Source organism: Coloeus monedula, assembly GCF_965178545.1.
Source record: "Coloeus monedula genome assembly, chromosome: 12".
NCBI lineage: Eukaryota > Metazoa > Chordata > Aves > Passeriformes > Corvidae > Coloeus > Coloeus monedula.
Window position 1 is genome coordinate 372,581 of NC_138792.1, and position 123,040 is coordinate 495,620.

Genomic DNA, 123,040 nt, shown 5'->3' on the forward strand with positions numbered 1-123,040 from the left:
ACAGGTGAACCCACACGTACTCCAGGACTGATCTCCTTCAAACTTCCAGCAGCACAGACTCACCGGGAGGAACTGCAATCCAAGGACACACATCAGCAACCGTCTTCCCGCTTGCCCCTCTCTCCACATTTTCCCTTTCCAGCGGGATGCAGGTGCCACCCCCCAGAGGCAGGAAAACTGCCTTGCAATCCGCTACAAAACCTGCCTGGAAAGCCCAGGATGCCCGGAGCCAGCAGCCGTTTCTCCTGGAGCTCCTGCTGACAGGCATTTGAAGCCTGCTGTGCCTCACAGCTGCTTTTCTGCCAAGGGCATTCCCATCTTTTCTTTTTTAGCCCAAAGAAAGGTTTGCAAAGCTGAGTTTTGTGAGAAGCGCTTCATATTTGGATCATTCTTAACTTGGAGTTTCCCTTGGCACCAAAATCAGGGGCTCACCTTTTGCTTGGAGCTTGGCTGAAGTCCTCAGCAATGCCAGGGAATGTGGCCATTGGAGGCTTTGGGCAGATTTGGCTCATCTGCCTTTTTAGGCCTTGTTTCTTTCTCTCAGCCTTCCCACTGGATTGTGGCCTCCGAGGAATACATAAAATCCCATTCCATTCCTATTCTTTCGGACAATCAGACAACAAACAGAGTGTAAATGATCCTGGTGGTCCCTTCCAAGCCAAACCAGCCCGTGATTCCATGCGTGGATCAGCACCTGTCCCAGCTCCATTCCAGAAACCTCCTCCCACTAACCCAGAACTTTCCTTTTTCTGCTCAACATCAGGGCTTTGCTGCCGAGTGCCCCGGGCAGGGGACGCCTCAGCCTTCCCTGGGACCGCAGCATTCCCTGGGCTGCCTCAGCATCCCCTGCGCTGCTGTTCCACGCCCATCCCGTGGTCCAGCGCCTGCGCGGGCTGCAGTGCCGGGCTCTCCCCACGAGGCGGCAGCACCGGGAGCGAGCAGCCCCGGCCGGTCCCGCTGTCTCGGGGCAGCTGCGCCTTTAACCCGCCCTGAGCCGGCGGGGCCGTGAACACAGCGGGCACAAACCCCACCGCTGCCCTTTATTTCACCCTCAGAGGCACAGGATCGCAGCATTTCCTGGGCTGCAAGGGACCCACAGGGAGCATCGAGTCCAAATCCTGGCCCTGCACCCCAAGAATCCCACCCTGTCCCCGAGAGCCTTGTCCAGACCCAAACTCTTCCCCCAAGATCCTGAAAACACAGCGGAGCTGGAAGAAGGATGACAATGGAGGATTTTTTATATAGATCTCCTTGCACGATCGTTATATAATATTATTAGCTAGTCCATGAACGCATCCCTGGGCCGGGACAGCCATCCCTGGGCCGGAACACCGATCCCCCGCGGCCCCCACCGTCCGCTCGGGGCTGTCCCCGTTCCCCGCTCACCTCCGAGCCCGGAGCACCCGCCCCGGTGCCCCCGGCCCGGCAGCGCTGCTCCCCGGGCTCCCCGCCATTGCCGCTCCTGGCGAAGAAGGGCGGGAGTCGCCGGTACCGCACCGATGTGGCTATTCGACCTTCTCAAGATGGCGGCCGGAAGGACCCCCCCCCTCCCCCCCCCCCCCCGGTCCGTCTATTCGACTGCCTGAATGCTCCCGCCTGCCCCAGGCGCCGCTGACCCCACAGTCGGTGTCCGCGTAGCGGGAAACGCCTCAGAAAATTGCGTGCAAGCGCTGGACTGGCGCCGGCGTCGGCGTCGCGTTCAGGCAGCCGAATAGACGCAGCTTGAGGGGGCCTTCCCTGCCGCCATATTGAGAAGGTCAGAAAACAGCGCACACGACCGCCATCTTTAGTGCGGCAGTGACGACACTTCCGCCCTCCGCCGCCATCTTGGGTGCTGGCAGAAGCCACTTCCGGTCGAGCCGCCATCTTTAGTGTGGTACACTTAGGGCCCCCGCCGCCCCTCACAAGGGCTTCTGTCTAGTCGGCTGCCTGAATCCGGCCCGGACTCCGACGCCGGCCCCGCGCTTCCCGCGCGATTTTCCGCGGTGCTTCCCGGTGCGAGGACACGGCTGGCGGGGTCAGCCGCGCCGGAGGTGGGCGACGGCTCCGCGACCGGCGGCAGGCATCGGCAGGGACACCTCTCGCAGGGGCCTAGTGCGTCCGCCATCTTGAGTGTGGCGGAAGTGGCACCAGCCCTCGTCAAGGTCCTGGCAGGTTCTAATAAAAACGTCACTTAACGCCGTTTCGAGAGCGCAGAACTGCGCCTTCCTTTCCGAGCCGCCTCCTTGAGAGCGACACGCGGGCGGCTCTATTCCAACCGTGCCCGCCCGGTGCCTCCCGCCCGGGTCGCGCTGCGACCGCGCCTCTGCTGCCCGGCAAAACCGGCCCCGCCGGGCCGCCCCCCGCGCTGTCATTCCCCGCGGTCACCGCCCCGCACGGCGCCCGGTCCTTTCCATAGCTGTGGCCCCGCTCGTGCACGCCCGTGTCCCTTGGCGCTCCGAACCGCCCTTCGCCCCTCCCCTCCGCTGACAGACCCGGCCCCGCTCGCTCCCGCTCCTTGCCACGCTCGGCAGCCACCGAGGCCGCCGCCCTCTCGGCTCAGCCGCCACCGGGCGGCAGCAGCGCCGGGGCGCCGTGTCGGGGGCGGCAGTGCCGCGCTCTCGCCACCAGGCGGCAGCAGCGCCGCCCAGCTCAGCCCGGGGGCAGGCACAGAGCACAGGGAAAAGCCGGCTCCGGGCGCTCTGCAGCTCCTGCAGCCCGAGCGTCTCGGCTCCTGCGGCCAGGCGCTTGCTGCTTTCCTTCCTACAGAAAAACGCCGGCTCGTTATTCTCAAAACCTGCGGATCTCTATTCCCAGCTTCTTATATTCCTGTATGCGACAGAGTAGACAGAGAGGGCTGGCTCATTTCAAAATGAATTCACATCTAAATCAGTAGCATTTGCCTATAGATGTAAAAATGAAGAACTTAACAGGTTTTAGTATTCTGCACACAGCCCTCGCTGGGAGGAATGGTAAAAAGTTAAAAACAAATGAAATTTTAAAAGTAGAAAGTTAGAAACAAAGTTACAACGGCAGAAATTTAGAAACAAACAAAGAGGTAAAATACAAGAAACAAACAAATTTCTAAAGGGAGAAAGTTGAAAACAAACAAAGTTAGAAACAAACAAACAAAAATTAGAAACAAACAAAATTAGAAAGGTAGAAATTTAGAAACAAAGTCAGAAAGGCAGAAGGTGTTGAGCCTTTGACAGGGTACCCCTCCTTCTCGGACCAGGGTGAAAGAGCAGAGGAGGCTGCTGTTCTGCTAAGTTCTTTATTTCACGGTCTCACAGCTGTCTTGAAGGCAGAGTTCGAATGGGGTTACATGATACAGCCAAGCAGCAGCAGCAGGCAAAACCAGCTTCTTCTATATGCTCCATACACTCTATTTTTTCTTATAGAAGTGTGGATTCCATTTGTTCATTGACCAGTAAGATTAACACACGATTCTAGTTTTCCTTAAACCCATCCTGCTCTAATTCTAACAGTCGTAAGCCTCACACAAGTGTCATCTGCCCTTGTTCCATAAGGAATCCCTCTACAGACAGGGAGTTGTCACCGGCCCCGTGCTCATGGGCTGCAGGGGACACCCGCACTGAGGAGGAAATGGAAATGGGAAAGAGGGAACTGCAACCTGATGGGACGCACCTCTGGCACCACATTTCCTCTTCTTCCTGCCGTCCTGGAAAACCCCAAGTAAATCCGGTCCCTCAGACCTTGCATCCCTGAACACCAGGAGAGCCGGTGTTTTACCCAGATCCCAGTGCCCTGCACGGCTGCGCTGACACGAGCACAGGCCGATCGCTCCGCCCAGCACCATCCCTCATTTTCTTCCCATTGCTCCCCAAGCGGCCCCAAACCACCCCAGCGTGTCTGTGCCGGGGCCAGGGCCTGCCCCGAGCCCGACCAGAGCCCTGCACCAGCTCCCACCCCCGGGTGAGCTGGGAATGCACTGAGAGCTTGGCTCCCCGGGCTCCCCAGCACCCAAAACGGTCCTCAGACACACAGAAATGCCCAACCTGCCCCTCTGGGCACAGCCAAACACCACAATTCCATCATCCCCAAGCAACTCTGGCACTTGCCTCTTCACCTCCGCCCATTTCCAGTAGCCGGGGCTAGGACCGGGCTGTCAGAAATAGCATTCCCTAGGCAGTTCATCCCAGCGCAGAGGAGAAGAGGAGCCTGTCCCTGACCCACACCATGGGCAGGACAAGGGGGGCCCTAGCTGGCTTTGCCTACTCCAGCACCAAAGCTCTTGGTCCCAAAGATGGGGCGAGTTCAGTGGTTTTTCCTGTCCTGAAAGAGAGCAGAAAAGGGAAGTTAATCCCACTGTGGAATCCAAGACTCCTGCATTTCCTATTTCTGCTCTGATTGCTCACCGTGGAGTTTTAGCCATGGAAAAAAAAGGAGAATGACACCATATCAAATAAAAAGTTGATTAATCCACGTAGGGGCTGTGGAGAGGATACAAAGGAGCTTTTCCATGATTTTGGGGCTTGAAGAGGGACTGAATTTCCCTCAAAGCTGGGAAGGGCCTGAGGATAATAAAGCAAACGAGCAGCTTCATCTCTCCCTGGCAGAGAGCTCGGGGCTCCATTATGGATACAAATCAATCCCAGCAGGATTTCAAAGGGTTTCTTTAGGATGTCAGGTCCCTCTTTATCAGATCCCTGCTGGGATTCAGGGCCTGCCTGGTCACGGGGTGCTTTGATAAGGGCTGGATTTAAATCCCAGATCTGAGAACAGACATGAAAGGTCCCTGGGTTTCTAGGGGGTTGAAAAACTCAAGCTGGATTCGCTGCAGAGCTGAAAAATCAGGGTAAGAGACAGCAAGGAGTGGCCAGCAGGCCCAGGCTCCTGATCACGCCCCTGGGATCCATGGGATCCATAGGATCCACGGCCTCTGGCACGCTGCTCCAGCACCCTGCAGGGTGACTGACAGCCGGGCAGGGGAAGGAGCCACCAGCAGCTCTGCCATGTGCACCATCATTCACCTTGCACGTGGCCTAAACAGCCACCAAGCACTGATGGACTGACTGAGCCGAAAATATCGGAGAGATCTCAGTTTGCACTCCAAATTCCCTGCAGCCTGTTCCCTTCCTGATCCATCCCTTCAAGCAGCAAGAGTGGAATTCCTTCCGTCGTTGCTCTTTCCCTCCTGTTTTCCACTCAACAAGAAAAAGAGCAGCCACGTGAGCAGGAGTAAAAGCCCCAAACCCACAAAAAAGCACATTCTCAGCATCACTAATCCCTGCCAAACTGCCAGGAACCTTCCAAAACTACATCCAAGCTTGGAAACAGGGATCCAGTTGTTTGTTTAAGCAGCTATTGATCCAGTCTCTTCCAGCTAATTAAACTATTCACTATTTAAACTCATTAAACTGCTCATCCTGCTCCTGGCAGCCAGAGGCAAAGAAGAAATCGTGTCTAGATTAAATGGTGATGGTGAATGTGCCCATCCCAGTCCTTGGAGAGGTTGGAATTGCATCCCTGTTCCTCTGCTCTCTTTTCCTTCCTTTTTCCTGCAGTGATTCCCACCCGGATTCCTCAGCTCCAGCTCTCTGAGCAGCCTCAGGGGGAGCATTTCATCCCCTTGGAGCCAACTCCATTTGTTGCATCCTTCATGCCTCAACCACCCCTAAAAGCAGGGAAGTGCTGATGGGCAGTGCAGCTGCTTCCACTTGGGAATGTTTCCAGTGGAACAGGGAGGGAATTCTGAGAAGCTTCCACCCACTGCACGTTATTGCTGGATAAGAGGTGAGGCAGCAAAGGATCAACAAAGGGAGATTTCAGCAAGACAAAGTCCAGACAAAGAGGCTGCAAGTGTGGCTGGGGCTGCTAAACTGGGAAAACTGCAAGGTCAGGCTGTGGGAACATGGATTATACTGAGGTCTGGAACTGGTGTTGGGAAGAGAAGGAGAAGGAGAAGGAGAAGGAGAAGGAGAAGGAGAAGGAGAAGGAGAAGGAGAAGGAGAAGGAGAAGGAGAAGGAGAAGGAGAAGGAGAAGGAGAAGGAGAAGGAGAAGGAGGAGAAGGAGAAGGAGGAGAAGGAGAAGGGCCCGAAGTAACTGCACAGTGAATTTCCTTACCATGAGCCAGGCTCATTCCCTGAACTGACCAATATCTCCGAGCTCCCCTTCATGGCACAGCCCTGCCAGTAAAGAACAGAAGTTCCTGCTGCTCCCACTGGAATTCTGTAGCGTGCCTGGCATTCCATACGTTCTGCTGCCTGAGAATTCCTGCAGCCGTCCTCCGGAAGAGCAGTTCACTGCCACAGGAGGAACAAGAGGAAAGCAGCTGCCACTCTCGGGTTCTGTGCCCTGTAAAAAGTAAAACCAGATAAAGATCAAAGCTCCATAAAGCTGGAAACATCTCCAACCTCGGGACAGCACTTCTGTGGGAAAAGCGTAGATGGGCAATTAGGAAGGAGATCATCATGCAAATGGGCAAGGGGGGGAATTAAATTCTGCTGCTTTCTGATTGAGGCCTGCTTCAATTTGCAGCCTTTATAATATCAGTTTAATGGGACTTTTTGTGCTTTAAAGAGGTTTTTATTAGCTGGGGGTTGTCCCTGCCTGGACTGAGGCACAGCACAATGAGTCTCCTGCCTCCTGAAGCCGTGTCGTTATCCCAGCATCTGAAATTAAAAACCAGCACTCTGGGAAACCTCTCTACTCTGAGGAGAAGTGTGAGGAGCGTTTGGGTCTGTGGAAAGCCTGGAACAGCTCCGAGAGACACCAAACATCCTGTGGATCCCAATAAACAGCAAAACATTCCAGCAGCTCCTTCCAACACCGCCCTTGTAGGGAACTCTGTCACCCCAGTGGGTATTTGTGGGAGTAAGGAAGAAATCCCACTAATGACCTCAGTGTGATCACCTCTGGTTCGTCTGGGGATAAATCTCCTTTATCCTTCTGGGAGAATAAAGGAATCCAATGCTGCCTTAATCCCCAGCTCCTCAGAGTCTGCATTTCCAGAATCCATCTCCTGGCCCAGCATGGGAAGGGTTGTCCAGCGCTGGAACAGCTGCCCAGGGCAGTGGTGGAGTCACCAACCCTGGAAGTGCTCATAAAATACATGGATATGGCACTTGAGTGTTCATAAAATACAGGGGTAAATACATGGGTAAATATAGGAATAAATTCATGGGTAAATACGTGGATAAACATATGGATAAATGTATATGGATAAACATATATGGATAATCCATGGATAAATATAGGGATAAATATGTAGGGATAAATATGTATGGATAAATACAGACCTTGCTTCCCTGAACACCAGGAGAGCCGGTGTTTTACCCAGATCCCAGTGCCCTGCACGGCTGCGCTGACACGAGCGCAGGCCGATCACTCCGCCCAGCACCATCCCTCATTTTCCTCCCACGGCTCCCCAAGCGGCCCCAAACCACCCCAGCGTGTCTGTGCCGGGGCCAGGGCCTGCCCCGAGCCCGACCAGAGGCTGTCACCCAGCCCTGCACCAGCTCCCACCCCCGGGTGAGCTGGGAATGCACTGAGAGCTCGGCTCCCCGGGCTCCCCAGCACCCAAAACGGTCCTCAGACACACAGAAATGCCCAACCTGCCCCTCTGGGCACAGCCAAACACCACAATTCCATCATCCCCAAGCAACTCTGGCACTTGCCTCTTCACCTCCGCCCATTTCCAGTAGCCGGGGCTAGGACCGGGCTGTCAGAAATAGCATTCCCTAGGCAGTTCATCCCAGCGCAGAGGAGAAGAGGAGCCTGTCCCTGACCCACACCATGGGCAGGACAAGGGGGGCCCTAGCTGGCTTTGCCTACTCCAACACCACAGCTCTTGGTCCCAAAGATGGGGCGAGTTCAGTGGTTTTTCCTGTCCTGAAAGAGAGCAGAAAAGGGAAGTTAATCCCACTGTGGAATCCAAGACTCCTGCATTTCCTATTTCTGCTCTGATTGCTCACCGTGGAGTTTTAGCTATGGAAAAAAAAAGGAGAATGACACCATATCAAATAAAAAGTGCCCTTTTCCAGCATTTTTATTCCAGGCATTAAAAGGATGCTCATTTCTCTTCTAGCATTGTTTCCCTCATTTTAGGAGAACCGTTTTCATCCCAGGCCCCACTCGTCAGTTGTTCGATCCTCTGGCACTGGATTTGGACAAAAGAAGGGACGCACCTGGACTGCAGGAAATCACTGAGAGAAACCCTTCCAAAACGTGACAGAGAAAAACAACAGGAGATGCAGGAAGACACATCCCTCATTTGCACGTCTGGAACGCTTTTCTAAAGACTTCTCTGCATCTGGATGCTCTTTGCTCTTGGCTTTCTTCACAGGAATGCATTTGCTGCTAAACACGTCTCAGACCCTTACCTGATCGGGATAAGGTGGGATGGAGATGAAGACTCCCACAGGGAATAGCCAGGGAGATGCAGGGCCTGGGAACATCAAGGACGGAGAAGAGAAGGAACAGGGATTGTTTTTCTTGTTTAGAGCCAGCAGTGCTGTGAGCTTGGAGAACACACGGCACCGCAGGGATCCAGGGCAGGAGCGGGATAACTGCGGGATAAGGGGAATCTGCTCCCACTCCAGGGCTGTGCCAGTGAAGGAGGGGAATTTTTTAGTGCCTTCATTACACACAAAAACCAAACCCAGCACCACCGAGCTGGACTTTCGTGAGCCGCAAAACAAAGCGGCCCCTGGCCTTTGGGGGAACACAACCTCACCGAGTCACGGAGCCAGGGGATGACACTTGGGAATGATCCTTGCTGCTGCCTGCAGGCAAATCGGATGAGGGAGCCACAGGAGCTGCGGGGTTTCCTGCTCTTCCTGCAACGCCATCGGTCCAGACCAGGAGACCTTTCCTGGAACAGATCTTCCCTGTAAAGGGAGCTACACCAAAGCTCAAGCCCTCATTTAGAGACCCTTGGAAAAGCAAAGGTGAGAGGGGATTACCTGGAGCCCCAGGGGACCGAGGCGAAGGCGATGAAGAAGCAGACAGCAAAGTGCTTCCACTGCTTCTCACACCAGCAAAGGGAACATCCCTGGAATTTCATGTCCGGCGTCGCTCCCAAACCCCACAGGTGAACCCACACGTACTCCAGGACTGATCTCCTTCAAACTTCCAGCAGCACAGACTCACCGGGAGGAACTGCAATCCAAGGACACACATCAGCAACCGTCTTCCCGCTTGCCCCTCTCTCCACATTTTCCCTTTCCAGCGGGATGCAGGTGCCACCCCCCAGAGGCAGGAAAACTGCCTTGCAATCCGCTACAAAACCTGCCTGGAAAGCCCAGGATGCCCGGAGCCAGCAGCCGTTTCTCCTGGAGCTCCTGCTGACAGGCATTTGAAGCCTGCTGTGCCTCACAGCTGCTTTTCTGCCAAGGGCATTCCCATCTTTTCTTTTTTAGCCCAAAGAAAGGTTTGCAAAGCTGAGTTTTGTGAGAAGCGCTTCATATTTGGATCATTCTTAACTTGGAGTTTCCCTTGGCACCAAAATCAGGGGCTCACCTTTTGCTTGGAGCTTGGCTGAAGTCCTCAGCAATGCCAGGGAATGTGGCCATTGGAGGCTTTGGGCAGATTTGGCTCATCTGCCTTTTTAGGCCTTGTTTCTTTCTCTCAGCCTTCCCACTGGATTGTGGCCTCCGAGGAATACATAAAATCCCATTCCATTCCTATTCTTTCGGACAATCAGACAACAAACAGAGTGTAAATGATCCTGGTGGTCCCTTCCAAGCCAAACCAGCCCGTGATTCCATGCGTGGATCAGCACCTGTCCCAGCTCCATTCCAGAAACCTCCTCCCACTAACCCAGAACTTTCCTTTTTCTGCTCAACATCAGGGCTTTGCTGCCGAGTGCCCCGGGCAGGGGACGCCTCAGCCTTCCCTGGGACCGCAGCATTCCCTGGGCTGCCTCAGCATCCCCTGCGCTGCTGTTCCACGCCCATCCCGTGGTCCAGCGCCTGCGCGGGCTGCAGTGCCGGGCTCTCCCCACGAGGCGGCAGCACCGGGAGCGAGCAGCCCCGGCCGGTCCCGCTGTCTCGGGGCAGCTGCGCCTTTAACCCGCCCTGAGCCGGCGGGGCCGTGAACACAGCGGGCACAAACCCCACCGCTCCCCTTTATTTCACCCTCAGAGGCACAGGATCGCAGCATTTCCTGGGCTGCAAGGGACCCACAGGGAGCATCGAGTCCAAATCCTGGCCCTGCACCCCAAGAATCCCACCCTGTGCCCGAGAGCCTTGTTCAGACCCAAACTCTTCCCCCAAGATCCTGAAAACACAGCGGGGCTGGGAGAAGGATGACCACGGAGGATTTTTTTATACAGATCTCCTTGCACGATCGTTAAATAATATTATTAGACAGTCCATGAACGCATCCCTGTGCCGGGACAGCCACCCCTGGGCCGGAACACTCATCCCTGGGCCGGAATACCGATCCCCCGCGGCCCCCACCGTCCGCTCGGGGCTGTCCCCGTTCCCCGCTCACCTCCGAGCCCGGAGCAGCCGCGCCGGTGCCCCCGGCCCGGCAGCGCTGCTCCCCGGGCTCCCCGCCATCGCCGCTCCTGGCGAAGAAGGGCGGAAGTCACCGGTACCGCACCGATGTGGCTATTCGACCTTCTCAAGATGGCGGCCGGAAGGCCCCCCCCCCCCCCCCCGCTCCGTCTATTCGACTGCCTGAATGCTCCCGCCTGCCCCAGGCGCCGCTGACCCCACAGTCGGTGTCCGCGTAGCGGGAAACGCCTCAGAAAATTGCGCGCAAGCGCTGGGCTGGCGTCGGCGTCGGCGTCGCGTTCAGGCAGCCGAATAGACGCAGCTTGGGGGGGGGGCCTTCCCTGCCGCCATATTGAGAAGGTCAGAAAACAGTGCACACGACCGCCATCTTTAGTGTGGCAGTGACGTAACTTCCTCCCTTCGCCGCCATCTTGGGTGCTGGCAGAAGCCACTTCCGGTCGAGCAGCCATCTTTAGTGTGGTACACTTAGGGCCCCCGCCGCCCCTCACAAGGGCTTCTGTCTAGTCGGCTGCCTGAATCCGGCCCGGACTCCGACGCCGGCCCCGCGCTTTCCGCGCGATTTTCCGCCGTGCTTCCCGGTGCGAGGACACGGCTGGCGGGGTCAGCCGCGCCGGAGGCGGGCGACGGCTCCGCGACCGGCGGCAGGCATCGGCAGGGACACCTCTCGCAGGGGGCCTAGTGCGTCCGCCATCTTGAGTGTGGCGGAAGTGTAAACCACCCTCTGCAAGGTCCTGGCAGATAATAAAATAATAAAATAAAATAAATACTGTCATATTCTAATAAAAACGTCACTTAACGCCGTCCCGAGAGCGCGGAACTGCGCCTTCCTTTCCGAGCCGCCTCCTTGAGAGCGACACGCGGGCGGCTCTATTCCGACCGTGCCCGCCCGGTGCCTCCCGCCCGGGTCGCGCTGCGACCGCGCCTCTGCTGCCCGGCAAAACCGGCCCCGCCGGGCCGCCCCCCGCGCTGTCATTCCCCGCGGTCACCGCCCCGCACGGCGCCCGTTCCTTTCCATAGCTGTGGCCCCGCTCGTGCACGGCCGTGTCCCTTGGCGCTGCCAACCGCCCTTCGCCCCTCCCCTCCGCTGACACACCCGGCCCCGCTTGCTCCCGCTCCTTGCCACGCTCGGCAGCCACCGAGGCCGCCGCCCTCTCGGCTCAGCCGCCACCGGGCGGCAGCAGCGCCGGGGCGCCGTGTCGGGGGCGGCAGTGCCGCGCTCTCGCCACCAGGCGGCAGCAGCGCCGCCCAGCTCAGCCCGGGGGCAGGCACAGAGCACAGGGAAAAGCCGGCTCCGGGCGCTCTGCAGCTCCTGCAGCCCGAGCGTCTCGGCTCCTGCGGCCAGGCGCTTGCTGCTTTCCTTCCTACAGAAAAACGCCGGCTCGTTATTCTCAAAACCTGCGGATCTCTATTCCCAGCTTCTTATATTCCTGTATGCGACAGAGTAGACAGAGAGGGCTGGCTCATTTCAAAATGAATTCACATCTAAATCAGTAGCATTTGCCTATAGATGTAAAAATGAAGAACTTAACAGGTTTTAGTATTCTGCACACAGCCCTCGCTGGGAGGAATGGTAAAAAGTTAAAAACAAATGAAATTTTAAAAGTAGAAAGTTAGAAACAAAGTTACAACGGCAGAAATTTAGAAACAAACAAAGAGGTAAAATACAAGAAACAAACAAATTTCTAAAGGGAGAAAGTTGAAAACAAACAAAGTTAGAAACAAACAAACAAAAATTAGAAACAAACAAAATTAGAAAGGTAGAAATTTAGAAACAAAGTCAGAAAGGCAGAAGGTGTTGAGCCTTTGACAGGGTACCCCTCCTTCTCGGACCAGGGTGAAAGAGCAGAGGAGGCTGCTGTTCTGCTAAGTTCTTTATTTCACGGTCTCACAGCTGTCTTGAAGGCAGAGTTCGAATGGGGTTACATGATACAGCCAAGCAGCAGCAGCAGGCAAAACCAGCTTCTTCTATATGCTCCATACACTCTATTTTTTCTTATAGAAGTGTGGATTCCATTTGTTCATTGACCAGTAAGATTAACACACGATTCTAGTTTTCCTTAAACCCATCCTGCTCTAATTCTAACAGTCGTAAGCCTCACACAAGTGTCATCTGCCCTTGTTCCATAAGGAATCCCTCTACAGACAGGGAGTTGTCACCGGCCCCGTGCTCATGGGCTGCAGGGGACACCCGCACTGAGGAGGAAATGGAAATGGGAAAGAGGGAACTGCAACCTGATGGGACGCACCTCTGGCACCACATTTCCTCTTCTTCCTGCCGTCCTGGAAAACCCCAAGTAAATCCGGTCCCTCAGACCTTGCATCCCTGAACACCAGGAGAGCCGGTGCTTTACCCAGATCCCAGTGCCCTGCACGGCTGCGCTGACACGAGCACAGGCCGATTGCTCCGCCCAGCACCATCCCTCATTTTCTTCCCATTGCTCCCCAAGCGGCCCCAAACCACCCCAGCGTGTCTGTGCCGGGGCCAGGGCCTGCCCCGAGCCCGACCAGAGCCCTGCACCAGCTCCCACCCCCGGGTGAGCTGGGAATGCACTGAGAGCTTGGCTCCCCGGGCTCCCCAGCACCCAAAACGGTCCTCAGACACACAGAAATGCCCAACCTGCCCCTCTGGGCACAGCCAAACACCACAATTCCATCATCCCCAAGCAACTCTGGCACTTGCCTCTTCACCTCCGCCCATTTCCAGTAGCCGGGGCTAGGACCGGGCTGTCAGAAATAGCATTCCCTAGGCAGTTCATCCCAGCGCAGAGGAGAAGAGGAGCCTGTCCCTGACCCACACCATGGGCAGGACAAGGGGGGCCCTAGCTGGCTTTGCCTACTCCAGCACCAAAGCTCTTGGTCCCAAAGATGGGGCGAGTTCAGTGGTTTTTCCTGTCCTGAAAGAGAGCAGAAAAGGGAAGTTAATCCCACTGTGGAATCCAAGACTCCTGCATTTCCTATTTCTGCTCTGATTGCTCACCGTGGAGTTTTAGCCATGGAAAAAAAAGGAGAATGACACCATATCAAATAAAAAGTTGATTAATCCACGTAGGGGCTGTGGAGAGGATACAAAGGAGCTTTTCCATGATTTTGGGGCTTGAAGAGGGACTGAATTTCCCTCAAAGCTGGGAAGGGCCTGAGGATAATAAAGCAAACGAGCAGCTTCATCTCTCCCTGGCAGAGAGCTCGGGGCTCCATTATGGATACAAATCAATCCCAGCAGGATTTCAAAGGGTTTCTTTAGGATGTCAGGTCCCTCTTTATCAGATCCCTGCTGGGATTCAGGGCCTGCCTGGTCACGGGGTGCTTTGATAAGGGCTGGATTTAAATCCCAGATCTGAGAACAGACATGAAAGGTCCCTGGGTTTCTAGGGGGTTGAAAAACTCAAGCTGGATTCGCTGCAGAGCTGAAAAATCAGGGTAAGAGACAGCAAGGAGTGGCCAGCAGGCCCAGGCTCCTGATCACGCCCCTGGGATCCATGGGATCCATAGGATCCACGGCCTCTGGCACGCTGCTCCAGCACCCTGCAGGGTGACTGACAGCCGGGCAGGGGAAGGAGCCACCAGCAGCTCTGCCATGTGCACCATCATTCACCTTGCACGTGGCCTAAACAGCCACCAAGCACTGATGGACTGACTGAGCCGAAAATATCGGAGAGATCTCAGTTTGCACTCCAAATTCCCTGCAGCCTGTTCCCTTCCTGATCCATCCCTTCAAGCAGCAAGAGTGGAATTCCTTCCGTCGTTGCTCTTTCCCTCCTGTTTTCCACTCAACAAGAAAAAGAGCAGCCACGTGAGCAGGAGTAAAAGCCCCAAACCCACAAAAAAGCACATTCTCAGCATCACTAATCCCTGCCAAACTGCCAGGAACCTTCCAAAACTACATCCAAGCTTGGAAACAGGGATCCAGTTGTTTGTTTAAGCAGCTATTGATCCAGTCTCTTCCAGCTAATTAAACTATTCACTATTTAAACTCATTAAACTGCTCATCCTGCTCCTGGCAGCCAGAGGCAAAGAAGAAATCGTGTCTAGATTAAATGGTGATGGTGAATGTGCCCATCCCAGTCCTTGGAGAGGTTGGAATTGCATCCCTGTTCCTCTGCTCTCTTTTCCTTCCTTTTTCCTGCAGTGATTCCCACCCGGATTCCTCAGCTCCAGCTCTCTGAGCAGCCTCAGGGGGAGCATTTCATCCCCTTGGAGCCAACTCCATTTGTTGCATCCTTCATGCCTCAACCACCCCTAAAAGCAGGGAAGTGCTGATGGGCAGTGCAGCTGCTTCCACTTGGGAATGTTTCCAGTGGAACAGGGAGGGAATTCTGAGAAGCTTCCACCCACTGCACGTTATTGCTGGATAAGAGGTGAGGCAGCAAAGGATCAACAAAGGGAGATTTCAGCAAGACAAAGTCCAGACAAAGAGGCTGCAAGTGTGGCTGGGGCTGCTAAACTGGGAAAACTGCAAGGTCAGGCTGTGGGAACATGGATTATACTGAGGTCTGGAACTGGTGTTGGGAAGAGAAGGAGAAGGAGAAGGAGAAGGAGAAGGAGAAGGAGAAGGAGAAGGAGAAGGAGAAGGAGAAGGAGAAGGAGAAGGAGAAGGAGAAGGAGAAGGAGAAGGAGAAGGAGAAGGAGAAGGAGAAGGAGAAGGAGGAGAAGGAGAAGGAGGAGAAGGAGAAGGGCCCGAAGTAACTGCACAGTGAATTTCCTTACCATGAGCCAGGCTCATTCCCTGAACTGACCAATATCTCCGAGCTCCCCTTCATGGCACAGCCCTGCCAGTAAAGAACAGAAGTTCCTGCTGCTCCCACTGGAATTCTGTAGCGTGCCTGGCATTCCATACGTTCTGCTGCCTGAGAATTCCTGCAGCCGTCCTCCGGAAGAGCAGTTCACTGCCACAGGAGGAACAAGAGGAAAGCAGCTGCCACTCTCGGGTTCTGTGCCCTGTAAAAAGTAAAACCAGATAAAGATCAAAGCTCCATAAAGCTGGAAACATCTCCAACCTCGGGACAGCACTTCTGTGGGAAAAGCGTAGATGGGCAATTAGGAAGGAGATCATCATGCAAATGGGCAAGGGGGGGAATTAAATTCTGCTGCTTTCTGATTGAGGCCTGCTTCAATTTGCAGCCTTTATAATATCAGTTTAATGGGACTTTTTGTGCTTTAAAGAGGTTTTTATTAGCTGGGGGTTGTCCCTGCCTGGACTGAGGCACAGCACAATGAGTCTCCTGCCTCCTGAAGCCGTGTCGTTATCCCAGCATCTGAAATTAAAAACCAGCACTCTGGGAAACCTCTCTACTCTGAGGAGAAGTGTGAGGAGCGTTTGGGTCTGTGGAAAGCCTGGAACAGCTCCGAGAGACACCAAACATCCTGTGGATCCCAATAAACAGCAAAACATTCCAGCAGCTCCTTCCAACACCGCCCTTGTAGGGAACTCTGTCACCCCAGTGGGTATTTGTGGGAGTAAGGAAGAAATCCCACTAATGACCTCAGTGTGATCACCTCTGGTTCGTCTGGGGATAAATCTCCTTTATCCTTCTGGGAGAATAAAGGAATCCAATGCTGCCTTAATCCCCAGCTCCTCAGAGTCTGCATTTCCAGAATCCATCTCCTGGCCCAGCATGGGAAGGGTTGTCCAGCGCTGGAACAGCTGCCCAGGGCAGTGGTGGAGTCACCAACCCTGGAAGTGCTCATAAAATACATGGATATGGCACTTGAGTGTTCATAAAATACAGGGGTAAATACATGGGTAAATATAGGAATAAATTCATGGGTAAATACGTGGATAAACATATGGATAAATGTATATGGATAAACATATATGGATAATCCATGGATAAATATAGGGATAAATATGTAGGGATAAATATGTATGGATAAATACAGACCTTGCTTCCCTGAACACCAGGAGAGCCGGTGTTTTACCCAGATCCCAGTGCCCTGCACGGCTGCGCTGACACGAGCGCAGGCCGATCACTCCGCCCAGCACCATCCCTCATTTTCCTCCCACGGCTCCCCAAGCGGCCCCAAACCACCCCAGCGTGTCTGTGCCGGGGCCAGGGCCTGCCCCGAGCCCGACCAGAGGCTGTCACCCAGCCCTGCACCAGCTCCCACCCCCGGGTGAGCTGGGAATGCACTGAGAGCTCGGCTCCCCGGGCTCCCCAGCACCCAAAACGGTCCTCAGACACACAGAAATGCCCAACCTGCCCCTCTGGGCACAGCCAAACACCACAATTCCATCATCCCCAAGCAACTCTGGCACTTGCCTCTTCACCTCCGCCCATTTCCAGTAGCCAGGGCTAGGACCGGGCTGTCAGAAATAGCATTCCCTAGGCAGTTCATCCCAGCGCAGAGGAGAAGAGGAGCCTGTCCCTGACCCACACCATGGGCAGGACAAGGGGGGCCCTAGCTGGCTTTGCCTACTCCAACACCACAGCTCTTGGTCCCAAAGATGGGGCGAGTTCAGTGGTTTTTCCTGTCCTGAAAGAGAGCAGAAAAGGGAAGTTAATCCCACTGTGGAATCCAAGACTCCTGCATTTCCTATTTCTGCTCTGATTGCTCACCGTGGAGTTTTAGCTATGGAAAAAAAAAGGAGAATGACACCATATCAAATAAAAAGTGCCCTTTTCCAGCATTTTTATTCCAGGCATTAAAAGGATGCTCATTTCTCTTCTAGCATTGTTTCCCTCATTTTAGGAGAACCGTTTTCATCCCAGGCCCCACTCGTCAGTTGTTCGATCCTCTGGCACTGGATTTGGACAAAAGAAGGGACGCACCTGGACTGCAGGAAATCACTGAGAGAAACCCTTCCAAAACGTGACAGAGAAAAACAACAGGAGATGCAGGAAGACACATCCCTCATTTGCACGTCTGGAACGCTTTTCTAAAGACTTCTCTGCATCTGGATGCTCTTTGCTCTTGGCTTTCTTCACAGGAATGCATTTGCTGCTAAACACGTCTCAGACCCTTACCTGATCGGGATAAGGTGGGATGGAGATGAAGACTCCCACAGGGAATAGCCAGGGAGATGCAGGGCCTGGGAACATCAAGGACGGAGAAGAGAAGGAACAGGGATTGTTTTTCTTGTTTAGAGCCAGCAGTGCTGTGAGCTTGGAGAACACACGGCACCGCAGGGATCCAGGGCAGGAGCGGGATAACTGCGGGATAAGGGGAATCTGCTCCCACTCCAGGGCTGTGCCAGTGAAGGAGGGGAATTTTTTAGTGCCTTCATTACACACAAAAACCAAACCCAGCACCACCGAGCTGGACTTTCGTGAGCCGCAAAACAAAGCGGCCCCTGGCCTTTGGGGGAACACAACCTCACCGAGTCACGGAGCCAGGGGATGACACTTGGGAATGATCCTTGCTGCTGCCTGCAGGCAAATCGGATGAGGGAGCCACAGGAGCTGCGGGGTTTCCTGCTCTTCCTGCAACGCCATCGGTCCAGACCAGGAGACCTTTCCTGGAACAGATCTTCCCTGTAAAGGGAGCTACACCAAAGCTCAAGCCCTCATTTAGAGACCCTTGGAAAAGCAAAGGTGAGAGGGGATTACCTGGAGCCCCAGGGGACCGAGGCGAAGGCGATGAAGAAGCAGACAGCAAAGTGCTTCCACTGCTTCTCACACCAGCAAAGGGAACATCCCTGGAATTTCATGTCCGGCGTCGCTCCCAAACCCCACAGGTGAACCCACACGTACTCCAGGACTGATCTCCTTCAAACTTCCAGCAGCACAGACTCACCGGGAGGAACTGCAATCCAAGGACACACATCAGCAACCGTCTTCCCGCTTGCCCCTCTCTCCACATTTTCCCTTTCCAGCGGGATGCAGGTGCCACCCCCCAGAGGCAGGAAAACTGCCTTGCAATCCGCTACAAAACCTGCCTGGAAAGCCCAGGATGCCCGGAGCCAGCAGCCGTTTCTCCTGGAGCTCCTGCTGACAGGCATTTGAAGCCTGCTGTGCCTCACAGCTGCTTTTCTGCCAAGGGCATTCCCATCTTTTCTTTTTTAGCCCAAAGAAAGGTTTGCAAAGCTGAGTTTTGTGAGAAGCGCTTCATATTTGGATCATTCTTAACTTGGAGTTTCCCTTGGCACCAAAATCAGGGGCTCACCTTTTGCTTGGAGCTTGGCTGAAGTCCTCAGCAATGCCAGGGAATGTGGCCATTGGAGGCTTTGGGCAGATTTGGCTCATCTGCCTTTTTAGGCCTTGTTTCTTTCTCTCAGCCTTCCCACTGGATTGTGGCCTCCGAGGAATACATAAAATCCCATTCCATTCCTATTCTTTCGGACAATCAGACAACAAACAGAGTGTAAATGATCCTGGTGGTCCCTTCCAAGCCAAACCAGCCCGTGATTCCATGCGTGGATCAGCACCTGTCCCAGCTCCATTCCAGAAACCTCCTCCCACTAACCCAGAACTTTCCTTTTTCTGCTCAACATCAGGGCTTTGCTGCCGAGTGCCCCGGGCAGGGGACGCCTCAGCCTTCCCTGGGACCGCAGCATTCCCTGGGCTGCCTCAGCATCCCCTGCGCTGCTGTTCCACGCCCATCCCGTGGTCCAGCGCCTGCGCGGGCTGCAGTGCCGGGCTCTCCCCACGAGGCGGCAGCACCGGGAGCGAGCAGCCCCGGCCGGTCCCGCTGTCTCGGGGCAGCTGCGCCTTTAACCCGCCCTGAGCCGGCGGGGCCGTGAACACAGCGGGCACAAACCCCACCGCTCCCCTTTATTTCACCCTCAGAGGCACAGGATCGCAGCATTTCCTGGGCTGCAAGGGACCCACAGGGAGCATCGAGTCCAAATCCTGGCCCTGCACCCCAAGAATCCCACCCTGTGCCCGAGAGCCTTGTTCAGACCCAAACTCTTCCCCCAAGATCCTGAAAACACAGCGGGGCTGGGAGAAGGATGACCACGGAGGATTTTTTTATACAGATCTCCTTGCACGATCGTTAAATAATATTATTAGACAGTCCATGAACGCATCCCTGTGCCGGGACAGCCACCCCTGGGCCGGAACACTCATCCCTGGGCCGGAATACCGATCCCCCGCGGCCCCCACCGTCCGCTCGGGGCTGTCCCCGTTCCCCGCTCACCTCCGAGCCCGGAGCAGCCGCGCCGGTGCCCCCGGCCCGGCAGCGCTGCTCCCCGGGCTCCCCGCCATCGCCGCTCCTGGCGAAGAAGGGCGGAAGTCACCGGTACCGCACCGATGTGGCTATTCGACCTTCTCAAGATGGCGGCCGGAAGGCCCCCCCCCCCCCCCCCCCGCTCCGTCTATTCGACTGCCTGAATGCTCCCGCCTGCCCCAGGCGCCGCTGACCCCACAGTCGGTGTCCGCGTAGCGGGAAACGCCTCAGAAAATTGCGCGCAAGCGCTGGGCTGGCGTCGGCGTCGGCGTCGCGTTCAGGCAGCCGAATAGACGCAGCTTGGGGGGGGGGCCTTCCCTGCCGCCATATTGAGAAGGTCAGAAAACAGTGCACACGACCGCCATCTTTAGTGTGGCAGTGACGTAACTTCCTCCCTTCGCCGCCATCTTGGGTGCTGGCAGAAGCCACTTCCGGTCGAGCAGCCATCTTTAGTGTGGTACACTTAGGGCCCCCGCCGCCCCTCACAAGGGCTTCTGTCTAGTCGGCTGCCTGAATCCGGCCCGGACTCCGACGCCGGCCCCGCGCTTTCCGCGCGATTTTCCGCCGTGCTTCCCGGTGCGAGGACACGGCTGGCGGGGTCAGCCGCGCCGGAGGCGGGCGACGGCTCCGCGACCGGCGGCAGGCATCGGCAGGGACACCTCTCGCAGGGGGCCTAGTGCGTCCGCCATCTTGAGTGTGGCGGAAGTGTAAACCACCCTCTGCAAGGTCCTGGCAGATAATAAAATAATAAAATAAAATAAATACTGTCATATTCTAATAAAAACGTCACTTAACGCCGTCCCGAGAGCGCGGAACTGCGCCTTCCTTTCCGAGCCGCCTCCTTGAGAGCGACACGCGGGCGGCTCTATTCCGACCGTGCCCGCCCGGTGCCTCCCGCCCGGGTCGCGCTGCGACCGCGCCTCTGCTGCCCGGCAAAACCGGCCCCGCCGGGCCGCCCCCCGCGCTGTCATTCCCCGCGGTCACCGCCCCGCACGGCGCCCGTTCCTTTCCATAGCTGTGGCCCCGCTCGTGCACGGCCGTGTCCCTTGGCGCTGCCAACCGCCCTTCGCCCCTCCCCTCCGCTGACACACCCGGCCCCGCTTGCTCCCGCTCCTTGCCACGCTCGGCAGCCACCGAGGCCGCCGCCCTCTCGGCTCAGCCGCCACCGGGCGGCAGCAGCGCCGGGGCGCCGTGTCGGGGGCGGCAGTGCCGCGCTCTCGCCACCAGGCGGCAGCAGCGCCGCCCAGCTCAGCCCGGGGGCAGGCACAGAGCACAGGGAAAAGCCGGCTCCGGGCGCTCTGCAGCTCCTGCAGCCCGAGCGTCTCGGCTCCTGCGGCCAGGCGCTTGCTGCTTTCCTTCCTACAGAAAAACGCCGGCTCGTTATTCTCAAAACCTGCGGATCTCTATTCCCAGCTTCTTATATTCCTGTATGCGACAGAGTAGACAGAGAGGGCTGGCTCATTTCAAAATGAATTCACATCTAAATCAGTAGCATTTGCCTATAGATGTAAAAATGAAGAACTTAACAGGTTTTAGTATTCTGCACACAGCCCTCGCTGGGAGGAATGGTAAAAAGTTAAAAACAAATGAAATTTTAAAAGTAGAAAGTTAGAAACAAAGTTACAACGGCAGAAATTTAGAAACAAACAAAGAGGTAAAATACAAGAAACAAACAAATTTCTAAAGGGAGAAAGTTGAAAACAAACAAAGTTAGAAACAAACAAACAAAAATTAGAAACAAACAAAATTAGAAAGGTAGAAATTTAGAAACAAAGTCAGAAAGGCAGAAGGTGTTGAGCCTTTGACAGGGTACCCCTCCTTCTCGGACCAGGGTGAAAGAGCAGAGGAGGCTGCTGTTCTGCTAAGTTCTTTATTTCACGGTCTCACAGCTGTCTTGAAGGCAGAGTTCGAATGGGGTTACATGATACAGCCAAGCAGCAGCAGCAGGCAAAACCAGCTTCTTCTATATGCTCCATACACTCTATTTTTTCTTATAGAAGTGTGGATTCCATTTGTTCATTGACCAGTAAGATTAACACACGATTCTAGTTTTCCTTAAACCCATCCTGCTCTAATTCTAACAGTCGTAAGCCTCACACAAGTGTCATCTGCCCTTGTTCCATAAGGAATCCCTCTACAGACAGGGAGTTGTCACCGGCCCCGTGCTCATGGGCTGCAGGGGACACCCGCACTGAGGAGGAAATGGAAATGGGAAAGAGGGAACTGCAACCTGATGGGACGCACCTCTGGCACCACATTTCCTCTTCTTCCTGCCGTCCTGGAAAACCCCAAGTAAATCCGGTCCCTCAGACCCTGCATCCCTGAACACCAGGAGAGCCGGTGTTTTACCCAGATCCCAGTGCCCTGCACGGCTGCGCTGACACGAGCACAGGCCGATCGCTCCGCCCAGCACCATCCCTCATTTTCTTCCCATTGCTCCCCAAGCGGCCCCAAACCACCCCAGCGTGTCTGTGCCGGGGCCAGGGCCTGCCCCGAGCCCGACCAGAGCCCTGCACCAGCTCCCACCCCCGGGTGAGCTGGGAATGCACTGAGAGCTTGGCTCCCCGGGCTCCCCAGCACCCAAAACGGTCCTCAGACACACAGAAATGCCCAACCTGCCCCTCTGGGCACAGCCAAACACCACAATTCCATCATCCCCAAGCAACTCTGGCACTTGCCTCTTCACCTCCGCCCATTTCCAGTAGCCGGGGCTAGGACCGGGCTGTCAGAAATAGCATTCCCTAGGCAGTTCATCCCAGCGCAGAGGAGAAGAGGAGCCTGTCCCTGACCCACACCATGGGCAGGACAAGGGGGGCCCTAGCTGGCTTTGCCTACTCCAGCACCAAAGCTCTTGGTCCCAAAGATGGGGCGAGTTCAGTGGTTTTTCCTGTCCTGAAAGAGAGCAGAAAAGGGAAGTTAATCCCACTGTGGAATCCAAGACTCCTGCATTTCCTATTTCTGCTCTGATTGCTCACCGTGGAGTTTTAGCCATGGAAAAAAAAGGAGAATGACACCATATCAAATAAAAAGTTGATTAATCCACGTAGGGGCTGTGGAGAGGATACAAAGGAGCTTTTCCATGATTTTGGGGCTTGAAGAGGGACTGAATTTCCCTCAAAGCTGGGAAGGGCCTGAGGATAATAAAGCAAACGAGCAGCTTCATCTCTCCCTGGCAGAGAGCTCGGGGCTCCATTATGGATACAAATCAATCCCAGCAGGATTTCAAAGGGTTTCTTTAGGATGTCAGGTCCCTCTTTATCAGATCCCTGCTGGGATTCAGGGCCTGCCTGGTCACGGGGTGCTTTGATAAGGGCTGGATTTAAATCCCAGATCTGAGAACAGACATGAAAGGTCCCTGGGTTTCTAGGGGGTTGAAAAACTCAAGCTGGATTCGCTGCAGAGCTGAAAAATCAGGGTAAGAGACAGCAAGGAGTGGCCAGCAGGCCCAGGCTCCTGATCACGCCCCTGGGATCCATGGGATCCATAGGATCCACGGCCTCTGGCACGCTGCTCCAGCACCCTGCAGGGTGACTGACAGCCGGGCAGGGGAAGGAGCCACCAGCAGCTCTGCCATGTGCACCATCATTCACCTTGCACGTGGCCTAAACAGCCACCAAGCACTGATGGACTGACTGAGCCGAAAATATCGGAGAGATCTCAGTTTGCACTCCAAATTCCCTGCAGCCTGTTCCCTTCCTGATCCATCCCTTCAAGCAGCAAGAGTGGAATTCCTTCCGTCGTTGCTCTTTCCCTCCTGTTTTCCACTCAACAAGAAAAAGAGCAGCCACGTGAGCAGGAGTAAAAGCCCCAAACCCACAAAAAAGCACATTCTCAGCATCACTAATCCCTGCCAAACTGCCAGGAACCTTCCAAAACTACATCCAAGCTTGGAAACAGGGATCCAGTTGTTTGTTTAAGCAGCTATTGATCCAGTCTCTTCCAGCTAATTAAACTATTCACTATTTAAACTCATTAAACTGCTCATCCTGCTCCTGGCAGCCAGAGGCAAAGAAGAAATCGTGTCTAGATTAAATGGTGATGGTGAATGTGCCCATCCCAGTCCTTGGAGAGGTTGGAATTGCATCCCTGTTCCTCTGCTCTCTTTTCCTTCCTTTTTCCTGCAGTGATTCCCACCCGGATTCCTCAGCTCCAGCTCTCTGAGCAGCCTCAGGGGGAGCATTTCATCCCCTTGGAGCCAACTCCATTTGTTGCATCCTTCATGCCTCAACCACCCCTAAAAGCAGGGAAGTGCTGATGGGCAGTGCAGCTGCTTCCACTTGGGAATGTTTCCAGTGGAACAGGGAGGGAATTCTGAGAAGCTTCCACCCACTGCACGTTATTGCTGGATAAGAGGTGAGGCAGCAAAGGATCAACAAAGGGAGATTTCAGCAAGACAAAGTCCAGACAAAGAGGCTGCAAGTGTGGCTGGGGCTGCTAAACTGGGAAAACTGCAAGGTCAGGCTGTGGGAACATGGATTATACTGAGGTCTGGAACTGGTGTTGGGAAGAGAAGGAGAAGGAGAAGGAGAAGGAGAAGGAGAAGGAGAAGGAGAAGGAGAAGGAGAAGGAGAAGGAGAAGGAGAAGGAGAAGGAGAAGGAGAAGGAGAAGGAGAAGGAGAAGGAGAAGGAGGAGAAGGAGAAGGAGGAGAAGGAGAAGGGCCCGAAGTAACTGCACAGTGAATTTCCTTACCATGAGCCAGGCTCATTCCCTGAACTGACCAATATCTCCGAGCTCCCCTTCATGGCACAGCCCTGCCAGTAAAGAACAGAAGTTCCTGCTGCTCCCACTGGAATTCTGTAGCGTGCCTGGCATTCCATACGTTCTGCTGCCTGAGAATTCCTGCAGCCGTCCTCCGGAAGAGCAGTTCACTGCCACAGGAGGAACAAGAGGAAAGCAGCTGCCACTCTCGGGTTCTGTGCCCTGTAAAAAGTAAAACCAGATAAAGATCAAAGCTCCATAAAGCTGGAAACATCTCCAACCTCGGGACAGCACTTCTGTGGGAAAAGCGTAGATGGGCAATTAGGAAGGAGATCATCATGCAAATGGGCAAGGGGGGGAATTAAATTCTGCTGCTTTCTGATTGAGGCCTGCTTCAATTTGCAGCCTTTATAATATCAGTTTAATGGGACTTTTTGTGCTTTAAAGAGGTTTTTATTAGCTGGGGGTTGTCCCTGCCTGGACTGAGGCACAGCACAATGAGTCTCCTGCCTCCTGAAGCCGTGTCGTTATCCCAGCATCTGAAATTAAAAACCAGCACTCTGGGAAACCTCTCTACTCTGAGGAGAAGTGTGAGGAGCGTTTGGGTCTGTGGAAAGCCTGGAACAGCTCCGAGAGACACCAAACATCCTGTGGATCCCAATAAACAGCAAAACATTCCAGCAGCTCCTTCCAACACCGCCCTTGTAGGGAACTCTGTCACCCCAGTGGGTATTTGTGGGAGTAAGGAAGAAATCCCACTAATGACCTCAGTGTGATCACCTCTGGTTCGTCTGGGGATAAATCTCCTTTATCCTTCTGGGAGAATAAAGGAATCCAATGCTGCCTTAATCCCCAGCTCCTCAGAGTCTGCATTTCCAGAATCCATCTCCTGGCCCAGCATGGGAAGGGTTGTCCAGCGCTGGAACAGCTGCCCAGGGCAGTGGTGGAGTCACCAACCCTGGAAGTGCTCATAAAATACATGGATATGGCACTTGAGTGTTCATAAAATACAGGGGTAAATACATGGGTAAATATAGGAATAAATTCATGGGTAAATACGTGGATAAACATATGGATAAATGTATATGGATAAACATATATGGATAATCCATGGATAAATATAGGGATAAATATGTAGGGATAAATATGTATGGATAAATACAGACCTTGCTTCCCTGAACACCAGGAGAGCCGGTGTTTTACCCAGATCCCAGTGCCCTGCACGGCTGCGCTGACACGAGCGCAGGCCGATCACTCCGCCCAGCACCATCCCTCATTTTCCTCCCACGGCTCCCCAAGCGGCCCCAAACCACCCCAGCGTGTCTGTGCCGGGGCCAGGGCCTGCCCCGAGCCCGACCAGAGGCTGTCACCCAGCCCTGCACCAGCTCCCACCCCCGGGTGAGCTGGGAATGCACTGAGAGCTCGGCTCCCCGGGCTCCCCAGCACCCAAAACGGTCCTCAGACACACAGAAATGCCCAACCTGCCCCTCTGGGCACAGCCAAACACCACAATTCCATCATCCCCAAGCAACTCTGGCACTTGCCTCTTCACCTCCGCCCATTTCCAGTAGCCGGGGCTAGGACCGGGCTGTCAGAAATAGCATTCCCTAGGCAGTTCATCCCAGCGCAGAGGAGAAGAGGAGCCTGTCCCTGACCCACACCATGGGCAGGACAAGGGGGGCCCTAGCTGGCTTTGCCTACTCCAACACCACAGCTCTTGGTCCCAAAGATGGGGCGAGTTCAGTGGTTTTTCCTGTCCTGAAAGAGAGCAGAAAAGGGAAGTTAATCCCACTGTGGAATCCAAGACTCCTGCATTTCCTATTTCTGCTCTGATTGCTCACCGTGGAGTTTTAGCTATGGAAAAAAAAAGGAGAATGACACCATATCAAATAAAAAGTGCCCTTTTCCAGCATTTTTATTCCAGGCATTAAAAGGATGCTCATTTCTCTTCTAGCATTGTTTCCCTCATTTTAGGAGAACCGTTTTCATCCCAGGCCCCACTCGTCAGTTGTTCGATCCTCTGGCACTGGATTTGGACAAAAGAAGGGACGCACCTGGACTGCAGGAAATCACTGAGAGAAACCCTTCCAAAACGTGACAGAGAAAAACAACAGGAGATGCAGGAAGACACATCCCTCATTTGCACGTCTGGAACGCTTTTCTAAAGACTTCTCTGCATCTGGATGCTCTTTGCTCTTGGCTTTCTTCACAGGAATGCATTTGCTGCTAAACACGTCTCAGACCCTTACCTGATCGGGATAAGGTGGGATGGAGATGAAGACTCCCACAGGGAATAGCCAGGGAGATGCAGGGCCTGGGAACATCAAGGACGGAGAAGAGAAGGAACAGGGATTGTTTTTCTTGTTTAGAGCCAGCAGTGCTGTGAGCTTGGAGAACACACGGCACCGCAGGGATCCAGGGCAGGAGCGGGATAACTGCGGGATAAGGGGAATCTGCTCCCACTCCAGGGCTGTGCCAGTGAAGGAGGGGAATTTTTTAGTGCCTTCATTACACACAAAAACCAAACCCAGCACCACCGAGCTGGACTTTCGTGAGCCGCAAAACAAAGCGGCCCCTGGCCTTTGGGGGAACACAACCTCACCGAGTCACGGAGCCAGGGGATGACACTTGGGAATGATCCTTGCTGCTGCCTGCAGGCAAATCGGATGAGGGAGCCACAGGAGCTGCGGGGTTTCCTGCTCTTCCTGCAACGCCATCGGTCCAGACCAGGAGACCTTTCCTGGAACAGATCTTCCCTGTAAAGGGAGCTACACCAAAGCTCAAGCCCTCATTTAGAGACCCTTGGAAAAGCAAAGGTGAGAGGGGATTACCTGGAGCCCCAGGGGACCGAGGCGAAGGCGATGAAGAAGCAGACAGCAAAGTGCTTCCACTGCTTCTCACACCAGCAAAGGGAACATCCCTGGAATTTCATGTCCGGCGTCGCTCCCAAACCCCACAGGTGAACCCACACGTACTCCAGGACTGATCTCCTTCAAACTTCCAGCAGCACAGACTCACCGGGAGGAACTGCAATCCAAGGACACACATCAGCAACCGTCTTCCCGCTTGCCCCTCTCTCCACATTTTCCCTTTCCAGCGGGATGCAGGTGCCACCCCCCAGAGGCAGGAAAACTGCCTTGCAATCCGCTACAAAACCTGCCTGGAAAGCCCAGGATGCCCGGAGCCAGCAGCCGTTTCTCCTGGAGCTCCTGCTGACAGGCATTTGAAGCCTGCTGTGCCTCACAGCTGCTTTTCTGCCAAGGGCATTCCCATCTTTTCTTTTTTAGCCCAAAGAAAGGTTTGCAAAGCTGAGTTTTGTGAGAAGCGCTTCATATTTGGATCATTCTTAACTTGGAGTTTCCCTTGGCACCAAAATCAGGGGCTCACCTTTTGCTTGGAGCTTGGCTGAAGTCCTCAGCAATGCCAGGGAATGTGGCCATTGGAGGCTTTGGGCAGATTTGGCTCATCTGCCTTTTTAGGCCTTGTTTCTTTCTCTCAGCCTTCCCACTGGATTGTGGCCTCCGAGGAATACATAAAATCCCATTCCATTCCTATTCTTTCGGACAATCAGACAACAAACAGAGTGTAAATGATCCTGGTGGTCCCTTCCAAGCCAAACCAGCCCGTGATTCCATGCGTGGATCAGCACCTGTCCCAGCTCCATTCCAGAAACCTCCTCCCACTAACCCAGAACTTTCCTTTTTCTGCTCAACATCAGGGCTTTGCTGCCGAGTGCCCCGGGCAGGGGACGCCTCAGCCTTCCCTGGGACCGCAGCATTCCCTGGGCTGCCTCAGCATCCCCTGCGCTGCTGTTCCACGCCCATCCCGTGGTCCAGCGCCTGCGCGGGCTGCAGTGCCGGGCTCTCCCCACGAGGCGGCAGCACCGGGAGCGAGCAGCCCCGGCCGGTCCCGCTGTCTCGGGGCAGCTGCGCCTTTAACCCGCCCTGAGCCGGCGGGGCCGTGAACACAGCGGGCACAAACCCCACCGCTCCCCTTTATTTCACCCTCAGAGGCACAGGATCGCAGCATTTCCTGGGCTGCAAGGGACCCACAGGGAGCATCGAGTCCAAATCCTGGCCCTGCACCCCAAGAATCCCACCCTGTGCCCGAGAGCCTTGTTCAGACCCAAACTCTTCCCCCAAGATCCTGAAAACACAGCGGGGCTGGGAGAAGGATGACCACGGAGGATTTTTTTATACAGATCTCCTTGCACGATCGTTAAATAATATTATTAGACAGTCCATGAACGCATCCCTGTGCCGGGACAGCCACCCCTGGGCCGGAACACTCATCCCTGGGCCGGAATACCGATCCCCCGCGGCCCCCACCGTCCGCTCGGGGCTGTCCCCGTTCCCCGCTCACCTCCGAGCCCGGAGCAGCCGCGCCGGTGCCCCCGGCCCGGCAGCGCTGCTCCCCGGGCTCCCCGCCATCGCCGCTCCTGGCGAAGAAGGGCGGAAGTCACCGGTACCGCACCGATGTGGCTATTCGACCTTCTCAAGATGGCGGCCGGAAGGCCCCCCCCCCCCCCCCCGCTCCGTCTATTCGACTGCCTGAATGCTCCCGCCTGCCCCAGGCGCCGCTGACCCCACAGTCGGTGTCCGCGTAGCGGGAAACGCCTCAGAAAATTGCGCGCAAGCGCTGGGCTGGCGTCGGCGTCGGCGTCGCGTTCAGGCAGCCGAATAGACGCAGCTTGGGGGGGGGGGCCTTCCCTGCCGCCATATTGAGAAGGTCAGAAAACAGTGCACACGACCGCCATCTTTAGTGTGGCAGTGACGTAACTTCCTCCCTTCGCCGCCATCTTGGGTGCTGGCAGAAGCCACTTCCGGTCGAGCAGCCATCTTTAGTGTGGTACACTTAGGGCCCCCGCCGCCCCTCACAAGGGCTTCTGTCTAGTCGGCTGCCTGAATCCGGCCCGGACTCCGACGCCGGCCCCGCGCTTTCCGCGCGATTTTCCGCCGTGCTTCCCGGTGCGAGGACACGGCTGGCGGGGTCAGCCGCGCCGGAGGCGGGCGACGGCTCCGCGACCGGCGGCAGGCATCGGCAGGGACACCTCTCGCAGGGGGCCTAGTGCGTCCGCCATCTTGAGTGTGGCGGAAGTGTAAACCACCCTCTGCAAGGTCCTGGCAGATAATAAAATAATAAAATAAAATAAATACTGTCATATTCTAATAAAAACGTCACTTAACGCCGTCCCGAGAGCGCGGAACTGCGCCTTCCTTTCCGAGCCGCCTCCTTGAGAGCGACACGCGGGCGGCTCTATTCCGACCGTGCCCGCCCGGTGCCTCCCGCCCGGGTCGCGCTGCGACCGCGCCTCTGCTGCCCGGCAAAACCGGCCCCGCCGGGCCGCCCCCCGCGCTGTCATTCCCCGCGGTCACCGCCCCGCACGGCGCCCGTTCCTTTCCATAGCTGTGGCCCCGCTCATGCACGGCCGTGTCCCTTGGCGCTGCCAACCGCCCTTCGCCCCTCCCCTCCGCTGACACACCCGGCCCCGCTCGCTCCCGCTCCTTGCCACGCTCGGCAGCCACCGAGGCCGCCGCCCTCTCGGCTCAGCCGCCACCGGGCGGCAGCAGCGCCGGGGCGCCGTGTCGGGGGCGGCAGTGCCGCGCTCTCGCCACCAGGCGGCAGCAGCGCCGCCCAGCTCAGCCCGGGGGCAGGCACAGAGCACAGGGAAAAGCCGGCTCCGGGCGCTCTGCAGCTCCTGCAGCCCGAGCGTCTCGGCTCCTGCGGCCAGGCGCTTGCTGCTTTCCTTCCTACAGAAAAACGCCGGCTCGTTATTCTCAAAACCTGCGGATCTCTATTCCCAGCTTCTTATATTCCTGTATGCGACAGAGTAGACAGAGAGGGCTGGCTCATTTCAAAATGAATTCACATCTAAATCAGTAGCATTTGCCTATAGATGTAAAAATGAAGAACTTAACAGGTTTTAGTATTCTGCACACAGCCCTCGCTGGGAGGAATGGTAAAAAGTTAAAAACAAATGAAATTTTAAAAGTAGAAAGTTAGAAACAAAGTTACAACGGCAGAAATTTAGAAACAAACAAAGAGGTAAAATACAAGAAACAAACAAATTTCTAAAGGGAGAAAGTTGAAAACAAACAAAGTTAGAAACAAACAAACAAAAATTAGAAACAAACAAAATTAGAAAGGTAGAAATTTAGAAACAAAGTCAGAAAGGCAGAAGGTGTTGAGCCTTTGACAGGGTACCCCTCCTTCTCGGACCAGGGTGAAAGAGCAGAGGAGGCTGCTGTTCTGCTAAGTTCTTTATTTCACGGTCTCACAGCTGTCTTGAAGGCAGAGTTCGAATGGGGTTACATGATACAGCCAAGCAGCAGCAGCAGGCAAAACCAGCTTCTTCTATATGCTCCATACACTCTATTTTTTCTTATAGAAGTGTGGATTCCATTTGTTCATTGACCAGTAAGATTAACACACGATTCTAGTTTTCCTTAAACCCATCCTGCTCTAATTCTAACAGTCGTAAGCCTCACACAAGTGTCATCTGCCCTTGTTCCATAAGGAATCCCTCTACAGACAGGGAGTTGTCACCGGCCCCGTGCTCATGGGCTGCAGGGGACACCCGCACTGAGGAGGAAATGGAAATGGGAAAGAGGGAACTGCAACCTGATGGGACGCACCTCTGGCACCACATTTCCTCTTCTTCCTGCCGTCCTGGAAAACCCCAAGTAAATCCGGTCCCTCAGACCTTGCATCCCTGAACACCAGGAGAGCCGGTGTTTTACCCAGATCCCAGTGCCCTGCACGGCTGCGCTGACACGAGCACAGGCCGATTGCTCCGCCCAGCACCATCCCTCATTTTCTTCCCATTGCTCCCCAAGCGGCCCCAAACCACCCCAGCGTGTCTGTGCCGGGGCCAGGGCCTGCCCCGAGCCCGACCAGAGCCCTGCACCAGCTCCCACCCCCGGGTGAGCTGGGAATGCACTGAGAGCTTGGCTCCCCGGGCTCCCCAGCACCCAAAACGGTCCTCAGACACACAGAAATGCCCAACCTGCCCCTCTGGGCACAGCCAAACACCACAATTCCATCATCCCCAAGCAACTCTGGCACTTGCCTCTTCACCTCCGCCCATTTCCAGTAGCCGGGGCTAGGACCGGGCTGTCAGTAATAGCATTCCCTAGGCAGTTCATCCCAGCGCAGAGGAGAAGAGGAGCCTGTCCCTGACCCACACCATGGGCAGGACAAGGGGGGCCCTAGCTGGCTTTGCCTACTCCAGCACCAAAGCTCTTGGTCCCAAAGATGGGGCGAGTTCAGTGGTTTTTCCTGTCCTGAAAGAGAGCAGAAAAGGGAAGTTAATCCCACTGTGGAATCCAAGACTCCTGCATTTCCTATTTCTGCTCTGATTGCTCACCGTGGAGTTTTAGCCATGGAAAAAAAAGGAGAATGACACCATATCAAATAAAAAGTTGATTAATCCACGTAGGGGCTGTGGAGAGGATACAAAGGAGCTTTTCCATGATTTTGGGGCTTGAAGAGGGACTGAATTTCCCTCAAAGCTGGGAAGGGCCTGAGGATAATAAAGCAAACGAGCAGCTTCATCTCTCCCTGGCAGAGAGCTCGGGGCTCCATTATGGATACAAATCAATCCCAGCAGGATTTCAAAGGGTTTCTTTAGGATGTCAGGTCCCTCTTTATCAGATCCCTGCTGGGATTCAGGGCCTGCCTGGTCACGGGGTGCTTTGATAAGGGCTGGATTTAAATCCCAGATCTGAGAACAGACATGAAAGGTCCCTGGGTTTCTAGGGGGTTGAAAAACTCAAGCTGGATTCGCTGCAGAGCTGAAAAATCAGGGTAAGAGACAGCAAGGAGTGGCCAGCAGGCCCAGGCTCCTGATCACGCCCCTGGGATCCATGGGATCCATAGGATCCACGGCCTCTGGCACGCTGCTCCAGCACCCTGCAGGGTGACTGACAGCCGGGCAGGGGAAGGAGCCACCAGCAGCTCTGCCATGTGCACCATCATTCACCTTGCACGTGGCCTAAACAGCCACCAAGCACTGATGGACTGACTGAGCCGAAAATATCGGAGAGATCTCAGTTTGCACTCCAAATTCCCTGCAGCCTGTTCCCTTCCTGATCCATCCCTTCAAGCAGCAAGAGTGGAATTCCTTCCGTCGTTGCTCTTTCCCTCCTGTTTTCCACTCAACAAGAAAAAGAGCAGCCACGTGAGCAGGAGTAAAAGCCCCAAACCCACAAAAAAGCACATTCTCAGCATCACTAATCCCTGCCAAACTGCCAGGAACCTTCCAAAACTACATCCAAGCTTGGAAACAGGGATCCAGTTGTTTGTTTAAGCAGCTATTGATCCAGTCTCTTCCAGCTAATTAAACTATTCACTATTTAAACTCATTAAACTGCTCATCCTGCTCCTGGCAGCCAGAGGCAAAGAAGAAATCGTGTCTAGATTAAATGGTGATGGTGAATGTGCCCATCCCAGTCCTTGGAGAGGTTGGAATTGCATCCCTGTTCCTCTGCTCTCTTTTCCTTCCTTTTTCTTGGAGTGATTCCCACCCGGATTCCTCAGCTCCAGCTCTCTGAGCAGCCTCAGGGGGAGCATTTCATCCCCTTGGAGCCAACTCCATTTGTTGCATCCTTCATGCCTCAACCACCCCTAAAAGCAGGGAAGTGCTGATGGGCAGTGCAGCTGCTTCCACTTGGGAATGTTTCCAGTGGAACAGGGAGGGAATTCTGAGAAGCTTCCACCCACTGCACGTTATTGCTGGATAAGAGGTGAGGCAGCAAAGGATCAACAAAGGGAGATTTCAGCAAGACAAAGTCCAGACAAAGAGGCTGCAAGTGTGGCTGGGGCTGCTAAACTGGGAAAACTGCAAGGTCAGGCTGTGGGAACATGGATTATACTGAGGTCTGGAACTGGTGTTGGGAAGAGAAGGAGAAGGAGAAGGAGAAGGAGAAGGAGAAGGAGAAGGAGAAGGAGAAGGAGAAGGAGAAGGAGAAGGAGAAGGAGAAGGAGAAGGAGGAGAAGGAGAAGGAGAAGGAGAAGGAGAAGGAGGAGAAGGAGAAGGAGAAGGAGGAGAAGGAGGAGAAGGAGAAGGGCCCGAAGTAACTGCACAGTGAATTTCCTTACCATGAGCCAGGCTCATTCCCTGAGCTGACCAATATCTCCGAGCTCCCCTTCATGGCACAGCCCTGCCAGTAAAGAACAGAAGTTCCTGCTGCTCCCACTGGAATTCTGTAGCGTGCCTGGCATTCCATACGTTCTGCTGCCTGAGAATTCCTGCAGCCGTCCTCCGGAAGAGCAGTTCACTGCCACAGGAGGAACAAGAGGAAAGCAGCTGCCACTCTCGGGTTCTGTGCCCTGTAAAAAGTAAAACCAGATAAAGATCAAAGCTCCATAAAGCTGGAAACATCTCCAACCTCGGGACAGCACTTCTGTGGGAAAAGCGTAGATGGGCAATTAGGAAGGAGATCATCATGCAAATGGGCAAGGGGGGGAATTAAATTCTGCTGCTTTCTGATTGAGGCCTGCTTCAATTTGCAGCCTTTATAATATCAGTTTAATGGGACTTTTTGTGCTTTAAAGAGGTTTTTATTAGCTGGGGGTTGTCCCTGCCTGGACTGAGGCACAGCACAATGAGTCTCCTGCCTCCTGAAGCCATGTCGTTATCCCAGCATCTGAAATTAAAAACCAGCACTCTGGGAAACCTCTCTACTCTGAGGAGAAGTGTGAGGAGCGTTTGGGTCTGTGGAAAGCCTGGAACAGCTCCGAGAGACACCAAACATCCTGTGGATCCCAATAAACAGCAAAACATTCCAGCAGCTCCTTCCAACACCGCCCTTGTAGGGAACTCTGTCACCCCAGTGGGTATTTGTGGGAGTAAGGAAGAAATCCCACTAATGACCTCAGTGTGATCACCTCTGGTTCGTCTGGGGATAAATCTCCTTTATCCTTCTGGGAGAATAAAGGAATCCAATGCTGCCTTAATCCCCAGCTCCTCAGAGTCTGCATTTCCAGAATCCATCTCCTGGCCCAGCATGGGAAGGGTTGTCCAGCGCTGGAACAGCTGCCCAGGGCAGTGGTGGAGTCACCAACCCTGGAAGTGCTCATAAAATACATGGATATGGCACTTGAGTGTTCATAAAATACAGGGGTAAATACATGGGTAAATATAGGAATAAATTCATGGGTAAATACGTGGATAAACATATGGATAAATGTATATGGATAAACATATATGGATAATCCATGGATAAATATAGGGATAAATATGTAGGGATAAATATGTATGGATAAATACAGACCTTGCTTCCCTGAACACCAGGAGAGCCGGTGTTTTACCCAGATCCCAGTGCCCTGCACGGCTGCGCTGACACGAGCGCAGGCCGATCACTCCGCCCAGCACCATCCCTCATTTTCCTCCCACGGCTCCCCAAGCGGCCCCAAACCACCCCAGCGTGTCTGTGCCGGGGCCAGGGCCTGCCCCGAGCCCGACCAGAGGCTGTCACCCAGCCCTGCACCAGCTCCCACCCCCGGGTGAGCTGGGAATGCACTGAGAGCTCGGCTCCCCGGGCTCCCCAGCACCCAAAACGGTCCTCAGACACACAGAAATGCCCAACCTGCCCCTCTGGGCACAGCCAAACACCACAATTCCATCATCCCCAAGCAACTCTGGCACTTGCCTCTTCACCTCCGCCCATTTCCAGTAGCCGGGGCTAGGACCGGGCTGTCAGTAATAGCATTCCCTAGGCAGTTCATCCCAGCGCAGAGAAGAGGAGCCTGTCCCTGACCCACACCATGGGCAGGACAAGGGGGGCCCTAGCTGGCTTTGCCTACTCCAACACCACAGCTCTTGGTCCCAAAGATGGGGCGAGTTCAGTGGTTTTTCCTGTCCTGAAAGAGAGCAGAAAAGGGAAGTTAATCCCACTGTGGAATCCAAGACTCCTGCATTTCCTATTTCTGCTCTGATTGCTCACCGTGGAGTTTTAGCTATGGAAAAAAAAAGGAGAATGACACCATATCAAATAAAAAGTGCCCTTTTCCAGCATTTTTATTCCAGGCATTAAAAGGATGCTCATTTCTCTTCTAGCATTGTTTCCCTCATTTTAGGAGAACCGTTTTCATCCCAGGCCCCACTCATCAGTTGTTCGATCCTCTGGCACTGGATTTGGACAAAAGAAGGGACGCACCTGGACTGCAGGAAATCACTGAGAGAAACCCTTCCAAAACGTGACAGAGAAAAACAACAGGAGATGCAGGAAGACACATCCCTCATTTGCACGTCTGGAACGCTTTTCTAAAGACTTCTCTGCATCTGGATGCTCTTTGCTCTTGGCTTTCTTCACAGGAATGCATTTGCTGCTAAACACGTCTCAGACCCTTACCTGATCGGGATAAGGTGGGATGGAGATGAAGACTCCCACAGGGAATAGCCAGGGAGATGCAGGGCCTGGGAACATCAAGGACGGAGAAGAGAAGGAACAGGGATTGTTTTTCTTGTTTAGAGCCAGCAGTGCTGTGAGCTTGGAGAACACACGGCACCGCAGGGATCCAGGGCAGGAGCGGGATAACTGCGGGATAAGGGGAATCTGCTCCCACTCCAGGGCTGTGCCAGTGAAGGAGGGGAATTTTTTAGTGCCTTCATTACACACAAAAACCAAACCCAGCACCACCGAGCTGGACTTTCGTGAGCCGCAAAACAAAGCGGCCCCTGGCCTTTGGGGGAACACAACCTCACCGAGTCACGGAGCCAGGGGATGACACTTGGGAATGATCCTTGCTGCTGCCTGCAGGCAAATCGGATGAGGGAGCCACAGGAGCTGCGGGGTTTCCTGCTCTTCCTGCAACGCCATCGGTCCAGACCAGGAGACCTTTCCTGGAACAGATCTTCCCTGTAAAGGGAGCTACACCAAAGCTCAAGCCCTCATTTAGAGACCCTTGGAAAAGCAAAGGTGAGAGGGGATTACCTGGAGCCCCAGGGGACCGAGGCGAAGGCGATGAAGAAGCAGACAGCAAAGTGCTTCCACTGCTTCTCACACCAGCAAAGGGAACATCCCTGGAATTTCATGTCCGGCGTCGCTCCCAAACCCCACAGGTGAACCCACACGTACTCCAGGACTGATCTCCTTCAAACTTCCAGCAGCACAGACTCACCGGGAGGAACTGCAATCCAAGGACACACATCAGCAACCGTCTTCCCGCTTGCCCCTCTCTCCACATTTTCCCTTTCCAGCGGGATGCAGGTGCCACCCCCCAGAGGCAGGAAAACTGCCTTGCAATCCGCTACAAAACCTGCCTGGAAAGCCCAGGATGCCCGGAGCCAGCAGCCGTTTCTCCTGGAGCTCCTGCTGACAGGCATTTGAAGCCTGCTGTGCCTCACAGCTGCTTTTCTGCCAAGGGCATTCCCATCTTTTCTTTTTTAGCCCAAAGAAAGGTTTGCAAAGCTGAGTTTTGTGAGAAGCGCTTCATATTTGGATCATTCTTAACTTGGAGTTTCCCTTGGCACCAAAATCAGGGGCTCACCTTTTGCTTGGAGCTTGGCTGAAGTCCTCAGCAATGCCAGGGAATGTGGCCATTGGAGGCTTTGGGCAGATTTGGCTCATCTGCCTTTTTAGGCCTTGTTTCTTTCTCTCAGCCTTCCCACTGGATTGTGGCCTCCGAGGAATACGTAAAATCCCATTCCATTCCTATTCTTTCGGACAATTTTTTGTACCGTCCCTGTACAAAACGAGGCCCCCTGTTCGGATGCTTTTCCCCACCGTTCCCCGGCACTTTTATCTGCCGGTGCATTCCCTGCGTTGCTTGGGCTCTTCCCAGCTCTCTGAGCTCCTTCACAAGGCAGGAGATCGATTTGGCCCAGGAACTAAACCCTCCCGAGGAATTGTCTGATGCCATCTCCGCATTTGACACCTGATCCTTGTGCTCAAAGGATCCCTCTTTCTTCCCTTCAGCCAATTCCAAGGCTCGCTGCCCCCAGCTGCGATCAGGCCCCAGCCTGATCCCTGCAGTCTTCCCTGCCGGGATCCTGCTCAGGAATCCCTGGGCTACAAATGTAAGAATTCATTCTTCCCACCCCTGCCCAGTTCCAAAGGATTTGGTGTCTGCCTTACCCGGCTGGAGCCTGCTTCCAACTCTGTTCTTGCTGCTTCTGCTGCTTTCCAGTTCCCAGGAATTCCACCGACGGAGCGACAGCGTTTTCCAGCTCCGCCAGGATTCCCTCTGCTGCGTTTGGGTGCTGGAAGGATATCAAAACCAGGCTCTCTGGGGCTTTACTATCAGGAAATTACATCCCCGGATTTGTTCATTTCCAAATATTATCTCTTCCCAACAAAGCACTGGGCATCCAAGGAATACAGAAAGTGATGGGCTGACCACTGCTTACTCCTCTGGAATGTCAGAGCTTGGAAAAAAAGGGCACTTGAGGCTTCTCCTGGTGCTGCCCGTGAGGTGTATTTTACTTGAGAGCCCCTTCCCGTCTCTTTCCCTGTATCCACCAAAAAATCCACCCCTTCATTCCCCAGCTGCTTGCTTCCTCCCTCTTTTCCTGTATCCAACAGAATTTTAACAGGTCAATAGTCCCCTCTGCAAGAGCACCTTTCATTCCAAACCTAAGAACAAACGAATCACTTCCCTTCCACCGTCCTTATTAGGATTCCACTGAGAGCAGTGGATGGAAAATGATCCTCTCCTGGTCCCTGCTGGATTCCTGGAGCAGGGATCCTTTCCCTCTTTCCCCCCACCACGGTGCCCTCCTCCCCCTCCCACCCCACCCCACACCCTTTTCAGGCTTTGTTCCACAGCTTTTGCCTCCAGGCCTCAGATCCTTTCGTTCTCCACGAGCTCCCAGCAGCTCCACAGCCTTCCCGCTCCCATCCTGACCATTTCTCCGGGAATGGAGCTCCGCATTTCAATTGCCTTCTCTTTTCTCTGACTATTCCCACCAATCCAGAAGACCTAAAGCTGACACAAGGAACACTCGGTGCCCACAAATCCAAACCCAGACCCGGCCATCCCCAAACCAGCAACTCCCGGACAATTTGCGTTCATTCCAACCTAACACTGAGGACTCACCCAACCCTTCAAAATTCCCAAGAAATATCCTGTTGCCTTCACAGCTCCCAGGGGATTCTGCTTCGTGCTCACACGAAGGATTTGGGACTTCCCTGAAAAAACCCGTGCAGGGCACGCTGGAATCCCCGATCCCGTGAATCCGGGGAGCGTTAAAAGCTCGGTCCAGCCTGGGCCCCCGGAAATTTTTGCCAAGTATCCCCCAAGTCCTCGGGATAACAGAACTCTCTGGTACTGCATTTTTGGCGTTGTAAAGCCTGGAATTCCTTTATTCCTAGTGCTGGGCTCTGCATATGGCTGAGAAAATCCCGGCCTCCACACAGACCCAGATTCCAAACTTTTGGATACATTTCAGCAAGCCGAGAAATTCACCTTCCCTACTTCTTCTTAAGGGCATCCTTCTCTTCCCTTACCCGGCGTGCTCTCTCCCACTGGGGGTGGGTTTTCCCCTTCCCATGCTAATTAGTCCCTACTTCTAGGAGGTTTAGGTACCTTTCTTCCCTGGGACGGATTTCTTAACACAGCTACCGAGGCTTTGGGAGTCTCCTTTATCTTCTACTTTCTGGATCCATAAATGCCACAATCCAGATGCCCAACTTCAACAAGACATCCTTTCTACCTAAAAACACACACTCTCAACTCTTAGATCTTTTAAAGTTTTACCCCCGCAAAATTCCCCTATTTTTCCACCACTGAATTCCTCAGTCCTGCTTCCAAGGATTTCTTGAATACCACGGGGCTTTTCTCAAGATTTACCCCCACGACCTTCCCTACGTGCCCACTGCTCATCACCTCATTTTTCCCTCAATGTGGTCGTTCTCCACCCCAGAGAGTTTGTCAAGTGTTGCCTCCAAAATGTTCCCCATCTGTCCACTACTCAGTTCCCCATTTTGCCTCCAAAATATTCAATCTGTCCCCTCCAGATTGCATCCACTTTTACCCCCAGCGTTTTACTTCCTCTACAATATTGATTCAACCTTTTCCACCCCAAAAATGTGCATTCTCTCCCTTAAACAGCACCTCAGCTTTTCCCTCAAAAATGCCCCAGAGGGAAACTCAGATTCAGACCCCAAACTCCCATTTGCCTACACAAACAGTTCTTGTGGCCCCTCTCAATTCCCCCAGGCTTTCAGCTAAAGGAAGAACTGGAAGCCTATTCCCTCATCTCCACCCTTGCTTTGCTTTCCTGGAAAACCTTGCGATCCCACACTTTCTCCAAGAGATCTGCTGGGAGTACTGGAAGGTTTGCTCTCTCAGAGCGCCAGGGGGCTTTACAGCACTTGTTCCTCTGCATCTTTACCCTTTTATCAGCTTTCCCCCGGAACGGTGTTGTGGGAGAAGCTTGGAATTACCAGAAATGGATCACGTTCACATTTTTTCCCCACCAGTTTTTATCTGGTTTCAAATTCCTGGAATTACCCTCAAATGTGCCCTAGAACACTGCTGTGAAAGGATCAATGAGAAGAACAGCCGGAAAGCAGAAAACCACCTCCAGCAGCAGCCACAATGATCCCATTTCTCTTCTTACCTGGTCCTGCCAGAGCTCCCAACAGCCATTCCCATTCCAAAACAAGAGCTATGGAAGACATTCCTGCTGTCCGTGAGGGTGAGGTGGCAGTTCTGGATGTTCTTCGCTGTGCAATCAGACAACAAACAGAGTGTAAATGATCCTGGTGGTCCCTTCCAAGCCAAACCAGCCCGTGATTCCATGCGTGGATCAGCACCTGTCCCAGCTCCATTCCAGAAACCTCCTCCCACTAACCCAGAACTTTCCTTTTTCTGCTCAACATCAGGGCTTTGCTGCCGAGTGCCCCGGGCAGGGGACGCCTCAGCCTTCCCTGGGACCGCAGCATTCCCTGGGCTGCCTCAGCATCCCCTGCGCTGCTGTTCCACGCCCATCCCGTGGTCCAGCGCCTGCGCGGGCTGCAGTGCCGGGCTCTCCCCACGGGGCGGCAGCACCGGGAGCGAGCAGCCCCGGCCGGTCCCGCTGTCTCGGGGCAGCTGCGCCTTTAACCCGCCCTGAGCCGGCGGGGCCGTGAACACAGCGGGCACAAACCCCACCGCTCCCCTTTATTTCACCCTCAGAGGCACAGGATCGCAGCATTTCCTGGGCTGCAAGGGACCCACAGGGAGCATCGAGTCCAAATCCTGGCCCTGCACCCCAAGAATCCCACCCTGTGCCCGAGAGCCTTGTTCAGACCCAAACTCTGCCCCCAAGATCCTGAAAACACAGCGGGGCTGGGAGAAGGATGACCACGGAGGATTTTTTATACAGATCTCCTTGTACGATCGTTAAATAATATTATTAGACAGTCCATGAACGCATCCCTGTGCCGGGACAGCCACCCCTGTGCCGGAACACTCATCCCTGGGCCGGAATACCGATCCCCCGCGGCCCCCACCGTCCGCTCGGGGCTGTCCCCGTTCCCCGCTCACCTCCGAGCCCGGAGCAGCCGCGCCGGTGCCCCCGGCCCGGCAGCGCTGCTCCCCGGGCTCCCCGCCATTGCCGCTCCTGGCGAAGAAGGGCGGAAGTCACCGGTACCGCACCGATGCGGCTATTCGACCTTCTCAAGATGGCGGCCGGAAGGACCCCCCCCCCCCCCCCCCCCGCTCCGTCTATTCGACTGCCTGAATGCTCCCGCCTGCCCCAGGCGCCGCTGACCCCACAGTCGGTGTCCGCGTAGCGGGAAACGCCTCAGAAAATTGCGCGCAAGCGCTGGGCTGGCGTCGGCGTCGGCGTCGCGTTCAGGCAGCCGAATAGACGCAGCTTGGGGGGGGGGGGGGCCTTCCCTGCCGCCATATTGAGAAGGTCAGAAAACAGTGCACACGACCGCCATCTTTAGTGTGGCAGTGACGTAACTTCCGCCCTTCGCCGCCATCTTGGGTGCTGGCAGAAGCCACTTCCGGTCGAGCAGCCATCTTTAGTGTGGTACACTTAGGGCCCCCGCCGCCCCTCACAAGGGCTTCTGTCTAGTCGGCTGCCTGAATCCGGCCCGGACTCCGACGCCGGCCCCGCGCTTTCCGCGCGATTTTCCGCCGTGCTTCCCGGTGCGAGGACACGGCTGGCGGGGTCAGCCGCGCCGGAGGCGGGCGACGGCTCCGCGACCGGCGGCAGGCATCGGCAGGGACACCTCTCGCAGGGGGCCTAGTGCGTCCGCCATCTTGAGTGTGGCGGAAGTGTAAACCACCCTCTGCAAGGTCCTGGCAGATAATAAAATAATAAAATAAAATAAATACTGTCATATTCTAATAAAAACGTCACTTAACGCCGTCCCGAGAGCGCGGAACTGCGCCTTCCTTTCCGAGCCGCCTCCTTGAGAGCGACACGCGGGCGGCTCTATTCCAACCGTGCCCGCCCGGTGCCTCCCGCCCGGGTCGCGCTGCGACCGCGCCTCTGCTGCCCGGCAAAACCGGCCCCGCCGGGCCGCCCCCCGCGCTGTCATTCCCCGCGGTCACCGCCCCGCACAGCGCCCGTTCCTTTCCATAGCTGTGGCCCCGCTCGTGCACGCCCGTGTCCCTTGGCGCTGCCAACCGCCCTTCGCCCCTCCCCTCCGCTGACACACCCGGCCCCGCTCGCTCCCGCTCCTTGCCACGCTCGGCAGCCACCGAGGCCGCCGCCCTCTCGGCTCAGCCGCCACCGGGCGGCAGCAGCGCCGGGGCGCCGTGTCGGGGGCGGCAGTGCCGCCGTGTCGGGGGCGGCAGTGCCGCGCTCTCGCCACCAGGCGGCAGCAGCGCCGCCCAGCTCAGCCCGGGGGCAGGCACAGAGCACAGGGAAAAGCCGGCTCCGGGCGCTCTGCAGCTCCTGCAGCCCGAGCGTCTCGGCTCCTGGGGCCAGGCGCTTGCTGCTTTCCTTCCTACAGAAAAACGCCGGCTCGTTATTCTCAAAACCTGCGGATCTCTATTCCCAGCTTCTTATATTCCTGTATGCGACAGAGTAGACAGAGAGGGCTGGCTCATTTCAAAATGAATTCACATCTAAATCAGTAGCATTTGCCTATAGATGTAAAAATGAAGAACTTAACAGGTTTTAGTATTCTGCACACATCCCTCCCTGGGAGGAATGGTAAAAAGTTAAATGAAATTTTAAAAGTAGAAAGTTAGAAACAAAGTTACAACGGCAGAAATTTAGAAACAAACAAAGAGGTAAAATACAAGAAACGAACACATTTCTAAAGATAGAAAGTTAAAAACAAAGTCAGAAACAACAAATAAATAGAAACAAACAAAATTAGAAAGGTAGAAATTTAGAAACAAAGTCAGAAAGGCAAGTGTTGAGCATTTGACAGGGTACCCTTCCTTCTCGGACCAGGGTGAAAGAGCAGAGGAGGCTGCTGTTCTGCTACGTTCTTTATTTCACAGTCTCACAGCTGTCTCAAAGGCAGAGTTCGAATGGGGTTACATGATAAAGCCAAGCAGCAGCAGCAGGCAAAACCAGCTTCTTCTATATGCTCCATACACTCTATTTTTTCTTACAGAAGTGTGGATTCTATTTGTTAATTGACCAGTAAGATTAACACAGGATTCTAGTTTTCTTTTTCTTAACCCATCCTGGTCTAATTGTAACACTCGTAAGCCTCACACAAGTGTTACATCTGTATTACACAGATTTGCATATGCAGTTTCTATCAGCTCTTACTGTTTATGTGAACGCTCCATCTAAAAAATGTGAACAGTCGAATTCTATCTAGATTTTGTCTAAAGTAAAGAATTCTGTGAAAAGGTAACACTGCTGCAGCAAGAGCTGTGTTTAAGATCTCTGCTACAGCTTTTTCATGTTGAAGGCACTTAGCATATATTTCTACTAAAAAAATCTGTATTTCTATTTCATTTTGGTGTGGCTTCATGGATGTCAGCTTGTGCAAAGGTTTTAATTCACACCTAATGCTTTGGCTTCCCTCTGGGCCTGAGGGAACTTCTCTAACAAGAAGGTTAGAAACAAAGTTAGAAAGGTAAAAATGGGGAGAAAAACAAAGGTATAATGTTTCAAAGTTACAAACAAAGGCAGAAAGGGACAAATCTAGAAAGTTAGAAACAAACAAAGGTAGAAAGTTAGAAAGGTAGCAACAAAAATGGTAGGAATGTAGAAAGGTAGAAACAAGCAAAAGTAGAAAGTTAGAAATGTAGAAAGTCAGAAAAGTAGAAACAAAGATAGAAAATCAGAGATGTAGAAAGTTAGAAACTACCAAAGGTAAAAATGAACAAAGGTAAAAAGAGAGAAAACTTAGAAAGCTGGTACAAAGTCATAAAAGTAGAAACAAAAAAGGTAGAAAGACAGAAGGTCAGAATGGTAGAAATGAACAAATGTAGAAAGGTAGAAAGGTAGAAATGAACAAAGGTAGAAATGTAGAAAGTTAGAAATGAAGAAAGATGGAAAGATAGAAAGTTCAAATGGTAGAAACAAACAAACATGTCAAGTTAGAAATTCAGAAAGGTAGAAAGCAACAAAGGTAGAAAAATAGAAAGGTAGAGAGTCAGAAACAAACAAAGGTAGCAAGTTAAAAAGGTAGAAATGCACAAAGGTAGGAAGTTGGGGAGGCAGGAAGTGCAGAGGCTGGCAGCAGCCATTCCAGCCTTAACCAGAGCCCTGTGTGGAAGAGCAACTTGTTCCATTGATCTTCACTTTGCTAAGGGCCTTCTGCTCTCCTGGGAAAGATGCAGAGCAGGCAAATGGCTACAGGTAGAAGCACCAGGTGTGACTGTTTTTCCTTCACCTCCCAGAAAGCTGGGGGGTTTCATGTTTGAGTCAGTGGCCCAGAAGGGGCAGAGAGTCTGCCCTGACCAGTCTGTGGGCATGGATCTGTTTTGTCTTTCCCTGTGCCCATTCCCAAAACTCTCTTAAAACTTTCCCAAAATAGAAACACAGAAATACTGGGGCTTGTGTAATAAAGAGAGATCCTGCCTGAAGAAACAGCGGTCTCTGTTTGGTTTTTTCCAAGCTGCTACAGAAACAAACAAAGGTAGAAAGGTAAAAATGAACAAAGGAAGGAAGGTGAAAAAGGTAGTTCAAAATCTGTTTATGGCCCCATGAAAAAGAAAGTTGCTTTGAGCTGAAAACCTAAGGAGGCTTTAGGCCCCTTCCCTGCAGGCACAAATTCCCTCTCTCTGCTTCTTTTTCTGGGGCTGCATTTTGGAGCAGCCCAAGCTCAGGGAACAATCAGGGAATAAAGAGGATTTTTTCCCTTCACCTCTGCTTCCCCAGTCTTCTGTGGCCAGGGACATTTAACAGCCCCAATTTAAAGAGCTCTGACCTGCAGACAGCAGGAAAAAGCTGCTTTTTCCTCTGCTGATCCTCAGATGTGTTTTCAGTCCCTGCTAGGCGGCTCCCTAATTCCAGCCCTGTAACAAAAGGCCCATTTTAAGCCCAATATTCCTATTTCAGGCAGAGCGGGGGGGATTTTTTCTGAGTTTGAAGTTCCTGGAAGCCTTTGGCACTTTGCTTTCAGTGATCCTGGATCCAGCCCAGCAAGAGCTGCCCCAGATCTGGGACAAGGTGGAAAGAAGGGAGCAGATTAAGATCCTAATCTTGATTCCATCACGGATTTTTTCATCACCAGTCCTGGTGAATCACTTTCACTTTTATTATTCTTCCTGTCCCATTCTCCATCTGGGAGATAAGATCTTCTTCCCTGGGCTTTTTTTTTTTTTTAATTTAAGGTAGATTGCACTGACACCTTCTGAGGGAGGATGGATTGACAGCTGAATGGATTTTAGTAGAGGAAACAGCTCTAAAAAGCCAGAAAAAATCTGTTTATGGCCCCATGAAAAAGAAAGTTGCCTTGAGCTGAAAACCTAAGGATGCTTTAGGCTCTGTACAGTCCTGAATTAATGACAGTTTCTGTTCTATTCCTAATTTTTAAAGCTTTTGCTTTTAAAGACAAAGTCCATATTAATGTTTTGTTCCAGCCATTACCTGGCCTCGAAATCTGGGACCTCACCCGTGCTGTTCCCTAATCCCAGGGATTACCCAGCCCTTCTTTCCCTTGCATTCTAAATACCACACAAAAAAAGGGCTGAAGGGCTCATTTCAATTTTATCTGCAGTGGTTTTATCTCAAAACTTCCTCGAGTGTTTCTCCATTTCTCTTTGAATCCGGGGGCGAGGGGAGCAGCTCCTTTGGAGCTGTGATTTCCCAGATTTCCCAGGCTTTACGGGAAGGGGAGGAACCCAAGGTCGTTTCCCTCAGTCAGGAATTTTGCCGTGGGAATTCAGCTGCAGGGGAATTCAGCTGCTCTCCAGGCAGTTCTTCTGTCAAACCATTAATCAGCTGGGAAAAGTTGATTAATCCATGTAGGGGCTGTGGAGAGAAGGGTACAAAGGAACTTGTTTTTGATTGATGATTTGGGGCTTGAAGAGGGACTGAATTTCCCTCAAAGCTGGGAAGGGCCTGAGGATGATAAAGCAAAGGAGCAGCTTCATCTCTCCCTGGCAGAGAGCTCGGGGCTCCATTATGGATACAAATCAATCCCAGCAGGATTTCAAAGGGTTTCTTTAGGATGTCAGGTCCCTCTTTATCAGATCCCTGCTGGGATTCAGGGCCTGCCTGGTCACGGGGTGCTTTGATAAGGGCTGGATTTAAATCCCAGATCTGAGAGCAGACATGAAAGTTCCCTGGGTTTCTAGGGGGTTGAAAAACTCAAGCTGGATTCGCTGCAGAGCTGAAAAATCAGGGTAAGAGAGAGCAAGGAGTGGCCAGCAGGCCCAGGCTCCTGATCACGCCCCTGGGATCCATGGGATCCATAGGATCCACGGCCTCTGGCACGCTGCTCCAGCACCCTGCAGGGTGACTGACAGCCGGGCAGGGGAAGGAGCCACCAGCAGCTCTGCCATGTGCACCATCATTCACCTTGCACGTGGCCTAAACAGCCACCAAGCACTGATGGACTGACTGAGCCGAAAATATCGGAGAGATCTCAGTTTGCACTCCAAATTCCCTGCAGCCTGTTCCCTTCCTGATCCATCCCTTCAAGCAGCAAGAGTGGAATTCCTTCCGTGGTAGCTCTTTCCCTCCTGTTTTCCACTCAACAAGAAAAAGCAGCCACGTGAGCAGGAGTAAAAGCCCCAAACCCACAAAAAAGCACATTCTCAGCATCACTAATCCCTGCCAAACTGCCAGGAACCTTCCAAAACTACATCCAAGCTTGGAAACAGGGATCCAGTTGTTTGTTTAAGCAGCTATTGATCCAGTCTCTTCCAGCTAATTAAACTATTCACTATTTAAACTCATTAAACTGCTCATCCTGCTCCTGGCAGCCAGAGGCAAAGAAGAAATCGTGTCTAGATTAAATGGTGATGGTGAATGTGCCCATCCCAGTCCTTGGAGAGGTTGGAATTGCATCCCTGTTCCTCTGCTCTCTTTTCCTTCCTTTTTCTTGGAGTGATTCCCACCCGGATTCCTCAGCTCCAGCTCTCTGAGCAGCCTCAGGGGGAGCATTTCATCCCCTTGGAGCCAACTCCATTTGTTGCATCCTTCATGCCTCAACCACCCCTAAAAGCAGGGAAGTGTTGGTGGGCAGTGCAGCTGCTTCCACTTGGGAATGTTTCCAGTGGAACAGGGAGGGAATTCTGAGAAGCTTCCACCCACTGCACGTTATTGCTGGATAAGAGGTGAGGCAGCAAAGGATCAACAAAGGGAGATTTCAGCAAGACAAAGTCCACACAGAGAGGCTGCAAGTGTGGCTGGGGCTGCTAAACTGGGAAAACTGCAAGGTCAGGCTGTGGGAACATGGATTATACTGAGGTCTGGAACTGGTGTTGGGAAGAGAGGGAGAAGGAGAAGGAGAACGAGAACGAGAACAAGAGAAAGGGCCCAAAGTAACTGCACAGTGAATTTCCTTACCATGAGCCAGGCTCATTCCCTGAGCTGACCAATATCTCTGAGCTCCCCTTCATGGCACAGCCCTGCCAGTAAAGAACAGAAGTTCCTGCTGCTCCCACTGGAATTCTGTAGCGTGCCTGGCATTCCATACGTTCTGCTGCCTGAGAATTCCTGCAGCCGTCCTCGGGAAGAGCAGTTCACTGCCACAGGAGGAACAAGAGGAAAGCAGTTGCCACTCTCGGGTTCTGTGCCCTGTAAAAAGTAAAACCAGATAAAGATCAAAGCTCCATAAAGCTGGAACCATCTCCAACCTCGGGACAGCACTTCTGTGGGAAAAGCGTGGATGGGCAATTAGGAAGGAGATCATCATGCAAATGGGCAAGGGGGGGAATTAAATTCTGCTGCTTTCTGATTGAGGCCTGCTTCAATTTGCAGCCTTTATAATATCAGCTTAATGGGATTTTTTGTGCTTTAAAGAGGTTTTTATTAGCTGGGGGTTGTCCCTGCCTGGACTGAGGCACAGCACAATGAGTCTCCTGCCTCCTGAAGCCGTGTCGTTATCCCAGCATCTGAAATTAAAAACCAGCACTCTGGGAAACCTCTCTACTCTGAGGAGAAGTGTGAGGAGCGTTTGGGTCTGTGGAAAGCCTGGAACAGCTCCGAGAGACACCAAACATCCTGTGGATCCCAATAAACAGCAAAACATTCCAGCAGCTCCTTCCAACACCGCCCTTGTAGGGAACTCTGTCACCCCAGTGGGTATTTGTGGGAGTAAGGAAGAAATCCCACTAATGACCTCAGTGTGATCACCTCTGGTTCGTCTGGGGATAAATCTCCTTTATCCTTCTGGGAGAATAAAGGAATCCAATGCTGCCTTAATCCCCAGCTCCTCAGAGTCTGCATTTCCAGAATCCATCTCCTGGCCCAGCATGGGAAGGGTTGTCCAGCGCTGGAACAGCTGCCCAGGGCAGTGGTGGAGTCACCAACCCTGGAAGTGCTCATAAAATACATGGGTAAATATAGGGATAAATACATGGATAAATGTATATGGATAAACATATATGGATAATCCATGGATAAATATATGGATAAATACAGGGATAAATATGTATGAATAAATATGTATGGATAAATACATGGCACTTGAGGTCATGGGTTGATGTGACCATGGTGGTGGTTGATGTTTGGACTTGATGATGCTAAAGGTCTTTGCCAGCCTCAACAACCCCAGGATTCCATGATTTGCTGCCTTTTTCTCCTGCTCTGGGGCTGAGAAACTCCTTGAGTGGAGCAGCAGTGGGAGCAGGGAGCCACAGGCTGCACATCAGAGCTCTGCAGGCACTTTCAATCCACCTCTCTGCATGTTCATGGAAGATGGCACAGGAAATCTCTCAGCCCCAAAGCATCTCCCCAGCTCTGCACACCCAGGACAAACCCGAGGTGAATGATCCCCTCTAAGCTCCTTCCAGAGCCATTCCAGTGGCAATCAGAGGCAGCAGTTCCTAGAGAAACGGCTCCTATCCAATTTAGGAGCCTTCCCTTGGGGAGGAGACATCCATTTCCCCTTCTACCTGTCATTCTTCTTCATTTATGGACTCAATAAGGCAGGAAATCTGGCAGGCTTGAAGTAAAAAACGAGCTGTTCACAGCAAAGAGAGCCTCAGCGGGTAAAAAAAAAAACCCCAAACTGTTGGAATCAAGATGCAGTTAATAGGAGCAAAAATAAATAGAAACAGACCCTAAATGTAAATGAACATTACATCACCACTGGCATTTCAGCTCCTTTTCCAATACAGAAATAGCAGCAGATTTAACTTGCAGAAAGTTGCTGTGTTCACACAGCCAGAGCTGCTTCAGGGGCACAGCCCTGAACCTTCTGCTCCCCAAAACAACTCAAGACTCAAGAAAGGAGAAACAGGGATCAGGAAGAGGAAGAAAATCCCAACTTCCCGGTCAAAAGAGGTTAAGAGAAATACAATTCCATCCCTTAACCCTGTGGAGATGGGATCTGTTGGCGTTTGCCAGCTCCAGAGGAGTTCACTCCACCTTGGGCAGATCGGAGGTGAAAGCAAATAATTCAACTGCAGCCCCGGAGAAGGCTGGGCTCTTAATTGACAGAGATTCCAGAGAGAGGGAAATAACCTCCAGCGTCATTTGAGCAGCAGGTTTCTCTCCCAGCTGCCACCTCAAATCCTCGAGATCCCCGTTGGCCACCCAAAATTCCAGGCATCATTTCCAGCCTGGAAACAAACTCGGAGTGCTCTCAGAGTGAGACTTTAAAGCTGGAGCACCTCAGCCACCACACCTGCTCAATCCCTGCTCTCCCAGGGGCTCAGCCGGGAGAAAAGGAGGCTCCAGAGAGACCTTTTCTCTCTCTGGAATTCCCTGACAGGAGGGGGCAGCCGGGGGGGGTCGGGCTCTGCTCCCAGGGAACAGGGACAGAAGGAGAGGGAATGGCCTCAGGCTGGGCCAGGGGAGGCTCAGGGTGGATATTGGGGAAATTCCTTCATGGAAAGGGTGCTCAGGCCTTGGCACAGCTGCCCAGGGAGGTTTGGAGTGCCCACCCCTGGGAGTGCTCCAACACCTGTGGCTGTGGCATGGGCGGACGTGGTCAGCGCTGGCCGTGCTGGTGCTGGTTGCACTCAGTGATCTCCGAGGTCTTTTCCAACCTTGATTCCGCTCTCAAGGCAGCCCCACGGAGGAGCAGCACAAAAGGCACCCCCAGGCTGCGAGCGGAGGGTTCAGAACACGCTGCGGCAGCAGGAACGAAGCTCTGCAGGATGAAACTGAAAAGGGGAGAAATGCCGGGCTCTGTGAAAGGGAACAACTGAGAGAGCCACAAACGAGCCACCAAACTTCTCACAGGGGACACCACCACCAGCACAGGTGCAAAGGGACTTCTTTTTGCCCCAGAATTGTGAATCCACAGCCCAAGCCACGTGCACACACTGCAGATGTGAAGTGTATTTTTACTGCCAGCAAGCACTTGGGAATAAAAAAACCTCAGCCCCAAAGCTTGATGTCTAAACAGCAACACACAAGTTCTAAACCAGCTGTCGAGAGAAACAAAACACAGCAAAAACAAAGCAGAAAGGGAGCAAAAACTTGTCACGCTGGCTGTGTTTCCGAGCGTGACAGGTTCTGCCGTGCTGGGAATGCAGCACCAAACACAAAAATCCTACTGCAACTCCTGGATCCCATAGCAGGAAGGACATGGAGATTCCCAGTGGGAATCAGGGATGCAGGACCCGGCTGTGCAGCCATCACTCCCTCAGAAATACCCAGCTTTAGCTCATTCTGTCTGCCCAGAGAGGGGGGATTTGCTCCTGGATCCCCTGGAATGTTCCAGGCCAGGCTGGACACTGGGGCTGGGAGCAGCCCGGGACAGTCGGAGGTGTCCCTGCCCGTGGCAGCGCTGGCACTGGATGAGCTTTAAGGTCCTTCCAAGCCCAAATCGTTCTGTGAGTCTTAGAGCCCTGAAATTCTCATGACAGAGGTGGAACTGCAACAGCTTAAGGTCCCTTCCCAAAAAAACCCCATTGCACGACTCTGCAGCTTCTGAAGCCCTGGGTCCATGGAAATGCAGTTTCAGAGGAGCTCTGAGGAAATGGTGTTTTGGGGAGAGCAGAGTGGCTGGAACAGAGGAACAGGAACAGTCTCCTCCCTTGTGTCTCAGGGAGCGGGATCGGCTCGCTCCTAACGCACCTGGTGACTCCCAGAGTGGGGGATGGAAATGCAGCCCAGGTCCGAAAGAAACCCTGCCCGGGAAGGCGGGCTGGGATTGTGAGCTGGCTGCGGGAGCTCGCTGTTAAAGGCGATCTTTTGGCTGTAAAGGTGCGCCTTTGTCTCTGTGCGAAGCACCCGGCCGTAGCGCCCTTTGTGCTGCTGTCTCCTGATTTCATTAAACTTTTATTAAACGGTCCCTTTTCTTCAACTTTCCTTCAAATTCTACAGAGCGAAGCTCGTTTTGGCAGCTGCGCGTGCGCGGATCCTCGCGCGTGCGCAGATGGCCGGGGCGCGCGGATCAGTGCGCATGCGCGGGCGGGGACACATCGCCGCTGATCCCTCCGTGGCCAGGACCGCATCACAAATAGTCCCTCGTGGCGGATCACTCCGCCTGCGCATGCGCATAGCCGCTGAACCCTCTGCGGGCGGGCCGCATCACCGCTGATCCCTGTCTTCTGAACGGGATTGTGATGTTGGCTTTTTCATGTTCCTTAATGGGAGAAAAGCTTTGCCTGGGTTCTGTAATGTAATGCTGTAGAATGTCTGTAGTTTGGGTGCTCAGTTTGGGAAGAATGGGGGGGGGGGGGGGGTCTTCACATTCCTGGAAAGTTTTATTAGAAGAAAAGAACCCGAAACCAGACGGAATGGAGCCAAGGAAAAAGATAAGACTGATAAGATGATACTCAGCAGCTCCAAAGAATTAATGAATGATGCATGATGGTGATGAATAAAAATAAGCGATGTACTTTTAAAGAGGATCTTTTGGCTGTAAAGGTGCACCTTTGGCTCTCTGCCAAAGCCATGAGGGCACTGGGACCTTACTGGGAGCACTGGAAGGGCACTGGGGCCATACTGGGAGCTCTGGGAGGGCACTGGGGGAGCACCAGCGCCATACTGGGAGCACACAGAGGCCATACTGGGAGCACTGGGAATACACTGAGGCCATACTGGGAGCACTGGGAGGGTGCTGGGGCCATACTGGGAGCACTGAGAGGGTACCACGGCCATACTGGGAGGGCACTGGGGCCTTACTGGGAGCACTGGGGCCAGGCTGGGAGCACTGGGAGGGCACTGGGGCCATATTGGGAGCTCTGGGAGAGCACTGGAGCCTTACTGGGAGCAGTGGGGCCATACTGAGAGCACAGGGAGGGTGCTGGGCCCCTACTGGGAGCACTGGGAGGGCAGTGGGGCCATACAGGGAGCATGGGACCACTGTGGTCCCACAGTGCAGCTCTTTTAGTGACACGGGGCAGCGGCCACACCCACTGCAGTACCTTTATTGTACCTCTTTTACCATGCTCAGCATTTAATTCCCTTTACACCTCTCAGCCTTTCTGGGCCCCTTTTTAACCAGCAGCTCTTTTAGTGACACGGGGCAGCGGCCACTTCTTCTGCAGCAGTACTTTCAAAGCATTTTCGACCATTCTATTTTATTCCCTTCACAGATGCGACCTTTGCCGTAACACTGTTGAAGCAGCACCCCTGCCCCAGCTGCGCCTCAGTGCAGCTCATTTTACCCTGAGGAAGCAGCGACTCCTGCTGCAGTGCTGTTATTATTTCTCAGACCATTCTCTATATTTTATTTCCCTCACACCTCCAGTCCTTTTCCATGCTGCACGTTTACCATCAACACCACCCCAAAGGTGCCACGGTGCAGCTCTTTTAGTGACACGGGACAGCGGCCACTCCTGCTGTAGTACCTTTCGAATATTTCTTAGACCATTGTCAATATTTTATTCCGCTCACACTTCCCAGCCTTTCCCGTGCTGCTTTTTTTAACCAGCAGCGCTGCCCCGACGGTCCCTCGGCGCAGCTCTCTTAGTGACACGGGGCAGGGGCGGAGAGCCCTCTAGGTGCGGCTCCACTCTGGCACTTTACCGTGTTCTATTTTATTTCATTGGCACCTCGCGCGTTGCGCCGGGCGGCTCATTCGGGGACATGCGCCGGCTCCCACAGCGCCCCGCCCGCCGCCGCTCCCCGGGGGCCTCCCCGCTGCTCTCAGGAGATCGCCCGACTGAGGGGGCCGCGACGCCGGCGCCCCCTTTTATACTCCGCACCCCCTTTTCTCGCCACTGCCGCGGTGGGCTCCCCCCGCCTCAAAACCGCCCAGAAGCGCCCGAGGCGGGATATCTCCCGCCCCGGAATCCCTCCTGTCCTAGAAAAGGTAAGCTAAAGAAAAAAAAAAAAAAATGAACTCCGAGCTTTCCACAAATGTCCCAAAAAACGAAGCAGCTGTGAGGGGCTTCGAGCTGTGCCTGGTCCCTCAGAAAACGGCGCTTTCCATTGGCTGCCGGAGTGGCCAGGGCTCCTATTGGCTGCCGGACGCTGCGACGCTTCCGATTGGCTGCTGCCCGATCCGCAGCCCCCGGGCAGCTGCTGCTGGGGGTCTCGCCAGGCGGGCTGCCGCCGGAGCAGGACACACGGCAACGCCAGCAGGCAATAACAACTCATTCTGTCCACCGGTCACCGCTTACTTCATTCACTTGACCTTGACTGCTGAGATCTGGCTTTATCTCCTAAAAATAAAGACAAGGAACAATGCCGTAACATAGCTACCGTTTACGCCTCCCCTGAATAGCCGAACGATGACTGACCTTCCAGGGCGAGAAGGGGCAGAACAAAAAAGAAAGGCACGTACCCACATAGGGTCTGAAATCATTGCATTAGCATGGTAGCTTTCGTCTGAAACCTCTTGACCGTGACCTCTTTCTGCAAGGGTTTCTGTCATATTGGAATAGTGGTTTGAATGCTACAGACCACCTGTAAAATACAAAAAACCAAAAGATGCTTATAATTTTTCCACTAATACAACAACTCTAGTAGCATTTACTTCTATGCTGGAATGAATACTTATCTTGGCCACCGGTACTCAGCTGGCTAACAGTCTTCCCAGTGCCTAGACCCAGCCATGCCAAGTGCTTCGCATCTTCAAAACAAAATGAAGAACCGAATGATGAGGTAAACAGAGCTGAAAGTCAGGCCATTGCTCGGAGGTCAGGTGCTGACCCGCCTCGTCGCCGTGCTCCTCTGGCCTCCTCCATTCGTATCAGGTTTACATCCTATCCCTCTGCAAAAAAATTATTTGTTGAAGTCACTCAGACACACAAGGAAAGCTTAACCTTTCCCAAGTTCTCATTTGTCAAAGCAAACCGCCTAGGATCTGACAACAGCGTGCATTAAGACAGCTAGAAAACTGCAAGACGCCGCCGTACCGCTCCCGCCGAACCTCGCACAGACTGTACGCAGTAGCTGTGTCTGAGGTGTGACTCGGGTGGCTAGGCAAAGCTAAAGCTTACCTGTAAAGTCTTCTTTCTATTCCACCTACCCCCCACTCTATTCCACAGGGCAGAGCAGTTCCAGGCTAAACACAAACAACACATTATGCTACAAACAGCGTGACACAAGAACAATAAAAAAAAGCTCTCGGGGAGAGGAAGAAAAGAGGACTGAGACAATGCCAAAAGAGATGACCAATGGCATGGCAACAGTGGACGGAGGAGGCTCTAAGGAGCAGAAGACAAGACCGTAACAGTGACCTGTTATAAGAACTGTCAGTCACAGTGATCAAGACACCTGCGAGACAACACTACGTTCAGAATGCTCCTCATATCATTACAAGCCCCAGGACATTACAACTCACAGCTGGAAAGGACGGACGGCAATACAGCCGGGAACAAGGCCTCAAAAGGCATCCGACATGCACTTCCAAGACGTGGCCGAGCCCACCAGTAAAAGAACAAACGATATTGGCGTCGTGCTGAGAAGTGCAAACGTTCCAGAACCTAGAGATGGCAAACGATGCTTGCGATAAGGTCCTCAAGGGGAAAAAGCAGAGATAGCTGATCCAAGGGATCCCAAAGACACGCTAGACAGCACAAGACAGACTAGAACTGCTCTGCACACCCTACAGTTGCAATCAAAAGTAGACCTTCTGCCTTTAGCTGTCCTAAGAGGCCCCTTAGAGGATATCCCTTACCCCTGCGCTAATTATTAAATCTTTCCCGAGAATTTCCACCCTGCTACGATCCCATCTCCGACTCAAAGCCCACAACTTATCTTTCGGATGGCAACGTGAATCCGCTTTGGACACAAAATGAGTCCTCCTCAGGCATCTCAGAAGGTCCCGTAACAGCCAGGTTAGCCTTTAAGACATGTAAATGCATTTGCTGTGCTTGAGGAAAAGCCTTAGGGGGTCCCAAATGGACACCTTTTCCCATCATGTGGCTTTCAAAACCCCTCCCGGCACTTCCTAAACTGGTTACCCTGCTCCCTCTCCCAGATGCAATCTGATACCTTAGGTTTTAGCTTTCATATTTTTCAAATCCTGTACTGCCTAGTGTATAACTCTGAAGTTTCTTGTAGCCCATTAACTTCTGCTCTCTCATGCTAGGTAGACATAAAGTCTCTCCAGGCTCACCCTCCAAGGACACTCAGACCATCCTAGGCCCAAAAAGTATAAACCAGAAGCCTCTAAAGGGGACACCAAGCTTGGGGAAATTACATCATTAACTAAAGCTTTAATTAGAGAATTAACCCTGATACACAAATGAACTAAACTTATAAAAGTGTGAAGAACTCATGACCTGTCATCCATCTTGGGGCCCATTTTGAGAGTAGCCTCTGGCTCCCCAGGGTGTACCTTTGAGAGCCTTTCAAATAAATACCTACCTTTATTCTTGTCTAGTCTGTGCTTTTAGGGGGCCTCTCAAGGCATCAAATACACAGCTTACCTATCAGAAGCCTCAGTTTTAGATGTCATCTTTGACATGAGGCAGGTCCCTTTTGAGACACAATGAATACACCAAAAAGTGTGAAGCTTCATACTCAATAGGACCCAGAAGTTGTAATGCTCCTAAAAAAAGACAAAAACAAAATAAAAACCAATATTACAAAAGCACCTTACCACCCCTAAACACTCAACCCAAAATCATGAGCTTAAATACTCCCTTAAATACTCTCTATTGCTTTAGAAGCCAAAAGCATCTGCTGAATAAAAAAGATGAAATGAGTAGAAAGACCTCCTTCACTGAAGCAAGAGAAGGGCTCTTACCCCCATCCATCCCAGAAAGGGAATGAATACCTGTGGCGAAGGTTGAGGTTAATATACCCCTGGCTGGGTCCACCTCTCATTCCCACCATGCCCGGGAAAGGGGAGGAGGTAATTACCACAAGGTATAAAAGCTCTCAAAGGAGCTGTAGCTGCTTGGCTACTCTCATTAAAAGTGAAGAGGAGTAAAGGGCTGGAGAGAGGAAAAGCAGCTCTTTAGGGAAACGATAACACTTTCTGTTTTACTGCAGCTACATCAAGCAAAAGGGCAGAGACTGGGTAAGAAATAAGACTTCATACTTTGGCAGCATAGGTAGATAAATTAGATAGTTTGTTGTTAATTCACATAATTATTCCTTAGTAATTACTAAGTAGCATTCCACATGTGACTAAGTAGGGTGGAGAAGAATAGTAATGGTATGAATAGTGTAACTCTCATTGGGACCTCTAATTAGGGCTACATACATTACAAATAAAAATACAAAAAATTAATAGCCTCCTGGGCAGTGTTAAGGTTGCTTACGTGCCGGGCTCGCTCCCGTATGACATTTGGTACTGGAGTGTGGGTAGGAGGTGCCCTGAAGTGCAGCGTTAAACCCTTAAAATACTCAAAAAGGGAGAGCTTCCTTCAACTGAACCACTTAAAATGGGTGAGTAAACTGTAATTCAAACCCATAAAATAACATCTAGGTTTATCTCCTTCTATTTGAACTGGAAAATAATGGAAAATGGGGATTCCCTGTCAGCTGATAGCTCTAAAAGCATGGAAAAGGCAAGGTTTCTTTCGGCAGATACCATTAAAATTGCAGGTGAAGGAGATTCCCCCTCAATTTGAACACAGACAATTATGGAAAAGGAATTTTTTCCCCCTCCGTTTAAACCTCTTTTCTCCTAATAACCCCTGTCTTTCTGGGGGCTCTGGGGAGGGACTGACAAGATGAAAGGGGAAAGTTGAAAGCTTTCCCCGACACTCCACACGCTGCCCTGCCTGCTCAGGTGCCGCCCCTCGGCACGAGGGCTTTTCCCTGGGCGTTCTCCTGCAACAACGCTCCGTGCCCAGGTGCATCCGGTTGCTCCCCGGCTCCTGCTCGGTGCTCCGACCATTGCTCCTGGACGGACGCTCGGGATGCCCCCATTGGCCCCTCTGGACTAGCGGCTCCCTGCGCAGGCGTACCCGGGTAAGGCTCTGAAAGCGGCCGGTCGCACCTTGGAGCGGGGTGGGAGGGGGGAGGCGGAGAAAGGTCCTGCTGGTCGTTCTCTCCCCTGCACGGGCCATTGTCTGCCCCCGAAACACCGGGGTGCCGGGCTTTCCTTTCCGTGGAGAAGAACTGACCTTCTCGTCCGGGTGCCCGTGGCCAAAAATGGGATCCTGCCTCCAAAATTCTCTATGTCCTAGGTTCGTAATTACCGAGGAAATTTCCCACAGGTTGTAAGCGATGACCGGTAGTTTTTCCTCCGCAATCGTTACTGAATCGTGTTTCTGTTGAAGCGTTTGACACTTCAGGGGCTGGGGGTTTGACAGGGCTTTTTATGGCTGATCCTGACAGGTCCAGACCGAACCTAAGCACCCCATCGCCGGTCCACCCTGAATTTCAGTGAAATATTGATATAGTTTGTAAATACTCCTGTTACCTGGTACTCAGTCTTTCCTTGTCCATCCGGGGAGCAGATTTATTCCATCCTTTGCTCCCAACCGCAGCTCTCTGGCCTGAATGCCAGTTCTCGCAGACATAATCTGAGCAGAAAATTTCTACAGGAGTTTGCTTTTAAAATAAAATTCTTATTGCATTTGGCCGTACAATTAATAATAAATACAGGGATTGGTGGTCATCAGGGAAAAGCTTTTCAGAGGAGAAAATATCCATTTTGGTAGCACAGATCCCACTTTGAGAATATTGCATTTTTTTGGGTTTGGGAATCCTGACCATATAAGAGATCTGAAAGTTGGTATTTTGCAGTTTGATATTTTGGAACTTGAAATTCTGGTATTGTATAATGGAATTATTTTGCTATTTCTGAACCTGCTGTTCTGGTATTTTGAAACGGGGTCACTTTGGTATTTTGGAACTAGGGTTAGGTTAAAATTCTGGTATTTTAAATCTGAGATTTTTGAGACCTAGTTTTCTTTGGTATTTTGAAATTTGGTTTTCTATTGTTTTGAAACCAGGTTATTCTGGTATTTTGGAACGTCGTTTTTTGTAGGCGATCTGTAGCGTCACCACAGTCTCCGGGGTTCCCCGAGGTTCCGTGGTGTCACAGCGGTTCCCGGGGTTCCGAGAAGTTCCACAGCGTCACAAAGGGTCTCTTGGGTGCCAAGGGGTCACAACGCACCGCGGGTCCCGTGCGGCCGCGCTGTGTCACGATGGCCTCTGGCTTCCACGAGCCCCCGCAGTGTCCCGGTGGCCCCTTGGCTGCAGGAGCACGGGTGGCCGGGAGCTCCTGCCCCCCGCCGGCGGCTGCGGGAGAAGCGGCAGGGACAGCGTGCGGACAGTGCCGTGGCCACTTCTGTGGCCGCACCTGACCCTGTCCCTGCCACAGCCGTGGTGCGTAACGCCCGCTCCGAGTCCTTAGGTGTGCAGGTGACAGTCACGGCCTGGAGCACGGCTGCTCCCAGGGGGACGCCCTGGGGCAGGAGGCCGGGGGGGGTTCGTTCCCCACACGCAGCAGCTCCCCGTTCCGGGTGGGATTGACCTCCTCTGCGAAGGCAGTGCTCTATCGTCACTGAAACTATGGGAAAAATAGAAACTCTCCAACAACATCTTTTCCATGTTAGAGAATTATGTATTACTTTATTCTGGCCAGGATGTGCAATGGAAATTATTTCATCCACGCATGCATGGGCTGTGCAGTGAAAACCATTCCATCACACGTGGTTCTTCACCAGACTTTTCAGGTATTATTTATACATACAAAACCCAAAGAAATTCTTGTTCATTCGTCTTAAATGACATAATTCTTTGTATTCGACCTCCTATTGGTTATTGATTCCTTTGCTTTTGATGCTAATTTGGTCCTTATTTTTTGGTTCTCTTATCAGTCTTTTCCCAGACCGGGTGTCTCCAACTGCACTGAGGGGGTAATGTTTGCTTATCTCCCGTGTGTCTTCTGGCTACTCCCAATCTGTTCATGTTAAGCTCATCTGGCCTCACCCAGTGAACAGAGTCTTGAACAGAGTCTTTTGAAGAGAAACTTCAAATCCCCCTCCCACTGGATGAAGGTGAACAAACCCCTGTGGGGGAAAAAAAATTTAAGTGTTGCATCATTTCCAATATCGTAGCTTCCAAACTTTTTTCAGACCCTCTTCCCAAGAATGAATTTTTACATCCTCCTCCTCCTCTTGGGCTTGGAACATTAAATACTAGCATAAGTGATTTCATTTCTGCTACACACTCAATCTTACTTACAACTGAGTGACTTGCAAAGTGGAAATTGCTGTATGGCAGCCCTGCACTCTAAAGGACTTCTACCACGTGTACTTGGAACAGAAATGTTCTTCCATAACGGCATAAAACAAAACTTGCTGTACGCATGAAAATTTCAGAGAGTGAGACTGGCTTATCACATATAAGAAACATACTGCATCATTACAAATCAAAAGCCAGTTCCCTGGGATTCTGATAGACAGCATTTAACTGTATGCAACTGTACCAAAACAAGACCAATTACAAAATGACCAGGTTGTCTTTAAAGAGTTATTTAGAATCTTACCACTGCCAACAGGCTCTAAAATTATTTTTCTATTAAAATCCTTAGTTGCAAACTTAGATCGGATCTTTTCCTGCTGTGTGAGTCACAAAATATGCAGGTAGCCAAGATGGCCAAAATCCACATCTGAAGTATAAAAAATAAATTTATTTCATCATCATGCTGGCAAAACAGTGGACACTAAGCTTACTGGATCTTAGCAGGGGCAAAAAGTGTGTGCGGCAGGCCTGTGCGCTGCTTTAAGGTAACATTGTGCCCGGCACGGGCACATTGCTTCACGAGGGTGTGTTTTTACAATCTCTGAGCTTCTCTATCTCTCTTCTCTCCCCCCACAAGTAGGCCCAAGCAAACGGGGAAAATGCACTTAAGTCTTTAACATCCTGATATGTTCTTTGAGAGAATTCCATTTCTTTTGGCTGACAGAAAACAACTTAAAGCAAACACAAATACCTGAAATTTCCACACTGAGAAATTTTAGGATCTCCCAGGGACAAGGTTGGTCTTTGAGAGAAAACAATTCTAGAAACAACTTTGTCCTCACCAATCCGTTTTGAACCTTTTTCTCCCGACACCTCCCCGTATAGACACTTAATGTTGAATAGTAAATTAATAGCAATACCAAACCCAGTACACCCTGTGCAGGTGCATCCGATTGCAATCTTAGAAAGCTTTTTTAAAATCTTTTTATAGAATTAGCCTGCCTTTCATTAATATGACTAAACCGAGCATTACGCTTCTAAAGGAGTCACTTACTGCTTTTCTAGACTGTTATTTTGTAAACAAACCCAGCAGAGGTACAACAGCCATCGAGAGCTGCATTCTAGAAAACGTTTACATATTGCACATGTTGAAGCGGTACGTTCGCTTCTCGCTGCCGCCCCCCTGCTCTGCTCCCCGAGCACTGCGCCGGCAGTGAGCGACGGTGAGTCCCGAGCGTGGGGCGGCGCTGCTCGGCCTCGCCCCGAACTCCAACTCCCCGCAGGTAGCGGCCCCGGAAGCGGAAGGAGCCGTTTGTCCCGCGGCCCTTGCGGACGGAGCGCTGGGGAACGGGGCTGGGCGGTGAGTGGGGGGTGGCCGCTCCTCATCGGGGCACGGCCCGGGGAGCGCTGCGAGGCCGGAGCTGCTCGGGGGATGTGGCACCGCGCCTTGCAGCGGGCTGTCCCCCGCCGGGGAGCCGGCCCGCGGCGGAGCTCCTGAAGAGGTAGTGTCAGGCCCGTGAGGCTGCTCAAGCGCAGCTCGATGCCCGTGGGAAAGGCGGCGCCTCGCCTCTTTATTCAGAGCGGCTCCAGAGGCCTTTTCAGTTGCGGTGTCTGTTTTGTACGTAAAAAGCGGGAGTTGTGTTTCCTGCTCGAGTGCGGGAAAATAGCAAGAAAAGAATCGTTTTGGCCACGTACGAGACTCGTGAAATTCTAAATCCCCGTTGAAGCAATTAAATGTCGTAATTTTAGAGATTTCCCTAGAAACCTCTTCCCTAGCAGTGGTTGCTACACCCACTGGCTGAGTACTTTTGAAAATTTAATTAATCCGTCTTTAGTTTTGCTGCTTTGGAATGATGCTGGGGCAACGGTTTGCTTCTGTGAGTTATATGAAAATTCGGACCTAAAGCATGAGGTTTGATTCTCTAGTTGTAAGCATTCATCTCAATACAGACTGGTCTTGCATAATGCTGCAAAGTCACGTGCAGTTTTTTGTAATTTGTCAGATGTTGATAGAAACATCTTTTTAAGTAGTGCGGTATACAAGAAAGTTAAAGTTTCTTTAACTGCGGCAACTATAAAATTCTTGCTTAGAGCTAAGTGGGAGTTCTTACAGGCCAGTTCTAGAGACATGGAAAATTTTCCTCTCTTTGTACGTGAAGTTCTTTTCTCTTATTTTTGATTAACAAAAATGCAGAAGTGACTGTATGGTAACTTTTTTTGGAAATAAAATCTGATTTAAATTTTTAAGGTTCAGCGTAGCATCTGGATCTGTCAAGGTATAAATTGTTATTTTGTTCTAAATATTAGTGATGAAAAACCAGAAGATTGAAAGCAAGACCGACTTGTTGGAAACTGAACTTCCATTAATCCTTTTTGTTCCTTTAGGACAAAGCCGTATGCAGACTAGTTTATGATAGAGGGCTTTGCTGGTGAAAGAAAGGCATCACTATAGCAGTAGTTTTGATGATAAGAGATATTTCATGGAATGTCTGTGAATTATACTATGTCACTTCTGTCTTCTGATGCAAGTCTTTTTAACATCACTGTTAATAGGCCAATGCATTCCTAGATATTTTTGGATTCACTAAGGATTTATATCACCTGAAGGGTGTAGCAGTGCGGGGGAAAAATGCTGTCCTAAGGGCTTCACGCGCCTCCTTTTAATGCTGTTTCAGCATTCCTTCATTCTCTGGCCAGCATTTAATTTTCTGCGCTGGAAGACAAGAAAGAAACAGCAGTATCTTCCTATATTACACTGATTGATATTTTAAATAATACTTTCCTAATCTCACTTGGTCATGTAGCTGAACTTCCTGTTGTCACAAGAAAGAAATGTGTTTGGATTTATGAGTATCATTCATAGGAGTGTCTATTTTAAAAAATAATTTCTCTTAGGACAACGACTGAAAGAAGTCTAGGAGATTGGCAGGTAACATTGAAATGACTCCATAAACCCCCGCACCTTGCTTTCAAAGTCCCATTCAAAATGTGGAAGATGGCATTACTCACCTACCAGTCGATGCCTTAAGCTTTGACCTGTCTTAAAATGAACAAACAATTAAAAAAACAAACAAACAAAAAACCCCAAAAAAACAAACAAAAAAAACCCCCCAAACCAAAAAAACCCTCAGGAAACCTGCTCAGGTCCTCCTCCCACATCCACTTAGAAATTTGGCCTTGGGCTAAAGATTGCTGAAGACAACAGAACTAGAACTTAAAAAGCTAATACATTCTGCACACATTAAATACAACTAGAGCTACTGCGTAACGAAATAAGCCGTATTTTGTGCATGGATTTGTGGATACAAATATTGCTGCTAGCAAGAATTTTTCTTGCTTCTTTCCATAAACTATAGAATTTTTCTTGCTTCTTGTCCATAAACTATGAACACCTGCGACCTTGCAAAGCCTTGTTAATAGTACAGTAGAAAAATATTTTGACAATGGATGTTTTAGGATTTTAGCCAATCACCCTAAGGGATGGCTGATCCTTTGAACAATTAGACTATGAAGAAAGAAGTCTATAAAAGAGTCATAAAATAATTAAATAAGAGGAATCTTGCTGCAGAATTCCTGCCTGTTGGATCTCTCTTCTCCTCGCTACCACTGTGGGACATTGTGATACGGATTAAAGACGGCATAGTGTTAAACTTGAAGGTTTTGATTGCCCTCTGAGCAATTCAGTTGAGATAGGAGCCTTTACAGTAATGCACAAGTCTGTCATTCCAGTGAACCTGTCATTACATTTGCCATCATTTTATATGATGTTTTGTAGTTCATTCTAGTCTCACAGCTTAAATTGCAGATGCAGAGGCATTTGAATTTTGTTATCCCTAGGTAAGCCATGCCTGTTTCAGCTGATGAAACTGTGGGGAACCTGGCTGTGAGAGATACAGTCCTAACTCCAGCTGGAATCGAAGGATCACAAGGTTTGTACCAGATGCTATTTATTGCAATTACAGACTTCGATCTGTGGCTTCCTTAGCTTCTTTCTAAAAATGTTTCACAAAATGAAGTTCATATACCATTCAAAATCTGGGTTAAATTTTGAAAGATACTGTGACCCACTGTACATTCAAGTTGGTTGTTATAAGAGAGAAGTTGCTGTGAGATGCTAAAACCTGGAAAACTCATCGAGCTATAGCATTCATCCTTCCAGGAGGAAAGAGGATGCTTTTTTGCTGAATGGAGGACAAGGTGAGATCCATGTAACAAAATGGGAACCAGAAGTACTATGCAATTCTTGTAAGTTACTCAGCTGCTATTAGAATGGAACTACTGGGCTTAGTCTGGTATTTGAGTCCATTTTCACAACTGTGAGTTAATTCTTTCAAGCTTCAAGAGAGTATGTTCACTTTGAAACAGATTAGAAAGCATCTCAGTGGTAGTGCTCATCCTATTTTTTAATTAGTATATTTGACCATTCCTGGTTGTTTGCTAAATTGCTACCTTTGCATTGCCTGGTAGGTAATTGATTTGCTGCATCATTTGAACTACGGGCTTTTTTAGTCTGTAAGAGGAAGAAAAAAGGGAAGTGATTAACCTGCCAATAAGTCTGAGGAAATTAATCAATGAGGAGATTGATCAATAGACTGAAACAAGTATAAAATATCAAATTACTTGGAATTTTTCAATAATTTGTTTTCAGAATTTCAAAGTGAGTTAGACTTTGAATTATGTGTTGTTGAATGTATTGAAGGTAATTTAAAATTGCCTTGAATTGGGTAGAATCATCTACACAGAACGTAAAAGCTCAACAAGTCCTATCACGAATCAGTCGAGAGGAGCTGGAAGACAGATTCCTTCGTTTACGTGATGACCACATCCTACTCAAACAGTATGCAAATAAGCAAGAGGAGAAAATTAAAAGGTATGGGGTTTAATATTTTTTTTTTTAACTCACAGCACTTTTTTGTCCCTTGAAAGCATCATCAACAAATTAAAAATCATGCTGCATTCTCTCAGAGCACTTTTTAATGCAGTAGCAAAAATCATCCACTGGAAGTGATTTTTGTGTTGATTTCTAGTTGTCTCTGAGTATGTGAGATGATTTTTGCAGGGAGCCCTATTAGATCTCTGTGTACAGACATACACCACTGTCTAGTACATCGGAGATGATGCCTTGGGTTCCCAGCCGTGCTGGCGGAGTACAAATATAAGAGGTGTTCTGGGAATTGAAGAGCAGGCTGTAGAAACCTAATGGTTCATCAGGAGTTTCATTCTAGAATCAAAATGGCCTATACAGAGAGATTCTGCCCCTTTTTTGGTCCCTGTCTGTCTTTCAAGAGGCTGAATAGCATCTAGCTTTTTATTGGTGAGTTAGCACTAAAATTTCTTTATAATTATCGCTCCTTTATTCAGTGTAATAGGTAACTTCAGTGAAGAGCTCCCAAGTACCATGGGGAGCACAGTACCCAGTTTGCCCACAAATATACAAGCAGCTTTAGGTTGATTGTTAATATGCTAAGATTTGTGTGCTAATCTTTGCCAGCGCTTACTGTGGCGGCAAACTAATCGGGACCGTGCAGAACTGTTTGTAGTATTACGATACTGCAGGAGGGCTGACTAATACCAAAACATACTCTGTGTTCGCATTGTGCTAATTGTTAACAGTCTTTCTGCATCTAAGCCAGCTTCTGGTGAGGAGCTAATGAATTAATCAAAGGGTAGCTGAAAATTTTTAGTTTTTCTAGGCCTTCAAAAGTAGATGCCCTGTAAACTAGATACAGATCTTGAATATGTGCGGCCGATTTTGTGAAGTCTTGAACTTGTCTCTCATCAAAGCCACTTTTCTTCCCCTCTCCCCCTTTCTCCCTCTCTTTTTCTACTCCCCTTCCCTCTCCTCCTCTATTTCTCTTCCAGGTTTTTTCCGTTTACTGCTAGGTGTGTTTTCTGTTCTTTTAAATTAAATCACCCCCGAGTGCTCTCTCTGCCTTTTGTTCCAGCAACTAATGTTTATCAAAACTAAAGGAAATGAAAAGTACAACTCGAGATGCCAAAGGCAAAATTTTTTATCCTTTTGAAGAGACATGAGAGCTATATGCTCTATATCTAATTATATTCTTCAGCCAACTGTTCCTTCTCCGAAGCGCATTGGTCATATTTACCCAGAATAAAACTGAGTATGGTAACGGGTACTGTTAAGTCCCTTTTTCAGGAGTACCTTCTTAAGTATCTCCATTGGTGTATTTTAGGCACTTTGGAAATGAAATGTATATTTAAATCCTAAAATTATCATTCTTTCAATAGTCAAATGTTTTGTGGAATTGTCGCTTTTATAATTTGCCCCATCCCAAAGATCCCAAGTCCGTAACTTAACGGCATGCAGAGGTTCCAATATAAGGTCATGTGTTAAAAATTAAGCAGCCTGTGGAGTAATGTGTCTTTCCTTTACTAACCTTAAATGATAAGCCTTAGGAAGCTGTTACTCGTCAGTGCTATAAAGCAGATTGCTGCACAGTGATTTCAGTTATCTTCAAGGAGTTTGTCACAGGCAGCAATAGTTACATCAAAACTTGAAATTTATTACCAAGGTTCTGCGCTGAGGTCTTCACAGTGGTTATGTTCCTTTCAACAAAATACTTTTTGTGCTGACTTTTCACATTCTTTTTCATATTTTTTGATTGTTTTCCCCAGAATGACCACCAAGTTAATACGGCTTGTTAATGATAAAAGAAAATGTGACCGGGCTGACTGTGGACCCACGCGGCTGGGTCAGGCTCTGGAGCTGGAAGAAACGATTGAACATTTGCGAGAAAGAGTTTGTGAGCTTGAGAAACAAAACGAGAGCCTCCGGAACAAACTCATTTCATCTAAACAGCAGCTCCAGATTCAAGGCCATAGGCTGTGTCCGTACAGCTCCGTTCAATCTCGTGTGAACACTGGTCTCAAAAAAGAGAGTGAGGCTGCTAGCATGCCAGAGCACACCAAGAAGGGTATAATTCACATTTATTAAAAATGGTAAACTCTTAGATTGCTCTTGAAACCACGAGTCTGAATTTCAAAACATTTTTAGTGCAGATCAGAAAATATGCAGTGCAATTACCTAAAAATAAAATGCCTAGAAAAAATTAGGGTAGTTTAAGTGTCTCTAAGGCATTAAGAGACAAGAAACCTCAACCAATAATAAATATAGCTTCCTGTATCTGCTTTTTGTTTGGCTGATTTAAAAATACCGTGGAAAGCTCATCCAAAAGTCCTAATCAGTTATGAATGTTCAGTAAATACTTGCTGTCTTTATTGAGTGCAACCATCTAAGAAGTACCTCGGTTTGAACAAAAGCAGACAAAAAAAAATTCTAGACACATATATGTATCTGTACACACACACACACACACATACACGTATATATCACAATTGCCAGTACCTTAACATAATGCTTAAAGATCAAAATTGGTCAAGTCAATGTGGCAAAGTAGGTAAGTTTTTTCAGGCATTTTGGGAAAGTGCTGGTATCATCGTACCTCGAACCTAAATGATTCAGTTCTAGGGACTGAGGGATGGCAGCATTAATGCTGTCTTTGAAATGAAATGTGTTTGGTCCCACCTCAAAACTTGGTTAATTTCTTCTTGCTGTAGAAGGGTAAGAGAAAAATGTGGAGAAACCATTGTGTTTGCTCCTAAAGTAGCAATTCTTCCTTAATTAATTTCTCACTTCTCTTCTTTGCCATGGGCTTAGGATGCTTCTAAACAACACAAGGAAATTATCTGCACTGCTACTAAAAAATAGTCCTCATAGTTGCATGTCTGCGTGAATGACACTTGGAATTTTGCAAAGCAAGTGCTGCGAAAAAGTAATTATAAGTCCACGTTCCTGTCTAATAATATTGGTATTTCTCTTCTTTGAAGACGCAATCCGTGTTCTCTGTCTTTGAAAGTAAAATCTTCTAAAAAAAACCCTCCAGGGCATGTTTTTAACAGTTCGCTTTAACACTATTCTGCATCGCCCATCCTTCAGATTTTACAGCAGCTATGTCATACATACTCTGATTATTTCTTTCCATGTGATTTTGATGTAAAAATACTTGTTATGACAGCTGTATAGAAGTCACAATTGTTTGTACTGTATAGGGATAGTTGGCTTGTTTAAAGCTTTTTCGTGCAACATGTCAAGCATTTATCTTCTGTTTGGTTTTCAGGAATGAGATTTCAGAGTTTAGAAGTGAGGTCATCTGACCTTGTGCTCCCCAAATATGGACAGAGTCTGCTCGAGGATTCAAGGGCTGAAATCAGAAATTTGTAAGATTTTCATATTACTTATTTTTTTGTCATTATAATTCTTAGAACTTATGGTTTTCTTGAAGAAAAAAGTGTATATTTTAAGAAGTTTTCACTTCAGAAAATAGAACTGTTGGATCTGACAACAATAACACTGGTAACAATGCAGAAATGTTTTATTATAAGGAAAACAGGGAATCAGGGATTTAGAATGCAAAACGTAGGTATGTAAGAATTTGGCTGGAAGTTAAAATTGGTCTCCAGTGGTGAGCCTCTCTTTGCTAGGATGCAGTGCTGCCTAGTTTGTTACAGGTCAGAGCTGACAAAAGCAGAAAGGACCTTAGCTGCAAATTTTTTACCGACGTAAGTCCTAAAATGTACTCCACCATGCAAGTGGTGACTATGTGAATGTGTTTTGCTGATGCATTTAAGTTTCATTTCTGGAGGCAGACAGATTTTATGGATAAGTGCAAAAAGCACAGTATTGGGATAGTTATGTAAAATGACTCTGATTCACTTTTGCATTTTGAAGTGTGGTTTGTAATCCAACTGCACATTTTAACTGAAATTGAAGCTTAGGAAACCCTTACAACATCCTTGATGTAGGGATTGCACGAGAGTAGAGAGGTGTTATATAGAAAAGGTAGTTAACATCTAATTTAAAGGTATTGAGGTCTGATTAGAACATTTTTTTCTCTAAATTGTATGTTTAGAACCTGGGTTTTCTAAGAGCTGTTTGTTTATTTCCATAGTGATGTACTTAAATCAGATTATCGATTACATTCTCTGTCAACGCTGAATTTTCAATAAATGGGCAAGCTAAGTTTAAAAATGTATGGATTAATGTACTGTCATTTTTTTTGTGCTTGAAATTTTATAAACACAAAGATTAACTGGAATCGTAGGAAACAATTGTACAGAAATATTCCTATAAATTATTGTTTTAATTGCATTAACTGGCTAAATTCCACTGTTTAAAACACTTGTTTTTTCTTTTTTTCTTTTTTTTTCTTTTCTTTTTTTTGGATGTAGATTTTCCTATCTCGGAATAAAAGCTTAAAAATCTCCATCCATGGAAGATCTAATCTTGTGATAGCTAGCAATGGTGTTTTGGTTTTGAGAAACCATAGGTGCTAATGAATTAGAAAGAGGATATTTCTAATACAGAGTACAGGAAACCGTGAACAGCGTTTGTGCGAAGGTTCTGCTAAACGTTATTCACTCCACAGAAACATTTATTTTGAGACTTTAAATTGCGTTTTCACAATTTTTTCATAAGCCTCTCTTCCGATGTATGTTAATAAGAAATACAGATTTTGCTGAACACTTGAAAGTTTGGCTTGCATGAGCGTTCATTTATTTTTGTATTCTTTGAAAAAATACGTAGCTGGTTTTGGAATGTAGGATGCTTGTACTTGCAGGGAGACTGTCATTGAGTCCCAAAGGAAACACATTGAGGAACTAGAACGTGCCAGAGAGATTCTTGTGAGTCAACTAAGAAGGAAAGAAAAGGAAATTGAAGAATCCCTCCTACGGCTGAAAGAGCAGGGTACAGCCAGCCAAAGGTATTGTGAAAAATTAAAGTCTCCGTGGTGGAAGCATTAGGAGACCCATGTCATGATGTTAGTAGGTAGCTGCTGAAGTTACTATTTCTGTAAAGGAATATGGACCTTATTCATTTTTGTCCGTTTGGTGAAACCAAGTCGTAAAATGTTCTGCTCAATAGCATGGATAATTCTAAGCAAGGAGATAGTTACAGCAGTAAGTATTTTCCAAGAACATTTTTAAAGCCATCCCAAAATGCATTTGTGAAACAGGTGTTTGGTATTTCAATAGTCTTAATAACTTAGATTTTAGAGCTGTTCATGCAATGTTATTGTTTGGCTTCTTGCAATATACTGTCAATTACAAGATAAAGGTGCTACTAGAAGGTGAACATTCTTGGGGCTTTTTTCCATTTTGTTTGAGTTCCTGTAAGAAATAAGAGGTAAAGGAAAGGACATGATGTGCATCAACATACAATCCTGTTATTTCCTGAGCATTGTAAAATGAGAAGAGTACTGCACGTTGATGTTCTGTCCTTGTCTGCTCGGGAGTCCGTGTGTACACCTTGGCCAGTGGTGCATTTGTGATTGAGAACTATTAGCCAGGAGCCTTTTGTTTATTTTGCTAGACAGAGGACAAGAGATCCTGACAAATGTGGTGGTGGTACGTATTTTACTTTCTTGTTTTTCTTGTTCTGGATGTGAATGCAGAAATTTTGTGAGCTACTGGTCCAGCTGATACAATAGTCAGACTCTTAAAAGAGTAGTCTCAGAATTATATCCAAGTCTTGCTCATACAGAAGTAAAGACAAGATGCAAAGGGTCTGGTTTAATTAGACCTCAGTTTAATTAGCTCAGCCATCTGGGATTTATGGGCATAAATTTGTACAGTGCAGATTGAGATCCTTTCTTTAGTCATTTCGTTCTGGTGTAGGTTGCTGTCAGTCCCCCGTTTCCATACAGCTGTCCCCGGCCGGCTATTGGGACCCTCCTGCATTACTTTCAATCCAAACGATAGGAGGTCTGGAAAAGAGCTTGTCTCTGAGGTTAATAGCTGACGTACACCAAAAACGTAATTCTTAGTGCTTTTAACTGTCACTTTCTCCTAACTTCATTTTCCATTTCAGATCTTTTGATCCAGCTTAACGATGAAGTTTAGAGTGGAAGAATAGAGTTCCTTATTTCTGTAGTTGTGGTAGAAGGTGTGCTAGAGCACATCAGTATGCCCATTATATCCTGTTACTGCCTCCAAAAGAATATTAGTTTCTTTTCTTAACTTCGACCTCTGTGTTTTCGGGTTCTGGGGCACAGCTTTTTACTCTCTCGGCGATAAAGAAAATGTTGAATGAGCTATCTTATATGTCTTTAGTCTTATACATTGTTTTGTTATTCTTTGAGCAAAATATTATCTGTTTAAGTGAAAGGTACCCTTGACTTTTCTATTAAATCTGTATATAACATCTGTTTATAAGTTACAGCAGAATACCTGGGCAGTTGTTCTGGGAACAGAATATATCAACTGCCTGGGAGGGAGAAAGCTGTTTGATCATCAGTTTTGATTCTACTGTTTTGGGACTTCATTTACAGAAAGATGAACCTTCCCAACAGAGTCTTCCTCAGTTAACTTGGCCTTGTCCACAAAATCTGAAATTATCTCGTTCTTCCAACAGCAAGCTCCTTTTCGTGTACCTAGAGGCAGTGGACATTTTTTAGACACATTTTATTTAAATAAATAGAAAAAATACTGGAGAAGTACTGCAGAGAAATCATTTTGTTGCTCTAGCATATGATGAGAGCTGATACTGTGGTGGATGTAATGCGCTAAGAAGTAATTAATCGAATGTGTTTTTTGTAGTTAGAAGCTTCATGAGATGAATACTCCTACTGTAGTAAGAGTTGAAATGATCCCAATAAAAAGTAATTTTCACTTCCAGATTTGAATAATTCATTCCATAATGTCAGTGCCCCAATCCTGTTTAAAGCAAATGCTGCTTCACTCACTGTTGAAAAAGTAGCTAGTGTTGATTGTCAGGAGCCGTGGAGTTGACACCCGTACATCATGAATTCACTATCATCTGTTCCTTTTTCTACTCAAAAAGAAAGAAAAAAAAAGAGGAAAAAATAAAAAAGGGGGGAAAAAAAGAAAAAAAGAAAAAAGGGAAAAGAAGTGGGGAAAACAAAAGAAAAAACCTTGGAAAGCTTCAGAGCCTTTTGTTTGATGTGTGGAACAAGATTAATAAAAATGTACTACTTTATTAGCTTCTTAATAGCTGGCATGAGCCAGTGCTGCTGTCTGTACTCACCACAACTTTGTGTACAGAACAATATTTTAGACACATGATAGTTTTAGCATTGAGTTAAGACTGTTTCTTTGGGAAGATCTCAGATTCATAAGTATGTTTCTGCTGTGTAAGGACAATTAGCTGGGCAATGCCAAAACACAATAGGATTTGATGTTTTAAAGAGTAAAAGGACGGTATTTCACATATTCTGCTGTTTTCCGGATGTGTAAGCTTTGTAGCCCCTTCACTTGCTCCAGCATGGCGTGGTGACGATTTGTCCAGCGTGTCTAGAATAGGCAAATATTGGGAGAGAAATTCTTTTCAAATATAGAAAATTTACTCTGATTTTATCATCATGTATGTTAGTAAAAATCCCGGTTAGTTTCTCCTCTCATGCTTATGGAAGTAATGGGGTTTAGTTGCGCTGTTTGAAGTAAGGAGAAACACCTAAGTAAATATTTTTTTAAATCTTGAGTTATTTTAAATGTCATTTATAATAAACAGTACATATTCAAATTAATCTTTGAATTGTAAGAATATCTGCATGGATATGAAATGATTTTCATGTAATTAAGACACACCTGCAGCTTGTTTGAATACCAGACTTCAGGTGTTACAGTCTAAATTGCTAAGTCACATTTTCTTTACGGTATTTGATAGGTGGAAACTTCACAAAATGGCATTCTACTGGCACCGAATATTTTGGATGGTGGGAAAGTTGGAAAGCAATCTCTTTAGGCATAGGATTGTTTTCTCTTTCTGTCGTACACAGTTTTATACAATAAACAAAGATCTATGTGTGTTGACTGAAGTTGCTGTGTCATCAAACAGTACCATATTTATTTACCTAAGCTCTCTAGTGTGCATTATAGAAGAACAAATTAATTTGGGTATTATACACTACATCTTCTTCCAAATATGTGTTTATGATGCATTTCTTTTTAATTTTGAAGGCTAAACATTCAGGACAACGTAGAAATGATCAAGGTCCGTAAACAGCTGGCTGAGAAAAGCAATGCTCTTTCAGCAATGGAAGGAAAATTTCTCCAGTTGCAAGAGGTAATTGCAATTTGATTGGTAACATTCCTATACTCTTGTCACATAAGCATGCTAAACAGAAGAAAAAAAATTATATGCACTTCTTGATTCTGAGTCAATCCTGAGTACATTAAAATGAACCACAACTACATGAAAGTCAAACTACTCCAAATGGAGTAGGGATTTTTAGTCTTAATCACTCTTTCTTTTTTTCAGCAGGGTCTAGCAGGTCTTAGTGATTTCATCTGCAAAGTTGTACCGAGCAGATTATGAGGAAAGAACTGAGTTGTCTGGCTATGGAAAGAGATCCCTGATGATTTAAAGAGAAGGCTTTGACTTAGATGTAGTGATTTACTAAAAAGGGATACCAAGCCCCCTCCACTTTATTACTCTTTGCTAAAGTTTGGGCAGTTTGGCTCTTTTGTTCTGACATTAGGATTTAACCTCTGTTCATATGTTTGTGGAAATTATTTTAGAAGGCCATTTTAAGTAATAATTCTCCTTATAAAAAGAGTAATTTTATGAAAATATCTCCAGAACATGCAATTCCATGGCAGATTCTGTAGTTTTAATTATAAAGCTTTCTTCTGCTTTTTCCTGTCTGGAGAACCGCATGTGCATACAGAGGTGGTATGATAATACCTTGGAATGATAATACTTTGGAAATGGGAAAGACAGTTCCTGTGAGTAGGAATCCTAACTGCAGTAGAGCTTTACAAAGTATCCAGCCTTATGAAGTGGAAGCAGTGGGTATCCTTAAAAACTCTTACTTCTGTCTGCTTATTGTTAGCATGCTAAATAATGCTTGTGCCATTCGAGTTTTGTTCGATTCCGGTTTTTGCCCATGTTTTTCTGTTTCTCTGTTATGTTTTGCTTTGCCTCCCTTCCCCTCTTCAGTCTAATTCCTGTATCTTCTCTGCCAAACTGAGAAAAGGTTTAACATGGCTTTTTGTCTTCTTTCTCTTTAAGAAATCTAACATCTAAAATAGTCAGAGAGAATTTAACTCTGGAATTTAAATTCTAGCTCTATGATTCTAAATAACTAGTTATTTAGTAAAACAGTTATAAAAATAACTCTATTTCTTTTTCTTAGACTGACTGCTAGTATTCTTTATTCTCTGTGATTTTTATCTTACTGAGAAATGAGATATGAAAGGCTGAAGATCAAGTTGGTGATTGGTTTTTCATGGGTTTTTTGTTCATTTCTGGTCTGTTCAGACTGCATGAGAATGTGAACAATTTTTACAGGATTCGCATTCAACTTCTCCATTTAACTACTTTGTAGGAATGTTGTATGGAAAAAATGAAGCTAACTTCTTTCTGTCTAAAAGCATTAAACATTAACTAAATTCACATATGTATTTGGCATAAATTCTCATCCAGTCATTTTATTAAACAGGAGATTGGCCTTTCAACTATTTTGTTTCAAGTCATAATTTGAATGTGATTTACATTGAAATTTTTAATGGATGAGGCTTAATTACAGGATTGTGGAATGTAGGCAGTATAATATTAACTACTATTCTGGAAATAGAGGCTCTATCGGCATGCTCCATTTAATATTAAAATTGATTAAATGTGCCTTCCTATAACCCATGAAAGTAAATGAAAATGTAAAGGAAAACAGAAGTCCTTTATTAAAGTACTTCTAGCTGAGAAATTAAACTGAATGCACGAGGGTTCCATGGGGGTTGCGAAAGAATTATATATCTACAATTGTGTGTGTAGATGTATTTCTGTAAGTATAAAGAGTTATGTGTGTGTGCATGTATGTACATATAAATAAATATAAATACAAGGTTTAGGAGAGCAGCAGCAAGCTCTGTGATGAGCAACATTGATTTTTGCTTGCTGCTGCAAGTATGTCCAACCTCTGTAACCACTGCAAAATCTTTTATTAGCTTTACAGATGTATTTCTTTGTTATTTTCGTCATGAGAAAACTGTGGGGTTAATGTTCATGAGGGCGACCAGAAGGTCACCTTCTCTGGGCCATGGGAATTGAAAGTTACTTTCAGTTACTAAGTTCAAGAATGTGTCCTGCTGACCACATTGAGAGCATCTATTCCATAGTGCCATGAGAGCCCCCTGTTGAAACACAGTGTGGGAACATTATATGAGGTGTGATTTCAATATTCCTTCCTTCCTTCCTTTTCATAGAACCTAAAGAACTTGAAGACCAACCATGATGCTTTATTAGCAAAAGGTGATGAACTGAATGTACAGCTTAAAGAGGAGCGATCCAAGTGTTTCCATCTTCAGAAAGAGTTGCAGTCAGTAACTGTTTCAAACAGAAGGACAGAAGAGGTGAGACTGTGTTCAAGAGATGTTGAATCGTCTTGAGGTACATACAGATAAGGGAATAGTTAATGATGGGATACCTTTTAATTATGGAAATGTGAATAGATGTTTCAAACACATTTAGAAGACTGACCTAGTAATAGATATCCTTTTATCCCATTAAAAAGAAAAAACAGTGGCTGCTGCTTGCATTTGATAGAATTATCAATCGCACCCGATCCCTGTGCCGTGTAGTCACTGCACCAGTGTTTGGACAATATTTGAGGTTAAAGCTTAGGATTTCTTGTCAATTCTGATACTGAACAAGTGGTTTGCTAACTGAAAGAAAATCATACTTGATTTATTGATAAGTATTCTTATTGATAAGTATTCTTATACTTATTGGTAAGTATTCTTTAAGTATTCTTTCAACTTGATTTAATTCCAGTACAGTATAGTGTTATATCTGATTTAGCAGTTCAAATCAATTACTTCTATTTCTTTGTCTAGAGGCTCTCAGACTACTGTCATCCACATTTAGGGCTAAAAATCAAGCAGTTTATTCCTCATTCTCTTCAGTGCATGAGGAGTAAGAGTCTGCAAGCTTATTTGTTTTTCTGTTACATTTTGTAGTAGCTTAAATTTAGTTTTACCACCTGGTTTACCTATTTTAGATGTATTTTGCGTGAACCAAGTTTACTGAGATTATCTCATAGACACTTCCTCCAAACCTTTAAACTATTGTAATGCATGTTGGTATCTTCCTGGTATCTCATAGCTTTAAAGTTACATTTTGCTTTAGTGAATATTTTGAAAGCATGGATATGTTGTTTATAATGTCAGTAATGCACTTAGACTTTTAGATTTTTATATTATTTTGCGTGAGAGAATGTGATCACATACTCTTGTTCCACTGCAACGTGGTAGTCTCAGCTTCATATAAACAGAATGAAAAAGACTGTTTGGGCCAAATGTAAATCCATGTGATGAAAAAAGGTTGTTATTTTGAAGCTTCTGAGAGACCGATGTGTATCCTGAGACTGGCTCAGTTGGTTAGAGCAGGGTGCTAATACTGCCAGGGTTCTGGGTTTCCTTCCCAAATGGGCCATTCAGTTAAAAATTGGACTTGATGATCCTTGTGGATCCCTTCCGACTCAGAGTATTCTGTGATTCTGATTTTGTATAAAAAGAACAAATAGTAGCTTGATAATGCCTATAAATTATTAACTATTTGTCTTCACACATTCATTGTAATTTACTTTCGTGCTGTGCATCAAATGAAATTTCCTTTTTCATTTTAGTTACAAGAAAGAATAAATGATCTAGAAAAAGAGAATGAGCTTTTAAAGGAAAACTACGATAAGCTGCATAATAGGTAAGTTATGGTTTCTGTATATAAAAAATAAGGTTCCTGTCCTATTGAATAGGTCTTCATACACTACGTGCTGGAATGTGCACATTGAGTGTTTGTGCACGCACGTAAATATGTTCATGCTCCAGTCTATCGTATCAGTGAGTGTATATGGAAACAGTTATGGTTCTCTGGCAGTATTTCATCTGTCCTGTTGAAATGGACCAACTTGTTCTAATATTCTTGAAATAGTAGGTTACTTCTTTTAAAAATGTAATTAAAAATAAGTAAGAGTCACTGTATTTTGAACATAAATGCATGAAGTTCTTATTTGAATTTCTCATTATTTTCTTTAGAGTTACTGTTGAAAGAAGAATACATCTAGGTAGATATATATTAATTCGGGTTTGGTTTGGGTTCGGGATTCTTTTTTGTTTGTTTTTTTTTTATCAAAGAGGTGTTTGAATTTTTGTCTTAAGTTCTTCCAGCACTTCTCAGTGAACTTATGTAAAGTCTGATATTTGTCAGCTTTTCCACTATTTATTTTTGAGGTGTGGTTTGTTTGTTTTGTAATAGCTATCATTTCACTTCTACTGATATAGAAAAGAAGTAATTCTAGCCAAGTGCCACGAGCATATGAAAGAAAAATCTGACCTTCACATGAGCTTTTTGTTTGTTGTGAAACATGATTTTTTGCACTCGAGAGGGTTAGAAAATCAGACACGTGTCTTAGAGTTAATAATTGCTTCAGAAAGTAGGTAAAATGCTTGAAGTCTTTTCTTGTATTGAAATAATTTCTCAGAGTGTTTGGCTTGTCAGTGTGACGTCTGTCAAAAAAATACCAATGACTAAACACAACGTGAGTTGTGATACCAGATTTTGTTTATAGTTTTCTTACAATATTTGTTATACTTCTTGTACTGTCTGTGGTTAAATTAAAAATTACAGAAGCAAAAAATGGTGAGTACAAATAACTTTAAACGGTTTTTTACTTAAGAGATGTAACAGTTGTATAATCACAATATTCAGAGTTTTGTAAAGGGGCAGTTGATCGGTTGTCTGTCACTTAAGTTCCTTGTAGATTTCTCCAGAATTTGATCATCGTATAAATATTTTTGATTACGATATCTTTTTCTCTTTTATCATTGTGCAGAAAAATAACACTAACAAATCAACTCACAATATTTCTGTTCTACTTTAGTCATAGAGAATTTTAAAAGATGTTTAACTAAATAAATTTAAATATGCTTCTGTTACTATGCAGTAACCTACAATATGGCTGTTCTTTTACCTAAAATGATCTGTCTTTTCATGTAGTCCCATTTAAACGTTGATTCATGTTTCATCATTCCATGTTGTGGTTTAACCCCAGCCAGCCCCCAAACCCCTCGCAGCCGCTCGCTCACTCCCCCAACAGTGGACTGGGGAGAGAATTGAAAGGGTAAAAGCTAGAAAAATTGTGCATTGAGATAAAGGCAGTTTAATAGGGAAAGTGAAAGCCGTGCACACAAGCAAAGCGAAACAAGGAATTCACTCCTGGCTTCCCAGGGGCAGGCAGGTGTTCAGCACCTTCAGAGCCCCATCACACGTACCGGTGACTTGGGAGGACAAACACCATCGCTCCAAATGTCCTCCCTTCCTCCTCCTTCCTCTCCCTTTATATACTAGGGAATATTCCTTTGGTCAGCTTTCCCAGCTGTGCCGCCTCCCAGTTTCCCACACACCCCCAGCCCGCTCCCCAGGATGGCAGTAGGAAAACCAGAGAAAGCCTTGGTTGTCTCCAAGCCCTGCTCAGCAGTAACAAAAACATCTCTGTATTATCATTACTGCGTTCAGCACAAATCCAAAACACAGCCCCGTAGCAATGACTAGGAAAAGAAATTACCTCTGCCTCAGCCAAAACCAGCGCATGGAGTAACAAGAAATTAGAGAAATGGATCATTTCATTATAACCACTGTTTAATGGCCAGCTTTTTCAGTTTCCCATTTTCACAATGCAACTCTACTGCAGCTTACTTGTTGTTAGCAGTGGGTAGGAAGTGTCCACAGGTGCTAGATAATTAGTAAATACTTACTTTTAATAGAAGAAAAGAGTCACAAACCCATCCTTTGCTAATGTTATTTTTGGGAGGCTGATAGCAATTTTGCCAAAGCCAAGACTGCAGAGCTGGACCAGAAAAGTTTGCAAAGAACAAGTATGAATTTGTCAGTTGACTCTTACTATTTACTAGGTGTCCAAGAAAATAATACACTTTGATAAAAGGTTTGGAGGAGTGGTTTTCATATGACCTTGTAATGCAAATCTAGCAATGCTTAAATTCCTTCGAAAGAAACAGCGCCTGATGCGGTTGAACATTATAGTTTATCCAGATGGCTTCAACTCTGATGAAATGCAGTGGATGTGAAAGAAATTCCACATGAATCTTAAAATTCAAATGCAGAAAGCGACACAAGTGGACTCAATTCAAGCCAACCAACATAAACATTAGCATTATATAGGCTTGGATGAAACCTGTCTTCTAAAATGTTCATAATTTAAACACCAAGGCCTTGAACTACTGTCATAGGAACTCTTAATGTTTTTTCTGACAGTATAGTCTTCTGAAAAACTGAATTAGATGTAGCTACATCTTTATGTGAAATTATTGTACCTAAAGCTAATAAATGCATGTCTAGCTGTCATTAAAACTTGAAAACACTTTCAGAAGTGTGAAAACTAAGGATATTTAAACCTTTTTTGATATGATTTATTCTTTCCTTATGGGACCCATCAGACTTTAAATCTAAGCAGTTAAGAGAACACACTGTACCTTTTCTGTACCTAGGCAGTACTATGGAATGATAGTGGGTGCAGTGCATTATATTCCCTGCATATTATCTTCAAAATTATAGGGGAGTAAAATAAATATTACCGCAGGACGTAGAAGCATTCCTTAAATTCATGCATGCTGTAAAAGACAATCTGTCAAAATGTAAAATGCTCTATGCCTAGAGAAACTGTATTAAATAGGTTAGGTATGGTATGAGGAAACTACAAAATACAGGGAAATACAGCTGTTTTTAAGAAGAGCACAAATCCGGAATATAAACCCTTGCCGTATACTCCAGAGTCTACGGTTCATGCTGCAATAGGTTTTTTTCCTTTAACCTTAAGGTCATTCTTCAAGTATTTTTTCAAGTTTGATGTAACTGCACTTATAAGTACTCAGAACCACTGCATGAAGTCACCCATCAGAGCAGGCCGTTCTCTTTGAGTCCTCAGGTGCAGTCTGCAAGGCTCTGTGGGCTGACCCTTCTGCAATACTTCTTTCTTCTCCTTCGTTTTTTTTTGGTTGAGGCTTGTTACATAGATCTCTGGAAGAGATAGGTTGCAAAATAGATTCCAGAAGATTTTTTCATAGATTCATATATGTCAAATATAATATTTGTTAACTGGTGAGCTTCAGCAAAGTAAATGGTTGAGGAACTGACTCCTTTGTTTGAAAAAACCCCACCATTTGTGATTTTTCACGGAATATGTAAATGAATAAACTAGCTTATGATTTTTTAGGATGGACATTTTTCCAGTCAATAAGAATGCAGGTATTGAACAACAGTACTATGAAGAGCATAGTACTCACTGTCTAAGTTATAAGAAAGCACATTGCATTGCTTTTACCTGCAAGGAGTTATACTGTAAATTATATAATATAATTACTTTCATTTCAATTGGAGTTACACATTTTGTTGTGATTTCAGCAGCTCTGATTCTGTATCCGTGCATTCCTTGCAAATAGATTGGCAGTTTGCAAGTAAATAATATTAAAGGCAAGATACTTACTCCAACTTCTTTTCCCACTCTTCCCAGTTTTTTATTTCTTCGAGTAGGAGAAAGATTACTTTGTATGTGCTTCTTAATCAGTATCAGAATTGTTGTTTTAGAGTATGAGAAAACTGTTGTCACTTTGTGGTCAACATTTCTTTGAACAGACGACTGACTTCAGGTTCTGCATGCTTCACAAATTTAAAAGAAATCAGGTGGAAGATCCCAATTCTCTACATTAAGAGGGTTTGTACACAAAAAATACAGTTTTGTAGTTGTAACTGGCTGAAGTTTGAAGTTGTGGATTATTCTGGGATATGCATCTGAAGTCCTTTTCTAGTCCAAAAATATCACATGCTACCAACTTTTTTTAACTTTGGAGCTCTAAATTAAGGCCAGTTCCTTTGCTCATCCCACAAACCTTTCATGTTTTTTAACTGCAGCCTGAGAGGGCCACCTCGGCTTCAACAGCAGCAGACCAATGTATGTCTGCATAATTCCTTGGCCACGATGACAGTGGTCTCTGTGCCGCTAAAAGGTTTTTTTCTTGATTATTTTCTGCTGAAGCTGATTTCTAGAAGTTTTGCTTATAACATATGTTTTATCGCAGTGTCTTCAGTCTGCCCCATGAACAGCAATGGAAATCAAAGGAACAGCAACTGAAACTGCAAATTGCTAAGCTTGAGACGGCTATCAAATCTGATTTAGCAGACAAAAATGAAATCCTCGACAAGATCAAAGTAGAAAGAGGTATATTTCTGAAAAAATGAGTATTTTCTCAAAATGCGAGATGATACCCATGTTGGAGTTGAGATACAGTGCCCAGAAATGTGTAGTTTCTGTTGCTGGTGTTTTCAAAGCTGCGTTTTAAGTGTACATTTGCTAAATGCACCTAAGTTATGACTATCTATTAAGTGCAAAAATTGACCCAATACAGAATATGGGCTGAATGAGGCTCATATAATTTCAGCTGCATTCATTCTTCATCTGTTGGGTTAATATTTACTCTTTATTCAGTATTTCTTCTCTACATTGAAGTCCTTACAGAAAAGATACCTATCTGACAGTCTCTCTCAGATTATTAACCACTATTCTGTTCACTGCACAAAGCTACATGAAGCCCATATAGGCCCTTGGTGATGTTTAATTGTCTTTCAATTTCATTAATTCAGATTTTTTTTTGTATTTTTAGTATTTACTGATTTTTATTTATAGCATTGTACATTTTAAATAACACAGTTTTCTTTTAATCTAATGAGCAGATTATTTCATAGATGTTTTCTTCATGCTGTAGGACAGCTTCTTATTGAATACTGACCTTGCAGTCTTTTTTTTATCTCAGCGCTGATTACCGTAGCAATATGACGTTTACAAAAGACAAGCACAGGCCAAAAGTGAAAATATTTTGTTTAGAGTTGATTCTTCAAATGTGTTTTTTTAAGAGGTGTATTTCAGTGAACAATTTAATGGAATGAAGTGGACGAACTTGTTGTGAATAATTCTTATGATTATGGCTTGAGTTCAGCATGTGCTTACTATTAGGATCCTCACTAGCTCTGCTGACTTCAAATACCAGATTGAATATTTAAACATTTTATTTGACCTCAGCAAATGTTTGCAAAATTAGCCTTAACTGATACTAAAATAAAGCCTTAAGCTATGTTAATATGGGGTTATGACATATGAACAGTTTTTCTGATAGCTTGATTATGAAAAAACTGGCATTGCGTCTTCTTTCCTTCCTGTGGGCATTATGTTTAACTGTCAGGGGCTTACTGTCCCTTCCCCAGGTAGCTTGTATTCTTAAACTGAATCGCCAGGGTACTACACTTTCGATTTCTTCTGAATTGACTTGCTGCAGCTGGAGTAGATGTTCTAATACCCTTCTAGGCCTCTCTATCTAGGATTTGATTACAACTCTGTCTTTCACAAAACATAGGCAGTATAACTTTCTTCAGTCACGTACTTCAGAGTATCTGCCTTGTCTACACATTCCTTTTTGAAGCTCGGCAGGAGAATTGAAATTAATGCTTCTCTTTACGTACTGCCTAGGACTAGAGTAGGATTAATGTCTTGTCTACCCCTTCTAGTTTGGCATGTGAATCCTTTTCCTAAACCTCTTCTCCAGGTCTAAGAAAGGTGGTAAAATAAATGAAGCCTTGAAAATGCTTAATGCTTCAGGAGACCCAACATCATCTTGACATGTTCCATGTCCTCCTTCAGTATTTCCCTTTTAGAATGACCCTGTAATTTGATCTGAATGTTTTAGTAGTATTTTTCTGGCCGTAACATCATAATGTGCTTTGTAATACTTAAAAGAAGTATATTTAGACAGAAAACAGAGTAACACTGTAACTATGGTGGTTTTGTTGTTTTTTTTTAATATGGTACTTGCAGAAGCTTTAACACCCTTCCACCTGCCCCATTTCCCTTACACATTTATTCTCAGGTTTCTTGCCTTACCAGTATTTCCCAGATTCTAAGCCATAAAGTGCAACAGCTGCTTGGTTCGTTTCGTTGAATCTTACTAACAGTAGTGTTTCGTGCAAGTTTTAAAAGACTAAGATAAGCTAGTACGAAATCTAAGTTGAAACAATTCCTATAGCAAGGATTGGTGTCACTTATCTCATAAATTGATACAGTGTATGTATTTACTTAGTTATGTCTAAATAATTTTTATTTTACGTTAATAAAGTCTCATGCATTGCTGCATCTGTTCTTCTTAGTTATAGTACCATTTTACAGAGTACACTATTTACTAAGTACAATTTTTTACGGTTGTCTTAATAGAGGATTTCCCCATACAAAATACATTGATTTCTGCATTTTGAAATGAAATTTTCATGCATATATTAATATTAAAAAAGCAAGGTTTTAGTTTTTTAAACTATATTTAATTAAGTATAATATTTTGTTCTTCTATATCAAGACCAAAAGGAAAAGCTGATGCAAGACAACAAAGACCTGCAGTTACGCTACCTGGAACAAAAGCAACAACTAGATGATCTAAAAAATCAAGTGAAGTTTTTGACCAAGGTGAACTATATTTTTGTTTCAAATGAGGAAAAAACCCCCTCTGTGTTTTATGCATAGTGCAGATACTTCTTGAAAGTCAAAGAATATAGAAAAATAAGTGTTTATTTGTTCATGCTATCAAGCAAAATATTGTGTCTAATGAGAATGTATCTTGTTACTCTGAATGTATTTCTTGGATTCACATCTGATAACATCTTGCCATTAAGTTTCAGGAAAGTGATGTTGATGTGGCAGAACTCAATGAAACCCTCTTGCTTATAAAGGTAACTTACAAAGAGTCAACATATGAGAGGTTGAAGCTGGATGGTATTTAAGATCCCTTTCAATCCCAACCATTCTGGAATTCTGTATTTTGCATTCTGTTACGTTCTTGTTTGTGCAAGGGGGTTTTGTTTGTTTGTTTTGTTTTGTTGGTTTTTTTCTTCTTTTGTTAAACACTTGGCTGACCATTACATGCTTTCTACACACCTGGAATTTTCAAGGGCTGAATTATTTGAGCGTCTTTTAGTAGTTAATGCCTCAAGCTCAAATGTGTGCTTTTGTCATTTTTTAGTGACAGCTAATGAGAAGAGAAAATGAAAAAATTGCCAGAATTAAATCTAAATTTATGTGAATAATTCATTATAACATCAAAAGTGAATTTAATCAGATTCTGAGCCATTTTAAAAAAACTTCATTTTTCTCTGTTACATTACTCATCGTGGCATCTTGTTATCCCTGTAATGTTTACTAAAACTAATTTTGTTTATTAATTCTGTAATTGATGCAAGCATACCGTAAGCACGGAAGTTCCAGTATGTGGTATAGTAATGCTTAGCAACTTCTCTTTGTTTATTAAAACAGAAAACCAGAGATACTCAGAAAATATTCAATTCTTTTTTCTCTTGCACAAATTAAAAATGGAGTGAGAGGAAGAAATCAGTGAACAAATAATTTTGCAATGTTTCCACTGTTTGGGTGACTTACATATTATTTTCTTGAGGAAGTGTTTACTGTCGTGATTATATAGTGATAATGAAAAAAAAAAAGAAAAAAATATAAAAAAAACCTCAATGAAAATTAACTCCCCAGTATTGATAACAGAAGGAATGTAGACTTGAGAATAATAATTTGGGGTTTGTACATTTATGGAGGCAGGATTATTAATTATAAGAAAGGCAAATATATCTGTTTGTATTTTCACTGGCTAGATGGGAGTGATGGCTTCTGAATATCTGATACAGTTTAATTGGTTCCTGATAATCATGAGATTACATTGCTGAAAACAATCCTGACACATTCTAGTCTGCCTCACTCCTATTTTTGTATTACCATGTGCTGAAAATTTATAAAGTTCTGCTTACTGTCTTATTGTTGTACCAAAAGTATATGCCAGTGTTGCATTTAGCTAGGCACAAATACATGCAAATCTTTTGCAAAAGTCTTTTCTAGCAGTTTTTTAAATGTGCTTCAGGATCAAAAGCAACGGAAAAATGCGGACCTTCTGTTCTTGGAAAAAGTGGAAGATGATATCCATAAAGATTTAGAATACTCCATGCAGGAGCTGCAGTTAACACATGCGGAAACAGTGCAAGAACTTGAAAAGACAAGAAATTTGTTAATTGTGCAGCACAAAATTAGCAAAGATTACCAGGTACTAAACTCTACTCACAGTGGAAAGTAAGCTGGTAATAACATTTTAACCTTTTTAGCTCTGACACTTGTAATAATTAAGACTTGCAAATTCAGCAACAAAGCCAGTCTGTGCATAGGGAACCAAACATAAAATCATCTGTTGCTGAAGGTATTGTTTTAAAAATGTGAGATCCAAGTGACTGTAAACTGTAGTCTTTTAGCTTGTCCTGCTCTTAACCCTCAGACTGTGCCTTCTTGGGTTTATCTCTGAGCTCCTACCAGGTCTTCACAGGTAAGATAGTAAATGTGCTTATCAAAGAGGATTCCTTTTCCATAGCACTCTGCTTTCACTGTCTTCTTTCTACTTCCACTGTTGGAGTATTGCAGATCATATTTTGACTTTTCATTCAATTAATTAGCCTTTAAAATAACAAAGTCATTAAAGAAACTGTTAGGTATATTGTCCTAAAACAAAAGCTACTCTGTTTTTCTTAATGATATTTTTAGATTTTGCTGAAATTAGGACTGATTTGTTGTATTGATAAATGAAAAACTGCTGCTATTTTTGCATACTCTAAATGTTCTTTCCCCAAATCTAAGTATTTTAATTTATAGCCAAAAGCATGTGCAACATCAGCACAGACAATCCTCAGTAGTTTTTACATGCAATTTTTTTTCAGACTGAAGTAGAAACAATGACAAGAAAGATGGAAAGTCTGCAGAAAGACTACGAGTTACAATTGGAGCAGTATACCCATCTTCTTGATATTAGAGCTGCACGGATCAGAAAACTAGAAGGTATCTTTAAAGTGTATTCTTCACTAATTTTTTTTTTTTTTTTTTGTATTTTATCTCTTGCAAAGTACTGTTGTAAATTTGTTCTCCAGTCGAAACACTTTTCCATTCCTTAAACTGGTAGAGAGGTCAGTTCTTTCACAGAAAGGTATCTATTCTGGTCATTTTTTGTTGACTTAAATGACAGCTATTAATTAAACCAAATCCCACAGAATGTTTTCTATGCTGCAGCTATTGCTGAATAAGAATAAAATCACCAAACTTGTTTTTTTTAAATTAATCATGCTTTTATGGTCAACCTTTTACTCTGCAGTACTATCACTACAGAATCACTTTGTGTTACTAAAATCCCCCAAGTCTTGTTGTAATATACTGACATAGTATTTCAACAGGATGAATTTCAAGTATTTTTTTAATGGCTTCACTGTGTAAAAGATGCATAGGAAGCCTCAAATAGGATATCTTACAGTCACTGATGTTGAAACAATTTTCACACTTTGTCTCCCGAGTTGCATCCACTGCATCATGGTTTATGTCCTAATTCTGTAAGCATGTATTTTGATTTCGTGGAATCATGCAATCCCAGAATGGCTGGGGTTGGAATGCGTCTCGTTCCAAACCCCTGCCAGGGGCAGAACACCTTCCACTCGAAGGCTACTCGGAGCTCCATCCAACCTGTGTTAACCACTTATTAACCACTTACCACCTGAGGCTGGGAAACGTGAAGGTCTTTACTGATAGTTCTATCCACTCAAGATTTAACAGATGTTAATAGTCAGATGTATTATTTCTTTATCTGGCAAATTTAGTTCAACCCTGCAAAAATATGCGTCTTAAATCTCTGCTACATTTGCATAGTGATACTTATTTTGAATATTGCATAAGACTTCTGAATTTTTGCTTTTTAACTCCCTTATAACTTGATAACAACCAATAGGGGCCTGTGTCTGTATACTGAGGCAGCTCCATTGAGGAAATACTCTTGATTGTTGTCAGTGTGCTCAGTGGGCATTCAGTGTATGAATTCTTTTTGGTAATGCCTTTACGAAAGTAGCATTGTTAATATAATTGAATTATGCTTTTATCCTTTCTTCTCAGTCATTAATTGTATTTGATTTTTTAAAAAAGACAATCATATTATTGCTTTGTTTTATCTGTTGCAGCCCAACTAAGAGATATTGTATATGATACAAAACCACTTAAGTCCAGACCAGAAGTGTTGCCAAGTGATCCAGTGGATGGATTTGTTGAAACTGCCCATTTAGAAAGAGGAGAGAACCTTTTTGAAGTTCATATCAGCAAAGTGATCTTCTCGTCTGAAGCTGTGCACACTTTTGGTGACTGGGAACCTGCAACCTTTTGTACTTATGCATTCTATGACTTTGAACTTCAGATAACCCCCATAGTTCATGGGAACACCCCATCATATGACTTCACTTCTCAGTTTCTTGTGCAGTCTGATGACAGCTTCTTTCACTATGTACAAGAAAACAGCATCACACTTGAGGTTCATCGTGCGTATGGCATAGACTATGAAACAATTGCTTCTTGTCAACTTAAGTTCCATGAAATCTTGGAAAACGATGGCAGGATCTACAACACAGCAAATTTAATTGGTAGTTAATATATCACAAAATATTCTGTTTGATTATATATCACTATGATGCAAGTGATAAATAATGTATATTTGACCAAAAATGAACTTGTGCATTACTATTTCAAAAGAAAAAAAAAGCGCATTTGTTTACAAGAATGCTGTTTTCTGTTGGATGTGCAGCATGTTCTTGTGATTCTGCCAGCAGTTGTGGAAAGCTGGGATGGGTGCAGTTTTGCTCCTAATGGCTTATAGCCACACAGGGTAAGAGGAAAAAAGCCCAGAACAGGAGGCACCCCAACTTGGCCCGTATCAAACATCAAAGCTTTATATCTGGCCCGAATGTCATAAGTATATCCTCTCATTCTTTATCAACAAACAAAGAAAGAAATGGTGTAACCTAAACTGGTAAGACAAAGGTCACCATATAATAGTGAAAAAGATACAAATCATGGTGATTACGGTTAATAGTATTTCGTATAGTAGCATAATCTAGGGCAGTGTTTATTTATATTTAGTGCATTATTTTAGGCACATTTATATTCATTCAGGCACATATATATGCATTTATATTAAAATAATTTTAAGATATCCTGGACAAGACACTTGTAAGAAGTGTTGGATGTTCTGCGCTGCTTGCTTTTTCTTTTAGAAACGTTTTGTCAGATCAGCATATTCAGTGACTTCTTAGCTGTCCACTGTTGCAGAGAATCTGGTTTAATAAGGCATTATAAAGTGGTGCTTTTGCCAGTAATTTAAATTGCATACTGCTTTTTGGGACACTTCTAACTGTTAACATACAAAACTGTCCTAACCTTTACTTGCCTTAACGAGATAAAAATACTGAACTTTGACTTGACTCTCTAGTATATATATGTGGGAAAAAATGGTCATTTTGATTTTGGATCATACAGAGGGAGCCTGAGTTGTTTCTGTTTGTATCATGAACTACAGATCTCACATCACGAGCACTGTCACAATGCATAGGCACAATCTTTAATTTGTGGCTGTTCCTATTCTATAAATCTTTTTTTGTGGTTTTTCCTAGCTTTTGACTAACCTTAATGTTGAAAAGAAAATTAATGCAATCTCTTATTTCTTCCCCAGGAAAAACAGGACACATTCAAAATTATGGTACCATAGAATACTGGATCAGGTTACAAGTTCCTATGGACCAAGCTATTATTCCCTACAGACAGAGGTCAAAGGCTCTGGGATATATAACGCCCAGTTTTAGGGAACATGAACAACCATCCCAGGTATGTTTAGGTCTGTACTTGACAGAGAGAATTGCTTCATGGAGAAGAGCAGCTTCAGGGTGACCTAATAGCAGCCTTCCAGTACCTGAGGGAGCCTAAAAGAAGGATGGAGAGAGGCTTTTTACAAGGGCATAGGACAAGGATGAATGACTTCAAACTCGAATAAAGTAGGTTTAGATTAGAAGGCAGAAATTCTTCATACAATCATAGAACAAGCTGAGTTAGAATGCACCCATCAGAATCATTGAGTCTGACTCCTGGCCCTGCGCAGACACCCCAACAAATGCTCCTGGAGCTCTGGCAGCCTTGGGGCCATGACCATTCCCTGGGGAGCCTGTTCAGTGCCCGACCACACCCTCTGCGGAGAGAACCTGTTCCTGATATCCAGCCTATCCCTCTCCTGACACAGCTCCAGCCGTTCCCTTGGCTGGCGCAGGTTGCCCAGAAAAGTGTCCAATCCCTGGAAGTGTCCAAGGCCAGGTTGGACAGGGATTGGAGTGCCTGGTTTAGTGGAAGGTATCCCTGCCCATGGCAGGGAGTTTGGGACTAAATCTTAAATTCCCTTCCATTCCAGGCCATTCTGTAATAGTTTTGATAAAATAAACTGTTCAATTGTTTTCTTTTTAAGTTCAAATAGCTTAGGTCAAGTCTTGATACGTTCGAAGTGCAGTAAAAGTAAAGATTCTTGAACTGGGAAATACGTTAGCAGTTTTTCATATAAAGAGATCAAGAACCAGTTGAATTATACCTTGCCTGAAGAGGCAAAGTCTTAAACTTAGTTACTTGTTTTTACTCAAATTGTCACTAGAACATTTCACATTATTATATTTCATTTTCTTGAGCTGTAGGTGACAGATGTTTTACTGTCATACTCATGAATGTTAAACCAACTAGATGTTGGATCAGTAGAATGGGTGAAGCAGTTGTTCAAAAAGGGCTTGAAGTTCTTAACATTGGAGTATTGTGAGACTGAGATTCCTTCACACTGGGTTTTTTTACTGGGTTTTTTCACTGGATATTGAAGAGAATTTTGACAATATAATTCACTGTACAATCACATTTAAATAAGGGTCACAGAAAAAGAAGAGGCTTTCAGACATCTTTAACAGTTGTTTAAGAAATAAAAGCAAACAGGTTGAAATGTATAAATTAAAATACTAGAGTTTTTAGTGAGCGCTTTTTTTTTACCTAAGCTGCTTAAAATACTCTATGTCTATGTACTCTATGTAACTCTAATGTTTTACATTATTCCAAAATGTAAATTTATACTAAAATCTCAATTGGTTCCATGTTGTAATCTGAGAAGTATGTTGTATATGAATTCTGCTAAATCATGTCCTTTTAAAATTTAATTTAGTGCCAATAGATTTGGCTTTGAAAAAAATTTTGGTTCCTCATAATTTACTGTAAAATAAGATGGTAATAAATGATCTTCAATATATTTGTTTATTGCAGACACCACCACTCAAAATGAAGCAGCGTTCAGCTCAAGCACACAAGAGAGTCTCTTTTCTGGATCTTAGTACAATACAGATGGCAGTAAGTTCTAAGTATTTTTGTCATGCATGTTGAAGCATGAAAGGCTACTTATGGCTCAGCATGGGCAATTTGTAGAACTAATAATCAAGAACACTGGATTATTTTAGCAGCACAGTACTGGGATGTCCCAGGCAATGACTGATAGCATAGTACTGCATATAGGTGAGAGACGCAATGCAGGGATATTTGTGTGACTCCCTCAGAACTGCTTGATATCCTCCACAGTTTACAAGCTTCAATTTGCATTGGCTTATGGCAGGTTCTAACAGGACCAATCAGCTCTCTCTGCACTGTGTTTCTCAGCTCTCTGCATTATTCAGGTGTCTTTCTGCAGTGTACCACTTGCACCACATATAAATGGCTCTACAGAAATCAGCTTGATCCAAACAGATCCTGAGTGTTGGGCTAATGAGATACACAATTTGACACAGTTCAGAGTCACCTCTAAAATGAAGTTTATCAGCTGAGATTGCACACATTCTGAAAATTATTATATTTCTGAACTTGGGATATGCTGGCATTTGTACATCCTTCCAGAGTCTAAGAGAGTCTGCATGAAACTAATTTAAATGCATTTGCTACATTGTGTAAATTTTCATCTGAAATAATTTGCGTTCAGAGAACTAAGAACAGGCTGTGTTTAGTCTTTTAATTAAGTCCAGTATGTAAAGGTAGGTTCTTCAACAGGTAATTATAAAAGGTTATGATTATATATTATATATAATTATAATATTAATAATATTGCATTAATTAAAAACTAGTTACGGATTTTATTTCCTTTCGTAAATTACTTGATTGGATTTATTTTTTGAAAGGTTAACATCAATTTTCAGTTAACAGGTTCTGTTACTGTTTAGTTTACTATGACTAGAACTTTGTTGAGAGCTATACAGTATAGACTGGAAATAAGAATTGAGTCGATCTGTTGTATTTATTAACTTTAAAAAACAAAAAGTCAAATGTTGGGGAATATAATCTTTTGAGAGCTTAGATATGAAAAACTGAAATGTTAGCCAGATAGTTACACCCACAAAATATCTTCAGCTGTCCAAACAAAAACTTCTCAAAGTTTGGCTATTTTTCACAAACCAAGATTTTCTAAGTGAGACAGCTACTTGGTCTCCGTGAGAAGTCTTCGTTGCTCAGTTAGCAGCTCCTCTAGCTGTTTAAAAAATCTAAGCTAACTGTCTGGTTAGAGACAAAGGTACGGTTAGGCCTAAATAAGGAAACAGCTGGGCCTTCTCTGATATTTAAGTCTTGTGATGAAATGGCAAGAGAGTGTCCATGCAAGAAAAACAGAAGTTCAACAGATTAAAATGGGAAGTCTGTTTCATTTTTCCGTTCGTTTTCTGAATAGCAGAGAATCTAGTTCTTAATAAAAGTTCTTATCAACGTAATACATGCCAAAGTAAATAGCTCTTCTCAGAAAAGGAGACTCACTAAAAAGTGGGACGAATGGCTTGACTCACCCAAACTGCTTGTAAGAATTGTCCAGCCTCATACGTAGAAGCTATAACAGAGGCTAGAACCAGTTATGTTAACGCAGGGAGGCGAAGGAGGATGTCGTTTCCTGTCCAAATGCTTCTCCACCAGTAAATTTATACCTACTTTGTATACTAATTGTCTACTATATAATAAAGGCTTCCACTTACTTTATTCCTAACTTAGGGCTCTGTATTTGAAAATAATATGGAAGTACATTAACATTGAAGAAGCAATTTCACGGGGTTCACTACAATTACAGTAATGACTCAACTATGGATTTGAAATAGTAACATTCATATCAAAATCAATTCACACGCACACAGGTAAAATTATGTGCAGGCCTATGTGTGTAAATTTAGCTGTCAAAAGTTCTTGGGTTCAGTGAAATACTTGCATCAAACCCTTTTGCATTTCCCAGCTAGCAAGGCTTGCACCTCGAAGAATGTGAAGATGTGTGATATCAGCCCGGGCCTTGCTGCCAGTGACAGTCTTTCAGGTATCGCAGACTTGAGGGTTTGCAAGCTCTGAGAGGTTCCGCTCGGAGTGGGCAGTGTAGTGGAGCCACTGCTGTCCAGGAGAGCTCAAAGGGTCTCAGGACTGCTGTTTATAGGGTTGCAGGATGATTGATCTTGGTCAGCAGTTTCCCTCCTGGCCAAAACCCAAGTCAGTCGCTCCTGGTCTTTTTTCCCCAACGTGCAGCAGCAATAATACCATTACACTTGGGCTACAATTCAGGTAAATATTTTACCAAGGCTGAAAGGGACAATTGCTTATCCTTTGTTTCCCACCTTGGTTGGGCAGCTGATGTTTCTGACTGTTCCCACTTCCACCATGACAGAGCTCCTGGTACGATCTGGCGGTGCCTCACGGTTTAACTGGTAGGGTCAAGAGACACTTCACTACTCAGCTGGTTCTGTCAAGGCTTATACGGCATGTCTGAGATCACAGAGCAGAACTGAGGATGATGTATTTGTGGGTGATGTAGGAGGGATGCACCACCGCAATATGTAGCATTTCAAGGAGAAAAAAAGTATTACATATTGTAATTTGTATTGGCCCAATTAGTTGTAAAAGTAAATTGTGGCAGATTGGCAAACTCTAGTTTCTAGTAGTTTCTAGTGGTATAACGCTATATTTAATCACTGGCTCTTAGCTTCCTTTTACTTTTCTACTTCAAAGCTCATCTGGGGCTTTGATTGAGAAAAGTCTCTCCCTGACCACATCAGGTGGTATTGGTCAATTAGAATAATCAAAAAATATTCTCTTTGAAGCTTTCATCCACAAAGTGTAACTCTGTCACTGAAGGAAATTAAGAAGAATGGCCAAACATTGTGTAAAACACAGTGGTTGTGACACATCTATAAAAAGGAGGAACATAAGGCACATAAAGTTGGTTTTCTATGACTTGAAAACTTCTAGAATAACCTTGATTTGCAAAACAAGGCTCTAATCTGCTTGGTAACATTGCTTAGCTTTGTGTGGCTACAAATGTGTTAGAATAGAAATAATTCTTCAGGTCCAGTTTTGGAAAACTCAGATGTTCTGTGGACAGCTGAAAGTTTTTTCGTGGATTCTGAAGGTGGGAGGTGAGGCACCAGCATTTCTGTGAAAAATTCAGTCCTAGAGGAGAATTGTTGGATAATAAATAATGCGCAGGCAATAAAGCACTGCAAATTGTCATGCAAGGTGCCTTGTCTCTAATGCAGTATCCACTGATGAGGTATTATTCTGTGTAATAGAACTCAAAGAGAAAGAAAAGAATAAGATTACTTCCGAATACGTTGTGCACTAAAGACATTTTGCCTTAGATGACACGCTTGTACTGTGTAGCAAAGCGGATTCTTTTTTTATATTGTATTGGTTTGCTTTTGAGACAGAAAATACTGTATCATTTAAGTTAGAATTGTTAACCAAATACGGTGGTGGTGGTGTTTTCTGTGTATTTTGGTGTTTTTTGACTGAGTCTTGTAGAACTTGTAGAAAAGGATGAAATATAAATTAATCTGGAAATCAAACAGGCTATATATATGTTGACAGGTACAAAACGATTATATTAGCTACGTTCTCACAAATACAGTTAGATAAATGTCTTTCTGCTGTATATCAATTTTATGTTACAGCAGTTGACACCTTCTCATTGTTTCCTGCACTGCATAAGCAATACAATTGTTTAAAGGCTCTGGATAATGAATGTGGGCCATAACTCTTCAAGTTTTGAACTTTAATAACTTCTGCTATTCAAGGAGTGTTATAAATACAGTAAGTTTATCTTTCTCTGTATCATGTGGTACAGGAGGCTAAACAGCTATCAGGTGACACGGTGAAGGAGATGGCTGAAGAAATTCGACAGGAAAAGGAAGAGCTCTCTCATCTGTCAGAGGAGCAGTTGGCTGACCAAACATTGATTACTTCTAGAGATGAGACAGAAATAATTGAAGAATTGGAACCAGAAGGTAGAATTCATTGTTGTTCATAAGTAGCTGTATTTTCTGAAAAAAGTCTGTCTCTTTCCATTTTCATAAGCGTTTCTTACTAGTTGTGGAAGCTGCCTCATTATGAGAAACTTCATGACAGAAATTATATTCTGGTGTACTTTACAGCTGAAGCTAGGTGGTGGATAACATGCATTTTCTTCCCAAATGGAAACCGTATTGTAATCGATTGCAAAAATCTGATATATGACTTAGAATAATAAAATATTAAAGGAAACCTGGCTTCTATTTTAAATGTCTTTATATTCTCCCTTAGAACTACGCTGTTCCAAAGACTATTTTAATGAATATGCTCCTTTTGTCTGGGGATAACAGCCAGTGCTGATATCAGAAATCCTTTCAGACAGTGAGAGGGCTAGTATGCCATATCACAGCTTTGACAAAAAGTTGTTAGATTTATTTAAAGATCATAAAAGCCACGTCATCGTGTTCCACCTCTGAGCCTAAGCTGTTTATTATGGCAATAACCAAGTCCATGATACCAAGTTTAAAATAAAAGCAGAAGCAGAATGCTAAAATTTTATGTTTAGTTGTTTGCAGCTTTTGCATAAGAATTCATTAGAAAGATTGGAAAAACTTGCTGAATGTCGATGTTGAATACCAGTTGTCTTTATAATTTGCTTCATGGAAAAAAATGCTCTAGAATGTTCCAGAAAATAATGCACCTGCATACAGGACTACTTTTTTTACTAAAAAAAAAAATGGTGCATTCTTCTTTTACATATGCATGGTATTAAAGGAAGTCAGAGGAAATCCACAAATTCAGGCCATATTCTTAAAAAAAGCTAACAGTTGTGCATTACAAGACTTACTCTGTTCGCCAGCTTGCATCTGGAAAACCTTACTATTTTTTTAACAAACCAGAAAAATTACAGATTAGATGACTCTAGAGGTCATTGATTCACAGTGTTAATCTTCTTGAAGGAAGAGAAGATTTACCTGGTACTTACTCTTTTTATATTAGAAAAGGAAATTTATTGCTATCAGATTTCTTATTAAGTCTTAGCTGGTGTACAATATAGCAGGGATTACCTGCATTGATTTTTTTTTTTTTTTTTTTTTTTTTTTTTTTTTAGCTCAAGAAGATCATCAAGAGGATGATGCTGTTGAATCAATAAAAACTGACAGTGATGACTGTATTATTTCAAGTCCAGTATCCACAAATATTAAACAGCTGAGTCAGAGTATACATGGCAATTATTTGGTAAGAGTAAGAAAAATATTTCAAGGCAAGTGTCCTCTAAGGGTAGCTTTGCTATATCTAACATCTGTTTTCAATGAAGCTGTACCTGTATGGTATCAAATCTCTTGACTTAGTCTTAAAACCAGCAATTCAGGACTTGAAGTCATATATGCAAAATAGCACAGCATAATATAAATTTGGAAAATTTCCTTTGAACAGTATTTCACTAGGATAGTTCTCAAAAAATTTAATATTTCACACTTTTAGATCTAACATTGACTGAACAATCTTAACCATAAAACTAGTACTTAAAATAAACTGCTTTTAGAGTTCTGCAGTGTGATATCCTAGAGGCAGTTTTATTTTTTAAAGTGCTCTTTTCAAGGCTATGTGATATCTTACAAAATAACTAGCAACAAGAAACACGTATGAGGAAATACTGCTCCTTTTGTTTTAAGCTGTAGAAAGTACATCTTAAAGAAGCTACATGCTTTCAGCTCCAGTAGGTTTGTAGAAATGCTGTCACTTATATGTTCTTCAGAAAGATACAGAAGGTACTTTTGAAGATTGCGTTATTTATATGTAAAATGTTAAAAAATTTTCACCTGTAATTTTGAGAACTAAAATGGATACTAATATTAAGTCAAACTATAATACAGTTGCGCTATGCCTTTCTACTCATCCTGTATTTTATTTTATCAGAATGATTTAAGAACAATTCTGAGAGGATTTTGTATGTAGATTCATTTCAGGTTCATCAATTTCTACATCCCTCCTTCAATCTGTTCTTCTGTAACAATGTGCATGTTTGTGAATGGCAGATAAAACCAGTAAAAGCTATACACTATTAAGGCAACATGTTTGATAAAAGTTGGACTTTAAAAATACGCGTTACTTATGGGTTAATTATGGAATACAGCAAGTCAAAATTGCTATTGAATTCTTCTTTTTAAATTTGTTTAAGATCAAAAATCACTGCCTTTTATCTTTTGAGATTATTATCCTGCTGGTAATCAAATACTATAAATGAGTTCCGTGATTTTTAGAGATCATTGTGCTAATTATCCTATAAATCTGAGTTGTATGCCAGACTGTTTAAGTAATTCAAGATCATACTGGGGTTTTGTTGTACGTTGCAAATTAGACAGTTCATGGTTATTTCTTATATATATTGATCATAAGGTGTATCTAACAGATTTTCCAGTATCAAGCTGTACCAGTTGCTTCTTTATTTTTTCTTCTTGTCTATGATGTATGACTGATCATAGAATACTTCATTTGGTTTCATTTCATTTATAAATTTAAATATGAAAAGCGTATTCAAATTGAAGACCATCACTTTAATGACATTCAGTAGCCGTTTGACTTACTAGATTTTAGGAAAAGTATTTGCTGAAGCCATGTACCTGTATTAGTAGAGACACAATGGTGTGGAATTTTTTCTGTCATCCTAGTAAAATTTCCATGAAACTGCTGAATAGTGAAAGAATCTTACTGAAATATTGATCCAGGTGTGGATTTTTAGTTAAAGTGTCATAGGATACATAATAAAAGGAGAAGTCTTTTGAAAGGAGGGGGTAAAATTGCATCATCAAATACTTAAAGGACTTGACGGCAATGGAAATTGTTCTGTATGGTGGATATTTCTACAATAGGGTACGCATGCTTTTCATTTTTATTAATTTTATAATTTGTTCAGCAAAATGTAAGCTATCTCCATACTAAATAAGAACATTGACTTGAAGTTCTGACTGAATATAGAAAGCTAATCTTTTGAATGTGATTTAATACTTCAAGTGATTTAAGTTTAGAAATAAAAATTGTCAAAATATTTCCATATAGAAGAAATATTTTTAATAAAGTTATGAAAAGAAAGTAAAATATTGAAAAGAAGTAAGCAAAAAAATTTCTACATTTCTGTATCCAGTGTGTTCTGTTTTCTCTTTGAAGAATGTCATTGAATGCTCATCTACATATTCCAGTTTTGAAACCATAGTGGTTTTTCTTTCTTCTTTCTTCCCAGAGTAACTTCAGGAAATATTTGTGACTCTTTCTCTTGAGTCTGACATGCCCATTTAAATAAAACTTATTAAAATTTATCTGTACACAAATACTCCAGACTTTGCAGAACAGTATGAAACAGTTTCACGTAAGGAACAGAAAAATGTAATTTCAGTTAAAGATAATAAGAAAAGGTTCTGGTGAAGAACAATTGGGATATTACTTTTATTACTACATGTTAAAATTAACTTTTAAAGGTGTGTTTGATTTACCTAGGAAAGTTCACGATACAAAGTTGAATTCTTTACTTTATTACTTTACATGCCTAGCAATTTTGTGATTTGATGGATTTTTATTGAACTGTTTGTAGTATAGTCTGCAGTGGGTAGTAACAATTCTCTTTTATTTGGAAAACTTTGGTATCTTGTATTACTGAAAGTATTTTAAGCAGTTACAGGATCACTTTGCTGTGAAGGTAAAAATGATGACAGCTGAAATTTGTGATTCAGATAGCATTTTTACATAAAGATAACCAGCAGACTATGACTACTGCAAAAATATTTTAAACATTGAATGGAAATCAAATCTTTTGCAACAACAGTCTTAGCTAGAAACCCTGGAGCTTTAAATTCTCATTTTGTATATGTCAGTCAGTTTCAATCGTATAAAAAGGCTGATGATTTACATATATGTATGTATGTTTGTGTTAACACTTAAAGAAACAAAAAATAATTTGTATTACGTTTGTTTTGTTTTTAAATAGGAAGTTGAAAAAATCCGGATTAAAATTACATCACTCGGTCTTAGTGAGTCACGAATTACATCAGATGAAACAATACAGCAACTGTTTGTAGAATGCAGATTAAACAATTTCCTTGCAGAGGAGACCCCACTGTCACTTCCAAAACCAACAGGTGGTCAGAGGATTCACTATAACTATAGCACTGGTAAGTCTGATGTATTCCTGAGCAGGCTTGGTTCTTCTCTTAAGTAACATAACACCACTACTTGCAAGTATTCAGTGTTCCTTTAATGACAGCTTTTTAATAGGGGAACTGATTCATCCATGTTTGATACTAATACATTGCCAATTACTTCATAATACTTAATATTTATACTTCCACTCCTAGCATACATAGAACTATTGTAATAATTTATAATTCTCTTGTTAATTACTTTCCCAGCTATCTCATTGTATTTCAGTTATTCATTAACTTTTTCTTCCTGGTAAAGTTTTATTTCATTTAAGATTCATGAATGCCTGAGTGCTTCAGTCTTTGACTTTTAGCTGAGCATATTCTGGAGTGGGTGAATCAGTTTGTTGTTTGTGACAAACCATTAATACAGACATTCAAATTAAGCATTCTTCTTAAAATAATTTTGTAAAAGTGGCTTTGCAGAAATGGTGTCTCAGTCAGATCTCTAAAATTGCTGCCATCTACAAACCTGATTTTAGAATGCAATTTGTCAAAGAATTCACTGATTTACATCATCCTCTTACTCAAACTCTTGGATTGTTCTGTGTGTAGCTGAAAACTGAAATGAATCGGAAATGTCACATCTACCACTGCTATGCTGGCATTGCCCACTTCAGAGGGAATACAGATGACAGATTTTCACCAGTCCATTGGTCTGGAGATTGCTTGTATTGAAATACTGTGGCAGGAAAGGAGGATTAAATTACTGAGGCTGTCAAAAAGGATGAGCACTTTGCCATACATTCCCGTTATCTCTAGCTTCTTTAGTGGAAGAAAATACAGTAAATCACTTCAAATACAAAGCAATAAAGACTCTTGGCTTTTAAAATCATGGCTGCTATTGCTGTTAATAGAAAGTGACAGCTCTGTGACATGCTTAGATGCTGCTTGTATCTTTTTTGGCAGTGTTCATGTAAACCTGCCAGTGACACACCATTAGGTCACATGATTCTAACATTGGATTCTAACACTGTTTTTCCATAGAAAAGAAGAGGAAATAAATGCTTGTCTTTGTTCTTTTCTTTGTGCTCTTTCTTCTAATAGGTGAAAAACAATTGATAACCAATTACATTAATTTATTCGCTTTGCAGTGATAAACGTGGATAAGGAAGATAATCATGCAGAAAGAGAGTACCTCAAATCAATTCTTCTAAAGCCAGATCTACCTGCTGACAGGTACAGATTAATGCTGAGAACCCCTAATATAGATCTTTGTAAATAATGCTTGTGGTTTGCCTTTTTGTCTTTACTAACAAGGTAACCCTAAGTAGTTAATGCATAACTAACAAGAAAAAAAAGAATTGTTTCAGCTAGAAATGATGCCTGCATTCTGATGTGGCAGCTGGTCTTATTTCTTCTCTGAGGAGGTGCATATGGAATAGAATATTGCAACCTCCTCTAATATGTTTGTTTGTTTGTTTAGTGCTGTGGTTTAATTGGGGGGAGGTTGTGTTGTTGCTGGGTTGTTTTAACAACTTTGTTCTACAAAAGAGAGATTCTAGATCCTATCATCATTAGTCTCGAAGTAATGAATTTGAAAAGCACGTTATCTGTGCGATGGTAGAATAGTACATTTGTTCCTTTCTGAATTCAGAATACTAAAAGGAGTCTTAATAACTGCAGAAAGTGTTCCTTGGCCCCAGAATTTTAAAAAATAAAAATTAAAAAAAAACAGTGTATATATATGGATGTAGCAGACATCTATTATATGAATACATATGAGAAAAATTATAAATTAGACCTGTTCAATTTCATAGTAATAAATTTGTTCTTACTCACTTTTTTTCATTGAGATAGCATGTGCATTACTTGGGGAGAATGAATTACATACTTTTATTATGTTTCTTCTTGAATGTCAATCTTCATTAAAATGGAACAACTATTAATTTAAAGATCCATTTAATTCACAGAGGAGTAGGACACCTGCTGATTGCATTTGAAGTGTCAGAGTCATTTGTAAATCTTATTCACAAATCACTGATTCACTCTGAGTAAGAGAGAGTGATCACTCTTCATTCCACTTCCCTTATTTTGCCATCTGTATTAGGAAGGTTGCTAAACATGTTCTACTAAAGCATGTTCTACTAAGATTTAACAATAATGAGGATAAAATACTCCTTTTTTTTTTTCTGACAGATAATTTAGTTGCTAAAGAAATTTCCCTGTCCAACCATCCAGGACCACTCTGGCAGTCACACTTCACCACCTGAGCTGGGACTGAGGTCCCTTTGCAGCTACACCCAACACACTATCCCAGTCAGACCAGTTCCCCTCACCAGCCCCAGCCCAGGTTTCCAGTCGCTGAGTCTGAGAGGTCCCAATCCTTAAAAAAATTTAATTTTGGTGCAGTAATTAAACAAGACAATAACAGTTCAAGTTGGAGCCTCCGAGGAGGAACCCTGAACAAAGGAACCCCTGGGCTTTTGTACCCTGACGGGACAGTCTGAGGGTCATCATCTCCTGCCACGTCCCCGAGTGTCCCGCACCTGGCTGTACCCAAAGTCTGGGGTTTATTGGCTCCTGCTGTGTCTCTGGGTGTCCCTCCCCTGAGTGGGCCACAGGTCCCTGGGCCCTTTGTTTTGCTAATGGATGGCAGCTCACAGCCTCTTGCCTTGGGCTGGGCTCCTCCAGTGCTCAATCTGCAGCTGCTCCTGAGCCACCTGCTCACCACCGTGAAAGAAAACAGCTGGTCTGTGTGCTGCAATTTCCCCTATAAATACTTAGATATCTATACTAAATATTTCACAAACCGGAGGTAAAATTAAGGTAAAAAGCAGTGAGCTTTTTCTCAGAACAGAAGCATTTGTCTCTTACGTGTGCCATCATGTCACTACTGTCCTCTGTGTTACTAAGTAGGTTGTTTCCTGCAGTTATCAGAATGTCTGGTTTGGCTTGTGCTGAAATTTCAGTTCTGTATTGAATAAATAGGAAGGCAGAAGCTCATCAGTAGTCCAGTTTCCCATTTTATCGTAGCAAGAGAACCACCAAGAAACAAAATTTGTGGAAAGATTCTGCCCATACACCAAATGTTTCCACTTCTATGCATTTTAAACTTGTAAAATAGTGTGGTTTTTCCTTTTTTATGGTTTGTAATTTGATTTTTGACCCTTTTTGAAGGCAAAATACCTTTTTGTGTGTGTGTTTAGCCTAAAATTTACAGTGGTCAGTGATCCCCCAGAAGATGAACAGGATCTTGAATGCGAGGATATTGGGTTTGCTTATGTCAGTTTAAAAGAGATATTCCAGAAGCAAAGAGATATCATTGAGCAAGATATTGATGGTGAGTTTTAAAGATCACTTTCTTGTAAACTTCTGTAGCCTAAAATTTGTTGAATTTCTACTTTGCTTTGCAGGCTTTGCTGTGCAAGTAATTGTTTGACATTGTTTCAATAAGAAATTCTTTAATACTAACTAATAACTTCCACATTGTTTGCAGAAGTCTGCAAAAATTATCTATTACTGTTATTCCTTAAAGTCTGTTTTAAAAAAAAACCCAAACCAAACAGCATTCTCACCTCATAGTAATTAGTTTATAAAACCTAAGAACTTTCAAGCCATGTCCACTACTATAATTCTCTCTTTTCTACAACATACTTCATTATGGTAGGATGATAAATATATATTTTGTATAAAAATTTGTTTTGTATTAAAATTTATGTCACCAATTTGGTATTACTAATGTCTATATTTTATTTGAAATTACGTTATAACCCCCAGAGTACCTTCAAGTCTATTTCCTCCATATGAAACACGTATGAGACTCTATATGAAATACTGGTGGTTTTGGTTAGGAATCCCTTTTAGCGAGCACCCTTCTGTAACAGACTGTGACCAAACTCACTGTGACCCATTAGAGCAAGGTGATGTGAGTAGGAAGTGTGGAATCTTCCATTTCCTGGGGTCATAGGATGCATTTTTATAACACTTATAAGAAGATTCAAGAAGACTTTTTGGTCCTTTTGTAGAGAGTGAGGATAATATTCTCCTTGCTCAATTTCCTGTTCCCCATGGCAGCAGGGACATGGTTAACAATGGTGCACTTTTCTCTTCACCTTTTCCTCTCCATCCTCTTTCCCCGTTGGGGTGAAGCTCAGTGAAGAAGCTGAAAGCTGAAAGTCACTCTCCTTTCCAGTAAGTGAACTAGTTCGATGACTGGATGCAGAGCACCCACGTTCACAAGGTGCCTTTTGCAATAGCAAGAGTTCTGGTGAGCCCCAACAGAATGCCAGGCTAATGTGACTTTACCACTTCTACTACTGTGTCTAATTCCTGTACCTTGAGCAATGGGGAGCTGAGTAATGAGGGAAAAAAATAGGCTTTCTTATCCATTCCCATTATCACACACAGTTTGCATCCATGCTGTTGATAAAATACTCAAAGTTACAGGAATGCGATAAGGAAAATTCTAAGAAGAATCAAATTTCCATACTCTGGAAAAATAATACACAGATTTGATGCATTTCGTGCTGTGGCTGAGCAGCTTAAGCTTTTCTCCACCAATCATTTTTCTCCAAGTACAAAAGCTCCTCCAAAAATGTATTCTGTAATCTCTCACTGGAAGGTGGGTTTTTGTTCTGGAATTTATGACCATACCTCCCACTGTCGTAACTCCCATTTGATAAGATTGATTAGTTATGTAAGCATAATTTTTGAAAGTCACTTCTCAAAAAACTCTTAAAATTCCTAATCACCATCTGAGAGAATTATTAGGACCAGAAGGACTGGGTTTTATTACAAGTTATTGTAAGCTAATCATTACCATGTAATGACAACTACTTCAGTATTGTGAGGAGCATTTCTTCCCCTAATCATCAGACATTTAAACTAATTTTTAATTTATGTTAATTATATCTATGAAAATTATAATAATAGCTAGAAATAATTCTATTCTTTTTCCATTCTGCACTTCTCCCCTTTCCTGCATATACTGTACAGTTTTTTGGGGTTTTTTATTGCATCCATAACATATAAACTTGGATATTTTCTGAAAACTAAGACGTTTCAGAGAATTTAAATTAATTTTATGTTAATACGTCAGATCATGGTAAAAGAATATATCTGTATATTTTCTTGGATTAAGTCATTGTAAAAGGATCAGTTCTTAAGATCTGGACACAGATGTCAATTAAATGTAAGAGCATAATAAACAGAATTCCTAAGTAATGTACACGTTCTCAGAGTTGGATATTGGTTTAAGGAAAAATAATAAACCTAGATACAGGGAAGTTCATAGGACACTACCGCATGAAGATAAAGTCATTCTTAAGCTAGATAACATAAACTTCCTTTATTCTTTTTGGGGATTGCAACCATATATCTTTTTCATATTTTGTTCCTTTCGTTGCTGATTATGTCAACATGGTTTATGTGAAATTTGAAGCACTTAAGTGAATGGCTAAGCAAGAAGATGAATGAAAAATACTATAGTAAAAACATCTAACAGTCTGTCTCAGAGATAATAGGACAGTATAAAAAGTGAGACAATAGAATGTGTTATCTTCAGATATAATTAATTACAATTATCCTGTTCTTCTTTTAAGTAAAAAGGATACAGTCCCCTGAAGTCTGCTCTTGAAATTGACAATTCACTGAGTGATTTGTTGAGGCTCATTTGGACCCGTCCATCATACACAGTGCAGAAAATGCATTAATTGGTGTATTTTTACTTAAAACTACTCCTATGTATGTAAATATGTCTTTAATAGAATTTGGAACATCTTTATTTACATCTTGTAAAAAATAATTCTTTTATATAGGTAATTATTATATCAACAACTTCCTTTTTAGATTAATTCAACACTAATATTTAGTGATGTACATTCTGGTTCTAAGAGTGGTTAATTTCCAGTAGCCTGAGGACCTGAACTGGAAGATTGGTTATTTATTTATTTATTTCTCCCGTTTTTTTAGCATATGCTAGGTGCCCTTTAATCTGCCAAACACTAAGGAAAATCATCAAAACAAAAGTGAAAACTTAAGTTAAATAGCTAATGCTGTTTTCTGATGTTTCCTTTCTAGTTTTCGATTCACAAGATGCCGGTTCAGTAATTGGAAAGCTCACAGTGACAGTGGAGGCCCTCCATGCACTGCGTTCAGTCCATGAGGAATGCAAAAATGTCTAGGAGGCAGGAAAAGGACATTTGCCTACAGAAGTTCTTGCTCCCAGCGTAAAGATATACTTGATGGTTCATCAAAAATGAGATATTTGTCATTCTTACGGCATATTTAATGTAAAATGTATATGAAAAAGATGCTTGATATGCAGGTGTAAAGTTTTGCACACTTTTCAGTCTGTTTTCTTATTTTTAAGGTCCTTGCTGAAATCATACTTCAAGCTCTCAACACCTGATAGTATCACAGTCTACCTTAGTTATAACAAAGTTTGGTTTCAAATGAAAGCTGCTTGTAAATTATCACATACCAGTTCAGGGTATTTTGTCTAAAGAAATAAGTGATGGTGAACCTTCAAACAGAAATGCTTGTTGATTCTTACTAAGAGTAGTTCTGTCACAATACTCTGTCAGAATATGATCATTCACATTAGAAGTGACTTCAGGTAGTTTTTAGTCCAGTCACTGCAGGATTAGGTATTATGTTAGGCCATGTTGCTCAGGGCTGTATCCAGCCTGGTCTGAAAACCTCCATGGATGGGGGCTGCTTAACTTCTCTGCACAACTTGTTCCAATGCCTGACTGTTCTCATAGTGAAAAAAAGGAGATGCATTTCTACACATTACTTCAATCCAAATTGAAGCCAAAACTAGATCTAAGCACACGGAGAAGCTTTTGCACTTAATGCACCATCTAATAATTTGGGTTTTTTTAATTCTAAGGATGGCATGTTTGTAGTTTGTTTCAGCCATTTAACATTTTGCACAGAAATAAAAATAATGAAGCATTTTATTGTTGATTTTCATGCTTTGCAATATCCCGTCAAATTTTCATCCAGTTTTGTGAAGCAGTTGACGAAAGATAGTTGTTACTGTTAACAATGCAGTTTGCTCAGGTAATGTTTCTGTAGATTTCAGTGGTAAACAATTTGCTATGGTTTATTCCTGGGTTCGGGGTTTTTTTATATTAAGCTTAGATTATTTTAAGAGTAAGGATAGCTGCAACAGTGCAAGACAGGTCTTGCACACAGTCTAGCAATTATTTGTTTCACATTTTTCTGGATTTGGAAAATAATCTATTTTCTATTTAGACAAACTCATTCTTGCTAAATGCAGAAATATATCCGTATGTATTAAAGTCACAAGAACTGAACTATCCTTGAAAAAATGTTGGAAAAATGTGGTCCTTCTACTACTACCAGAAAAAACAAATCAATAAACTCTTTTGCTTGTTATAAACCAGTGGTTATTCTGATCACCTACTCGTAAGTACAAACAGCTACACAAGCTGATAGCCTTTGACTTCAGTGGTAATGAACAGCCAAACTTCACCTTAACATGAGGAAGAACTTCTGTACCGTGAGGGTGGCAGAGCACTGGGACAGCTTCCCAGGGAGGTTGTGGAGCCTCCCTCTCTGGAGACACTCAAGACTAAGACCTACCTGGACACATTCCTGTGTCGCCTCCAGGTGACCCTGCCTTGGTGGGGTGATTGGACTAGATGATCTCCAGAGGTCCTTTCCAACCACCAACTAACTATTCTGTGAATATATTTCTAATCAATGCCTTTTATTGAGGATAAGTAAAGGTATGAGGTTGATGTAGCTGGGTCTGTGGAATGTGCAGCTACTTAAAGGGCCAGTGCAAGTACGGTGGAGCCAGCCAGACTCCTTTCAGTTGTGGCAGAGAGTGTAGAGGGGACACAAAAGCCAGACCTTGCAGACTCAGTGGGCTCTGGCTGGGTTTTGGGGAGAACTTGTTCCCTAGTGGGTTGGTGTGCTGGGAGGGGACAGGAAGGGGGACAGCGTGGTGGGTGCAGGTCCAGCTGGACTTGATGACCCTTCCGACTCGTATTTTATGTTTCTGTGCATAGCACATTTCAAAAATACGATGAATCTTGAACATTCCTTCTTTAATAAGATTCAAACAGGAAAGATGAAAGCAAATATAATAATAAAAAATATCCAGTATTAATGTGTCTTTTTCTTGGCTTTGTGTTTTCTGCAGTTTTGGCCACGCTGTCTTTGTCTCCTTTTATTATCTTCAGTACTAGTGTCACTGTCACAACTTTGCCATTTTCTCTTTCTTTCTTTCTTTCATCCCACTCGCTGCACTTCACAGTCACTTGGATGTGGCCAATTCAGGAGAACTCTGTGCAGTCTTAAATTGTGCAGTTTGATTCTGATAGGGAGGAAAATGTTGAATCTGAAGGCATTGGTGGAGTCATCTGCTAATACGGAAATTGTTAACCTATTGGACTCTGTACTGTGTACTGCTATGCTAAAACATGGTACATTTAGAGAAATAGAAACTTGTTAACACTGTGAAGGGGAAATTTTAAAGAATTTTGCATGCATTATGACTTACACAATTAAAAGACAGACAAACTATAAAATAACACAGAATGTTTGAGAATAAAGCTAGTATAGTTCAGAAAAGCAGACAAATTTTTCATGGCAAAGTTAGAACAGAGACATAATCTGATTTAAGATTAAATTGCCAGCTAGTCCCCACATAAGGTAAACAAACATGGTATTCCTTTCATTTCCTCATCTCTATTTGATAAATATTTGTAACTGCAGTGCCTATTAGTAATGTACAGGCATGCACATCTGCAAGTTCCTCAAACCTGGTTTAAACCAACTTTAAAGTCAATGTGGAACAAAGCATTCCAACAAGGAGCTTGAAAGATTCCCAAGTGAGCAACCTGCCAAGGTGAGATAGATCTGTGAAGGCACACTGGTAATGAGATCACTTTCTGCTGAAGCTTCAACAAACTATCATGTGAGACACACTGCAATACCATATTCTCTGGCAAGCAGAAAAGGAGATGAAGTTGGTTGTGTGTGCTGGTCTGAGTCTGGCTGCACTGTGTATATCTATTGCTTTGTTACTGAGGAGTAGGTTTATCAGCAAGCACAGATGGGAAGGTGGTGCACTTGAGCTTTCCAAAGGGAGTAGAGGAGATGGGAAAGTTGGTACAAGCACCAGCTCTTCTCAGGGCACAGCCTGGGAAGATGGGAGGGCAGGCCCCCCACCCCATCCATGCAACAGGGTGGATTCTCTCCATTTTCCTGCTCAGATTGCAGCCAACAAGGGTAATTGATCAAGACTGCCCTCCTTCTGTAGTTCTAAGGGCTGGCCAGTCCAGAGTCAGACTGGGTGAGCAGGACTGTCCACAGTTGGTACCTCACGTTAAAGGCTGGGTTTCTTCAGTCCTACCAGTCCACAGACTCAGCAAATTCAGAAGCTTCATTATGTGTTTGGGGAGTAGGTTTGATGCACAAGTTTCCACCTGAAGAGACCAGTTTCCTTGCTTTGTGAAATATCTCAGACAGAGGAGATAAGGGTGAAAATGGTCCAGTGCACCAGAGTCTTGTAGAGGGGGAGTGAAGTGTGAGTTCTTGTCATCTACTGCTGTGAAAGTAAATCATGAAGGAGAGACCTACACAGGCACGTGAAGGTTCAGGCCAGAAACCCTCAGACTGTCGTGTCCCAAACTTGGGCAGTGGTGACTGATTGAATTTTAGGGGGTTTTTTTTGCACATTTCAAACTTCTGCTGGGCATTTCTGAATTGAGAAGAAGAATTGAGAGGTTTCCCCAATGGAATTAGCTGTATGTAAAGAAGCTGTTGCTTGCATGGTTGTAGTCCAATGAGGTCAACTTGTCCCACCATTTGGAACACAGTGCAGGAGAGAGCTTTGTAGACTTCAGCATTTTTAGCTTCCTTATGCTATATATAGCATAGGACATTCTTGCAGGAAGAAAATAGTTTGGTTTGGTAGATCTTGTTATCAGAGGACCCTGAAGTGTCCTAATATTGTGCTTATAGCACATTTTAAGACATGAAGTAAGCACTGGTTTTTGCAGAAATGCAAAATGCATTCAGCTTCCTAAAACTGCTCCCAAATTTTTAACTTTTTACACAAACTCACCACCTCTTGAAAGCCAGGGTGATCATGAAGTAAACTGTTGTTCACTGGCAAAGGAGTAAAAGGAAATGGAGAATTTCCAGAAGGCTCTTGATGCCTAAAGGAAAGACAAGCAAATGTACAAAGGCTGGATGTCCACCACATACTGCTTATCAGAGTGCTGAGATTTAACTCTTGGGCTGTAATGGGAATATCCAAGAGGACAAGTGAGATATTAACAACAACACTTACATGAAAAAAAATGATAGAACAAAGGAAATATACCCAAACAATTAATGACCAATCCTCATATGTGCACACACAAAAGGATACTAGATCTCACCATGGGAGTTCAGCTTAAATACTGAATCTGGGGCGTTCAGACTTCCATTATAACAGGTTTATAACTCTGCATTCAGATGTACATGACAGCTGTTTGTGCTTATACACACAAAAAATGCAGGTGTAAACTCGCTGAGGGTTAAAAAAAGGCTCTCTGTTGTTAGATTTTTTTCCCCCAATGACTGAAAACATTGTTAGTGCAAAACCCATGGTTCAGGATGCTCTCATGGTCCTGAATACTGCAGAAACAAATAAAGAATGGAAAATTGAAGCTAACTAAACATCTGGCAAGCTAAACAACCAAACATTAAAAGCAACTGCAGCCTGTTGCAAGCCCTCAGTAAGGATGCAATGACAAGATGCTGTTTTAATGAAAAACCTCAAAATTGCTCTACCAGATCAACTCACTTTCTTAATAAGATTTTCTTTAAATTATAATCATAAGGTTCATTCACAGGTGATCTTTGTTACCTGTCTGCAGGAGAATCTAAGTCAATATGGTTTTCAAAACCATGCGTACAGCTGTCTAGTTCTGGTGAGTGAGAAGTCCCTGTAAATAAGACAAGAGTACAAGAGTGTAATGACTATTCAGTTATGACAATTCAATTAACAAGTTAAAAACCACAGAAAGTGTTTAGTGTCATCTGTAGTGTGCTAGTAGATCTAAGGCACTATACAAAGGTATGGTGTCATTTTATGCAGGATGATAATCAAGAGCATCATCTTACAGCTTGAAAATGTTCATTTCTCATTTATTCACTTAAGCACAAATCAGGGCTGTTGAAGTCATCAAGAACAGCATCTTTGTCATCCCATTACAGACACAGGAGATGCTCCTGATTTTAGGAACCTCAGATATTCTGCTTAACCCCAGCAACTGCTCTGTTTGAAGGAAGAAGTGGCACAGTCCTAAGGAAGAAGTGGCACAGCAGGAACATGAGTCCTTAATGTCTGGGTAGCAAATGCTGCCTGTTCGTTGGCTTGCTCGGAGGTTTAGTTCCATATACATAAAATGAAGAATATGAGTTTGAATTCAATATATTCTATGAACTACAATCCTTTCCCTTTAAAACAACAGCTCTGATAAAGCTGTGACTTTAGTTTAAAAATGATCCAAGAGCTCAATAGTGGCTGGCCTTACTGAATCAACTTTTCCTGTCAGACTACAAGGTAAAGTTATACCCCAATTCCTAAATGTAATCTGGCATGAAAACCTGGATTGCTGTTTTCCATACAGCGGTGTCTGACACAGCTTTCAAGTTATGCTGTTCTGAACCAATCTATTGTATTATCTTAGCAAACAAAAAACCACAAGGACTAAATCCTTCCCTCTGCAAAAGCCACAGGAAGTCTTTGTTTCTTAACAAAAACAACAAATTTTTCCAACTACAAATTGTTATCTTTGTAAAAGACTGTAGGATTCAAAACCGTTCTTTAAAAATTTACACTTAAACTTTACCATTGGGACTATGAAACATACCCTTCCAATACTGCACAGTAATTGGTCTTCCATACAAACGGATTCCATCCAGTAGAGCTTTTGCATAAGGCACTGATACTTTGTGTTTAAAGCAGACATATCCAAAAGACTTAGGTTTTCCTTCTTTGTCCTCACAAATCATCACTTTGGTTAATGGTCCAGCCTGAAAGAAACTTCTATTATTTAGCAGAGACTGACGTTTCATTGTGTTTTGAATATTTCATGATGATTTCTCTTTTGCTAAAAGTAAGTTTCTTACTTTGAAAATGTCTCTCCACATTCCCAAAGCTCAAATTCTGAGCCTTCTACAAACAAAAATCAGCTCCACAAATCTTAAAAGGGAACCAAGCATCAGTTGATGTTTAGTCTTTCATGATCAGAATTTTTATTATTTTTAGAATACCATACCATATTAATTAGCTTCCCAAAGGGGAAGACTAATTTACTGACTCCATAGCAAAAGTTACCTTCCAGTTCATCAATAAGATAATATCTTAGAAGCAGCAGTAGATACATGCTCATCATTTGATGGGGAGGGGTGGGGTGAGGGAAGAGCTAGAGGTCAGAGGTGCATGTTTAGGACTATGCCATAGCAGGAATATTGAACTGGATACTTTCCAAGACAGGGCAAGACTACAATGAGAAGCATAGGCTGCTGCACCAAAAGGGAAACCTGAGTGAAAACAAGCTAAAACGAGGAGAAAAGACAAGTTACTGGGATGACCTAAAGACCCAGATCAAAGCTGGCAGTTGGATGACTGCTGCAGATTATGCAGAAGAATAATGCAAAACTGTGTTCTAAGAGCATCTTTATCACGTTTGCATTTTGTACTTTATTACTCATGTCCTCCAGGAAGATAAACTTTCTTAAGCTTACATTTACAGTTATAGAGCAGACTACTATTCAGCCTAGAAAACAGGTAGGAATTAAGCTCAGGCTTGAAACAGGTCCAACTACCTTGTGCTTCTACACTGTGACTGAAGGGTCGGGGTTTGAAGGGACTTCTGGAGAGCACGTTGCCCAACTCTCCTAACTAAGCATCCCATTGGTGGAATATTTTTTCTCGAGCATTAGAACAGCATTTCGATATACAAAGGTACCAGTTCGCTACCTGCAGGAAGAGCTCGTAGAGGATCTCCTCTCTAACCCGGTTCTCCAAGTTCCCCACGAGTAGGGTCTGCTCCGCCGCCTCGGACCTCCCCGGCGACGACATAGAGCCTGCGGGAGCGCTCCCGGAGTGCGAGAAGAGCGTCCCAGCTGCTGGGCAGCTGCGATCCAGGGCGCGTTGTGAGGGGCCGGGCCCGGCTCGTGGCAACACTGGAACGCGGGCGGGTGGGTGCCGCGTCTGTTTGCGTGCGACACCACCCACAGCATCTCTTTGTAACACCGTACTCAATCGTTCGGTGTGTAGTAATGATGCTAAATACAAACATGAGGGGTTTTTCTTCTATTTTTGCCACTGAATCTTAAGTCCTGGCAGGACCGACTGGTGCAAAAGAAACCGACCAACCCTGAAAAACAATCCACCTCCCTAAACTTGTATTCACAAGTGTGTTCACACGATCCACTCCTGCCATTAACATTGCAATGAGTCCTCACTGTAGAAGAGGCTGCAAACAGAGCAAGTGCTCAGCTCAGGAGCAAAGAGGGAGGGTTTTATCAGATGGAACTGCATGCCAAACATACAGAAAACCTCTTTCTGCACTATGTTACTGTGTTGGCTTGAACAGCAGAAGTGATTTTATACTATGGAGCATTGAAACCATGGACTGACGTAATCTCTGCAATAAACTGCTGGAATTGTCCAGTCACAGCTGGGCAAATGAACAGAGACTTTTGCTCCTGATGAGCTTCCAGTGGCAGCACGTCACAGGCAGAAAGCCGGGGAAAAAGCCAAAGCTTTTTTTTTACCCAAAGCCCCGGCTGCAGGAGCAGCCCCTGAGTAGGGGAGCACTGAGCTCATGGCACAACGAGAATTCCTGATCCAAGCTTTTTCCCGTAGAAACACCAGATCAATCACTATCACTACGGTGATTATTTTCACACAGACCACTGTTATTGCAATAATATCCATAAACAAGTATCAAATTTCCCTCAAAAGAAAATGAGATACCGGTAAAACCTTCATGCAACAGTCTTCGTTATCTTCAGATGGCTTTGGAAGGGTAATACTTCTATATTCTACATCTCAATGCACAACAGACTTTTTCAAACGAAGGCTCAGACCAACAAACCCTGATTTCTGCCAGCAGACAAGTTCCTTAGAGTATTCCTTCATCAAGGAATACGGACAGTGAATATATTTCAATTCATGTCTCAGGCCCATTCCTTAGCAGTCACTAAGGGAATTAACTTCAAAATAATCTGCAAACATTGTAAAATCACTTCGGCACAAACCTATCTGTCTCTACGTTTATGATCATCGAGACAGAGAGAGCAGGAGAATGACAGGACTGAAGCAGAGCAATGGGGACAGATTGGAAAAAAAATTTCAAAAAGACAGCAACAGGCAGCAGGCCAGAGCAACAAGAGAAAACAAGAGGAAGAACAGACCAATATAGAAACCAGGCGAGGGACAAAGTGGGATACCGTGAAAGAAAGAAGGACAGGGAGTGGGACACTGGGATAGAGACAATGAGAGCAACAGAGAATGACAGATATGAAGAACAAGAAAAAACGGGGCCAGAGGGGTGAAGTAATAAATATCAGGGTCAGGAAACAGCAAAAGGATCAGAGAGAGTAATAAATGAACAGGAAAATGGAAAGGGAAAGTGAGATCCAGAACTGAAAACACAGCAACAGTTAGCAAAACAAATGGATAGAGAGAGAAACAAAAGGAAGGAGGGAAACAGATAGGAAGGCAGGGACACACTGCAGTACACAGAGGTACAGAGAGGAAAAAAAGTGCCAAAGAACAGGCCAGATAAATTGTGAGAGGAAAAGAGGCAGATTCAACTCAGAACAAATCGATGGAAAAGGAAAAAACAGCTGTAAGCTGCAGAAGAGAGACAGAGTATGAAAAAAGGAAAGGGAACTGGTGACAGAAGCACAGAGAGAAAAAGGAAAGGGAATGTGGTAAGAAGAGGAAGCAAGACAAAATAGAGACGAGACATATAGGGAAGCAAAAGAAAATAATCACAGCAGCATGCAAAAAAAAAAGGGGGGGCCAGGAGAGAAACAAAGAGACCTTGAGACACACAAGAGGGGAGACAGGGCCCAAGGGACCTTGGACTCACCTCAGCTCTGACTCTTGGCACTGCCAGGAAAATTTGCCTGTTCAGATGCTTCTTTCCCCTTCTCACCCAGAGAAGCAGGTTCTCACTTGCCTGCAGAGGGAGGTGGGTACCAGCCAGATGGCCTTCAATTTTTATTTCCTTGCCTTTTTATGGCCTCTCCAGGCTCCACCACAGCAGCTCCTGTCCGAGCCAGTAATTGCTCATCCTGTCCCTCTTCAGCCCATGCCCTGCAGGGAGCAAGGCCGGTACTAATGTTGGAAATTATATAAAGTTAATTTTTTTTTTTTTGTAACTTCTGTCAATTTAGTTCGCCTTTGCCCCGGGGGAAGGGAATTGAAGTTTCTTTTCAGGGGACTGGTTCACCAGGCAAGGTCTGATGAGCTTAACATCTCAACAGACTGGGAGCAGCACAAAAGATAACAACCACTAACGATCATTAACGAACATCAATTCCAGACATCACCCCTGGCATGATCGAAGACACCTGGTCTGGGAAAACAGAGATAAGAATGAGGACCTAATTAGCATCTAAGGCAAAGAAATTCATGTCCAGTAGGAAACCAAATACTAAGAACTGTGCAACTTGGGACCAATGAACATTGAACCAATGAATTGCTATGGGTTTTGACTGTATAAAATATGTGAAAAATCTAGTAAAGGACTATGTGTCGTAGAATGATTTTCTCTGCACAACGCAGTCAATGCGTGGATGAAATTATTTCTGTTGCTCATCCTGGCCAGAACCACATCCTGGCCAAAATAAAGTAATGCCTTGATTCTCTAACACTAAAAATGTTGGAGAGGTTGGGTTTTTTTACTGTTTTTCCCGCAATTTCGGTGACACTAATGACCCACGCAAGCCCGAAGTGAGTACAGTCACTGACATCCCCCAGGGATGCTTCGGAGAAGAATGGACACTTTCACGCTCAGCGCGGCCTCTGGCAGAGGGAAAGAAGCAGCAGCGACTGTTATTACTGTAGATCCCTTGCACGAATCCCACCTTCTGCAGGGGCTTCTGGGGACACTTCGACGGCCAACCTGCCGCTGTCACGACAGGGCTGAGGGTGGCCAGTGGGCACAGGGCAGGTTTCAGGGGGGATGCTGGAGCTGGGGCAGCGGCACAGGGCGAGCAGGGCCGGTGGAGAATCAGGAGAGTTCTGGTGACACAGAGAGGCGCCCAGCCCGGGGATGTGGCCGCTTACTCCCAGGCCGGGAGCCGGGGTGGGTGGGCTGCAGCTTCTACCCCGCCATCCCGGGCGGCCCCGAGGTGGCAATTCCGCACCCGCTGAGACTCTCAGTCATCTCAGCGCTGCCGCGACCTCATCCCTCACCCACCGCCGAGCCACGTGCCCGGTGCTCAGCCACGCCGCTCCCGAGCACCGCGCGGGCACCAGGCCCGGCAGCGGCTCCCAGGGGCACTCAAACGCTGGGCGGCGGTACCGGCACCGCAGTTCCGCGCTTTGCACTCCGAGTGCCACCGCCATCGTGCCCGTGGGACAGCAGCGGCGTGTCCTTACCGGGAGGCGGCTCAGACCACGGCCCCGCATTGCCGGCCCCGTGCGCACACGCGGGTTTAGCCGTCCACCTGCAGCTCGGCATTTTGGCCAGCGGGTTGCAGCAGGGAGATCCCGCTCCACCTTTTTCGGTCAACGCGCATTCGCGGCTTTCTTGGCTGCAGGAGCAGCTACTGACCAGACCAGCGCGGCTCGGCGGGGTCCCGGCCCGGGAAGTCCCGCGGGGCCGCCTGGAGGAGGGGCAGGGAGCGGGGGGTCACAGCCGAGGAGCAGGGAAGACACAGACGGAGGAGGGGAGATGCACGGGAAACACAGGGATATGACATACACCAGATCCAGCCGGGATAATGCTCAGCAGACACTTCATTTGGGATAACCCACACGAAGCAGCTCAGTCTGGCTAACTGACCCACACTGGATAATCCACAGCAATGCCCACCCCCAAACTGCAAATATTTCACCCCAAATTTTCCCAACTGATTTTGTTGTCATTTTGGAGGTTTTTTGCTAGTATAAAAATTGGGGTTTACTTTCCCAAATATTCAATTTGGCAATTTTCTGAAGCTTTTTCACAACATAAAAACTAAGTGATTTTTGCTTTTGGCTCTGTGTGTGAAAATGCGGGGTTTTTAGCTTTCTGGCTGCTCACATCTCTGCATCACAGGACAGCCCAAGTGCCAGTGCCCGCTGCCAGCACCATGAAAATCCTTGGGGATGCTGCTGCTCTGAGCCTGCACACCAGCCACAGGGAGCAGCACAGGGACACTTGAGGGATGGGAGCATGGGCAGTGCCACAGGCATCCAGCTTTCCCTGAGAGTGTAACGTCAGAATACAGCTGGCTGCAGACACTTTCATGAGACTCGTCTACGTTTTACCATGGACACCTGATGAAGCCAATAAAAGATGCCAGTTTTCCAATCGTGCACATCTGTGCCCCATCCATCTTGGAAGACAGGTGCTCACAAGGCTGATGCAGGCAAGCAGAGTGGGACAGCCTCCAGGGCTCCTCTTCCCCAGGCCAAGCAAAGCAGAGGTTGTGAGTAGAGCTTTTGCCCTCAGCCTCTTTTATGCCTCCATCACTCCAGCTCCTCCATTGGCATTGCTCCATAGTGCCCACACCCACCTGGACCTGGTGGCCCCAGCCTGCACACCATGCCCAGGCACAGCCTCCCCTTCCCTACAGTGTTTCCTGCGCCCTTGCTGGCACAGCCCAGTTGTGGGACTGCCCTTGCTGACTGGGCACAATGCCCACACCTGCCCACCTCGCCCTCCACAGCCACTCCCACAGCCACAACTGGTCCCAAGCTCTCCGGCTCCTGCAGGGCATCAGCCCATCGCCAGGCTGGTGGTGCTCAGTATCCCCAGTAGCCCATTCCCCTGTCACCTAGTCCCGGCCGTCAGCGTGATCACTTGCACCCTCTACCTCCACAGAAGACACTGAAGAGCAGCCCCTGAGAGATCTCCCCACTGCGTGGCCATCAGCCAGGCTTGGACACTGAGTGCCAGCACCCTTGAAGCCAGCACAGCTGGGGCAATCCCTCAAGCTCATCTGGCACCAATGGCTACAGGAGAGCCCAGCTAGCTCTCCCCAGATCCCTGCCCCTCCTGCACATTCAGGAGCATTCGTGCCAACACCTTCCCAGGGACAGAGCAGTCTGAAGGCTTTCCCACCCTTCCTCCTTGCCTTTCTGGAATACAGCTGTGGCAGTTGCTCAGATTGATGGGAGTGTCCCCAGAGAAGCAGGACCTTCTGAAGAGCAGGGCCTGGCACTAGCAGCATGGCTCCCCCCCCTAGCCCTCAGGATGCTCCCCAGCCAGTCAGAGCCATGTAGTAAATGGTTTAATTAACACACTGACAGCACCAGAGCCAGCATGAGCTGGACTTTATCCGCTGCTTTGCTTGGCTGCCAGTCTCTTGTCTCTCTCTTCAGCAATGGTCAGGCGGATGCCCTTTCCACGGGGCAAGGAGATCCATGGCTTGTTGCCCTGCAGCAAGGAAGAAACCATTTCACACCAGGAAACCCAGACAGCAACAGAGCTCTCCCTCTAAGGGGGAAAGCAGCAGAAGCCCACCCCTGCTCATGCTGGGCCAGGTACACATGGTGGTGGCACTGGCCCAGCAGAGGCCTCTAAGGAAGGTGCCAAGGATGCAAAGGTCTACAGCTGCCTTTCAGTCACATCCTTGAAGAATGCACTTCAGCCAAAACCAAAACACCGCCCCCCTCCAATCTGGACCCGTCAGGGATGGCAAAACAGCAGAGGCTCTTCGGGGGGCACTCTGAGTCAGAGCAGCTGCCCAGATCACACCAAGGTCTGAGCACTGCTCAGCCCCCAGCTCCCAGGTTTCAGGGCTGCTTATCGAAAACATCTGCATTCCTCAATTTGCAAATGCTTCTTCCCCTTCCCAGAGCAGGCAGAAATACAGGGAATCAGAACTGAGGCCAGCTCTGAAGCTCCACTGTGTGGAAAGACAGCTGCCTAAGGAAACACTAAGGCTCTTTGCAACAGCCAGCAGGCCCTCACAAGAGGAGAGAACCCCCCACCTGGTGCCCCCACGGCCTTACTTTGCCTATAACGAAGATGTTGGAGAGCCTGGTGGCAAAGCTGTTGCCGTTGGCGTCCTTCACATGAACCACGTCAAACGACCCGGGGTGCCTCTCCCGGTTGGTGATCACCCCAATTCGGCCCAAGTTGGCACCGCCAGTCACCATGCACAGGTTACCTGAGTAAGGGAATACAGGTGTGACAAGAGCTGGCACCAGGTGCTGTGGTGAAGTCCTTCCACTCGGGCTTTTTGCTCATACCACACATTCCCATTCCAGCTCACAGCTCTGTGACTGAAACCTTCTCTCACCACCAAGAGATAAGCCCAACCACCTCCCCACCAGTTCGCTGCTTCTGCCTGGTGCCTCAGAACTGCCAAGTCCCTACTGCCAAAAGCTTCCCACTGCTAGGACACAGGAGGAATCCCCTGCTCCACCTGCAGGTGGACATGCTCCTGGGAAACAAACCCATTCCCAAGGCTGACACCACTGCCTCTCTATTCAGTGGAAATATGCTTAGCATTTAACTTCCATACTGCTCTCCACAGTGGGGAAGGGTACAGTGCTTTAATGGGATGCAAGACCTACCTGTGTCAAACTTGATGAAATCTGTGATCTTGCCTGTCTCCAGGTCAATCTGGACCGTATCATTCACCTTGATGAGGGGGTCTGGATAGCGGATAGTGCGGGCGTCATGAGTGACCAAGTGAGGGATTCCTTTGGTGCCCACAAAGATCTTCCTCACCTTGCACAGCTTGTACTGCAAACAAAACCCAACACCTCTCAGCTAAGGCAGTGAGTAATGCCATGGACTAGGGAACAGAGCCACCAGTCACAGCAGAACACCAATACACGCAGGGCTCACAATATGAGCCCAGGCAGTGACTTGTCCAGCTCCCTGCCTCAGTAAATGACTTCTGAACAGCTGCCATGCAGCTTTGCTACAGCCCCACCAGAAAACACCTTTGCTGTGGGAGCAGCAGCCCACTTTGGGCTTCAGCCTCCCCACAAACACTGGCTGCACTTTCACAAGAAAGTCTTTACCAGGGCAGTTCCTTTATTATTCCCTGATGCCCGTGGGCACACAACAGAGCGACAGGGCTGCATTTCTCCAGGACCCAAGAGATACCCATACCCTCCAGGGCATTGATTTCCCTCCTGCCTGTCACCCTATCTCCCTCATAGCCTCTCTGGACCTCACAGACCAACACAGAGTACTTAGAGAAGCACATCACAATGAGAACAGAAGTCCCAAACCACAGCAAAGAGCTGGCTCCAGCACAGCCAAGTCTGCCATCCACACAGCCACGTGCCTGCACAGCCTGCCCTAAGGAAGGAGATGCAAAGCAGAGCGTGGCCTCGCAGCTCAGGCACAACATGCCTGGGTTAAGGAAACGCAGGAGGAAGTTGCTCCCCAGCATTCAGGGTGAGACGGCACTTTTGCTGTCCTGGGAAGAAGTTCAAGGCTTCATGGAAAAAGTTCAAGGTTCCATGTTTCTGGTCACTGTTAGCTGGCAAAGCCAAGACTCTTCTCCACCCCATCTCCAGCACCAGACAGTACACCTACACCCATCTGTGAATTACTTTCATGTCACCAAGGAACTGCTCCCCGACACAGGCTTCACCACAACCCCGAATGCCCCAGCCGCAAGTGCAGCATGGCCTCAACCGTCACGGAAGAGAGAGACATCAGCTCTCATTCAGGAGATGCTGAAGAGGAAACACTGCCCCAGACAAACCCAACTGGACCCATGCTTACACCACCCCGAAGCTGCTCACCTTGGCCTCCTCAGGCGTGATGCGGTGCACAGCAAACCGGCCCTTGGTATCATACACCAGGCGGAAATGCTCACCTGTCTTCTCAATGCTGATGACATCTGATTGCAGACAGGGAAATACAACAGCAACTGTTATCAGCTCATTACCCAAGACCCTAACTTGGCATCAAGGTTACGTTTAAAAATAACCAGGCACTGCTGAACAACACTTAGGGTGTGACTGATGAGGTTGGGATCTACCCTTGACCACGGGCTCACATCTTTTGCTGTGACAGACTGCAAATTAGAAAAAACTGCTGAAGGCTGGAATCTGAACAGCAACTTACCCACGTCAAGCAGGCGCTTACAGGCTACAGGCATCTGGCTTTGGTATTCACTGCTGTGCACAATTCCAAACTAAATAACAACTGCTTATACATATCTTTTTTTCAACTCCAGAAGGGAAACCTCCTTGCCCCTCAAATAATGCCAACCCCACAAAACACTCCCCTGACAGTGTAGAAGAGCTGCCTAAGGAACTGCCCCAACCCTACTCACCCATGAAGCCTGCAGGGTAGGTGATGTCGGTGCGGACTTTGCCATCTATTTTGATGAACCTCTGCATGCAGATCTTCTTGACCTCATCTCCTGTCAGAGCATACTTCAGCCGGTTTCGCAGGAAGATGATGAGGGGAAGGCACTCCCTCAGCTTGTGTGGGCCTGTTGATGGGCGGGGTGCCTGCGGACAGAAGCTTTCTGCTGGAGGCTCAAGCAGCATCAACTGCCCCAGAGGAGGAAACTATGGCGCCAACAGTGCCCGCAAGAGCATGCAAGGGCAGCAGCACAAAGTGCAGCAGCACAAAGTGCAGCTGCCACGCAGGCAGCGACCGGCCGCAGCTCTCCGTTCTTGGTATTCACAGCAGTTTCCCCCACCTCTTGCCAGCCTCACAAAACTGCCCCAAACAAAGCACAACCATCCATCTCAACCCAGAGCTGAAAAAGCACAGTAAGCAGCTCAAAAGAGAACAGCCAATGACCCCGTCACATCCTCTGCAAACGGCGGAAAACGAACGCTGTTCATAAGGACCCCCATGCTAAACAAACACCTCCTGCTCTGTCCAGCTACCCCTGTTCACCTCCGCACAGTACCCGAACACTTCCCCTGATGTGACTGCGGCTGCCACGAGCAGCCCGGCCCCGGCCCCTCCTCCGATCCCGGCTTCAACCCCAAACCCAAGCCCGACCCCAGCCCAGGCCCGCACTCACAAAGACGCCCGTCAGCTTGTCCAGCATCCAGTGCTTGGGTGCAGCCACGCGCTTCAGATGCTTCTTGGGGCCGCGGGCCTACAGGAAGGGGTGTATTACGGGCCGCCGTCAGGCCCGGTCCCCCCCAGCCATCCCTCCCCGGCTCCCTCAGACTCCCGCCCCTCGGACCCTGGCGCCGGGCTCCCTCCCGCGCTTCTCGCCCCGGAGGGGTCGGCCAAAGCCCGCGGTGAGCGGGGGATGGCGGCGGATGGCGGCAGGGAGCGGCGGCGCCGCGCTCTCACCATGGCTGCGCTCTGCCGAGAAAGGGCTGGTGCTTCCGGCCCGCCGCGGATGGACAACGCGTGGCGGCGGAGACGTGCGTCGCCCCCTGGCGGCCCGGAGGCCCAGGGCCGTCCGCGAAGTGACGGGGCGATCGGGAGGGTTTGTCCCTTCCTCGCGGCCCCGACGGGGACGCTCCGCTCCGGGACACCGCGCTCAGGAACTCCCTGCTCCTAGCCAGGTCACTGTGTCCATGGTCATCGCTGGTCATCGCTGATGGCGTGGGACAGCCCGCCACGTTGTGCCCCTGTAGTTTGGGAGAGTGTGTGAGTGTCGGAAGCCGATCCAGGGGTAACACCTGTACCGGGACACTGCCCTCCCCCTGCCACGGCCCCTGCCGGGGTAGAGCTGGGACCCCACGCAAAAAGCCCCCAAACCTGACGCCGGGCCTTAGCGTCCACTCCTGAGGGCAGTTCGGGGGTCAAGTCGTCCCAGGGAGGCCGACGTGTCCCTGCAGTGCTCCAGAGTCCCCGGAGCAATCCCAGGTCCCCGTACCCTGCCAGGCAGCCCAGTGAGTGCAGCAGCCCCACGCCTAGCACATCCCCACGACAGCGCTCCCGCAGCAGGGTGTGGCTGGGACAGAGGTCCCATTCCCGAGGGTGACACTGTCACCGAAAACACCGGGATAAATGAAACTCTCTGGTTTTAGATTAGAGAGCAGCATTACTTATTCACAGTGCTGGGTGCACAGGGGGAGCTCCACCTATGATACATGCACACTTTCAAAACTTTTCCCTATTTTAACACTTTAGCAAAGAAATTAATGTTCATTGGCTATAAAGTACATCAGTCTCTTCATTAACTAGTTTGTTAATTTTTAATCTTCTATTAGTTATTGATTTCTTGCTTCTCATGCTAGTTAGTCTACATTTTCAGTCTTGTTATTATCTTATTATCCTTTTCCGAGATAAGACAATTGCTGAATTGTCTTGGTTCGTTTCTTCTTTATCGCTGGGTTCTGCAAAATGTCCTTGTAGTCGATAAATTCTGCATTCCGTGCAGCAATATATCTCTCCCAGGCTTAGTCCAATTAAGCATATCAAGGTTGGTTTAGCAAAATTTAAAAGTTTCAGTAATTTTCCCGACCTGTGTTCCCACAATAGCAGCTTATGACAAGCCTTGTTAAGTGCTTGGCTACGGTGGCAAATTACACTGTTTATGATTGACTAAAACAATTCACTAGAAATTTTAATTTAAAAAGTTACTAGGATAGTTACATAATTTTCAACACAAGGATGGGAACACCGTAAGCCGAGAGGACGCACTGGAGCTGCTGGGCGCCGACCCGCCTTCCACCCAGAGCCGCTTCACACAATGTCCTTCGCCGAAAGGAACAAGGAAAGGAGCACAGCCGACGGAACAATGGTCCCTCCCGATTTTACTACACCGCAGCTTGAGACCCTCGCCTGCCGGGCCCACCGCGACGCCTGCGCGTTTTAGGGCAGGCAGCGAGGTCCCAGCTCCTCCTCCCGCCCCTCCCCACACTCGGCCGGGTTCCGAGCGTTTCCTGCGCCCGCAGCGCCGCTACCTGCGGCAGCCGGGACGCTGCTCCCCGGTGGGTGAGGCAGGAGCCCCCCGCCCCAGCCGCGCCCCAGCCGCTCTCCAGCCTCAGTAGCCGGCCGGCAGGGCCGTCGGGGAGTCCAACTCGTGGTGACCGAGCCAGGGCTCCGACAGGTCGTCCGCCCTGTCGAGGCCAAGCTCCACCACCAGTGCCCTGAACACCTTGTCACCGGGTCCGAGTCGATGAGGCTGGGACCGGCGGCCTGGAGGGGGCGGCTCCCTGCGCCCCGCGGCTGCGTCCCCAAGCCCCAGGCGAGTGGTGAGCCGGGCTCCGGGGTCTCCCCGCGGCGCGGTTCTGGACGTGGAGCTTCTGCAGGCGCAAGCTGGCCAGGAGGTTGGGACCCGCTGCGGGGCCACAGAGGCGGGGAGCGGGCGGAGTCCCCACCGCCGGCATCTCTCCGGCCCCGAAGGCGTAGCGCAGGATCGCAATCACCATGGAGGTCCTTCGTGCCCCGGGGAGGGGACTGTAAACAGCTCATCTCCGGCGTCTACGGGGACATGGCAGCGCTCAGAGGGGCGTGGGCTGGCCCGGGCGGGTGCGGTCCGGCGAGGTACCCAGACGGGGAGGGAACTGGAGCGGCGCCCCGGCTACCCTCGTGCTTTCCTGGGCGGCAAGGAGAGGCATCCCACTCTGGCTGGGGGATGCGGGGATTTCCACCCAAGAGGCACCTCACCTAAAGCCACAACACTTGACACTTGTGGGTTTCCTATTGTTTATTTTCCCAGCTGTGTTCCTGAAACAGCTCCCACAGCTCACAGGGCAGTCTGCCTGGCGTGGGGACAGAGCACATGGGGCCCTGAGGTAGGTCAGACGCAGCAGCTTCTCTGCTCTCTCATTCCTCACTTTTTCCGTGGATGGAAAGTCCCCAAGCCTGACAGCTCCCCCAGGCACTGGGATCCTTTGCTGTGGCAGTGGCAGCACCAGCCTCCTGCCAGCAGTCAGCACACAAGACTGGTCACACCACACCACACCAGGCACCAGGGGTACATTGAAGCAGGCAAGGGGTCAGGAGTCATGGGAGCCACATCCTGTTGAACTATCTCCACGCCAGATTTCCTGTTGTTTCAATTGGCAGTGAAAAACAAGAGAGACAAAGCCAAGGCCAGGCTGGGAACCCCTTCGTCTTGCTGTTTCTTCCAGCATAATCTAATTAAAGCCACAGGAAATATGCTTTCCCACAGTGACTGGACATCTTTAAAAAACCCAGCACAATAA

The 123,040-nt window shown here is 46.4% G+C and overlaps 3 protein-coding genes across 8 annotated transcripts; 1 reads left to right on the forward strand and 2 right to left on the reverse strand.

The window, feature by feature from the left end:
* The first annotated feature begins 60,606 nt into the window (after window positions 1–60,606).
* RPGRIP1L (RPGRIP1 like) lies at window positions 60,607–105,176 on the forward strand. Of its 6 annotated transcripts, none has more exons than XM_082289593.1 (23): window positions 60,607–60,657; window positions 63,135–63,226; window positions 64,026–64,167; window positions 65,934–66,232; window positions 67,436–67,535; window positions 68,936–69,079; window positions 72,294–72,399; window positions 74,538–74,684; window positions 75,959–76,032; window positions 80,421–80,560; window positions 82,740–82,846; window positions 83,053–83,109; window positions 84,300–84,479; window positions 85,141–85,258; window positions 86,419–86,871; window positions 87,957–88,108; window positions 89,564–89,647; window positions 93,426–93,585; window positions 94,701–94,828; window positions 97,572–97,755; window positions 98,877–98,961; window positions 100,932–101,065; window positions 103,804–105,176. In XM_082289593.1, the coding sequence occupies exons 2-23, from the start codon at window positions 63,142–63,144 to the stop codon at window positions 103,905–103,907; spliced, it is 3,183 nt and encodes a 1,060-aa protein (XP_082145719.1). In that variant the 5' UTR covers window positions 60,607–60,657; window positions 63,135–63,141; the 3' UTR covers window positions 103,908–105,176. The 6 variants fall into 6 exon arrangements, with proteins under 6 accessions (XP_082145719.1, XP_082145722.1, XP_082145720.1 ...); XM_082289596.1 differs by having other exon boundaries at window positions 86,419–86,592; XM_082289594.1 differs by lacking the exon at window positions 100,932–101,065.
* A 783-nt stretch (window positions 105,177–105,959) lies between these two features.
* On the reverse strand, window positions 105,960–110,932 carry RBM11 (RNA binding motif protein 11). The gene is made up of 5 exons (XM_082289699.1): window positions 110,741–110,932; window positions 109,629–109,791; window positions 108,620–108,698; window positions 107,831–107,924; window positions 105,960–106,075 (listed from the first exon to the last, which is right to left on the reverse strand). Exons 1-5 carry the CDS (start codon window positions 110,840–110,842, stop codon window positions 106,016–106,018), a joined length of 498 nt encoding a protein of 165 aa, XP_082145825.1. The 5' UTR covers window positions 110,843–110,932; the 3' UTR covers window positions 105,960–106,015.
* Window positions 110,933–116,198: 5,266 nt separating this feature from the next.
* On the reverse strand, window positions 116,199–120,305 carry LOC309577331 (small ribosomal subunit protein eS4). The gene is made up of 7 exons (XM_082289270.1): window positions 120,228–120,305; window positions 119,947–120,024; window positions 119,239–119,419; window positions 118,703–118,800; window positions 117,512–117,683; window positions 116,945–117,102; window positions 116,199–116,366 (listed from the first exon to the last, which is right to left on the reverse strand). The coding sequence occupies exons 1-7, from the start codon at window positions 120,228–120,230 to the stop codon at window positions 116,265–116,267; spliced, it is 792 nt and encodes a 263-aa protein (XP_082145396.1). The 5' UTR covers window positions 120,231–120,305; the 3' UTR covers window positions 116,199–116,264.
* Between the last annotated feature and the right edge of the window lie 2,735 nt (window positions 120,306–123,040).

Bases quoted from the DNA above. Each gene is read 5' to 3' on its own strand.
- LOC309577331 (XM_082289270.1), bottom strand. The intron at 117,684-118,702 runs GTGAGCAGCTTC...TTTTGTTTGCAG, and splicing joins TCACGCCTGAGGAGGCCAAG to TACAAGCTGTGCAAGGTGAG. The intron at 117,103-117,511 runs GTAGGTCTTGCA...TCCCTTACTCAG, and splicing joins TTTCATCAAGTTTGACACAG to GTAACCTGTGCATGGTGACT.
- RPGRIP1L (XM_082289593.1), top strand. From the start codon at position 63,142: ATGCCTGTTTCAGCTGATGAAACTGTGGGGAACCTGGCTGTGAGAGAT. The intron at 82,847-83,052 runs GTGAACTATATT...CTTGCCATTAAG, and splicing joins AAGTGAAGTTTTTGACCAAG to TTTCAGGAAAGTGATGTTGA. The intron at 89,648-93,425 runs GTAAGTTCTAAG...CATGTGGTACAG, and splicing joins TTAGTACAATACAGATGGCA to GAGGCTAAACAGCTATCAGG.
- RBM11 (XM_082289699.1), bottom strand. From the start codon at position 110,842: ATGTCGTCGCCGGGGAGGTCCGAGGCGGCGGAGCAGACCCTACTCGTG. The intron at 109,792-110,740 runs GTAGCGAACTGG...AGTTTCTTTCAG, and splicing joins TCTACGAGCTCTTCCTGCAG to GCTGGACCATTAACCAAAGT. The intron at 107,925-108,619 runs GTAACAAAGATC...TCTTTCCTTTAG, and splicing joins TTAGATTCTCCTGCAGACAG to GCATCAAGAGCCTTCTGGAA.